General features: G+C 42.3%; 8 protein-coding genes and 3 non-coding genes across 18 annotated transcripts in view; 10 read left to right on the forward strand and 1 right to left on the reverse strand.

The window, feature by feature from the left end:
* The first annotated feature begins 11,073 nt into the window (after positions 1–11,073).
* Positions 11,074–13,234, forward strand: LOC110506098 (polycystin-1-like protein 2). The gene is made up of 5 exons (XM_090222305.1): positions 11,074–11,205; positions 11,390–12,420; positions 12,515–12,693; positions 12,811–12,957; positions 13,057–13,234. Exons 2-5 carry the CDS (start codon positions 12,370–12,372, stop codon positions 13,217–13,219), a joined length of 540 nt encoding a protein of 179 aa, XP_090078431.1. The 5' UTR covers positions 11,074–11,205; positions 11,390–12,369; the 3' UTR covers positions 13,220–13,234.
* A 130-nt stretch (positions 13,235–13,364) lies between these two features.
* On the forward strand, positions 13,365–15,860 carry LOC149971390 (polycystin-1-like protein 2). Its single transcript, XM_090222306.1, has 3 exons — positions 13,365–14,511; positions 14,629–14,700; positions 14,841–15,860. Exons 1-3 carry the CDS (start codon positions 14,303–14,305, stop codon positions 14,848–14,850), a joined length of 291 nt encoding a protein of 96 aa, XP_090078432.1. The 5' UTR covers positions 13,365–14,302; the 3' UTR covers positions 14,851–15,860.
* A 91-nt stretch (positions 15,861–15,951) lies between these two features.
* psmd7 (proteasome 26S subunit, non-ATPase 7) lies at positions 15,952–21,395 on the reverse strand. Its single transcript, XM_021586163.3, has 7 exons — positions 20,977–21,395; positions 20,395–20,486; positions 20,191–20,283; positions 19,992–20,089; positions 19,760–19,840; positions 19,397–19,488; positions 15,952–16,506 (listed from the first exon to the last, which is right to left on the reverse strand). Exons 1-7 carry the CDS (start codon positions 21,048–21,050, stop codon positions 16,074–16,076), a joined length of 963 nt encoding a protein of 320 aa, XP_021441838.1. The 5' UTR covers positions 21,051–21,395; the 3' UTR covers positions 15,952–16,073.
* A 2,070-nt stretch (positions 21,396–23,465) lies between these two features.
* On the forward strand, positions 23,466–86,654 carry nfat5b (nuclear factor of activated T cells 5b). Of its 7 annotated transcripts, none has more exons than XM_021586166.3 (16): positions 23,488–23,809; positions 63,659–63,787; positions 65,412–65,533; positions 71,946–72,008; positions 72,599–73,259; positions 74,473–74,662; positions 75,537–75,727; positions 75,905–76,077; positions 77,242–77,376; positions 77,504–77,556; positions 78,179–78,311; positions 78,938–79,006; positions 79,148–79,251; positions 79,398–81,360; positions 81,513–81,769; positions 81,991–86,654. In XM_021586166.3, exons 5-15 carry the CDS (start codon positions 72,622–72,624, stop codon positions 81,749–81,751), a joined length of 3,888 nt encoding a protein of 1,295 aa, XP_021441841.3. In that variant the 5' UTR covers positions 23,488–23,809; positions 63,659–63,787; positions 65,412–65,533; positions 71,946–72,008; positions 72,599–72,621; the 3' UTR covers positions 81,752–81,769; positions 81,991–86,654. The 7 variants fall into 7 exon arrangements, with proteins under 7 accessions (XP_090078434.1, XP_021441839.3, XP_021441840.3 ...); XM_090222310.1 differs by lacking the exon at positions 71,946–72,008 and adding an exon at positions 45,540–45,655 and having other exon boundaries at positions 23,679–23,809; XM_090222308.1 differs by lacking the exon at positions 71,946–72,008 and having other exon boundaries at positions 23,466–23,809.
* A 6,182-nt stretch (positions 86,655–92,836) lies between these two features.
* On the forward strand, positions 92,837–104,272 carry kars1 (lysyl-tRNA synthetase 1). 2 transcript variants are annotated; one of them, XM_021586169.3, is made up of 15 exons: positions 93,285–93,397; positions 99,254–99,442; positions 99,625–99,766; positions 99,943–100,108; positions 100,215–100,308; positions 100,407–100,593; positions 100,750–100,875; positions 101,113–101,232; positions 101,319–101,481; positions 101,610–101,783; positions 101,889–101,974; positions 102,071–102,156; positions 102,334–102,460; positions 102,692–102,835; positions 103,773–104,272. In XM_021586169.3, exons 2-15 carry the CDS (start codon positions 99,300–99,302, stop codon positions 103,845–103,847), a joined length of 1,833 nt encoding a protein of 610 aa, XP_021441844.3. In that variant the 5' UTR covers positions 93,285–93,397; positions 99,254–99,299; the 3' UTR covers positions 103,848–104,272. The 2 variants fall into 2 exon arrangements, with proteins under 2 accessions (XP_021441845.1, XP_021441844.3); XM_021586170.3 differs by lacking the exon at positions 99,254–99,442 and having other exon boundaries at positions 92,837–93,397.
* A 641-nt stretch (positions 104,273–104,913) lies between these two features.
* Positions 104,914–109,424, forward strand: gcshb (glycine cleavage system protein H (aminomethyl carrier), b). The gene is made up of 5 exons (XM_036963469.2): positions 104,914–105,614; positions 107,272–107,351; positions 107,720–107,783; positions 107,879–108,010; positions 108,328–109,424. The coding sequence occupies exons 1-5, from the start codon at positions 105,464–105,466 to the stop codon at positions 108,423–108,425; spliced, it is 525 nt and encodes a 174-aa protein (XP_036819364.1). The 5' UTR covers positions 104,914–105,463; the 3' UTR covers positions 108,426–109,424.
* A 959-nt stretch (positions 109,425–110,383) lies between these two features.
* rpl13 (ribosomal protein L13) lies at positions 110,384–113,706 on the forward strand. Its single transcript, XM_021586171.3, has 6 exons — positions 110,384–110,733; positions 111,214–111,331; positions 111,591–111,732; positions 112,199–112,372; positions 113,006–113,062; positions 113,500–113,706. Exons 2-6 carry the CDS (start codon positions 111,228–111,230, stop codon positions 113,656–113,658), a joined length of 636 nt encoding a protein of 211 aa, XP_021441846.1. The 5' UTR covers positions 110,384–110,733; positions 111,214–111,227; the 3' UTR covers positions 113,659–113,706.
* LOC118944580 (small nucleolar RNA MBII-202) lies at positions 111,886–111,964 on the forward strand. The gene has a single exon (XR_005039932.2). It is a non-coding gene; the product is annotated as a small nucleolar RNA MBII-202 (small nucleolar RNA).
* LOC118944579 (small nucleolar RNA MBII-202) lies at positions 112,600–112,679 on the forward strand. The gene has a single exon (XR_005039931.1). It is a non-coding gene; the product is annotated as a small nucleolar RNA MBII-202 (small nucleolar RNA).
* On the forward strand, positions 113,250–113,329 carry LOC118944581 (small nucleolar RNA MBII-202). The gene has a single exon (XR_005039933.2). It is a non-coding gene; the product is annotated as a small nucleolar RNA MBII-202 (small nucleolar RNA).
* Positions 113,707–119,936: 6,230 nt separating the features above from the next.
* The window catches only part of LOC110506513 (copine-7-like), a 40,943-nt gene continuing 17,870 nt past the window's right edge, over positions 119,937–143,009 (forward strand). The window contains exons 1-6 of the mRNA XM_021586174.3: positions 119,937–120,050; positions 121,767–122,397; positions 134,438–134,620; positions 134,883–134,957; positions 138,405–138,479; positions 143,002–143,009. The exon at positions 143,002–143,009 is cut by the window's right edge and continues 76 nt beyond it. Coding sequence (XP_021441849.1) covers positions 122,224–122,397; positions 134,438–134,620; positions 134,883–134,957; positions 138,405–138,479; positions 143,002–143,009 — 515 coding nt within the window. The 5' untranslated portion in view covers positions 119,937–120,050; positions 121,767–122,223. The remainder of the gene's footprint in view (positions 120,051–121,766; positions 122,398–134,437; positions 134,621–134,882; positions 134,958–138,404; positions 138,480–143,001) is intronic.

Genomic DNA, 143,009 nt, shown 5'->3' on the forward strand with positions numbered 1-143,009 from the left:
GGGCTTTTTTATTCCCACACAAAGGACCAGTTTTATCCCCTACTCACAGCCGGCTCCTGTGACTTTGGTTTCTGATGTCATATCCCTTCCTCTGCTTTTTAAGTGTTTTATTATGTGTATTCGAGTGTTAACAGAATGATGTATCTGGATGTACAGCTGGGATATCATTTTGTAGGAATATATGTCACAAATAGAATAGAATAAAATAGAATACTTATATATACTCTATATAGAATATAATACTTTATTTCCTCTACTTTGAAGAGCAGGTGTTCTTAATGTTTTGTACCCTCAGTGTATACTGTATATAATATAATACTTTCATTGGTGTTTGTGCTGTAAATCCTCAGGTCCTCTCTCCTGGCTTGATGGCTCTGATGTCAGCTACTCTAACTGGGTGAACGACCCTGATCCAGGGGCTGGCTGTGGTCACATACTGAGGAGCTCAGGGTTTCAGTGGGAGGCAACAAGCAACTGTAGCCAGGAGCTGCACTTCATCTTCCAATTTGGTTTGTATTTGATGCGTGTGTGTGTGCATGTATGCAGAATAACAAGGTAGCGAGAAATATACTGTATGCTCTTTCTATTCCCTTTCACTCTGTAATTGTTAAACCTTATTTTCTCATTTGTCTCAGAATCTGGGCACTCCATTGCTTGTGCTGACCACAATGCCACACTACAGTGTGGTTCTGGTCAGGTGATAGAGATTGATGACAGCTTCTAAGGTCGTAAGACCGTTCACTACTGCCGGACGAGTCCCACTTCTTCAGCCACCTCCACACAGGAGGAGTGTACCTGGATAGATGTTGTAGATTCAGTGACAGGTATGGTGTGAAGTCTAATGTTTTTAAAACTGTTGAAATATTGTGCAAGGTGTATTTTGTCCATCACTCAGTATATTGATTTATGTTTTGGTTTGACTACTGTTTCAAGAATAGTCTTGTTCTTACATTGGATGAGTAAGAACATTAACGGTCCAATGCAGCCATTTTTATCTCAATATCCAATCATTTCTGGGTAACAACTAAGTACCTTACTGTGATCGTTTTCAATTCAAATGGTCAAAAAGTAACAAAAATAGCTTGTTAGCATAGAGCCATTTCTAAAGCAAGAATTTTGCAAGGACTGTCTGGGAGTTGTCTGGGAAACTGAAAACTAGCTGTTATTGGCAGAGAGGTTTGGATTGAACTATATTTCTTATTGGTCTATTAACTAATGTATCGCCTGGTGATGTCGCCAGGCAGGCCAACACTCCAACCCACCAAAACAGACTGAAATGTCACGCAGTCTTTTCAAACAGCTCTTACACTAAAATGGCATTATCATACTTTTCACAATTTCACAGTATTATTCAGGCCTAATAGAGTAGAAATATATACATAAAACACAGGAAATCACGTTTTTGACTGCACTGGGCTTTTAAGCACAGTGCTTTTAATGGGTCAAAGTAATTGCCTGCTGTGCAGTATTTGAAAATTGCACTTTTAGGACACGCTGCTTAAAGTAAAAAGCAGAAATGTAAATATTGTTAACCAAACACAGATTCAATAAAGGGCCCATCAATTCAACAGAGGCAGCAATTCAACTTAATTCCACTTAAGCAAGAAGCTATCACGAAACATATTTAAACATTGAGCTCGTAGAACATGCAATCATTCGCAAAGCAGAGAGCAGAACTGTAAATATTGTAAGACACACACCGCTTCAACAACGGCACCAGATGCACTGAGGCAGCGCTAAAACTTCATTGTACAAAGCACCACAAAAGATGTCTTCGTGTCTTCACAAAAAACATAATAGAGGTTCAGATGCTGGTACAATGTCAAGACTGAAAGCAAAGCCACAAAAAATGCAAGTTTTAAATGGTTGTAATACCGAAAATTAAATCTAAAAGTACTGCACTAAATTCGGACCTTAGGTTTAAGCCATTGCTTAAGCTAGTGCTTCATGTATGAATGGCAAATAGACTAGGCATTATGATAATCTGAAGCACGCTTCCAGAAAATTGGAACGGAAATGGCACCACACCAAACTGGAAGTCTTCCGACTAGCTTGGAAAGACAGTACCGTGCAGTATCGAAGAGCCCTCACTGCTACGTGATCATCCTATTTCCAACTTAATTGAGGAAAATAAGAATAATCCAAATTTTATTTTTGATACTATTGAAAAGTTAACTAAAAAAACAGCATTCCCCAAGAGAGGATGGCTTTCACTTCAGCAATGATAAATTCATGAACTTCTTGAGGGAAAGATCATGATCATTAGAAAGCAAATTACGGACTCCTCTTAAAATCTGCGTATTCCTCCAAAGCTCAGTTGTCCTGAGTCTGCACAACTCTGCCAGGGCCTAGGACCAAGGAAGACACTCAAGTGTTTTAGTACTATATCTCTTGACACAATGAAAATAATCATGGCCTCTAAAACTTCAAGCTGCATACTGGACCCTATTCCAACTAAACTACTGAAAGAGCTGCTTCCTGTGCTTGGCCCTCCTATTTTGAACATAATAAACGACTCTCTATCCACCGGCTGTGTACCAAACTCACTAAAAATCTAAATCAAATCAAATTTTATTTGTCACATACATATGGTTAGCAGATGTTAATGCGAGTGTAGCGAAATGCTTGTGCTTCTAGTTCCAACCATGCAGTAATATCTATAAGTAATCTAACCTAACAATTTCACAACAACTACCTTATACACACAAGCGTAAAGGAATGAAGAAAATGTACATAAAAATATATGAATGAGTGATGGTACAGAACGGCATAGGCAAGATGCAGTAGATGGTATCGAGTACAGTATATACATACAGTATGAGATGAGTAATGTAGGGTATGTAAACATATAAAAGTGGCATTGTTTAAAGTGGCTAGTGATACATTTTTCATAAACTTTTACATTATTAAAATGGCTGGAGTTGAGTCAGTATGTTGGCAGCAGCCACTCAATGTTAGTGGTGGCTGTTTAACAGTCTGATGGCCTTGAGATAGAAGCTGTTTTTCAGTCTCTCTGTCCCTGCTTTGATGCACCTGTACTGACCTTGCCTTCTGGGTGATAGCAGGGTGAACAGGCAGTCGGGTGGTTGTTGTCCTTGATGATCGTTATGGCCTTCCTGTGACATCGGGTGGTGTAGGTGTCCTGGAGGGCAGGTAGTTTGCCCCAGGTGATGCGTTGTGCAGACCTCACTACCCTCTGGAGAGCCTTACGGTTGTGGGCGGAGCAGTTGCCGTACCAGGCGGTGATACAGCCCGACAGGATGCTCTCGATTGTGCATCTGTAAAAGTTTGAGTGCTTTTGGTGACAAGCCAAATTACTTCAGCCTCCTGAGGTTGAAGAGGCGCTGCTGCGCCTTCTTCACCACGCTGTCTGTGTGGGTGGACCAATTCAGTTTGTACTTGATGTGTACGCCGAGGAACTTAAAACTACTACCCTCTCCACTACTGTCCCGTCGATGTGGATAGGAGTGTGCTCCCTCTGCTGTTTCTTGAAGTCCACGATCATCTCCTTTGTTTTGTTGACGTTGAGTGTGAGGTTATTTTCCTGACACCACACTCCGAGGGCCCTCACCTCCTCCCTGTAGGACATCTCGTCGTTGTTGGTAATCAAGCCTACCACTGTAGTGTCGTCTGCAAACTTGATGATTGAGTTGGAGGTGTGCATGGCCATGCAGTCGTGAGTGAACAGGGAGTACAGGAGAGGTCTCAAAATGCACCCTTGTGTGGCCCCAGTGTTGAGGATCAGCGGGGTGGAGATGTTGTTACCTACCCTCACCACCTGGGGGCGGCCCATCAGGAAGTCCAGTACCCAGTTGCACAGGGTGGGGTCGAGAACCAGGGTCTCGAGCTTGATGACGAGTTTGGAGGCTACTATGGTGTTAAATGCTGAGCTGTAGTCGATGAACAGCATTCTCACATAGGTATTCCTCTAGTCCAGATGGGTTAGGGCAGTGTACAGTGGGTTTGCGATTGCGTCGTCTGTAGACCTATTGGGGCGGTAAGCAAATTGGAGTGGGTCTAGGGTGCCAGGTAGGGTGGAGGTGATATGGTCCTTGACTAGTCTCTCAAAGCACTTCATGATGACGGAAGTGAGTGCTATGGGGCGGTAGTTGTTTAGCTCAGTTACCTTAGCTTTCTTGGGAACAGGAACAATGGTGGCCCTCTTGAAGCATGTGGGAACAGCAGACTGGGATAGGGATTGATTGAATATGTCCGTAAACACACCAGGCAGCTGGTCTGTGCATGCTCTGAGGATGCGGCTGGGAATGTTTTACTCACGTCGACTGCAGTGAAGAAGAGTCCGCAGGTTTTGGTAGCGGGCCGTGTCAGTGGCACTGTATTGTCCTCAAAGCGAGCAAAGAAGTTGTTTAGTCTGTCTGGGAGCAAGACCTCCTGGTCCGCGACAGGGCTGGTTTTATTTTTGTAATCCGTGATTGACTATAGACCCTGTCACATACCTCTTGTGTCTGAGCCGTTGAATTGCGACTCTACTTTGTCTCTATACTGACGCTTAGCTTGTTTGATTGCCTTGCGGAGGGAATAGCTACACTGTTTGTTTTCGGTCATGTTTCCGGTCACCTTTCCCTGATTAAAAGCAGTGGTTCGAGCTTTCAGTTTTATGCAAATGCTGCCATCAATCCACGGTTTCTGGTTTGGGAATGTTCTAATAGTTGCTGTGGGTACGACATTGCCGATGCACTTGCTAATAAACTCGCTCACCGAATCAGCTTATTCATCAATGTTGTTATTTCACTCAATGCGGAACATATCCCAGTCCACGTGATCGGAGCAATCTTGAAGCGTGGAATCAGACTGGTCGGACCAGCGTTGAACAGACCTGAGCGCGGGAGCTTCCTGTTTAAGTTTCTGTCTATACGCTGGAAGCAACAAAATGGAGTCGTGGTTAGTTTTTCCGAAAGGAGGGAGGCGGAGGGCTTTGTATGCGAGGTTCTAATATGCGTCGCGGAATTTAGAATAACAATGATCCAGGGTTTTACCAGCCCTGGTTGCACAATCAATATGCTGATAGAATTTAGGGAGTCTTGTTTTCAGATTAGCCTTGTTAAAATCCCCAGCTACAATGAATGCAGCCTCAGGATATGTGGTTTCCAGTTTACATAGAGTCAAATGAAGTTCGTTCAGGGCCATCGATGTTTCTGCTTGGGGGGGAATATATGCGGCTGTGATTATAATCAGTGGCAGTAATAAAGCCTCTCTTGAAAAATCCAAACCTTGACCCAGAAAATATAGAAAACTATCTGCCTATATCGAATCGCCCATTCCTCTCAAAAAATGTTGAAAAAGCAACTCACTGCCTTCCTGAAGACAATCAATGTATACGAAACGCTTCAGTCTGGTTTTAGACAACATCATAGCACTGAGACTGCACTTGTGAAGGTGGTAAATTACCTTTTAATGGTGTCAGACCGAGGCTCTGCATCTCCCCTCATGCCCCTAGACCTTAGTACTGCTTTTGATACCATCGATCACCACATTATTTTGGAGAGATTGGAACCCCAAATTGGTCTACACTGACAAGTTCTGGCCTGGTTTAGATCTTATCTGTCGGAAAGATCAGTTTGATCAGTTTGTCTCTATGGATGGTTTGTCCTCTGACAAATCAACTGTAAATTTCGGTGTTCCTCAAGGTTCCGTTTTAGGACCACTGTTGTTTTCACTATATATTTTACCTCTTGGTGATGTCATTCGGAAACAAAATGTTAACTTTCACTGCTATGCGGATGACACACAGCTGTACATTTCGATGAAACATGGTGAAGCCCCAAAATTGCCCTCGCTGGAAGCCTGTTTTTTAGATATAAGGAAGTGGATGGCTGCAAATGTTCTACTTTTAAACTCGGACAAAACAGAGATGCTTGTTCTAGGTCCGAAGAAACAAAGAGATCTTTTGTTGAATCTGACAATTAATCTTGATGGTTGTACAGTCGTCTCAAATAAAACTGTGAAGGACCTTGGCGTTACTCTGGACCCTGATCTCTCTTTTGACCAACATATCAAGACTGTTTCAAGGACAGCTTTTTTCCATCTACTTAACATTGCAAAAATCAGAAACTTTGATGATGCAGAAAAATGAATCCATGCTTTCGTCACTTCTAGGTTAGACTACTGAAAGGCTCTACTTTCCGGCTACCTGGATAAAGCACTAAATAAACTTCAGTTAGTGCTAACCACGGCTGCTAGAATCTTGACTAGAACCAAAGAATTGGATCATATTACTCCAGTGCTAGCCTCTTCTACACTGGCTTCCTGTTAGGGCAAGGGCTGATTTCAAGGTTTTACTGCTAACCTACAAAGCATTACATGGGCTTGCTCCTACCTATCTTTCCGATTTGGTCCTGCCGTACATACCTACACGTACGCTACGGTCACAAGACGCAGGCCTCCTAACTGTCCCTAGAATTTCTAAGAAAACAGCTGGAGGCAGGGCTTTCTCCTATAGAGGTCCATTTTTATGGAATGGTCTGCCTACCCATGTGAGAGACGCAGACTCGGTCTCAACCTTTAAGTCTTTATTGAAGACACATCTCTTCAGTAGGTCCTATGATTGAGTGTAGTCTGGCCCAGGAGTGTGAAGGTGAACGGAAAGGCACTGGAGCAGCTAACCGCCCTTGCTGTCTCTGCCTGGCCGGTTCCCCTCTCTCCATTGGGATTTTCTGCCTTTAACCCTATTACAGGGGCTGAGTCATTGGCTTACTGGTGCTCTTCCATGCCGTCCCTAGGAGGGGTGCGTCACTTGAGTGGGTTGAGTCACTGATGTGATCTTCCTGTCTGGGTTGGCTCCCCCCTTGGGTTGTGCCGTGTCAGAGATCTTTGTGGGCCTTGTCTCAGGATGGTAAGTTGGTGGTTGAAGATATCCCTCTAGTGGTGAGGAGGCTGTGCTTTGGTAAAGTGGGTGGGGTTATATCCTGCCTGTTTGGCCCTGTCCGGGCGTATTGTCAGATGGGGCCATAGTGTCTCCCGACTTCTCCTGTCTCAGCCTCTAGCATTTATGCTGCAGCAGTTTATGTGTCGTGGGGCTAGGGTCAGTCTGTTATATCTGGAGTATTTCTCCGATGTCATGTGTGAATTTAAGTATGCTCTCTCTAATTATTTTTCTTTCTTTCTCTCTCTCGGAAGACCTGAGCCCTAGGACCATGCCTCAGGACTACCTGGCCTGATGACTCCTTGCTGTCCGCAGTCTACCTGGCCATGCTGCTGCTCCAGTTTCAACTGTTCTGCCTGCGGCTATGGAACACTGACGTGTTCACCGGACGTGCTACCTGTCCCAGACCTGCTGTTTTCAACTCTCTAGAGACAGCAGGAGCGGTAGAGATACTCTGAATGATCGGCTATGAAAAGCCAACTGACATTTACACCTGAGGTGCTGACCTGTTGCACCCTTAACAACCACTGTGATTATTATTATTTGACCCTGCTGGTCATCTATTCACATTTGAGCATCTTGGCCATGTTCTGTTATAATCTCCACCCGGCACAGCCAGAAGAGGACTGGCCACCCCTCATAGCCTGGTTCCTCTCTAGGTTTCTTCCTAGGTTCTGGCCTTTCTAGGGAGTTTTTCCTAGCCACCGTGCTTCTACACCTGCATTGCTTGCTGTTTGGGGTTTTAGGCTGGGTTTCTGTACAGCACATTGAGATATCAGCTGATGTAAGAAGGGCTTTATAAATACATTTAATTTGATAATACTCTGAACAGTGTGCACACGATTAATATTTTCAGAGCACTTGGATAAGTGTATTATAATGATAATGTGGATGATGATCTTATTGATGATTTTGATGACAATTACGATGGAAAACTCTCCTCTTCTATTTCTTCCCCTCTCATATCTCTATTTAATGTACATTATTTCCAGGAGACTGCAATGGGCTGCAGGCGTGCCAGGCCACAGCAAATGTGGCCTCCTTTGGTGAACCATGCTCAGGGCTTGGAAGCTACCTGTCTGTGGAATACAACTGCAGAGATGGTCAGAACATTCTACCCCTGTCACTGTCTCTCCTTCCCTTCCTTCTACATTCCATTTAAATATCCAAATATGTTTTCAGCTAGTGAAGGCCTCGATTTACGTTTTTTCTAATGTTGTATTTCAACACATTATGAGTGGTGGCTAGCACACACAGTCACAATCTAACCTAGCCATGTCTGTGGTCCACTGGTCTCCACTTATTAATGAGCAAGTTGGCTTCTGTTTTTTGACAATGTCTCCATAACATTGAAGTGGCTTCTCCATCCATTCCAGGGCAACCTGACCTGCACTCTAAGTGCTGGAGATGGGCACAACATCGATCCTTATAGTCCAGAAGAGTAAGTAACTGAGTAATGTAAATCGCCCAACATCAAAGGCAAAAAGTCCCTAATTCCCTAACAATTAATGGAATTTCCACTCTCACAGGTTGGAGAGCAGTATGGTTCATAAATACACCTATCCGGGTGTCTTCATGGGTCGGGTGGAGTGTACCACCAGTGAGTGGCATGTGACAGCTCAGAAAGCCATCACCATTCAGAAGCCCATCGGGGAGTTTGGCGTCATTAAGTGCTATAGCATGAACCAATCAACAGATGGTGCAAACTGCAAGGCCCTGTAACAGAAACCCCCTTCAAATCCAGGTAGAAGTAGAAGCTGGTAAGTAAAACCAAAATGAGCCGAAATAAAATGAAACAACATTTGCATCTACAGGTACGAATGTGACCTACAAACTCCACAGTGGTGAGATGTTGGTGGCCAATTCATCAGCAGTCAGAGGAATCATCCCCTACAACATCACAGTGGGACCAGAGGTGGAGCAACAGCTGGGTTCTGGCTGCCACCAGCTGACCCTGCATGCCTCTAACGGGGTCTCGGTCTTGGGCGTGTCCACTGAGCTGCAGGTGTGTCTGCTGGAGCCTGTGGAGGGCCTGCTGGGATCAGTGATGACTGAGGAGGGGGAGTGTCCAGACTCAGACCTCTATGTTAGTGTCTCCCTGGACCGGGGAGCCCCGGTGCAGCTTCTCTTCCAGGTGTCTGGAGCCAACGACAGCATCTCTGAGACCAGAGACATGCAAAACAGAAGCATGCAGGTTTATAATACTGTATCTCAACCACTATCCAAGGTACCTACCCAAATACAATCAGAAACAATGACAGAAGATAGGAAAATATTAAACATTTCCTTGTTTATTTATATCAGCTGTTTTGTTACAGGAGCTTTGCAAGTGAAAGTCAGGGCCTGGAATGTCTTATTTAATGCATGGAATCTGTCCTGCCTTTCTGCTCCATAGAGCTCACATTTATAATGTCGTATCTGGAGCTCTCATTTGAATGTTGTCCACTAAGGTGTGGCCATCCAACTCCAGTTCCTCAGTGGAGAATCTGCAGTCTGTGGTTGAGAACACTGTCGCTCAGCTACAGCAGCAGGGGTTGCTCACTGGGGAGACCCTGGGACAGATGTTCAAGTCTGTGTCCGGCATTCTGAATAAGGGCAGTGAGGATCAGAAAGGTGTCAGGAGGAGGTGAGAACGGGGTAATATGCTAAGGTCATAGGGAGCATGGGCCGGGACCAGTAAAAACAATTGTCCCACCGGGTGCAGGGCCAAGTCTCGCTTAAGGCCCCCAAAAGACTAGGGCCGGCCCTCGCTACTGGTGTAATGCATTTAGTTAAGAGTCATAAGTAGTTTAACTGCAGAAATGGATTGAATGCAAAAAATCAGTTGACTGCATGTGTGGCTATGGGATGAGGGTACGCAGACCCGCGAGCCACTGCAGCTCCTCATGATGAGTTCACATTTTTTGTGCCCCCCCACCCCATCAAAGTTGCCCATCCCTGGTCTAGGGACTCTGTGTATTGGTGAAAATAAGACATTACACTAAACTAAAAGTTAAGATAAATTAGTATGAAGTTCAAGACAAAAGGAAGTGTGTATTTAGATGGATGTTTGTGAGGGATTCTGATTGATGTTGCAGCTGCGATAACAGATGCTGAGCACCATGACTGCAGTGCTGAAGAATGTCCCCCACAACATTCCTCAGGAAGCGTAAGTTACAGCCAGAGCAGTGGCAGGGATCACCAAGCGGGGAGAAGAGGTCAATTCCGCTGCTCAGGTACACTTGGATATGGGAGCAAGGAAACATAATCTTTCCCAAACATGTATTACTGAAAGAGAGCGGAGATTTAGTTCCCAATGGTCGATGTTGGGCTGTGGATCTTTTCCAGCTAGAAGCTAGCCCCCTGGTGGCAGACCTCCGCTCTTCCCTCCTCTATATGAACGTCAGTGAGCTTGGTGGACAAGAGATGGTGCAGGCAGCTACACCAATTGTAGAGGGAGACAGCAATATCCTGGGATTCTCTTCAAATGCAAGCACACAGGTGATATACAGTATATAGCTTCACTGAGTTCCCTGATGACAGTAATGAACTATGGTTACTTTTCAGGACTACTGCATTTTGTTTGTCTTTCACGGAGAAAGGTCTCAAAGATTCTCATTAACAGCATGGACAATATGCAGAGTGTACTGTTAAATGGATAAAAGGTTGGTCAGGAGCCTGCCATTATCAAGAGCCCTGAGATGAGTGTGTAAAAGACAGAGCATTGGAGTGGAAACATTACAATATAAAAAGGCCTGTCACATAAATGTCATTTGAGATATGTAATTTGTATTTAAAATACAATATCTCAAAAAACAAAATGCTACTGTTAAGTTGCCTCAATATTGAGTTACAGTATATTATGCACTCTCTGCTCTTAGGATGTCTCCAAATAGCATTCCGATGCAGTCTATAAACATCCCAGATAGCTCCTCTGCAAGCTTTTCCTTCCCTCCCCTGGGTGCTGATGTCCTTTCTCCAGAGGAACCAGTGGATGTGAGAGTAAGTGTGAATGTCTGTGAGTGAATGTGTGGAGGTTAGTGAGGGATTTATCACGCAAGTGAATACGGCAGTGAAAGTGTCTTTTTCTTTTCTGTCAAGCATTGCGGGGGTTTTCATTTGGTTAATTATTCATATAGTAATTGTCTATCAGTCTTTTGTAGACGTTTTAACCCTCACTCTCTTGTCTCATCATTTCTTTATATGTACAGATGCTGAGTTTTGAGAAGAACCCTTATTCTTGGAGTGAGGGGTGTAACATCAGTGGTGCCATGGGGTCTGTGTCTCTCACCAGACAGGATGGATCAGCACTCCCTGTGGAGAACCTGTCTGGGGAGACTGAGGTCAGAAAGCTGCAAATGTATACCAATTTTAGTGGAGCTTTTCTCTTGAGAGCCCTTGATGTCAAAGAATTACAGTATATCTTCTAAGATAATGTCCAAGACTTATACGTTAAAGACTATATGATCAAGTAGACAGAATTATGATTACAATTGTATATATTACAACATCTTCTATGATTCTCAGATCCTCTTGCCGAGACTTGAAGGCGGGCAGGTGAACAGCACAATCCTTGACCTGGGAAACTACAGCACACTGATGATTGACGTCCTTTCACCAGACATAACACTGGTGACTTTTTGTAAATGGCAGAGACATAGAACTATTGTGAAGCATAATGAACAAACACTGAGTGTTTAGAAAGATACATGTGCTTATGTTGTTTATTTTGGGTACAGAGAGATACACCTGGGTCCTGGGTCCCAATTATTTGACAGGAAAAGTTGGGGTGCACTATCTTGTTGTGAGGCCCATTGTGGAAGCAGGGGTTAAATCCGTCAATGCCACTGTGACTGTCACCTCCATTGCTGCTCAGTGCAAGTATTGGAATGAAACCTTATCCACCTGGAGTGAAGATGGCTGCAGGGTGAGTTAAACAAGTACTACACAACACCTTATAATATAAATATTGGCACATCACTGAAACCAGGCACTGTCAAAATCAAATGCATAAACTGACTGGTCTCTTTAGATTGGTCCTTTAACCCAGCCATTTGTCACTCAGTGCTTATGTAACCATTTGACCTTCTTCTGGAGCTCTTTCTTCATCATGCCCAACCTTGTGGATGTGTCCCGTACCACTGTGCTCTTTGCCACCTTCTCAGACAACCCTGTGGTGGTGTGCTTTGTTGGTGCCATCTTCATTGCTTATCTCTTGGTGGTTGTGTGGGCACGCAGGAAGGACATCCAGGACATAGCCAAGATCTGCCTTGAACAATCGCTGCCGCCATTTTCTAGACACTTTTTGTCCAGACTATACAGACACCTTGAGAACATCCCACTCTGGTGATCCAATCAGCAGATTTACAGTGCCTAGGTTTCCCAGTTTGAGAATGTATCATCCTGTTGGTTTGCTGTTGATGCTGAGTTTTACCTTCAAGTGTTACTTCTTGTAGGTGAAGGTAACATTATTGGAAGATAATGGCCCCTTGGCTGAATACCGTTACATGCTGAATATCAGCACTGGGCATCGGCGTGGTGCTTCCACCTCCTCTCAGGTCGGTACCAACAGTTCCCACTGCTGCAGGACATCATATTCTGTTCTCTGATAAAACCACACTCAGTCACCCTGACCCTGTGTTGATGCTGCAGGTTACTGTGACTCTGCTGGGCATGCAAGGAGAGAGTGAGCCACACCACCTCACTGACCCTGACAAGCCTGTGTTTGAGAGGGGTGCAGTGGATATGTTCCTGTTGACCACACCCTTCTCTCTGGGGGAGCTGCAGAGCATCAGGCTGTGGCACGACAACTCAGGGAGGCACCCTGCCTGGTAGGAGAGTGGACGGGGAGGATGTCTCACAGTAGTAGAGGGACAGATGGATTTGACGTTAATTAAAGCTGACGTTTGAAATTGTGGATGTAGTTGACAATAACGGTTTTCATGCAGGTATATAAACAAAGGGACAGTGCAAGATCTAGAAACTGGACAGAAGTGGCACTTCCTGTGTAACTCATGGCTGGCCATAGATATGGGCGAGTGCATCCTTGATAAAGTCTTCCCTATTGCCTCTGACATGGATTTGAAGAAATTCAGGTGAGGTAAAGCATGGATGCACCTTGTAATGGCAATATAAATATCCCAGGACAAGTGTCCATCATATAACTAAATCTTCTTACACAATATATTCTGCAGTAATCTGTTCTTCATGAAAAAGGCAAAGGATTTCCGTGATGGCCAAATCTGGTTTTCTGTGATCAGCTTACTTCCTGACTCAGCACATTCGGCAGAGCTTCAGCCAAGGGATCTCAGACAGCATGAGCCACAGAGATGTGTTCACCGGTGCAAATACCGGTGAAGAGAGACTACCCAGGTAGCATTCCCTAAAAAATAATGTTTATTTCATAGAGAACATGAATTTATAAAAAGTTAAAGAGAAATTGTATAGGTGAAAGCATGCTATCGTTTTATCTTTTGGTTATTTTTTGCATGCTGTGTTATAGGTTTCATCACAGATGGGAACTCCAAACTGGTTGGTAATGCCCATCTTTGCCAGGTGAGGGTGCAGAAGACGGGCATTAGGAGCGTTGACCAGGTCTCTCTTGGAAAAGAGATGTTATCTCAATGAGACAAACCTGTATAAATAAAGGTCAAATTAAAAAATTAAAACTGTAATAAAAAAGAACTTCTGCCAAATGGCTGTACCTGACTGCCATGCTCCATACTCATGGGAGGTGGAGGACATGGGCTCCTATGGGCCAGGCTGGAACCGCTCTGCGAGTGAAAACACCTCCAAGACCCTCCGCAGCCCCTGGCAGTACCAAACCCAGGCCCGACTCAGAGCTCAACCCATCTGGGGCAGTGTGGTTCTCTACAGGGGAGGGGGGTTTGTGGTTGACCTGGGCCCTGACTCACAGAATGCTAGCAGGTAAATAAACATTTACAGTGCTTAATGTGTAAACCGTCTTTGTGGTAGAGAAAGATGTTATTTTATTCATCCATGTATTCTGTCCCTGCAGTACCCTTCAGTATCTGTTTGACAACACCTGGCTTGATATGTTCACCCGAGCAGTCTTTGTAGAGTTCACTGTGTACAATGCCAATGTCAACCTCTTCTGCATTGTCACACTCATGCTGGAGACCACAGCTGTAGGTGAGACAGTTGTTATATCACTCCATGATACAGCACAAAGTAAGTATTTAAAGGCATCCAAAACTCAGATTGTCAGCACCTGTCTTATTCTCTCAGGAGTGTTCCAGTTTCGCAGTGAGCTGCAGAGTGTCCGACTATACCAGTCCACCGGTGGAATCCACATCTTTGTCATGGCCTCTGAGGTCATCTATTTCCTCTTTATCTTCTACTACATGTATGTTCAAGTAAACCTTTCTTTACACAGCTTTCTTATGCTGTTCTTTATTAGAATATAAAGGCAGTGATACAATGCTTCCGGAATTCCTCCTCAGCCTGACTGTTCTCCTCTCCTCACATGGCAAGCTGATGAAGCAGCAGAAGTGGGCTTACTTCAAGACAAAGTGGAACCTGCTGGAGCTCGCCATCATCCTCCTGAGCTGGAGCACACGGTCTGTCTTCATTAAGAGGAGCCTGCTAGGGAACCGGGACATGGAGTACTACCACAACCATAAAGACCAGTGAGTTCACACTGGGTTGGGGTATCATGGGTTTCTGTTATTATTTTGCTAGTCTTCTATCCCTATTGTTGGTCAGTTGCTCCTGTGGGATGTTCAACTTCTCCGCTCTCTATCCAGGTTTGCCAGTTTCCATGAGACAGCCACAGCAGATGCAGTGCTGGGGTATCTGATTGCATTCCTGGTGCTACTGTAAGGGTCTTTCTGAAACACCTAACCTAGAAGTCCAACTTCATCCTCATTCTCTTCTTATGTGATGTTATGCTTGTGTATGATGGGTGTCCCCTCGACTTGCAGTGTGAGTGTAAACTGTGATCATTCTCTGTCTGCAGTCTAATCTGATGTATGGCTGGAAGCTGTACTCATATAGGACTCTCCTGGATTCTGCTCTGACCATGGTCAGCTTGCAACTGGGCATCTTCAACTATGACGAGGTTAGTAAAGTAGGACAGCTCTACTAGACCCCCGATTATTGCTGTAGTCATGATGGTAGCTTAGTGATTAAATTTGGTAACATCTCCTTCCAATCCAGGTTCTTGATTACAAATAGACTCATTTATGCATGACATATTAGATAACTAATGGTGCTTGGTACGTTCGTCGTCGGTTCCTTTATTATATTCAAGAGCTTTGTGCTTCTGAACCTGTTCATCTCAGTCATCCTGGTGGCGTTCACTCAAGAGCTAATACATCACAAGGTACTGTGCATCAATCTTACACGATGTCAAATTAACATCAATATATCAGAATCAACAGGGACCAATATCTCAATACATTTTGACTGAGGCGGTCACTTGGCTATCCATTCTGAGCTGTCTGTTCACTGTTCCACAGCCCTCTGAGGAGGAGATAGTGGATTGGAGGCTGATGAAGCTCTGCAGCTTGCTTGGAATCAAAGTTAAGAAGGAAGACAGCGACAGCCCCAAGGAGAATGACATGACTGCCTCAGCAACTAACAGAGGATTCTCCACTATATCCTCATAGATGATTACTTCTAAGTACTGGTGTACCACTGTATGTATTCACAGGGAGCTGTCATTTTCAGTTCTGTTATTTCATAGGAGCAGTGACGCATTTGTTGACTTGTTGCCTCTAGCTGTTTAGTTATCTAATATATCATGCATAAATGAGTCTATTTGTGCCGTTTTGTGATCTAATGCAAAGCTTTAAAAAGATGGAGGAAATAACTGCTCCTTCTGTTACCTCACTTTTCTGTCACAAATACACATATGTATGGTTATTATGGTAACATGTGAGGAGACAACAATGAGGAGAGCAGGATACAAGATAATTACTATGTTGTATTAGTAACATGTTTGTTGTGAAATTAATAAAAATAGTTTTGAACCATAGCAAACTAGTATTTTGTCAACATTAACCAAATGGGCTGCATAAGAATGAAAAATGATTAGACTTATGTGGAGTAGACAAACAAATGACCAATTCCCTTCACTCTTTTAATCCATTCTGAAAATGAGAGGGTCTTAACAACAACAAGATAGTGTCTGACAGGTGGGAAGAACAAAAACAAAGTCAGTCTGTAGTCAGAAATGACCATTGCTTCCTCATTTCTTCTCCTTCTTCTTATCTTTCTTAGTGTCTCCCTTCTCTTTTTCCTTATCCTCTTTCTTCTCTTTCTTGCTGTCATCTTTTTCCTGGCCTTCCTTCTTCTCTGCATCTCGGTTGGCGACCTTGTTGTTGATGAGGTTGTGAAGAGCAACCACGGAGCGGATGAGTGAAGCCAGGTACACCACCAGCATCTGGTCATTGGTCTTGAGGTAAAATGCCTTGATGAACTCTTGAAGGTTGACGTCAGGCAGCAGGTTGAAGACATCCTGCAGCTGGTAGATGATCTGGTGGTTGATGGGCAGCTTACTTGCGGCAACTTTGTCCAAATACCCTTTGATATCCACTAACTTGCAGTTGAGGCCCTTTAGGCCATGCACCTGGTTGGTGATGCGTTGAGACAGGGTGCCAACTGTTGTGTCCTTGATGTCTCTGGATAGAGACACAAAACATTTCATTTTAGTGACTTGCATGTTTTAAGTCAACCGGTTTCCCTTTTTGGTGGAAAAACTGGCCTTAAATGTTTATGGTAAGAATCAGACTTGGATTAAAATACTAGTTTTTCAATTACTTTCATATACATTTAAAGTACAGTTCCAGTCAAGAGTTTGGACACACCTACTCATTCAAAGGGTTTTTCTTTCGTTTTTAATATTTTCTACATTGTAGAATAATAGTGAAGATATCAAAACTATGAAATAACACATTTGGAATCATGTAGTAACCAAAAACATGTTAATCAAATCAAAATAGATGTGATTCTTCAAAGTAGCCACACTTTGCCCTGATGACAACTTTGCACACTTTTGGCATTCTCTCAACCAGCTTCCCCTGGAATGTTTTTCCAACAGTCTTGAGGGAGTTCCCACATATGCTGAGCACTTGTTGGCTGCTTTTCCTTCACTCTGCGGTCCAACTCATGCCAAACCATCTCAATTGGGTTGAGGTCTGGTGATTTTGGAGGCCAGGTCATCTGATGCAGCACTCCATCACTCTCCTTGGTCAAATACCCCTTACACAGCCTGGAGGTGTGTTTTGGGTCATTGTCACGTTGAAAAACAAATGATAGTCCTACTAAGCGCAAACCAGATGGGATGGCGTATCGTTGCAGAATGCTGTGGTAGCCATGCTGGTTAAGTGTGCCTTGAATTCTAAATAAATCACAGACCATGTAACCAGCAAAGCACACCCACACCATTAAACCTCCTCCTCCATATTTCACGGTGGAAACCACACATGCGGAGATCCTCCGTTCACCTACTCTGCGTCTCACAAAGACACGCCGGTTGGAACCAAAAATCGTACATTTGGACTCATCAGACCAAAGGACAGGATTCCACCGGTCTAATGTCCATTGTTGTGTTTCTTGGCCCAAACAAGTCTCTTCATCTTTTTGTTGTCCTTTAGTTGTGGTTTCTTTGCAGCAATTCAACCATGAAGGCCTGATTCATGCAGTCTCCTCTGAACAGCTGATGTTGAGATGTGTCTGATACTTGAACTCTGTGAAGCATTTATTTGTGCTGCAATCTGAGGTACAGTTCATTCTAATTAATTTATCCTCTGCAGCAGAGGTAACTGTGGGTCTTCCTTTTCTGTGGCGGTCCTCATGAGAGTCAGTTTCATCATAGCACTTGATTGTTTTTGCGACTGCACTTGAAGAAACTTTAAAAGTTCTTGAAATTTTCCACATTGACTGACCTTCATGTCTTAAAGTAATGATAGACTGTCGTTTCTCTTTGCTTATTTGAGCTGTTTCTTGACATAATATGGACTTGGTATTTTACAAATGGGGCTATCTTATGTATACCACCCCTACATTGTCACAACACAACTCATTGGCTCAAACGCATTAAGGATAGACATTCCACAAATTAACTTTTAACAAGGCACACCTGTCAATTGAAATGCATTCCAGGTGACTACCTCATGAATCTGGTTTAGAGAATGCCAAGAGTGTGCAAAGCTGTCATCAAGGCAAAGGGTAGCTACTTTGAAGAATCTCAAATTGAAAATATATTTTGATATGATTAACACTTTTTTTGCTTACTACATGATTCCATGTGTTATTTCATAGTTCTGATGTCTTCACTACTTTCTACAATGTAAAAAAAAAAAAAAAAAAAAAAAAATTTAAAAAAACAACCCTTGAATGAGTAAACTTCTGACTGGTACTGTACGTATCCAGAAAAATTTTATTTGAAAAGAATATTGAATGTTTTAGTGTACACTGAAGAAAAATATAACCGTAACATGTAAACATTTTATACTCCCATGTTTCATAAGCTGATGTCAACATTGTGAACAGAGTCCCCCATGGTGGTGGTTGGGTTATGGAATGGGCAGGCATAAGCTACGAACAACGAACACAATTGCAATTTATCGATGGCAATTTGAACGCACAGAGATACTGTGTCGAGATCCTTAGGCCCATTGTCTTGCCATTCATCCACCACCTCATGTTTCAGCATGATAATGCACGGCCCCATGTCTCAAGGATCTGTACACAATTCCTGGAAGAGGAAAATGTCCCAGTTCTTCCATGACCTGCATACTCACCAGACATGTCAATCCAGAGCATCCCAATCTTGCTAAATGGGTGACATGTATAACAACGTGTTCCAGTTCCCGTCAATATCCAGCAACTTCGCTGGAGGAATGGGAAGACATTCTACAGGCCACAATCAACAGCCTGATAAACTCTATGCGAAGGAGATGTGTCATGCTGCATGAGGCAAATGGTGTTCACACCAGATAATGACTGGTTCTGATCCATACCCCTACTTTAAAAGGTATCTGTGACCAACAGATGCAGATCTGTATTCCCAGTCAGGTGAAATCCATAGATTAGGGCCTAATGAATTTATTTCAATTGACTGATTTAATTATATGAACTGTAACTCAGTAAAATCTTTGAAAGTGTTGCATGTTGTGATTATATTTTTGTTCAGTATATTTAGAAATACACTTGGAAAGCATTTGAAAATACACTGACTCAAATACACACCCATGCACTTAACCCAGGTATTTGAAAATAGTATTTGAAAATGGTTTCAAATACAATTATTTTTTTTATTTTATTTTTTTACAAATAACCATTCAAATACTCAAATGAAAGTACTTGTTTTGGGCTGTGTATTTGAAAATACTCAAAACAGGAAAAAAATAAAAATAAAATTCAGTACCAGATACTTAAATATACGTGTATTTGAACCCAGATCTGGTCTGAAAAAATTATGAGCAATAATACAAGAACGACAGTCATTTACATATTGAACTTCAAGACAAATGACAAGTACAAACACATGCATGGGTCATGTCTTACCGGAGTAAATGCTCCACTCCCACTTCCTCTGCTTCTTCAGCACCAATCTCACTGGTGACATGTTCAAAAGTCTTGGACGTTGGAGTGCCATCCTAAAAACAAAAGGAATGTTACAACCATTGGACCTTCTTCTCAAGTGAATTTGTCAGTTTTCCTCAACATTAAAGCTCAAAAGGCATCCTTTGCTCCACGACATAAACTTTGATTTGTACAGTGACATTCTTTCTAATCCTACAATTTTTTTGATTTCACTAAGTGGTAGATGTAAAACTGACATGCAGCATAAAACTTTGTTGCAGAGGTAATAGAGAATTGTAGTTCCACTTTTACATTCATTCAATAATTCCCGTGTTAAAAACATACATCATGCACTTCCTCCACAGATATGTAGGCCTCCGTTGGTAGACCCAGGTCTTTCGGTTTCACGTCAATGATGACTAAAACCTATAAACAACCAAAAAAATCAAATTAAAATCTTTGTACCATAGTATGTTTACTCATATCACTGACATCAGTAGTAATATGTAATTGCTAAGTAAAAAATTACATCAACATTTTGTATTAAATTCAACTAAAATGTTGTACTTATACTTACAGAATTAGTACAATATTGCTTCACGAGTTCATTGATGGCAATGTCATTCTTGTGTAGTTTGGGGCCCGTGTGATACCAACCAACTATTCTTTCCCTTGCTGAAACAATGGGAATATATGTTCAATCACTAAATCACATTGTAGAGTAGAATTTAGTGTTATTAAAATGCACACTAAGTTACAAAGAACTCGAGACTTACCATTGACTTTCTTGAACATGTTGTACATGTTCTCCAAATAGTCATGGTCCAGGAACCACACAGAATCATCCTTGTCATCCTCGTCAAATGGCACTGGAAGAAGGGGGGAAAGGGGGGGGGGAAATCAGCCAGGTCAACAAGAAACCAGAGTGTAATCAAAGAATAGACCGTGGTTGTAGAAATAGGTAACGTTAGGAAACTCACCTGCAAAGCTGTTGGACACATCAAGAACCTTCTTATGCCATGAGCCGAGAAGTACACCCACAACCCTCTTCTGACTTCCAATTTTACCGATTCTGATCAAATACAGAACAAGAGTAGGCTGTTAGCTACAGACAGAGTTTCTGAACTGCCTTTGTTGCACACTTGTGACAGTGACATCCCTGACTAGAGAGCGCGGATGGAGCTAACGCGTTACAAGCTGGTTAACGTTAGCTAGTTACAATAGCTAGTACAGTGCATAAACGATGCACTCACTATTCGTTGAGGAAACCTGCCATTTGTGTAATATGAGAACTTGTGTATCTAACGTTAGCTAGCTACTAGCTATACTGGATAGCAGTAACATAGGTGAATCAGAGCCTTCCGAGGTGAATCAGCTAGTTAGCTGCACAGTAGCTAGTTAGCTAACGTTAGCTTGATTGCTCTAAGTTAATTTACTGCCGCTAGCTAGTCGTTTACGTTAGTTAGCTAGCTAGCTAAACTTCACTGTTATTTGGGAAACAACAGTGAGTCCACATTTTTGAACAATCATCAACAACTGTCTAGCTCATTCGAATAATTTACCTGTTAAAATGATCCACCACACTCAGGAGCACCAAGGGATGGACAATCACTTTCTCAACAGCCAAATCCGGCATGTTTATGTGTGAATTAAATTAAATAGAAAATATTTTCGCGATAGAGAACCACAACCACCGTCACTGCTCCACAATCCCACAATCCTTCGCGTAGGGTCATGTGACCAAAGAGCCAATGGTATGGATTTATCAAAGCTGCGCAAAAAAATGCTCCGTTTGGGTTCTAACGTGCATTTTGCATAGATTTGAATACCCTTTAAAAAAATTGTTAGGCGAAATATCTTAAATGAATTTGTCAGGCTATTTTTTACTCGAACGAGTCCAGAATATACTTTGTGTAGAATCATTGCGAAGTTGCAGTTCAAGTTTTTTAGTATGGATTCCTACATGGGTTGGGCTGTCCCTGATTTTAACACTAGAGGGCTGTAAAACGCAGAAATAACTCTTACACACTGTCCCATCCTGTCATAGTTTTATTCTAGCATGTAAGTGCTTTTGAATTTAGACATTTGACCTATTTTCAATGTTACTCGTGATGACCAGACAGACATGGATCTTGGTGGACAAATCAATCAATAAATTGTATCCTAATGTATTTTCCATCGTTATAGATGTAGCTCTTAGAGTTGGGGCTTCACTTTATAGTGAACTCTCTTCTCGCGTTTCTTCAGAGTTAATAATAATCAGCCCTTGGTAATTTCATTACCCTCATTCTCATCCCAAGGTTAGTAGTATTTGCCACATGTTGTGTGCATGACATGCCTCACCCTGTGTGTGCTAACTGCACATAATATTTAGAATTTTGGTTGTTTTCTACAAAGATTGATGAGACTTCTTGGATGGAGGAGTTAGGGTAGTGCCTTATAAACGAATAATGAGCAGTTTATAAACTACTTATAACCCTCTGTATAAATCCTTAGGTTGTTAGGTTGCTACAAGCTGGGCAGGGAGATATTTTATCGCTGGCCTACTGTCTTATTTTACTTGAAATGTAGCCCACCTGTCAAACATTTTTTTTTTAAATGAACTGAACAGAAAGTATTTGGAAGGGTGAGAGAGGCTTGATTATCAGCAAAATCATAGGGCCAATAAAAGCATTAAATCCCAAGGACACGGTCATAAACACTAAGGCCACAGGTCGTTTGAAGTTTGTTTTCTTTTTATAGAAAGAGCAATGAACTTGTGAATGTGAAACAACTGACGAAACATTTGCTGTTGATTAACTCAATGCACTGAGAAAGTAATGATCAATCACAGATGTAGACCATGGCATGTGAATGGCTATTTTAGGATGCATGTGGTGAGTGCAGTGGTGAGATTAGGTCTATGATTAGGTCTCTGCATTGTTTGGAATGGGCTCCTAAGTAAGCATTTAACTGTAAGGTCTACCTACACCTGTTGTACTCTGCACATGTGACCAATACAATTTGATTTGATGTTGGGATTTGTTCTGGCAGAAGTCAGTGTGCCATCCTCCAATCTTTACTTTAATGTCTATCTTCAAACCTGGAAACTTTCTAAAGGGTACATATGACATGAATAAAGTCTCACATAACTCACAAGATCTACAGTACAGTGCAGTACACCCATTGTTACAGTCATGCCCCAATCAACAAACAGGTTTCTGCAATTACCTTGCTGCTGCGTTAACTTTGCTCTTGGCCATTGTTAGGATTTATAAGCATATCATTGTTCATTCCACTCAAGAAGCTCATTGTGTTTTAGAAGTGATTTTTATTTTATTTTAAAAGTCTGTATATTTATTTAAACTGATAGTTATCATACTTAAACAGGTGGCATAAGTGAAAAGCATGTAACTGTTAAAATCCATAGAAACCTTCAAACGTTTATCAAATAGTATCTCACACTGAATCAAAATCCTCTTATTTCTGCTGATAGTTTGGCCTTATGAGATGCATATCATAGAACCATGATCCTTTCATAATACTCTAATATCCAAGAACTGGTTCTGTGGAAAAAGGTTGAGGACTTTAATGTGTGATAAACTAGCACAGGTGACAAGCTGCAAATACTTTGGCAAGTATAATGCATACCTCAACGGCCAACAGCTATGCTGTTACTTTTGAAAGTTGTAGGAGTTGCAGTGCCACAGTATTTGTTTACTCTTATAATATCACATATATGACATAACACGTCAGAAATGGCCAAAGTGATGAGTGGATGCACCTGCATGATTTATAGCCACTGTTCCAGAAAGAAAGAAAAGCTGTGACCAATCTCATCATGACCATTTGCTTGTGCATTATCCTATAACTACATTGACATTTGGGGGAGATCACCAAATGCAAGAATGACAATTATCCGATTGACTTATCCTTTATTATTTGAGTAGGCCTAGTGCTGTTACACTTTCAATTATGCAAATGTCAGACTAGATATAGGCCTACAATCATGTGACAGATTATTGTCCAGTGGCTACTGTCTTATCTTAGCTGACGGGTTTGCGTCATGGGGGGGGAGGGGGCGGGGCTGTACAGAAAATAGACGAACTGAACACATTTGACAAACACGAACGTGAAGGAGGCAGAAAGAAGCGTGTTACACAGGCTAATAACGACTGGTTCAAGATATAAGTAGTCTATATGCCAAATAGCGTTTTGTTTGTTATCAGTATATTTATTTTCCATTAATTCAGTCTCAGAGAAATATTTATTTCTAGCTTGCTAGCTCAGCGACGTTCATATCTGAGGGCGTCCGATTTCCCCTCCTCTTCAGAGGCATTACGATGCCCTCTGATTTTATATCCCTACTCAGCGCGGATCTCGACCTGAATTCCCCCAAATCCCTATATTCCAAAGGTAATACATCTATTTTATGTTAAACTGAGACTTTCATTTTTTCTTGTCTGTGTTGTTTTAGTTCTTTTCGTTGATATACGCTGTTACTCTCGTACATGTGTGTTGTGAGAGCGACTGCCCTGGTTTATTTGGCCGCCTCGGTCGAGGTGAACGCCAGCGCTCCGCATCCATCTACGTCGCTTTGGCATTGCATCTAAACAGATCTAAACCCGATGCCGCGTTCAGAATAACTAGGAAATCGGAAATCGCCGACTTCAGTGCATTCAATACAATTGGGAACTCGGAAAAAACGAGCTCTGACTGGGAAAAATTGGTTTGAATGGTCATCCATCCCGGAATTCCAAATAAGAAACCCAGGCATCTTCCAAGAGCGCCGTCTTTCCGACCTGAAGATCACTGACGTCATGATTTGACCTGGGGTTTTTTTCTCTCCAAATTTCCAGTTGTCTTGAAAGCATCATCAGTGTAACGTCACGCGTAAATCTGTTTTTATTTTAGAGTATTTGCTTTAACACTAAAGCTAGTTTAATCCTGTTTGTTTCCTATATGTATGTGACGATTATGCAATATAAAAAAGGAAATACTTTGCCTTAAATCCTGTCAATTTCATGCACAATGCCACATGATACATTTACCCTTTTGACCCAGTTTATTATGTATCCTCCTTACAAAGGTGAGGACCTCTTTGGCAGGCATAGCAGATCTAGCCTAATTTTTTGCATTCCTGCTGTCTAGAAAATATTAGTAGGAATTGGCCAAGTGATCTGGTGTGTATTAGATCTATGTGTAGATTATATAAGAAAATAAAATAGAAAGTTGCCTCTTAATAATAGGCTAGTCTTATGAATGTAAGAAAGTATTAGATTTTTATACCATTCAATGTAGCTTTAAAAGTTGCTTACCTTGATGCAATGTCAACATGTTACTGTTGTTCGTCACAAGTCAACTAGGCTATTTATTCAGCTGCTAAATGACTCCACAAATGATTTTTATTTTATTTATTTAACATGGAATTATGTTATTAAAGTAATTTGTGTTTATGGTCCCATACCCTACACATATTTGTAGTGCTATCATGAGTGTGAGAGGATAAAGGCTGCCTCATTGAGGTCACAACACAAAAAGGGTTGAAAGCCATTAATGCATTCTGTGGAAGTGTTTACCAACACTGTGCCAGCAGTAATTTCAATATTTAATGTTTAAACATACAGTCATCACTCAGATGATGACTTTAAAAAAGAGTCAGATACTAGAGTACAATATAGGCCTAGGCCCTATTTTTATGGTGTAGTTGTAGGTCCAAATAGATTATATTCACCATGGCCTAGTCCCACTGAACATCAACCAAGGGTGCACTGGTTGGCTGAACAGTTAGGGGTGTCTCCGCAGCAGCATGTCAGCCGTCTTGACTGATGCAACAGCCGAGCTGAACTGGGGTTGCTCGAGATCTGCAGCAAAGAGTAGAGTCACTGAGAGGAGTGGGTCGCTGCACAGTCAAATGTGAAAGTGTAGAATTTGAGATGTCTTTAAGTATCTCAGATGTATCTCACACTGTACTTGCTTAAAGGTCATGTGCTATTTGTGTGGCAAATTGACAACTGTTTCAGAGCAGCTTTTGTTTTTCCAAGTTATGTTGGCAATACTCAGTGCCAGGTACACTGATTCATCCTCCAAATCTCTTTTCATATGGTTTCGCAATATGTCTCAATACAGCACTTCAACAACATATCTATAAGCCCTTTGACAAACAACAGTATTAAACATGTCCAATTTCACAGTGAAAGTCCATTGTACATCTCAATACATCTCAAATAGCCAGTGGACTTAGGCTAGCCTATGTCTCTTTTTTTACTCCCTCAAATCCCCTACAAAGTAGAAAGTGTCGTCTTTATTAAAATCAGAACTTTTTTGTAACCCATTCCTGAAAACATGTTTTTAATTTCCTGAGTACTGCAGAGATATAAAGTTGAAGTCGAAAGTTTACAGACACCTTAGCGAAATACATTTCAATTCAGTTTTTCACAATTCCTGACATTTACTCCAAATAAACATTCCCTGTCTTTAGTCAGTTAGGATCACCACATTATTTTAAGAATGTGAAAAGTCAGAATAATTAGTAGAGAATTATTTATTTCAGCTTTTATTTCTTTCATCACATTCCCAGCGGTTCAGAAGTTTACCTACACTCAATTAGTATTTGGTAGCATTGCCTTTAAATTGTTTAACTAGGGTCAAACATTTCGGGTAGCCTTCCATAAGTGTACCACAATAAGTTGGGTGAATTTTGGCCCATTCCTCCTGACAGAGCTGGTGTAACTGAGTCAGGTTTGTAGGCCTCCTTGTTCGCACACGCTTTTTCAGTTCTGCCCACACATTTTCTATAGGATTGAGGTCAGGGCTTTGTGATGGCCACTCCAATACCTTGATTTTGTTATCCGTAAGCCATTTTGCCACAACTTTGGAAGTATGCTTGGGGTCATTGTCCATTTGGAAGACCCATTTGTAACCAAGCTTTAACTTCCTGACTGATGTATTGAGATGTTGCTTCAATATATCCACATGATTTTCCTCCCACTTGATGCCATCTATTTTATGAAGTGCACCTGTCCCTCCTGCAGCAAAGCACCCCCACAACATGATGCTGCCACCCCGTGCTTCACGGTTGGGATGGTATTCTTCGGCTTGCAAGCATCCTCCTTTTTCCTCCAAACATAATGATGGTCATTATTAGAGGTCGACCGATTAATCAGAATGGTTGATTAATTAGGGCCGATTTCAAGTTTTCATAATCTGAAATCTGTATTTTTGGACCCCAATTTATTTATTTTTTACAACTTTATTTAACGAGGCAAGTCAGTTAAGAACATATTCTTATTTTCAATGACGGCCTAGGAACGGTGGGTTAACTGCCTTGTTCAGCTCAGGGATTCAATCTTGCAACCTTACGGTTAACTAGTCCAACGCTCTTAACCACCTGCCTCATGAGGAGCTTGCCTGTTAAGCGAATGCAGTAAGAAGCCAAGGTAAGTTGCTAGCTAGCATTAAACTTATTAAAAAAAAAATTAATCAATCATAATAACTACACATGGTTGATGATATTACTAGTTTATCTAGCGTGTCCTGCGTTGCATATAATCGATGTGGTGCGCATTCGCGAAAAAGGACTGTTGTTGCTCCAACGTGTACCTAACCATAAACATCAATGCCTTTCTTGAAATCAATACAGAGCAGTATATATTTTTAAACCTGCATATTTAGCTAAAAGAAAGGTTAGCAGGCAATATTAACCAGGTGAAATTGTGTCACTTCTCTTGCGTTCATTGCACGCAGAGTCAGGGTATATGCAACAATTTGGGCCGCCTGGCTCATTGCGAACTAATTTGCCAGATTTACATTTTTTTTTAAATTATTATGTTAGAATTAAGTCTATGATTTGTTAGAGCAGTCTGTCTGAGCGATGGTAGGCACCAGCAGGCTCGTAAGCATTCATTCAAACAGCACTTTCGTGCATTTTGCCAGCAGCTCTTCACAATGCTTCAAGCATTGCGCTGTTTATGACTTCAAGCCTGTCAACTCCCGAGATTAGGCTGGTGTAACCGATGTGAAATGGCTAGCTAGTTAGCGGGGTGCGCGCTAATAGTGTTTCAAACGTCACTCGCTCTGAGACTTGGAGTAGTTGTTCCCCTTGCTCTGCATGGGTAACGCTGCTTCGAGGGTGGCTGTTGTCGATGTGTTTCTGGTTCGAGCCCAGGTAGCGTCGAGGAGAGGGATGGAAGCTATACTGTTACACTGGCAATACTAAAGTGCCTATAAGAACATCCAATAGTCAAAGGTATATGAAATGCAAATCGTATAGAGAGAAATAGTCCTATAATTCCTATAATAACTACAACCTAAAACTTCTTACCTGGGAATATTGAAGACTCATGTTAAAAGGAACCACCAGCTTTCATATGTTCTCATGTTCTGAGCAAACAACTTAAATGTTACCTTTCTTACATGGCACATATTGCACTTTTACTTTCTCCAACACTTTGTTTTTGCATTATTTAAACCAAATTGAACATGTTTCATTATTTATTTCGGGCTAAATTGATTTTATTGATGTATTATATTAAGTTCAAATAAGTGTTCATTCAGAATTGTTGTAATTGCCATTATTACAAATACATTTAAAAAAACGGCCAATTAATCGATATCGGCTTTTTTTGGTCCTGCAATAATCGCTATCGGCGTTGAAAAATCATAATCGGTCGACCTCTAGTCATTATGGCCAAACAGTTCTATTTTTGTTTCATCCGACCAGAGGACATTTCTCCAGAAAGTACAATCATTGTCCCCATGTGCAGTTGCAAATCGTAGTCTGGCTTTTTATGGCGGTTTTGGAGCAGTGGCTTCTTCCTTGCTGAGCGGCCTTTCAGGTTTTGTAGATATAGGACTCGTTTTACTGTGGATATAGACACTTTTGTACCTGTTTCGTCCAGCATCTTCACAAGGTCCTTTGCTGTTTTTCTGGGATTGATTTGCACTTTTCTCACCAAAGTACGTTCATCTCTAGGAGACAGAACGCGTCTCCTTCCTGAGCAGTTTGACGGCTGCGTGGTCCCATGGTATTTATACTTGCGTAGTATTGTTTGTACAGATGAATGTTGTACCTTCAGGCGTTTGGAAATTGCTCCCAAGGATGAACCAGACTTGTGGAGGTCTACAATTTTGTTTCTGAGGTCTTGGCGGGTTTCTTTAGATTTTCCCATGATGTCAAGCAAAGAGGGACTGAGTTTGAAGGTAGGCCTTGAAATACATCTACAGGTACACCTCCAATTGACTCAAATAATGTCAATTAGCCTATCAGAAGCGTCTAAAGCTATGACATAATTTTCTGGAATTTTACAAGCTGTTTAAAGGCACAGTCAACTTAGTGTATGTAAACTTCTGACCCACTGGAATTGTGATAATGTGTGAAATCTGTCTGTAAACAATTGTTGAAAAATTACTTGTCATGTACAAAGTAGATGTCCTAACCGACTTGCCAAAACTATAGTTTGTTAACAAGAAATTTGTGGAGTGGTTGAAAAATGAGTTTTAATGACTCCAACCTAAGTGTATGTAAACTTCTGACTTCAGCTGTATATTCTGTTTGTAAATATACACGCTTCTTTGGTTCCAAGTACAGGACCCCAGTAATCTCTGTGCAATTTAGTCCGAGAGAAATTCAACTTTTTTCCTGCGATCTTCATCAAACCCGAAATTACCATACAGTTACCAGGATATTTCATCCAGTCAGTCCTGAGGGTACATGTGAGTGTTCAACTTCAATCACAATGTTGGGCAAGTAGGGACTCTGCTGGTGTAGTGTTGCACCTGAGCCCTGAGTTCCTTAGCATTTTAGATGACTCTTCAGTCTTCATTGCCTACTTTCCAAGACAGATACTGTATCATTTAAACGGCATGTTCCCTCAACTGAAAAGGGAGAAAAACAGTGGGTATATTTTTCTCGTGTCTTTGGTATGTTTGTGGTTTGCTGAAGGTATCCATAAGACTTTGAGTCTGTTTTTCAACTGAATTCACAATAATCTGGCTAACCTAAAGAATAAAGGGCTGTGTTGACTTTCTGTCTGACCGTGCTGTTAATCCTCTACCTGGCAGGCTGCTGGCAGTGACCACACAGAGGCTGCATGCCCAGAGTAATCTCTGCACAAACGATCAGATTGTTTCTGTGGCTCAAATTTGCTGAGGGTAGCCTAAATGTCATAGGCCTAGCAGTGTTGGAGAGGTGGCAGAGTGAAGCCCAGAGGGTGTCAAAGAGCCACCCTTAATTAGTGTTGCTTTAAAGCCAGCAGAGTGAAGAAATGACTCAATCATCCTCTTGACTGATGTCAGGGACTTGTTCATAAACGGGTTAACTTGAGTTGGCCTGACTTGCGGTTGTAATGGACTGCCCCATGTCAGAATATGAAAATGATTCGGCCAGGCCTAGTTTCTTCACTGAAAGTCTGCTTCTTGAGGAGCTACAGATGGATATCATTACAGTGGGCTCACAGGGCTATCTATTTTTCTGTGTCACTACTTTTATGGGTGGAATGAGTGACCGGGCATGTATGATTCTCTAGACAGGCAGGCTCCTTACATAATCATAATCCGAAAGATTTTGTGTGGGCTTAGAGGACGTTTATCCACTTTTGTAATAAGAAGGGAAAGTAGAGAATTTGAGGGAGAGAGAGATTCCTCAATTGCTGCCCTGTAAACATTTTGAGAGGTTGAAAACGCTCAAATTTAAATGAGACACTATGTTTCCAGTTTCTGTTTTTACTCATTGCTCATTGTTTACTGAGTTTTACAAGCATTGACATAACATAATGTCATGTGTCATTTTGCTGGACTAGAACAGGTATTCTGGGGTACGCTCAATGCCGTTGGGGGTACGCCAAATAAAAATGTGAATCGCATTTAAAATATATTTATATAAAAAAAGTTTTTATTTTTACATCTTTTTTTTCTTCACATTTTCAAACAGTCCATTTATATTTTCCAACGGGGCTATACATTTGGGTGAGGTTTTTTTCTCATCTGAGCGACCATGTAACCCTTTTACAACATACAGAAGTGCGCTGGTTATCAAGGGGCAAGGTATTGATGTTTTTTTTTTAAAATTGAGAGACGAGCTTAAAGTTTTCTTCACTGATCATAATTTTCACTTGTCTGACCCCTTGTATGGCCTATCTGGGTGATGTTTTTTCTCACCTGAATGATCTGAATCTAGGATTACAGGGACTCTCCACAACTATATTCAATGTGCGGGACAAAATTGAGGCTATGTTGAAGAAGTTGGAGCTGTTCTCTGTCTGCATTAACAAGGACAAAACACAGGTCTTTCAATCATTGTATGATATTTTTGTGTGAAAATGAACTCAAGCTTACGGACAATGTCAAATGTGATATAGCGAAGCACCTGAGTGAGTTGGGTGCGCAATTATGCAGGTATTTTCCTGAAACGGATGACACAAACAACTGGATTCGTTGTCCCTTTCATGCCATGCCTCCAGTCTACTTACCGATATCTGAACAAGAGAGCCTCATCGAAATTGCAACACGCGGTTCTGTGAAAATTTAATTTAATCAGAAGCCACTGCCAGATTACTGGTTTTGCAAATCCCACTGTTAAGACACTGATGCTCTTTGCAACGACGTACCCATGTGAGAGTGGATTCTCAGCCCTCACTAGCATGAAAACTAAATACAGACACACAGACTGTGTGTGGAAAAGGATTTAAGACTGAGACTCTCTCCAATACAACCCAACATGGCAGAGTTGTGTGCATCGTTTCAAGGACAGCCTTCTCATTAATCTGTGGTGAGTTATTCACAATTTTCGATTAACAAATAAGGTTTTATATGTAAGATGGTGAGATAAAAGAGCAACATTATTGATTATTATTATTTGTGCCCTGGTCCTATAAGAGCTCTTTGTCACTTCCCACAAGCTGGGTTGTGACAAAACTCACACTCATTCTTATGTTTAATAAATGTATCGTATAATATGTGTGGCAGGCTTACAATAGTGTCAAAAAACATTTGAGAGTGCGCTGACCCTGGTGCGAGAGGGGGTACGCAGCTGGAGGTACGGGACTATAAAAGTTTGGGAACCACTGGACTAGAACATGATATGGCCCCATTGACACTGAAACCACTTGTATGACAACTAATCTCTTCATCTCCAATCCTCAACTATGATTTCTGAACCATCCATCAAGATAAGAGGCAGAGGATGATCATTGATTTCCTTAGGATTGTTTTCAGCAGTGGTGGCAAGGGTAAGGTGGGGGTGGGTACATTGTTACTATTCGTCCAATGACATGCTACCTGTTCCCATAGACTTTCAGTCATTGGTCAGCCTTTTAAAAGCATGTCTTGGCATAAATATATAAACAGTGCCTTGCGAAAGTATTTGGCCCCCTTGAACTTTGCGACCTTTTGCCACATTTCAGGCTTCAAACATAAAGATATAAAACTGTATTTTTTGTGAAGAATCAACAACAAGTGGGACACAATCATGAAGTGGAACGACATTTATTGGATATTTCAAACTTTTTTAACAAATCAAAAACTGAAAAATCCTGCGTGCAAAATTATTCAGCCCCTTTACTTTCAGTGCAGCAAACTCTCTCCAGAAGTTCAGTGAGGATCTCTGAATGATCCAATGTTGACCTAAATGACTAATGATGATAAATACAATCCACCTGTGTGTAATCAAGTCGCCGTATAAATGCACCTGCACTGTGATAGTCTCAGAGGTCCGTTAAAAGCGCAGAGAGCATCATGAAGAACAAGGAACACACCAGGCAGGTCCGAGATACTGTTGTGAAGAAGTTTAAAGCCGGATTTGGATACAAAAATATTTCCCAAGCTTTAAACATCACAAGGAGCACTGTGCAAGCAATAATATTGAAATGGAAGGAGTATCAGACCACTGCAAATCTACTAAGACCTGGCCGTCCCTCAACTTTCAGCTCATACAAGGAGAAGACTGATCAGAGATGCAGCCAAGAGGCCCATGATCACTCTGGATGAACTGCAGAGATCTACAGCTGAGGTGGGAGACTCTGTCCATAGGACAACAATCAGTCGTATATTGCACAAATCTGGCCTTTATGGAAGAGTGGCAAGAAGAAAGCCATTTCTTAAAGATATCCATAAAAAGTGTTGTTTAAAGTTTGCCACAAGCCACCTGGGAGACACACCAAACATGTGGAAGAAGGTGCTCTGGTCAGATGAAACCAAAATTGAACTTTTTGGCAACAATGCAAAACGTTATGTTTGGCGTAAAAGCAACACAGCTGAACACACCATCCCCACTGCCAAACATGGTGGTGGCAGCATCATGGTTTGGGCCTGCTTTTCTTCAGCAGGGACAGGGAAGATGGTTAAAATTGATGGGAAGATGGATGGAGCCAAATACAGGACCATTCTGGAAGAAAACCTGATGGAGTCTGCAAAAGACCTGAGACTGGGATGGAGATTTGTCTTCCAACATGACAATGATGCAAAACATAAAGCAAAATCAAACATAAACATATCCAGGTGTTAGAATGGCCAAGTCAAAGTCCAGACCTGAATCCAATCAAGAATCTGTGGAAAGAACTGAAAACTGCTGTTCACAAATGCTCTCCATCCAACCTCACTGAGCTCGAGCTGTTTTGCAAGGAGGAATGGGAAAAAATGTCAGTCTCTCGATGTGCAAAACTGATAGAGACATACCCCAAGCGACTTACAGCTGTAATCGCAGCAAAAGGTGGCGCTACAAAGTATTAACTTAAGGGGGCTGAATAATTTTGCACGCCCAATTTTTCAGTTTTTGATTTGTTAAAAAAGTTCGAAATATCCAATAAATGTTGTTCCACTTCATGATTGTGTCCCACTTGTTGTTGATTCTTCACAAAAAAATACAGTTTTATATCTTTATGTTTGAAGCCTGAAATGTGGCAAAAGGTCGCAAAGTTCAAGGGGGCCGAATACTTTCGCAAGGCACTGTATATATATCTACAGTGGGGAGAACAAGTATTTCATACACTGCCGATTTTGCAGATTTTCCTACTTACAAAGCATGTAGAGGTCTGTAATTTTTATTATTTTTAAGTAATTAATTAGCTTTTTATTGCATGACATAAGTATTTGATCACCTACCAACCAGTAAGAATTTTGGCTCTCACAGACCTGTTCGTTTTTCTTTAAGAAACCCTCCTGTTCTCCACTCATTACCTGTATTAACTGCACCTGTTTGAACTCGTTACCTGTATAAAAGACACCTGTCCACACACTCAATCAAACAGACTCCAACCTCTCCACAATGGCCAAGACCAGACAGCTGTGTAAGGACATCAGGGAAAAAATTGTAGACCTGCACAAGGCTGGGATGGGCTACAGGACAATAGGCAAGCAGCTTGGTGAGAAGGCAACAACTGTTGGCGCAATTATTAGAAAATAGATGAAGCTCAAGATGACGGTCAATCACCCTCGGTCTGGGGCACCATGCAAGATCTCACCTCGTGGGGCATCAATGATCACGAGGAAGGTGAGGGATCAGCCCAGAACTACACGGCAGGACCTGGTCAATGACCTGAAGAGAGCTGGGACCACAGTCTCAAAGAAAACCATTAGTAACACACTACGCATCATGGATTAAAATCCTGCAGCGCACGCAAGGTCCCCCTGCTCAAGCCAGTGCATATCCAGGCCCGTCTGAAGTTTGCCAATGACCATCTGGATGATCCAGAGGAGGAATGGGAGAAGGTCATGTGGTCTGATAGAGCTTTTTGGTCTAAACTCCACTCGCTGTGTTTGGAGGAAGAAGAAGGATGAGTACAACCCCAAGAGCATCATCCCAAACGTGAAGCATGGAGGTGGAAACATCATTCTTTGGGCATGCTTTTCTGCAAAGGGGACAGAACGACTGCACCGTATTGAGAGGAGGATGGATGGGGCAATGTATTGTGAGATCTTGGCCAACAACCTCCTTCCCTCAGTAAGAGCATTGAAGATGGGTCTTAGCTGGGTCTTCCAGCATGACAACAACCCGAAACAACACACAGCCAGGGCAACTGAGTGGCTCCGTAAGAAGCATCTCAAGGTCCTGGAGTGGCCTAGCCAGTCTCCAGACCTGAACCCAATATAACATCTTTTGAGGGAGCTGAAAGTCCGTATTGCCCAGAGACAGCCCCAAAACCTGAAGGATCTGGAGAAGGTCTGTATGGAGGAGTGGGCCAAAATCCCTGCTGCAGTGTGTGCAAACCTGGTCAAGAACTACAAGAAACGTATGATCTCTGTAATTGCAAACAAAAGTTTCTGTACCAAATATTAAGTTCTGCTTTTCTGATGTATCAAATACTTATGTCATGCAATAAAATGCAAATGACTTACTTAAAAATCATACAATGTGATTTTCTGGATTTTTGTTTTAGATTCTGTCTCTCACAGTTGAAGTGTACTTATGATAAAAATTACAGACCTCTACATGCTTTGTAAGTAGGAAACACTGCCGATTTTGCAGGTTATCAAATACTTGTTCTCCCCACTGTATATATACACACAAAATACATTTGTTTTGCATCTAAATTAATATAGGGGAAAAACTGGGATGATAAAGAAGATGATGATAAGCATTACATAGACAGGACAGAGTACAATGAACGTTGAATGTTCTGTTGACTCTTAACCTAATTTTTAGGCTAATTTATTACATCAATTGTCAAACACCTACATCCTTGTAGGTAGGTAACATCTATTACAATGTTATGTGGCTGATATAAAACTATGGAACGCCAAATAACGTCAAACGTCAAATAACACTATTTGATACGTCAGATAAGCTTGTTGACCAATCAGGACCTGAATATGACTGCACGTCCCATAATAATTAAATGGGTTCATCAATTTTTTTACGTAGTTATTACACATTGATTACACTATAACTCGTATTTCATATGTCACAATGATTCATCGATATGTATACTATGATGCTGGTAAAGTTGTCTCGCGCACCTACAGTGCTGGTCATAAGAAAAGCTAGCTAGCTCATGGATGCAAACAATGATCTTCCCCAAAAACATAGCAAAACAACAATCTGTTTCAGTAGCTACAGTTAGCTAGCTAACTATATTGCTAGGTGTCATCAACTAAAATAACCCTCATTTATTAAACAGTTCTTATTTGATTAATGGTGGTCTGACCCATCTATGTGAAGCTAGCCACAATAAGGATTAACCACAATACTGGACTTTGTGGTTAGCCTTTAAATTAAAAGTATGTAATTGACAGTGATGCAAAGTAATACAAATAGTGTAATTATGCCATAATTGTATAGATCATAATAAACGGAGTTGGAATGTTGTTATATAAAATCAACAAAAGACAATTTGTTAATTTGACAAATCTGTTGAAATCACACAATGTATTACACTTTAGAATTGCTTTGGGGGCATACTTATTTCACTGTACAGCATTACCCATGTCATTGATCCACAATCCATCGGTATCAGTCTACTCTGTGACACGCAGAGAACATTAGCATCGTAGCTCTTATTGCAGGACTCTGAAACAACTGAATTGAGCTACATTTCTGGTCAACCTACTATGTGTATTAAACATTATTCCTGAAGAAAAACAATACTGTGTGGATGTTTTGGAGTCAGATAACTCAGAGGAGGGTGTTGGGAAAATAATATATTGGGTATTGAGTAGACGGATACCTCATTTCATTGATCCCCAATCCTTAGGTAAAGCTGTACAGTGCAATATGAATGTCAATACACACAATAGGCTGACTGGGGAGGTGATTTCACAGTCCCGCGATAAGATCTACAACGCTAATATTTGTGTAAACTCTTAACAGTTGTTTTCTGTGGGTGTCACCGAGTAGACTGATACCCCATTTCATTGCTTCACATTCCAACCTTGTTTAACATTATCTAGTCTAAATATGGCATGATTCCAACAATTGTAAACTTCTGCATCACTTTGAAAGAGGTACTTTTATTTTGAAGGCAAACTGCAATTCTACTATTGTACCTAATTTTTTATTATGGCTAGCTTCACAACACAGCCCGTTCAGGTCGAGCCTCACTAGCCAGATGAAGCTAGCAGGCTGCTTATAACGTTAGCTGGCTAGCTATTTATTTTCATGAACTGAAGTTCATTTTCAATAGGTGAACATCAAGTGGCTACCTATCTAATACTTACTCACAAAGATTCCTAAATCATTGCTAAGAATAGTGAAAATGACAGCAGTTTCTACTGGTCATTGTTTTCATGTTGGTTGTATTGGTGCTAGCTAGTAGCGGTCGGGCAAATAATGCTTTATTACTAACGCGGTATTGTTGACGCATTGTTTGTGGCCGGTGTGTGCTTGTTTGCATACTTTTTTTGTACTGCTTTGACAGTGCTATTTATCGTGGTGGCGCATGGCTTGCACGTGCAAATTCAGGAGACACAACATTATATAATAGAACTGTGTTATTTGACGTGTCAAATTAAAAGCTTATTTAATCGTCAAATTGTTTTATTGTCAAATAGTGTTATTTTGACGTGTATATTTTTTGACACGCAAAGACCCAAACGGCGTTCCATAGTCTGCAGCTGAAGTTGTATCAAAACATGAAACATTCACAGCTTAAATGGAAGTTGGAGCAGGCAGCTGTTTATCTCATGGCTGCGTGAGGTTGTGTCGTCATACTGTACTTTTCTTTTCTGTCATTTATGGATCATATTGTGGTGTTTCCGCGGCTCAGAGAGAGTTCCAGGGCCTCTGGGAGCAGCTCTCTAATGATGCAGTGAATCACACTACACTGCAAACACGGCTGTGGAGATGGAGCCAAGCATATGGCTGTGTATCTGCTGTCTGAAAACATGGCAGAATGCCCTAGAGGTGAAACACTTCTATTTCTAGTACATCTCTCCTATTACATCTGTTTTTAGTCAGAATTCACATAGTCTATATGTAGATGTAGGGGCAGTGAGGGCTTAGGTTGCATTTAATACATCTCAGTTGGGTTTTGTAATGTGATCCAGGTACAGTACCATAGACGTAAGAATATTTGAAACTATAGGATAAGAGCATACTTCGCTTGTCTTCGGGCTGCCAATTGCTACGGACCTCACAATATGATATCACGATACTTAGTGCCAATGCGATTTCTATTGAGATGATCAAGATTTTATGTGTTGTGTTTTGATGTTCCAAACATTGCTCACTATATGTCTGCTGCAGAGAGAAGAGAGCATGAGAAAATTAGTTTTGATCAGTCATGATAATAAAAGTGTTGAAAACATGTTGGCTCAATATTTTTCTAAAGAAGATTGAGAACAAGTTATGGGATGAAAAATACTGGAGGTTTGGCACAGGTACAGCCACAAGTGCTAGCAAATTCTACCTTGCAAAATTGACACTTGGGAGTCAAAGTATCAATATAATATTTTCCAAAATAGTCTTGCAATTTTCTTTACTCCCATCACTAGTTTGCCGTGTCAAGTTTTAGAATTGTGACCACTTTGCAATGTGACAAGCATTTTAGGAGAAGGTATAACAACCATTAGAAGTAAAATGGAATTGGGAGATTACAAGGCAAGATATTTGAAATGGCCAGCCACACAATGAAATCTTTACTCCTGAACACTTACTTCACTGTTAAGTTAATTAGTTGGCCCAATTTACATGCCCTGTGGTTTTGGTAAGCTTAAGAGCTCAGGCCTCGAGAGACTGGTCCCTGTCTTAATGAGTGTATTACACAGTGATGCTTTCCATCAGTATTGGTATCTTTGTCCTACTCTGGACCACAGATCTCCCTTTGGCAGAGGCCCTCTATGTCTCTAAGCTGGCCCACCAGAGCCCATAGGATCAATCATTAACCATCACAAGGGGAGCGGGCTGCTTTGTGTGTAAACCTGTGCTTGCCCTCAATTAATATTGACTCTGCTATGTTAAACAAACTTGGTGGCATGCGCTTAAAAATATTTGATTGCCTTGAATGCTAATATATTTATGATGATGAAAGATCAAAGACCTCAGAGGGACAACAAATTAAGCCAGTTTTTGATTAGATTCTTGATAATAATTTTAAATGTTTGATTTTCTGATTGGAACAATGAGACTACAATACCAATCTCCTCTCTCTTTTTAAAACCGATGAACAAACATTCAGTCCCACACCTGTGCTTGCACTTCTACCACAAATCTGCAGGCATGGCATACACAGAGAAAGGATGGATTAGTGATCTCTCTTTTTAACCTTTGGGATTATAATGGGTTTAGAGAGAAGCCGAAATCTAAAATAAATCAGCTATCCCACTCTTTTTCTGCTCCACACAATTGAATTTAGCCTAATCACAACAGTCGATGGTGTCAGTTTCACACTACTACCTAGGCACACTTTGAAACATGCCCAGTATCCTTCTGATGATGTGCAGAATTACGGCCTAGGTTCTATTTCCTCAGACATGTCCTTAAGAAATAATCTCCTTGTTCACTGGATGGTTGCTTGTGTTTTTAGTCACGGTATTGAGGCATACAGAAGGTGTTTTCCTCTCAAACATAATTTTGCCAGAGACCAGGTTATAATAAGCCATGCTGGGTATTATATGTCATGCAGGGTATAATACCAGTGTGCCAGCTGGGGGGCTATACATTAGGTACAAGGGCCACAGAGGACTGTTACAGGGCCATCCGTGTCAGTGAGTTAGGCTATAAGGATCCACAGTGGGTTAGTTGGGGGCAAGTGTAAGGTAACAGTATATTTCTGCCGAAGTGGATGCTTGTCTCAATGTCTAGTTACACGCAGATAAATCCATTGGATTTGGTTTCCAAGAACCATCGTATTATTTGGTGTCTTTAGGTGTAGGCTACTGCTTTAGGTACATTGTCATAAACTAGGCTAAATGTTTTAGTACTGTATATCAACTATGCCGATGTGAATCAGACTATCAATGAATGGATTGTTTTGTATCCAAAAACATTTGGTATTTTTTCATTTGTCATAGGCAGAGATAGGCCTACTTTAGGACTCTGACTGTAGGAGAGTTAAATTACAGTGTGGTCTGGACATTTGGAAATATGGCCGGTATTTTTTCAGTCCATTTTCTCCAGGATTAGCTTAATCCATGACTATTTTTAAAGAGTCATGGTCATGTAAATTGCTGTGTACTTAAGGTAAAATGTATGTTCATTGAACAATCTATAGCTTAGTCTCCAGTCTTTGTTATCTGTGGGTCTGGGTCACTCTTTGTTGTGAATCCATCCAGTGGTTACCAAAATGCTTGGTTATTTCTGAGTAGCTCATTGTTTTTGTGCTTGTCTGGATATTAAACGCTGTATGTCACCACCAACATGGAAGGAAATGGGTCAGCATCACGTCCACTGTGTTGACATGGCTGAGAGTGGTAGTTCTTTCACTTGGTTCAAAGAGCCAATACAGATGACAGTTACGGGTGTAGGATCTTACTTTGATCTGTATTGACGCAGCAAACTAGTCCTGCAGCAACAGGATTTGAGTGTTTAGTCTATAATGTTGCTAGCTTGGTGGTTAGGTTATTAGTTGGTCAAACTAAGGTTACATGAATCGTGGAATACTGTTAATATAACTGTGTGTAAGTGCAGGTTTTCAGTGAATTTCTGTAAATCACAATCTGCATTTCCTGCAAGGCAGGAAAATTCTAAGCAACAAAAGAGTGATCAAATTAAAATCCTTCATCTGTATGTGAAAACAGCACGATTTCTGGTAGATGATCAGTTGACCAAAAGCCTACTTTTTTTCACCCAATGCTATTGTTCAAAATATGTATTGGGCCAACATGTTTAACAGGTTCTTAAATGCTTCTTATGCTCTCAGAGTACAATGTTGTAAATGAACAAGAGCTGTCAACACTAGCTGGGTTATTACAGCGGTGTATGCAGAAAAGTGAGCAGACTTGTTTTGAGAAATGACATTTGATCACACAGCCCACTCCTCAACACTAGCCTACGTCAAACCAGGCTTCACTGATGGATCTTAAATCCATCTAACGCAAACTGGACAGCAGGGCTGTCTAGCTTTTTGGGGGCCCTAAGAAGGGCAAAACATATTCCCCCCCCCCCCCCCCCCCCCCCCCCTCTTGGAGGTGGAGAGAGCGAAACTACACGGTTTAGATTAGCTGGCTAGACTAACTTACCTAGCAATCTAAACTGTTAGTTGACATGGGCTTATTGACTGGCTGTCAATAACTGACATGACGAGGAATACATCCTTCCTTTTTGTTTGGGGGCCCCCTAGCGGCCGTGGGCCACTAAGCGGCCACTAATGCCTAGTAACGACACTGCTTCCCCCATAACTTCATTTTAGAAACTCTCAGGGGTTAATGGTTAACACTAACCAAACCTCAGTAAAGAGGAGTAGTAGGCCTTAGGTCAAAACATTACGTCTTCCAGTATTTACTGTGACCTTGTTTAGGCTCTAACCATCCTATGCATGAGCGGTTTAACCTCCTAGCACCCCTAGCAACAGTCACTGATAGTAACATCAACACTTGTCATTTCACCTTGCAGTGGTTATCATCCCTCTTGTTCTCGTATCAAATTGACGGTTTTCTGACGGTATTGAGAGGCTTTCATTAATCAATGTTATTTTTTAATATGTACTTCTTTGGTTTAAAATGACTGCAGGACAATGTAGCCAGTGTCATAGGCACCCTGATCATAATTTGGCAAGGGAATACTAGTTCAGATGAGCGTGAGAAAATATGTAGAGCAAAAGCCACCATAGTTGCAGGGCTACAATCTCTATAAAGCATGTCAAGAGGTTGGCAATAACACAACGCCAGTTGGCCTACCTTTTCCAAAACATCAGTATTCCATAATGATCGACACACCAGTCCCTGTTGTTGCATGGTTTGTATTAATACAATCACAGTCACTGCTGTGAATGAAGTGCCTCGCCACATTGAGTTTAAAAACACAACTTTTATCAGTACTGTTAAATGTCATTTGTGATTTAGTGAACATCAAGACTGGTCTCATGTGACTTTAATTGATTACATAGGGCTAGTATTTCAGAAACCCTGTTTTAGGAGCTACTGAAAGGATTCCCAGATCAGTTGTCTGTTGGGGACAATTCAAGAATGACACAATCGTGCAGGAAGAATGACACATCGGGCAGTTGGTAACCTAGAAATTAGAGAGGCGAGCCAGCTACCGGAGTGTTGCCAGTTTGAGTCCCGGGTCTGAAGGGGAAAAAAATTGTCTGAAAGTGAGCCAGGCAATTGGATGGTTGCTGGTATCCTAAGTAGAGGTCGACCGATCATGTTTTTTCAATGCCGATGCCGATTTATTGGAGGACCAAAAAAGCCGATACCGATTTAATCGGACAATTAAAAAATATACATATATATTTTTGTAATAATGACAATTACAACAATACTGAATGAACACTTATTTTAACTTAATATAATACATCAATAAATTAAATTTAGCCTCAAATAAATAATGAAACATGTTCAATTTGGTTTAAATAATGCAAAAACAAAGTGTTGGACAAAGTAAAAGTGCAATATGTGCTATGTAAGAAAGCTAAAGTTTAAGTTCCTTGCTCAGAACATGAGAACATATGAAAGCTGGTGGTTCCTTTTAACATGAGTCTTCAATATTCCCAGGTAAGAAGTTTTAGGTTGTAGTTATTATTGGAATTATAGGATTATTTCCCTCCTATACCATTTGTATTTCATATACCTTTGACTATTGGATGTTCTTATAGGCACTTTAGTATTTCCAGTGTAACAGTATAGCTTCCGTCCCTCTCCTCGCTCCTCCCTGGGCTCGAACCAGGAACACAACGACAACAGCAACCCACGAAGCAGCATTACCCATGCGGAGCAAGGGAAACAACCATAGGCTCAGAGAGAGTGACGTTTGAAGCGCTATTAGCGCGCGCTAACTAGCTAGCCATTTCACATTGGTTACACCAGCCTCATCTCGGGAGTTGATAGGCTTGAAGTCATAAACAGCGCAATGCTTGACGCACAACGAAGAGCTGCTGGCAAAACGCCCAAAAGTGCTGTAAAGAAAGGAATGTTTACGAGCCTGCTTCTGTCTACCACCCCTCAGTCAGATACTTGTATGCTCAGTCAGATTATATGCAACGCAGGACTAGATAATATCTAGTAATATCATCAACCATGTGTTAACTAGTGATTATGATTGATTGTTTTTCATAAGATAAGTTTAATGCTAGCTAGCAACTTACCTTGGCTTACTGCATTTGCGTAACAGGCATTCTCCTTGTGGAGTGCAACAAGAGAGAGGCAGGTCGTTATTGCACTGGACTAGTTAACTGTAAGATTGGATTTATCGGTCGACCTCTAATCCTAAATGCCATTGCCTGCCGTTGTCCCCTTGAGCAAGGCAGTTAACCCCACACAACAACTGCTCCACGGGCGCCCAGTGTGGCAACCCCTGCTCCAACCTGTGTGTGTCTTTTGGTGGGGTTGGTCTAAAGCAGAAGTCACATTTTGGTTAGACCTTCTGTACAATCGACAAATACAGTGATCATAATCTTGTGCCAAATGATCTGCACATTCCCCAGTTGTAGCTTATCTTTGAAAATCAGAACTTGGCACTATTTGATTTCTGCTACTGCCAGTAACTATAAGGAAATACATGTAGGCTTTAGGTAGGCCTATGCACTTAACAGCATAGTCTCTGACCAAATAGGGTCTTAAATTGGGCGATACAAATGCCCAGTCTCAACACTGTCCCTTGGCTTTTGTCTCAGGGACAGATCCTGCTGTATTCAGTGATACCCTGTGCCCACAGTTGAACTCCGGTGGTAGACTAATTCTCATGTTAGTATTTGATAAATCTCTTGTCGACAGATGCACGTAACATAACTGGTAGTAGCAGCTGTCGACAGAGTGTATGATGCGACGACTAAAGCCTGTTGCATGTTTCCCAATCAAACATTTTGTGAATATTTTATGACAAAATTCTGTCAAGTTTTGGTGTTTGGCAGGGATCTGTTTACGCGCACAGACATTTTTCTTGAAGTCGAAGTTCGTTAGCCGAAGTCTGCTCCCCTTCGTCAGTGATTGGTCAACAGTACTACTCCTAGTAGGAGTGGGAGCTAGGGACAGGGTTTTTCAATAGTGTTTGTTGTCATTGAATGAGAGACAACTCATTTTCATGCAAATTGTTTTACTTAAATACTCCAGTTAGATGTGAAATTGCACAACTAAGACCTCCTTTGCAAAAATGTCCAAATGAATGACAGATTTCTTGATTTATCATAGATTAATTATTTTGAGGAAGTGTTACTGGGTATGTTGTTGCTACAGCATCTCAAGAGGGACAAACAATAATATTGCTGCTTTTTTAAGGGATCATGCGAGGCACAGATGTTCACTTTGCCTAGCCAAGTTCTGCTAGGAGCAAACCGAACCTAGTATGCAGGGGCCTTTACGAGGAGCTTACAGGTACACACATGTTTTATCACTGGTCATTTGGCCAAATCACAATATAGCAGGTCCTCACATCTTTCAAATTTCAGAAGGGAAGAGACATCTGGCCTGTAGACTTGCCACAAAACTGTCTGAGAGGTTATGTTTAGAGTGGTGGAGAATTTTCTTATTGTCATTAGTAATTTTTCAAACACGTCCCCCTCCTATAACCTAATCGAGCATCTGATGCAATTATGCAAGGTTTTAGTTCTGGATGTCTCAGGTTAGTGGTTTATTAATTTCTCTCTGGCCACAGGTGCTGTACCAGTGAGAGACAGGATAGGCTGGGAGTTTGGCTGTGGCGCCCTCTGCTCTCGCTGTGCCTCTCCCTCGTAGGAGACTGATTTGTGACACCTTTCTGTGAAAACCTGAAAGCGTCTCCGAGCTCTGATCCCTCTGATGTTTCTACCCAGAGCGAAATGCACACTTTTTTTTATTTCAACAAAGATGTTAAATATTTAGAGGGCTAAATCATAGCTGCCAGGAGCTTTTCCATTGGCAGATGAGAAGACAAGGTCAGGTTTCAGTGTAGGCGTACAGCTCTGCTAGTCCCGCCTCAAAGAGCATGGCTCCTTATGTGGACTTTATGACATGTCTGCCCCATTTGGATCCACTGCTAATGAGCATTGTTCATCAATCTTAACCAAAGGCCATAAGCCTTTTCTGGTAGTTTTCAGATAACCCCTTGCTCTTTAGTGCTATTTAAATTCCTGTTCCTGATTTGTGATTCTTGTTAATGCTTTCTCTCTCCCTCCCTCTCTCCTCTTCTACCTCTCTCTCTGCTCCTGCAATTGCCACACCCAAACGTGCTCTGTGTCAGAGAGCTTGCTCAACGATAGATTATTATACACAAGAGGTATGTCAAGGGCTTCGGCAACACTGTGACTTCAAGGGGGGTATAAATTGACAAACATTCCAGTGCACCATAACGGTTGTATAATATCAATTTCCTGTGTATTCATTCCCTTTTCCTGTCACCTGTTAGTTCCCAGGGAGGTGTGGGCAGAAAGGATGGCTCCTTTGGAGTGATTGTCTTATTTTTCCCCCCTAACATCCTGTCATAAAAAAAAGAATATGTTTTATTCAAGTAGCTTAGCTACCAGTTTTAAGTCTCAATAACTTGTAATTGGAAGCATAATAAAGTTAACTTTCACTGAAGTACAGGTAGTTAGTTATCACTTTACCTCAGTTGAACTGCCTCTTAGTCACAGCCTGATACATTATGAAATGTTAGAAGGGTTTTGTTGAGTGGGAAAACCAGATGTCATCATCAGGTATGACGGTGCCCCACTGCCAAGCTCTGAACCAGATGGAACCTGTTTCTGGTTAGAGATAGGACTGATTACATTTTATCTCAGGGCCTCTGTCAGGATCTGCTTGATAGCATTGTATTCTGTTGAATAAATCTGTTGCAAAAAATACTACCTTTCTCTAAACTTATCTGGAACAGCATTCATTGTCCCACATAGTTTTGAATCCCCTCCAATATAGCCTGGGCAACAGAACAATTCTGCTAAACTAAATTATGTAGCTTAAAGTGAAGAGATGGCACCGGAAGAAATGGCAGACGTTTTACAGGTGCCTAATCAATTGTGCTATTATGTGGGGTTTTTTGCATTATATGTAACTTAGTTTGTACATAATGTTTCTGCCACTGTTTCTGGATATCAGAACAGCGATCACTCACCTCGGATTAGACAAAGATTTTTTCTTCAACAAGCAGGACGCACAGGATGTACTTCAGACACCCAACAAGGCCAATATCCCCGTCATTGGCAGGAGAAAGAGACCCAGGCATAGGGGACACAGGACGGGGTGCCTTGTAAGGATCCGCTGACGGTGAGTGGGAAGTCTGCCTTTACCATCAATATTACTTCCAACGTACAATCATTGGACAATAAATTAGACGAGGTACGATCACGAATATCCTACCAACGGGACATCAAAAACTGTAATATCTTATGTTTCACCGAATCGTGGCTGAATGACGACATGGATAACATTCAGCTGGTGGGGTATACGCTGCACCAGCTAGATAGAACAGCAAACTCCCGGTAAGACTAGGGGCTGCTTTCTGTGAATATTTGTAAACAACAGCTAGTTCACGAAATCTAAGGAAGTCTCTAGATTTTGCTCACCTGAAGTATAGTATCTCATGATGAGATGTAGACTATACTATTTGCCAAGAGAGTTTTCATCTATTTTTTGTGGCTGTTCATTTACCACCACAGACGGATGCTGGCACTAAGACCGCGCTCAGTCAGTTGTATAAGGAAATAAGCAAACAGGAAAACGCCCACCCAGAGGCAACACTCCTAGTGGCTAGGGAATTTAATACAGGAAAACTGAAATCAGTCTTACCTAATTTCTATCAGCATGTTAAATGTGCAACCAGAGGGGGAAAAAACTCTAGACCACCATTACACCACACAGAGACGCATACAAAGCTCTCCCTCACCCTCCATTCGGCAAATCTGACCATAATTCCATCCTCCTGATTCCTGCTTACAAGCAAAAACTTGCAGGAAGCAGGAAGCACCAGTGACACCGTCAACAAAGAAGTGGTCAGATGACGAAGGTGCTAAACTACAGGACTGTTTTGCTAGCACAGACTGGAATATGTTCTGGGATTCCTCCGATGGCATTGAGGAGTACACATTAGTCACTGGCTTCATCAATAAGTGCATTGAATGTGTAGAATGTGACAAAGCGCCAATACAGGACTAAGATTGAATCATACTACACTGGCTCTGACGCTCGTCGAATGTGGCAGGGCCTGCAAACTATTACAGACTACAAAGGGAAGCCGCGAGCTGCCCAGTGTCACGAGCCTACCAGATGAGCTAAATCACGTGTATGCTCGTTTCGAGGCAAGCAACACTGAGGCATGCATGAGAGCATCTGCTGTTCTGGACGACTGTGTGATCACGCTCTCCGTAGCCGATGTGAGTAAGACCTTTTTCAACAGGCAGGGCCAGACAAATTACCAGGACGGTTGCTCCAGGCATGTGCTGACCAACTGGCAGGTGTCTTCACTGACTTTTTCAACATGTCCCTGATTGAGTCTGTAATACCAACATGTTTCAAGCAGATCACCATAGTCCCTGTGCCCAAGAACACTTAAGGTAACTTGCCTAAATGACTACAGACCCGTAGCACTCACGTCCGTAGCCATGAAGTGCTTTGAAAGGCTGGTCATGGCTCACATTAACACAATTATCCCAGAAACCCTAGACCCACTCTAATTTGCATATCGCTCAAACAGATCCACAGATGATGCAAACTCTATTGCACTCAACACTGCCTTTTCCCACCTGGACAAAAGGATCACCCACGTGAGAATGCTATTCATTGACTACAGATCAGCGTTCAACACCATAGTGCCCTTAAAGCTCATCACTAAGCTAAGGATCCTGGGACTAAACATCTCCCTCTGCAACTGGATCCTGGACTGCATGGCCAGGCACGACTCCAACACCACCATTTAAGTTTGCAGATGACACAACAGGTGGTATCAGTGATCACTGACACCGACGAGACAGCCTATAGGGAGGAGGTCAGAGACCTGACCGAGTGGTGCCAAAATAACAACCTATTGATAGTGGACTACAGGACAAGGAGGACCGAGCACGCCCCCATTCTCGTCGACAGGGCTGTAGTGGAGCAGTTTGAGAGCTTCAAGTTCCTTGGTGTCCACATCACCAGCAAACTATCATGGTCCAAACACACCAAGACTCTCGTGAAGAGGGCACGACAACACCTATTCCCCATCAGGAGACTGAAAAGATTTGTCATGGGTCCTCAGATCCTCAAAAGGCTCTACCGCTGCACCATTGAGAGCAATGGTTGCATCACTGCCTGGTACGGCAACTGCTCAGTCTCCGACCGCAAGTCACTACAGAGGGTAGTGCGTACGGCTCAGTACATCACTGGGGCTAAGCTGCCTGCCATCCAGGACCTCTATACTAGGCGGCGTCAGAGGAAGGCGCTAAAAATTGTCAGACTCCAGTCATAGACTGTTCTCTCAGCTACCGCATGGGAAGCGGTAGCGGAGCGCCAAGTCTAGGACCAAAAGTCTTAACAGCTTTTACTCACAAGCCATAAGACCTGGACTATATGCATTGTGTCCAGCCGTTGTTGGTTAAGGGCTTGTAAGTAAGCATTTCACTGTAAGGTACACCTGTTGTATTCAGTGCACGTGACAAATAAACTTTGATCTGATTTTAATGAAATGTTGTTCTTCTCAGGATAACACCCTCGCCTACAAACATTGCGAACTGAGTTGCCATCAATTATTTATTTGTGGTGGTGTTGGCTTGTACCATTGCTCTGATAATAATAGCCTCATTCTCCCATGGTTATTTCTAATTAATCAGCAGACATTCTAAAGCCTTAATTAGATTTTGTGCCAAATCCTCTTAGGTGATTAATATACTGTAGGGTATGGTCTTAGTATGGCTGGGAGAGGTGAGATTGAAGGACAAATTAGCACTGCAGCCAAGGCAAAGACCGCTCCAACCACACACAGTCCTCCATGCGGCACCATCAGGGTCCAACTGAAGAGGTCAATCAGGATTGTGGTCAATGTGTACAGCAAGCCTATCTCATCATGGGTTAAATTATACAAATGGATAAATACACAGTTGGTTCTATTTTTTGTTGTTCTGACTGCTGTTGCTGCAGTCCTTCATAGTGCTCTGCTCAGTAATAAGTAATAATGTTATTTTCTGGTTTGGCAATTTATTTTGTACTTTTTTCTAAATGCATCTATTACCTCCCTCCCCAACCCCCATGAAGGGGAAGCCTCAAGGCCAAAACAACCCTTCCTAACATAAATTGTTAATGCCAAATATTTTATCAGCTTATTCCAACAGTCTTATCAGCAGAGTCAACATGCGCTCGTAGCAAAATCAAGAGCAAATCCACAAAGGTTCCAAATTTGGAGGCTTGGTACACCGCAGGCTATTTTTAAGCATATCACTAATAACTCTCCTGGGATTTATAGATGGATGGTAGGAGAGGGGTCTCTGTTTCTCAATGCTCTACAGAGCTGACGTTTGACAGTGAATTTCATTGGCTGCTGGGTAAATGGTTTGGAGTCTTTCATAGTTCTCAAATGTCAACATGGCTGGTACTGATAGAGCCTCAACCACTAACCATTGTTCATCAATCATTCACTTGGGAAGAGATGCATTTTTCTCCTTCATATGATCCTGGGTAAATAGTAGGGTCGGGACTATACCAGTATTGCGATACTTTTTCAATGACAAAAATGAAACCATGAAGCAGACTCTTTGGTCCTTTAAAAACCTACTGTGTGTAAAATATTGTGTGCTATAGCTTGGAAAATAAATAATTGTGACTCTGGATGACAACATAATGGATATTTGTTTCCAACATTAGGGATGTTTTCCTAAAGAAGTTAAATCCACTTTGTTTTGTTTCCTTACCACGATACTAACGAGTATCGCGATAATGGTATCATCCTGGCCCTAGTAAATAGCATTGACCTTTTTTGTCTTTTAACCAAATCAAAATCAAATCAATTTGTATTTGTCACATAGAGTTTACAGCAGGTATAGAAGGCCAGCATCCCGGAGTCGCCTCTTCACTGTTGACGTTGGGACTGGTGTTTTGCGGGTACTATTTAGTGAAGCTGCCAGTTGAGGACTTGTGAGGCGTATGTTTCTCAAACTAGACACACTAATGTACTTGTCCTCTTGCTCAGTTGTGCACCGGGGCCTCCCACTCCTCTTTCTATTCTGGTTAGGGCCAGTTCGGCATTGTACGAGATCTTCAGTTTCTTGGCAATTTCTCGCATGGAATAGCCTTCATTTCTCAGAACCAGAATAGACTGATGAGTTTCAGAAGAAAGTTCTTTGTTTCTGGCCATTTTGAGCCTGTAATCGAACCCACAAATGCTGATGCTCCAGATACTCAACTATTCTAAAGAAGGCCAGTTTTATTGCTTCTTTAATCAGAACAACAGTTTTCAGCTGTGTTAACAGAATTGCAAAAGGGTTTTCTAATGATCAATTAGCCTTTTGAAATGATAAACTTAGATGAGCTAACACAACGTGCTATTGGAACACAGGAGTGATGGTTGCTGATAATGGGCCTATGTAGATATTCCATAAAAAATCAGCCGTTTCCAGCTACAATAATCATTTACAACATTAACAATGTCTACACTGTATTTCTGATCAATTTGATATTATTTTAATGGACAAGAAAAAGGTTTTCTTTAAAAAACAAGGACATTTCTAAGTGACCAAAAACTTTTGTGTGTGTGTATTTACTTTTTATTGCTGTTCCATGTTACAAATGTATTGCTCACCATGTGTCTTCTGCAGAGGGACAAGAGAGCCATGAGAAAACGAATTTTGATCAGTCATGGAAATAAAAGTGCTGAAAACAAATTGGGTCCCTATTTAAAAAGAAGATCGAGAACAAGCCGTGAGGGAAAAATACTGGAACTTTGGTGCAACTAGCACAAAAATAATATTGCGATATTGTCAAAACGAAACTATATATTGTCCAAAATGATATCCTGATATGTAACTGTATGGATTATTTATTTATTTTCGCCACTAGTGCAGATAGTCTCTGAGGCAAAATAACTCTAATTTCAGTGTTATATGGCTGGTTGTTTTTCTGATTGTCCTGTTTGGGAGGCTGAGAAGCTAAAAGCTCTGAGTGTAGCCCTGGCTTGGTGATGTCATGCAGTGAGTGTACTTGTGCGTGCTGAGTGACCACAGGCCTGCCTCCTTGTTGCCTAAGCATGGTTCTCCCGCTGGCTGGAGACATGCCTATGTGGGCACACTAAGCTTATTGTGAAGCAGCGTCCTTGTGATAATGGGGGAGTGGGGGAATGGCAGTCCTGTGATTTGTGTCCTATGAATGAGACAGGCAGTAACAAGATAGATATTAGCAGATGGACCCTATTGTGACTGACAGACCACACCTGATGGTATGCAAGGCCTGGTTCAGTAAACCATCCCGTGTGTCTTTGTGGGTGTGTGCAGAGGGTTGGCTTGTGTAAATAGCTTGAATTCCACAGATTTCTGAAGTCTTTCTTTCATATTGTCTGTTCCTCCTCTCTGAAGCCACAGGTAAACACAGCACAGACAGACCAGGATTACCATTAGCAAAAAGTGGCGCAGGACATTTTGAACGGCAGCGTGTTAATTTACTGGACATTTGAGAAATGTACCTGGTCCATATGCATTAGTTGCGTAACCTGATTATGGCGTCCACCCACGGTGCTCAGAGTAACCTGATTATGGCATCCACCTATGGTGCTCAGATTCACCTGATTATGGCATCTACCCACAGTGCGCAGAATGACAGAAATCACGTTTACATGATGGCAATAGGTTTAGCTAGCTAAGAATCTTACTGCATGTTTATTGACCAAGAAATCTGTAGATCAGTGCGTGTATGTAGGTTCTCACTTCTCAAACTATGGGCAGATTTCAGCCTTTCAGACAGAATGTGCATTGTCGTTTAATCATTTTTTCCTTCCCTCGCTCTCCCTGTTAGATATATTATGCACTTATATGGCTTTGTAGGAAATGTAATCACCATTAGCTAGTGCTCATAGTAGCAGAAAACATCAACAAGTGATATGAGCAATGGAGAGAGATGTGAGGGGAAAGTGAAGTTACAGCCTTACTCTAGCCAATCATAGCAGTAGGATCATGTTACAGTCCGCCCATTCCTTGACAGCCCATTGAGGTATTTCAAATTTTGTCATAGCAGCTGAGTTGTTTAGAGGTGCTTCCTGACGGCAACAAAAAAAATACAAATAAATTCCAGATCACAGAAAATGACTAAAAATACTAGTTTTATAAGAATCCATGATCACAAATCATGACGTTATGTTGGACCCATTTGCATTGAATAGATTTTCTCTTATATTCTCAAACTAACAGCAGTGCCTATATGATGTCCTTCCATACAGGCGTGACATGCTGGAGTGATGCTGCTGTGCAAATATCGTTGATTAGTAGGCTAATATAAGTCCCAAATAGAAGGGAAACAGATTGTCTGTCATCTGTAGCACCATAGACTCCACTGATCAAACAAAACAAGCTCAATAACTCAATGCATGCACACATTCTTTTTGAATATGCATTCACATGTATTGTGAGTATTTTATTTATTTATTTCACCTTTATTTAACCAGGTAGGCACGTTGAGAACAAGTTCTCATTTACAATTGCGACCTGGCCAAGATAAAGCAAAGCAGTTCGACACATACAACAACACAGAGTACACATGGAGTAAAACAAACATACAGTCAATAATACAGTAGAAAAATAAGTCTATATACAATGTGAGCAAATGAGGTGAGATAAGGGAGGTAAAGGGGAAAAAAAGGCCATGGTGGTGAAGTAAATACAATATAGCAAGTAAAACACTGGAATGGTAGATTTGCAGTGGAAGAATGTGCAAAGTAAAGATAGAAATAATGGGGTGCAAAGGAACAAATAAATAAATACAGTAGGGGAAGAGGTAGTTGTTTGGGCTAAATTATAGATGGGTTATGTACAGGTACAGTAATCTGTGAGCTGCTCTGACAGCTGGTGTTTAAAGCTAGTGAGAGAGATAAGTGTTTCCAGTTTCAGAGATTTTTGTAGTTCGTTCCAGTCATTGGCAGCAGAGAACTGGAAGGAGAGGCGGCCAAAGGAAGAATTGGTTTTGGGGGTGACCAGAGAGATATACCTGCTGGAGCGTGTGCTACAGGTGGGTGCTGCTATGGTGACCAGCGAGCTGAGATAAGGGGGGACTTTACCTAGCAGGGTCTTGTAGATGACCTGGAGCCGGTGGGTTTGGCAACGAGTATGAAGCGAGGGCCAGCCAACGAGAGCGCACAGGTCGCAGTGGTGGGTAGTATATGGGGCTTTGGTGACAAAACGAATGGCACTGTGATAGACTGCATCCAATTTATTGAGTAGGGTATTGGAGACTATTTTGTAAATGACATTGCCGAAGTCGAGGATTGGTAGGACGGTCAGTTTTACAAGGGTATGTTTGGCAGCATGAGTGAAGGATGCTTTGTTGCGAAATAGGAAGCCAATTCTAGATTTAACTTTGGATTGGAGATGTTTGATGTGAGTCTGGAAGGAGAGTTTACAGTCTAACCAGACACCTAGGTATTTGTAGTTGTCCACATATTCTAAGTCAGCCGTCTAGAGTAGTGATGTTGGACAGGCGGGTAGGTGCAGGCAGCAATCGGTTGAAGAGCATGCATTTAGTTTTACTTGTATTTAAGAGCAATTGGAGGCCACGGAAGGAGAGTTGTATGGCATTGAAGCTCGCCTAGAGGGTTGTTAACACAGTGTCCAAAGAAGGGCCAGAAGTATACAGAATGGTGTCGTCTTCATAGAGGTGGATCGGAGACTCACCAGCAGCAAGAGTGACATCATTGATGTATACAGAGAAGAGAGTCGGTCCAAGAATTGAACCCTGTGGCACCCCCGTAGAGACTGCCAGAGGCCCGGAAAACAGACCCCCCAATTTGACACACTGAACTCTATCAGAGAAGTAGTTGGTGAACCAGGCGAGGCAATCATTTGAGAAACCAAGGCTGTCGAGTCTGCCGATGAGGATGTGGTGATTGACAGAGTCGAAAGCCTTGGCCAGGTCAATGAATACGGCTGCACAGTATTGTTTCATATCGATGGCGGCTAAGATATCGTTTAGGACCTTGAACGTGGCTGAGGTACACCCACGAAGAGCTCGGAAACCAGATTGCATAACGGAGAAGGTTGACTTGGCTTTCAAAGACCTTAGAAAGGCAGGGTAGGATAGATATAGGTCTGTAGCAGTTTGGGTCTAGAGTGTCCCCCCCTTTGAAGAGGGGGGTGACCGCAGTTGCTTTCCAATCTTTGGGAATCTCAGACGACACGAGAGGTTGAACAGGCTAGTAATAGGGGTGGCAAAAAATTTGGCAAATCATTTTAGAAAGAAAGGGACCAGACTGTCTAGCACGGCTGATTTGTAGGGTTCCAGATTTTGCAGCTCTTTCAGAAGATCAGCTGACTGGATTTGGGAGAAGGAGAAAGGGGGAAGGTTTGGGCGAGTTGCTGTGGGGGGTACAGTGCTGTCGACCGGGGTAGGGGTAGCCAGGTGGACAGCATGGCCAGCCGTAGAAAAATGCTTATTGAAATTCTCAATTATAGTGGATTTATCGGTGGTGACAGTGTTTCCTATCGTCAGTGCAGTGGGCAGCTGGGAGGAGGTGTTCTTATTCTCCATGGACTTTACAGTGTCCCAGAACTTTTTTGAGTTTGTGTTGCAAATTTCTGCTTGAAAAAGCTACCCTTGGCTTTTCTAACTGCCTGTGTATATTGGTTTCTAGCTTCCCTGAAAAGTTGCATATCATGGGGGCTGTTCGATGCTAATGCAGAACGCCATAGGATGTTTTTGTGTTGGTTAAGGGCAGTCAGGTCTGAAGAAAACCAAGGGCTATATCTGTTCCTGGTTCTAAATTTCTTGAATGGGGCATCCTCTAGCATCCTCTACTGACGAGATGAGATCAATATCCTTCCAGAATACCCCGGCCAGGTTGATTAGAAAGGCCTGCTCGCTGAAGTGTTTCAGGGAGCGTTTGACAGTGATGAGTGGAGGTCGTTTGACCGCTGACCCATTACGGATGCAGGCAATGAGGCAGTGTAGGCCTATGCCATCTTAATTTACCCAGTTTATTAAGAGATTTACCATTCAAATTAAATTGTCGTTTTTTAAATGTTTAATTAAGGCATATGTGTTTGATTTTTTAAAAATTGATTAATTAATGCATACATGACTGTCTCTTGGAAATGTAATGATATTGAATATCGGCCTAAAATATCGGCCATAGGCCTCTAAAATAAGCCCTAAAAAATCCATATTGGTCGTTCTCTAAACAGAACATGCAACTCAAAGATGCAACGGCATGCGTCCTTACCGAATTCAGTTCGAAGATGTTAGAATAACTGTCCACGTTTACTGTTCCTCTGCCAACAAGACGAGTAATGAACAGCAAAATTACTAGCCTATGTCAATCTACTATCTTCCATAGTAGAAAGTTGACCTACTCTGTTGGTCAGCTCGTAGTTCTGTGTGAAAAAGAAATTTGAAACAGACTCTGGGACAGTTGTGGGACAATAGATTCCATATTCATACAACCAGTACATTGAGGCTGATGCAACAGATCAGAACTTTTGGCTTAAAATTATGATTCACAATTGAATTCCACAGTCGGCTCACTGTGACTGGCTAGTTTGTCCTGATGATGGTGGGTGTTGTTGCGTTGCGAGCCAGTCGGAGGTAGGCCTAATCTGATTCCAAGAGGTGGTCTCTAGTCAAAATTAGATTAGCTGGACAGAAACAGGCTGCAGGTCACGATCTCTGAGCCTTGCGTGACACCAACGGCTGCCCTTAATCCAGGACCTGGCTGCCTTTCACTTTTACAACAAACACAGATGGAGAAAGAATAAAGAGTGAGAAGACCAAAGATGCATAGATGACACCGATCACATTCTGAGATGTGATATGGGACCTGATAAAGATAATGCACAGTCTATAAAACCAAACCTCTCAACCTACCTTGTGATGCGTTTCACTCAATGGTTAACAAACCTCGGCTAGTTTGATTCCATTCAGTATGACAGGGGAAGAAACTATGACAAACTAGGAAGCACATGGAAGGGAAATTATAAACATCCACTCTGTTAACCCCTCTGTCCATGCACTGCTCACTGCGTTGGTCTAAAATGGTCTTCTTTCATCTGTGTTAAGATATTGTTTGAGTGAGACGTTATGGCGCTGTATTAATGATCAACCACACAGATATACACACACACACACACACACACACACACACACACACACACGACCCGAACAATTTGATCAATGGCTCTTGGACTGGTTGTGTGGAAAGAAGCCTGCTGTAAAAGTGAATCTGCTCTAAACTAACTTCTACACTCCTTGTGACTCCTCCTAAACATTGTACTGCAACTGGGCTACAACTCAAATATTGCCACTCATTAAGTAATTTATTTGAGCTATTTTCCCCAACAACATTGTTCCAAGTGGAACATTGATTTGAATAACAGAGAACATTGAGAATCCTAATTTTGTTATTTTTGATCAAATTCACCTTAGCTATTCCTACGAAACATCCGGCCAACCTCGGAGGAAGTTGACTGGAGGCTGAGGGTATGAGCCCCTGTGTTGTTAGTCACACATTGTGGTTGTTTTTTCTTTCAGGTGGTTGATTCCTCTCTGTCTCTGTGTGAAGAATAGATCTGCTCTGGGATTCAATTCCATGGAGAGCATTGTCATAAAACATTCATCAGTGGATGGCTTAGGTGACAGGACATGGCACTTGCCATGCATTAGGAAGTAGCTGAGAAGACCAGACCTGCTCAATTGGATTAATGAAGCCATTATGTTTTTTCTCAGGTAGTGAGAGATTGTGACTGGTCTGGGGCTGAGGATGGTTTCATTTGCATTTGGTTTCTAGTGTTCAGGTACCCAAGATGGAGATATTAATGTTCCTTTGGTTATGCACAGATAGAGACCTCAGTTCAGCTGTGTGGTGGGTCAGTGCATTGGGAACCAGTTTTTTTTTGTTGCAATGTCCTTGTTGGAGGTGTGCTGGTGACCACGTCTATAATGATGTCACTAGTCCATGTGGTCCTTACACCTGTATTTGGGCAGCGGGCACAGCAGCAAGAGATGAGGGTTGATGACGGTACAGTGACACTGGTAATGCGTAAGCCAACTGTGCTCTGATTGGGCTTGCCCCCTAGATGTCAACACATGGAGGACGTGAACATTTACATTAATCCCTGACCACAGAGCTGGTGACCCCTTATTTTGTTCTCCACCACCCCTCCAGCTTTCCTGGAGAGAGTGAGAGGGGACAGATTTGCTGTTGGGTGATACCGTGGAAGCATTTTATTTTATTACTCCATCCCTTAGTTGTCAGGCGCATTTGAATCATGCCGCTGTTAGGTTGGCCAAATTGAGACTGAAGGACGTTGCAACGGTTGTGATTGTCATAGTTGTCTTTGGGAAAAGCTTTTTGTTGTGGCTTGAGTGGACTCTTGTTGATATATAGGTTACTGTTGGGTGTGAGGATCACAGTGGACAGGTTAGGCTAGGTCTACTTGTTTCGCTTTACTGATTTTGGTTGACATTTATGTGGTGAATACTTTTAGCACCTCTTTGTCACAACAATTTCACCATGTTTCAGTCACACATCGGATGGCAACATCTTCCTTACGGTTGAACAAATCTGAGACGACACTTTTGACGTCATCATTCAACATTCACTCAAGATCGTATTTCTCAGTATCAATGTTTTACAAAGTAGGTGGGCCGTAAGTGACTTGTGCTTCAATGGTTTGTATTGGTTTGCCGTTAGGAGTGTATTTTGCGAAGATGTTGACTTCTCCCTCTGGGCTCATACCAGAGTAGCACCTGATTTGAATAGAAAATTGATGGCTGCCCAGACAGCTTTAGATCAAGGGAGGCCGTGGGTGGTGTTTAAAGATTTAACAGATTTTTTAAACACATGGGTTACCGTTGCTTACTGAGATGATCCTGCAGTATGTACAGTAACTCTGGCAGTTGTAGAATTATCCACCTGTAAATGGTAGGCTAACTTCTTTATTTGGGTGTTTTGTATGTCTGTTTTTCTCCTAATTTTCTCATGAGAAGAGACAACTCTCTTATGGAAAGTGCCCCCATGTTCCCTGTTGCTATGGTGTCAGTGGCAGCCCTCATGTAGGCTTGGTTGTAAACATATCAGGACTGTTGTAAATAGCTCACTGGAGGTGCCAGCCCTCTGAATGTGTTTCTCCCTGCCTGGGTTGCACATCAGATGTGCTGCTGTGAAGGTAAGTCTATTCTTTATCCTTCCTTGTCTCTTCATTTAGTGTTGTCCCACCATAATGTAGCCTAGCCACCCTGCACCTTTATCCTACTTTGACTGTTTGTGTTTTTCTCAATGGCCTCCATTTCTATTTGACAAGCTTCCAATGACAATGCAACCAACCTGTTGAACAAGCTGATAGAAAAGGTCAGTGAACACCGTAACAAGACAAGTGGTGGGAGGGGAGGGGGACAGAAGGGGTGTCAACAGTCATTCAGCCAAAAACACAGTGCCACGCCCCAGGTGCTAGGGCTAGTGAGAGCAAGCAGCAGGAATGTGAGGGAAATGAATGGGAGTGTAAGTCCTGCCTTTCCCATGGTGAGTGGTCTCTCTTTACACTTTTACTTCGACATAGAGTTGTGCAGTCAAAACTGAACACAAGCGTGGCACATGCTATGGGAACAATTTTTAACTGTGTGGACGTTTTGAGGTCAACTTTGCCTGGATTTGCCTCTAAAGAAGGTGAATCTTTGAACAGTAGGCTGCATGTGGCAGATCATAGGCTTGGCAGAGTTAGGCTAAATAAAGTGTACCCGTATCTTAATTATAATTTAAACCATCAATGCATGTATAGTAACAGCATTCTTTCTTTGAGAAATGGGATGGTAGCATCTTCCCTTCATTCATTTTAGGTTTGAAGCAGATCAAATAAAATAATTGGCATCTTAAATCCAGTTTTGGAACTGAACTGGTTCACTTTCTGAACTCTGTCAGAATAGGAGAGGAAATGAAGTTTATCCTCATTTTCAGTCTGACTTGATCAAGTTCACAGAACAGCAAAACAGGGTGTAAGAATATAGAGCGTGTTAGAATGGAGGCAACACATGGTGTCAAGTCAATGTGTTTATTTAGCCAGTTAATGATATTGACCCTTGTTTTTCTTTTCCCCATGCGAAAGAAAAATTGTGTTTAGCGATGTGAAAAGAAAGCACTGTGCTCTGTTTGCGAGGGAGGAAACTATGCAGCAGAATAGGAATTTTCACTCTTTATAAAGTCCTGGGACTGTGGAAACACTAAAACAGGCCAGCCACTGATTCGAGAGCAGAGTACATATTTTCTGTCTGTGCGGTCTGCATTCTGTTTACTGGAAGGGCCCCGTGCAGAGTGCACATGTTCCTGCATGTGCCATCAGTGTGGCCAGGGAGGACTGGTAGAGGGACTGGTAAACGGAGTGGCAGACTCAGAGAATTGGAGAGAAAGTGTGTGTGTTTGTTCATGCCTTTCTTTTCTGAAGGGGTTACCTAACGTAGAAGCATTAAACCACACCAGATCTGCTTGTGCTGCTCCAACGTGAAGCTTGGGCGAGGAGGTGGCAGAGATTGTCATTTTCAGGCCCCTCTGTGTGGGAAACTGTGTGTTCATCCAGAATGAGCAGTGCTGTGGGACTCCCGAGGCCTGTAGGCTGGTTTTCACTGCTTGCTTCCCAGGTTCGTCTGTAGTAGACAGCCAGCGGTAACAATGGGAGGGTTAAGTATCTGACACACACACCAAACCCCGGGACTCAGCTGCAAGTAATTAAAGCTGGCAGTTGGCAGAGAGTCAGGCGACTGTAATGGCCGCTGTTAGTTCATACCATAATATTTGGAAGATGAATAGGGTCTGGTAGTAAACGTGTTGTCATGTTGTTGACCTAAGGCTTTCTAGCTCCCCTCCCTCTGTCCCGTTCGCCCTGAGGTGGGAGTCCGAGGGAGAAAGGCCCTCTGTCAATCCTGCTCTCTCTACTGTAATCAGTTCTGAAACGCTACTTATTGACATGCCAGGGCTTTTGCTGTGACCTGCGTCGTCTTGTTTTTTCCATAGAAGTCGTTTTATCCCTGAGGTGTTACCATCTCAGGTTTGGAAGTAAAAGATGGTTTCCTTCTCTGAGAACCCTCAGCAGGCCATTCATTTGATTCTACTTTTGATATGATTGCATGGATTCATTCAGATCTGGTGTTGCAATCTCAATCATTCAAGTGAAAAGTAGCTTATTGAGCTTTTTGTCTTGTAAAATATAAAAAGGATCAGCAGGGGCTTTACTAGGACACAAAAAGCAATGGATTCAAATGATAATTGGGATAGGGAATTTGATGCTCAGTAGGACTTGTTTGTTTAGGCTGACGATGGCCCTATAGTCCCACTACGAGATATGAAGGTCTGAGGAGCGGGGTGGTGAAATGAAATAAAATGTAACTTTTCAATTCGCATTACATCCTTGCTTTACCTTTCGTTGTGGCTGGCAACACCACATTCTTTGTCCGCAGCTCAAATTCAACATAAATATCACAGTAGCCACTAGCCAGTTGGCACAAACTATTCAACATTGACATACTTTTAAAACTTTTAAATACTTTCTAAAACATATAACATTGTTGAATAATGCAACCAAACCATATTACACACTTGAATAATACAACAATTCACAAGCATGTATGTGCAGTCAATTAAAGGGTTTATTTCTCGTCTATAGGCTACACTCGTTACATTTTAGCTTCAAGACAAAAGCACAGAGTTGCTATAACGGCATGTTTTCATCAAGTAAATTTAGCCTATCAAAGCTGTTTTCTTTGGAAGCCCATAACTGCCACAAAAAAAAGAATGCTTCACGATTTGTCAAAGTGCACAATTAGTCTGATCTGCAGTCTGATCAACTGGGGTCTACTGATAACAGCTGCAGGTAGCCTAGAGAAGCCTATGCGATCTGATCCCGTCTGCGTCTGGCCAGGGGAAACGTAACATGTTTTTATAGCCTACGCTATGTATTTATAGGAGGGATGTAACGGGATTCACTCGATTTTCAGATGTTTAACGTCGGTCCGCAAACCTCAAAACGATCCAAATGTAGCATTCATCCGCCAGAAGATAAATTCTAACATTGCGAATCGCCGGTTCAAATGTGTTTTTATGACATCTGATGTGTCCTCTCATTCACTGTCGAACTAGCCATATAACTGTGTTGACAGTCATTGATCTACAAGTCATTTTGCATGCCAAACAAGCCCAGGGATTATCAGTCTAGTCAAACTGCACACTGTGCCCAGCTTTGCGTGCTGACCAACGCGAGTTATGCTCCCTGTCCCTGCAGGACCATGTACATCTGTGCGGCACCTTCAGCATTCAAATGCTAAAAGGCCTTGAACGATATTAGGCTTTATTATTTGAGTGACAACACATGTAATTTGCTGGATTGTTATCAATGTGCTTCCAGTAGATGTTTCATTTGTCCAGGTTCCCCATCAGCAGTAGTTCTGCTTTACTTGATCAGTGCACGCTGAGTGTACAAAACATTAAGAACACCTGCTCTTTCCGTGACATAGACTGACCAGGTGAAAGCTATGATCCCTTATTGATGTCACCTGTTAAATCCATTTCAATCAGTGTAGAGAAGGGGAGGAGACAGGTTAAAGAAAGACTTAAACAGGGTATGGTAGTAGATGCCAGGCATACCGGTTTGAGTGTGTCAAGAACTGAAGCGCTGCTGGGTTTTTACACTCAACAGATTCCTGTGTGTATCAATGTTCTACCAACCGAAGGACATCCAGCCAACTTGACACAACTTTGGGACGCATTGGAGTCAACATGGGCCAGCATCCCTGTGGAACGCTTTCAACACCTTGTTGAGTCCACGCCCTGACAAATTGAGTCTGTTCTGAGGGCAAAAGGGGTGCAACTCAATATTAGGAAGGTGTTCCTAATGTTTTGTACACTCAGTGTATATGGTAATTAGATATACAGGGTAAAGTTGATCATTTCATAACAAGGAATCACTTTTGGGAGGTGCTCGGCATTACTAACACAGGAAGAGAAAAGAAGCTCGCTAAACAGTTGTGCTATATATTCATTGGGTATGTCATAGCTAATTTGTAAATGATAAATATTGATACATTACTTGCTCAAACTTAATCTGCAAAAATGACAAGTTAATTAGTAGGTGATGGGGATTTCAAAGTGGGGAGACAAGAAACATAAAGCTACATTGCCCCCCTAATCTGGTGGTAGATGCCTAGTCTCCCTTATGGCTCAGATCAGGTGCCTACACAGTACACACCATAGACATACATCACTTACAGACAGACCGGCAGATCCTGGCTCAGCGAGGCCCAACTCATGAGCTCCATCAGCAACAGGTTTTAATATAGAATGGAAAATGAATGTGTTTATGCAACAAATGTTACTGCATCTCAAACCATCAATTTGTTCTCTACTCAAACTGAATCGCACCAAATCATTTCAAACTAAAACGCATCGTTCATGTATTGTATCGGATCCCATGTATCTAAATACACATTAAGTCGTTGTGAAAGGGAAAGATGCACATTCCCAATTTATAGCCTAAAATGGGCCCATTTATTTGTGTACTAAGAAAATGTGAATGTGATCAAATGTGGTTTATAGTCACACTTCAGGTAGCGAGGCTACCTAGTCCTTTTTAATCCAAAGTTGGAATGAATCCATCAACACAATAGTAATGACTTGCTGAATGAGCAACCCTACATACAGTGAGCTCAGCCTTGTTTGTTTTTATCCAATCACAGTTGTCTCTTAATCTGTGTGAAGGGTTGTAATGTTTTTTAGTTTTTACATATGACTAGATTTTTTACAGTGATTTATTACTATGTCATATGCTTCAAATAGGATCCGGAGTTGGTTAGGTTAGTCTACTACCAGATCAGGAAAAGCTATAGGCCCCAGGAAAACAATTGCCCCCCACCCCACCACCACTCTGGGACCTGTGGTCTCTGAAATCCCCACACAATGTTACAAATAAAACATTTGTATGATCAACATTTGACATGTTTTAGGTGGTGGGGATGGGCTTCCATAGTTTTACATGGCTCAGTGTAGCCGGCACCTACTGCGACAATTTCAGAACGTAGCAGGCTGTTACTGTATTTTCAGGTAAAAACTGCTCTGGTATTGACATTTATACTATAGGAGTGTTGGCTCGATGAGACAATTCTGTTCGCACTGCCCTGCTTCAAGGGGGGGCAACTGTCGTGTCATGCGCTTCCTCCGAAGGTAACAGTTGAGACATAGAAAGTAAGCAAGTTTACATTTGAGTAATATGTGTAGCCAACGGTATGTTAGGAAAAGTCTAGTAAGTGTGAAGAGGCTCCATCTGCAGAACCATATAGTCCTATTGAATGGGGGGAGTTGGAAGGTGTGAATGTTCTGGTCGTCATCACATGTAGTGTTGCGCTTGAAGTCACCTCCCTCCACACCCGCCTTCCTCCAGTCCTCCTCAGCCCCTTTGGTTTTCAGTGTGGTGCTCATCAGCATACTAAACATGGCTCGGGGGGCATTGTGCTCTTGTTCCTCTAAATAGCTCCCTGCCATTTTTCAGGGAGGGGGCCGAGCGAGACGTCCAAGGCCCCTGGCACAGACACGTGGGGATGGGGGTTGGTAGGTGGTGGGGGCACCAGGCAGCAGCTGATAGGCCAGGCTGTGGAGACATGGCAGGAATCTGGACTGGGGCTGTATTTATCACTATGCTCTTGTTGTTATAGTACATTTATAAACTGCTAGGTCATTTTCCAGAGTGATGGCCAGGCAGGACAATGCTCTGGGCCTGGTACAGGGTCAGTGTCAACCGCCAAAGGCATGCTGTACCATGTTTACGAAGGTTATTGTTTTTCCCTGTTGAAATGTTTTCTTGATGTCTATAAGGAGAGCCTATGAGTATAGCCTATAAGTGAAAGGCATTTTACAATTTAGAAAATTGACCATCTTCCTCACATTTTCAAAAGGAGGAGCTGTAACTTTGCTGTATTTTAAACTTGTCTTTTAGAATTCTGAAAGAGCTTCATGTACAGTAAATCTGCTGACTTCTTTGCAAGCTCTCTCATGCTGTGAGATTACGAACAGCCTTTCATGTGGGACTCGACTCACCTCCTGAACCCCCCCTCTCTCATTTCTCTTCTCTCACTACACAGAATCAGTGTATGACCTTCTCCCCAAAGAGCTGCAACTGCCATCCTCCACTCAGCAAAACCCAGCAGCAGCCATGAGCCAGAAGAGCGGTGGAGAGGCGGTTCCTCCTCCCTCAGCTGCCCTTGACTCAGGTAAGCCCCTCCTCCTTTACCCCCTCTTCTCTTCTGCCTCCATGGTAACAGTGAGCAGTGCTGGTAATGGTTCCATCCTGTTTCCTGGAGTCAACCCTTCTTTAGGCTACCTGCAAGACCACTTCCAACTACATTAGGGGTAGGCAGCACACAGTCTGTACCTGTAGGCTTACACCTGCATGTAGAGAGTACAGCCAATAGGCAAGGAGCAGCTGCTGAAGACCGGAGTTATGAGGCCTTATTGCCCTCTCCCTTGGGCGTCCTGTGGCCCTCAGCAAACACACTGCACACAATGCCAGCCAGCCATCCCTGGGCCCTGGGGGCTTGCTCACGTCTCTGAAGACTGTGAACAGTTCTAACTGTGAGTGATGGGAACGACCTGTTCCTGTTTTTTTGTTTTGGTTTGCATTATCCCCTGGGTTTTACACAGAGATAATTATTGCAGACATGCGGAACTATGAGTACCTTTTATGTCATGATCTGTTGCTGGTTGCTATAAACCTCACAGCTCAGATGTAATCAGCTCCAGCTGCAGCCCCTTTTAGAATCCCAATCAGAGGGCTAGACTGAAAATGAGCTGTAGTAAAGCATTGCCTTGTTTTGTGCTGACACAATGATTCTATACAGGGACTGTAGGATCCAAACATCTCTTTATGACATAGGCCTACAGGTTGCAAGCAGATCAGAAAGGCCTCTTTTAATGTGCTTTAGGGTAGACATTTTTAAAGGTTTTCCCATCAGGGCATAGGGGCTGTAACACACAATCAGAGGGGGCATTCTTGCTCTCCATAGAAATCCAACTTCATGATCCTAGCTCAACAATTGGCTATAAGGATTGCACTGTTTTCAGTGGTTGGGTTATGCCAAAACAAAGTCATGCCTACAGTCCTTGCTGGGAACACTGTGCCTTGCAGTTGGAGTCTAAGGAAACCCTCTTCATTCCATGCCGTTAGAGGACACCCCTGATTCTTTCGGGGCACACAAGACCTACAGTCCCCATCTTCTTGGGCTGTCTGAATGATCTTCAATACGGCAGTCTGTCTTTTTGGGGTCCACTAAATCATGAAAAGCTAAATGTACCCCATTAATTGACAATAGCAATTGGCTCTCAGTCTGTTATTGTACATTTCTGAAGATAAATATTATAAAAATGCAAACCATCTCTCTTTGGGACAAGTCAGAAGCCGGGTACAAAACCATTTCGGTACTGCTCACAAAATCATTGTTTGAGATCCAAAAATGTTAAGTAATTCAGTGATACCTCTTTGCAAAATTCCAGAAATATCACTAACTGTTTACTTATGTGTTTTGCAGCTATTTTGCTTAACCAGTTACTGCCACACCATTAGTTCAAGTAGTATCTTCTGACACCATGCATCAGTCTGTGTAAGGCTAAATAGTACATCTAGTACAGTACAGTACAGTACTTCCACATAAGTAATCCAGAAAATCACTGAAACTAGGTGTTTGCAACTGTAGGCCTAAATGTTAATTAACCCAATATCATATTCAAAGGAAGAGAAAAAATATAAAACAAAACAACTTTTTCTGGTTAAATTTGTCACAACCTGAACGTTCAAAATGCAATTCACTTTAGCTCTTTTTACTCTGCCCCTTACCAAAGTGCCCCGGTTTAGAGTGAGTTTCAGTAGAACCAGAAGTCTGTTGCCTTCGGACATCAGTGCTTCAATGCAGCCAATGCAGCCCTCAGACAAGGCGGGACAAACTGGCTGTAGCTGGAGGAAGGTGAAGTATTTTTCAGTTTACATGAAATTTAATTTGGGACTGTAGATTTTACTGCAAATTGGCCTTACTACTTCTGGCTATCTCTTCTTTTCACTTTTTTTGTGAACTTTATTTTGTACCCCAAATCTTTGGAATCAAGTATTGAAAAAATACTTTGACATTTCAAATGTAGGTTTCTATTGGTTCTCTGTCAAATGAGGACAACTCTTTAATTTTAGGCTGTTCAGCAGTTCAGGTTAGTTTTTTTTGGTCACACCAGACAATTTTGCCTGTCGCTTTGGCTCTTTGTTCAAGTAGTTTCTCCCGCCCCGTATCCCTGCACAGCCTTCCTCCATTTGCCACCATATATCTCTCTGCTGAAGCATCACTGCCCTGGCCTTTTTACACCTTTACTGTTCTGTGCTGTTACTGTACTTTGCAAGGCGGGTGCATGCTGGCTGTGATATTACCCTACACCCATCACCCATCCGTGGCCTGCCCTGCTACTTTTTATAGCTTGGCCTGGCTGTCACCACATCCCTGGTGCCAGTGTCCTTACTGTTTAACTCTATACGGCTGCACACTTCCATGTTCCTGTTCCTATCCCTGTTCTTATCCCTGTCCTGCCACCCCTGCCTGTAACCTTAAGGCTTCATTACGTTTTTCCTGTTTGTCCCCTCCCCTGACCACTCTTCTTTGAGATATGGCTGAATGGAGATGCAGCATCACTCTAGGTTGACTTCAGCTGTTGTGTAGGAATGTTGGCTGTTTCTAGTCAACTCTTGCCATACAAAATTCATATTGCTTTTACTTTGCTGATTAGCTCTCCCTTTTTTTCTAATTGATGTAACATGTTATTGATTTCCATCTAGAAGTTGGAAATGGGCACGAATTATTTGTTGTCTGAGGTCAACTTTCTTCCTTGCCTTTCAGTCATTCTATATAGTACTTATGCCAGGCCATTTAAGGGAGGTCATTTCAAGTAGTGCACTTCACAAGAGAGTCTGTTTTTCCGTTTTAAGTAGGTAATTGCAGTGGGAGTCTTTTTATAGGTGAACACCCATTAGAGAGGGAAATGACCTTATGTGACTTTTGCCCATCATTTCATTCAGTTCATCTTTAGGAATGTTTGTTCTGTTCAGACCTTACCATCCCAGCCACTCCGTCTCCTGCTTCCTCCCACCCATGCTAAAGGGTCCGAGTTTGCTTGTGCCAACTTAGCTTCTGCATGAGTTTAAAGTGGAAATGCATTTTATTTTACAAGCTCCAAAATGACACTCAGCCAGTACATTGAACAGCACCTGACCAATATCAGAATCCACACCCCTCAGCAATATATTGACAAGGGAACATACTCCACAAAGCCTTTGAAATGTTCTTCCTTTCTTTGTTTCAATAATATTCAGCAAATGCACAAAGTGAGTTGCTTTTTTGTTGATTGGATACAAGTTGTTTTGCTATTAATGAACTTAACTTGCATTTTAGCCCCAGAGGCATCGTGGTGGGTTGTGTGGCTGTCTTTCTATCAGTAGTGAAGACATTTAGTTCCAAGGGCTCTTAAACCCATCAAAATTCACCCAGGGTGTTGAGTAGGTCCGTCTAAACTTTTAGACTTCTTATTATTTTCATTTACTGCATTTACAGTTTTTTGTATTGTAACTGAGTTTTTGATGTCAGTTTTGTTTCTTTAATTCTGCATTTAAATGGTAGTGGAACACAGTGTGGGGTTAAAGGGACATTTAAAAATATATATATATCTACATCATATTCATAAATCTCCAGCACCACTCCAACATCGACATATGCAAGAATTGTGCATTTCTGTGTTTTGTAGTAAAACATATGAAGATATGGTTTTCCAATGACATCAACCAATTGGTAGATAATGTCTACAAATGTGTCAATTGTACAATGCACAACGATGATGTCATTGGAAACACTTATCTTCCTCCATCTTTTTTTTTTTTTTACTACAAAACATAGAAACTCACCATTTTCACATATGTTGATGTTGGGGTGGTGCTGGAGATGATGAATATCACGTTGGGGGAAAAAAGGTTTCCTTCAAGGGTTTAAGGGTAACAAAAAGCAGAACTTTGGCTAGGATGGAACATGCAATGGTCCCATAGATGGAGGCATGGGTCTTCGGTAATGCGTTTACAATAAAAGCAAATGTTCTATGTTTATTTGAAAATGTATTAAGTCTACGCTGTAATACACCTTGAATCCTATTGCCTCCATCTGCTGGGGCTGTGCAATAATCACATTGGTTTTAAGAGCATGGTGATTTGCAGCCACTTTCAGCATTTTCTGTGAAGTGGAAATTGGTAGGGTTTGTGGAAAGAATAGCCTACATATATTGAATGATACTGCTGGTACTACTATTTTATGGCCAAACCAAATAGTTTCAGTGCCTTCAGAAAGTATTGAAAGTATAATATTTTTTTTCTCTCAACCATCTACACACAATACCACATATTGACAATTATTATATTTTTTTATCCTGACCCCCCCCCCCCCCCCCCCAGTCCTTAATGATTACAAGCATACCCATAACATGATGAAGTCACCACTATGCTAAAATATGGAGAGTGGTACTCAGTATTACTCAGTATGATTTCACTCAGTATTTGCACAGCTTTTCCTTCTACATTAGCAGCAGTGAAATGTCTCCACACATCAGATAGTGCCCGTGGCACCAGTTAAGCAGTTAGATTGAACAACTCCTTTGTAAGATAAATGTTTTAAAATGAAACATGTATGGAAACAGGTGAATTAACAGGCACAAGCAAGCTAAAACCCACATGGTAGCAAAAACTAACTAGCAGAAATGAACAAGTTAAAAATGATTTAAACACACTTTTCTATAGGCTACTATTTACTAGTTAACACAAAATAATGTATGTCATATAAAATCAATTCACCTGACCCTTTGCAACCCTAATTGTGGCGTAACTACAATATTGTTGATCATCCTCAGGTTTTGCCTATCACAGCCATTAAACTCTTTAACTGTTTAAATGTCACCATTGGCCTCATGGTGAAATCCCTGAGCAGTTTCCTTACTCTCCGACAACTGAGTTAGGAAGGGCACCTGTAACTTTGTGGTGACTGGGTGTATTGAAACACCATCCAAAGTGTAATTAATAACTTCACCATGCTCAAAGGGATATTCAATGTCTGCTTTTTTAAATACTTTTTTCCCTTCTTTGCGAGCGTTGGAAAACCTCCCTGGTCTTTATGGTTGAATCTGTGTTTGAAATTCACTCCTCGACTGAGTGACCTTACAGATAATTGTATATGTGGGGTACATATTAAAAAATCATGTTTAACACGATTATTGAACACAGAGTGAGGCCATGCAACTTATAATGTGACTTGTTAAGCACATTTTTACTTCTGAAGTTATTTAGGCTTACCATAACAAAGAGGTTGAATAATTATCGACTCAAGGGATTTTTTTTTATTTGTAAAAATGTGAAAAAAATAATTCCACTTTGACCTTATGGGGTATCGTGTGTAGGTCAGTGACAAATCTCAGGTAAGCGATTTTAAATTCAGGCTGTAACACAACAAAATGTGGAAAAAATCTACCATGTGAATACTTTCTGAAGGCACTATATAAAATGTGTTCATAATATACACCATTTTATGTATGAAGTTTTCTAGCTTCAACCTATCTGTACTTTGTTCCTCTGGATGTCTCTGTACCAAACCTCCTCAGAGTAATTATACATGAAGCCTTCAACCTTTTGTCCTCCATCTACATTTGACTATTGAATTGCAATGCATTTCGTTAACCATAGTATTATGCACAAACGGAGCAGGTGATGACTCAAAATTCAAACAAGAAATGAATCCTGAGTCAGCCATTTTGGTGGTTATAGCTGCCTATTGGCCAGCTGTCTTTTTCTTTTAGAATGGATGGGCTCCTATTGAACAGGATGTCTTCATTAGCACCTGTGGCTCAGCATTTCAAGGTTATCAGATGTACTGTGCTGTTTGCAGGTATAATAGTTTGTCAAGATCAAAAGGTTTAAAACCAGGCAATGCTTAACGAGGGCCAGTTTCCTGGACTGAGATTAAGCCTACTCCTGGATTAAAAAGAATCTCCAATGAAAGTGCTTGACGTGATGATGACCAAAGACACATTAGGCTTTAAAGAGGCTAAACAGCAACGGGTTAAAAGGTGTCTGTGATAAATGCCTCTTCCTGTGGCCAGGTGCCTTTCTCCTGTGATAAATCAGACTTCCTGATGTTAAATGATTTATACCCTGGATAAAGAGATGCAGCAGTGCTCTCCTCCGTCCTCCCTGTAGGTGTCTCTGGGTTTTCTCTTCTTTAAGACCTGGCTACATTTTAAACAAACAATCAGCCAGCCTTGCTTGTTTAAACTAGAAAGCTAATGGGGGTGTGGTAGAGGGAGAGACGGAGAGGGAGATTCTATCCAACAGTTCTACTGCTCCACAGCACAGGCCAAAAACAGAGGGATTTCATTCTCTCCCGCAGCGTTTGCTGTCCTGCTGTTTATTACACGGTTGTCTTTAGTTTCATTACACTCAAAGCAGGGCAACTCATTTTTAGATGAGAAAAAAAGACATTTCCTCCCTCCTCTGGACAGACAGCAGGACATAAAAGGGCAGTTGTTTGAAATGTGTACACAACTCACGGATGGGACCATTTACTCAGGCATATTTGCCAATGTACAGTAGTCTACAGAAAGCTTTTAGGCCATATAAATAAGTCAGGAGGGAGCAGAGTAAGAGCTGTGAACCTTTACAAAGCTGGAGGGGTTTACTGGACTGAGTTTCTTTGAGGCCTTTGTTTCTCCAGTTTCTGTGAGTGTTTTTAAGTGTGGTGAGAGGGCGCTCAAAGTGGCTGCAAATCATTCACTGTGGTTCCAATCTTAGCAGGGCCTGTATGATTCTCATGTTTGTTACGCTTCCTAAAATCTGCATGAACAGCACCACATCATGAAATGTGTTTCAAAGGAAAGCTTCATATTTAGATTTTCTACTTGACACATTTTTGTAATGAACTAATCCATCAGCATTTCAAAACCACTGTTCTGTTATGTTTATTCTTGTTTTTAAACTGATTTTCATTTGAAATGACATGATTGTGAAAATGGAACTAGTTATTTTGCAACCTAGGATCTGCATGTGGGGTCTGTGGGAGGAAGCTTACAGCTGCCATGGGGAACAAATTGCTGTCTTGCTGCCATGGGGAACAAATTGCTGTCTTGCTGGATCCCAATCTAACTAAAATAATTCCTGTCTCTTGAATAAAAAAATATAATCTATTGGATAAAATAGCTGCTCCCAACCATCTGCAATCAGGTGGAAGTTGTTTGTCTGTTCGCTAGATTGTATGGATTTCTGCAAACAGAAGCAATGTGCTGTATGTTTTGAAAGCATTCTTGTTCATCAGAGCATAAATGGATGTATGGCTTTATACATTTCTTCTGTTTATCATGGCAACTCTACAATAAGTTCAATCAGTTTAGCCACTAAAATTAATTAGAGAAAAATAAAATCCTATTAAAGCTAAATTGTGCTCCATATTGTGGCATGGTTCCTACATATGAGTGCATTTGGAATGGGCAAAGAGAGCGAGTTTGTGGGTGGAATGTAAAGTGACTGGAAATGAGTCATAGATATCTGGAATTCTTCCAATTACCAACAAAAAGCTATCTTATTTTTCAGTCATAAGCACTGTAGTTACCTTTTTTTGAATGAAGTGTAACCTAGTTGCACCGCTTTTTATTTTTTATTTGTTTTTATTAACATGTTGAATTCACAGTATCGATAAAGGTTTTACAAATTAGGATAGCTTGTCTGCCTGTCCTCTCACTCCTCTCCCTTCTCCTGCAACAGTCTTCAGGATTTCACCTCCATGCTCAGACCTTAGCCCAGGGCTAAGCCCTTAGGCCACCAAAGCTTCCATTTCTTCCATCATATCATCTCTAGTATACTGTCAAGTATTGCGTGTTTGTAATGCTTTATTTCTTACCATGGGGGTGTCATGAGCTTTCTCCAACTCCATGTTTTTGTTGCCCTTTTATGCCAGGGACAAGCCCTACACTACCCAAACAATCCAGTTTGTTTTCACAAAAGTGGAAGATGACAATCTACCATGCAGCATCTGCCATTTCACTTGCTTGAAGCTGCACTCTACTGTACCCTGCATTGAGGACCTGATAACTAGGAATGCTTTTGAAATGTATTTAACATTTGCTGCCATTTTCAACCCTCGCTAAGGTTTCCTAAGGTGTTTTTAGGAGGACTTTCAGAAAAATATAGCAGGAATAGAACGAGACCCTTGAATGACTGTTCCATTTTCACAAAGACGTTTTGTTCAACGTAGTTTCTTTTTAAATTACATTTGAATGTTCAGCTCTTATTGCTCATTCGCTGTCTCGTTTTTATTCCAGGAAGTTCCCTCTGAAGCAGGGAGTGTCTGCATATAAAATGGTCTGCAGTTCTCTGCTTCATAGGTCAGAAGCTTGTTTATCTTGTCTCTGTGGCTACGCTCAGTCCCAACTAAATTGTTTGAACCTGTATGAGAAAAAGCTCCATTTGGCACGCATCATCTTACACACCAGATAATCTTCATTTTCATTTGAACATCCCTCTACGTGTAGATTTCCCAGTTAATTTATGTTGATGGCAAATGCTATTCAAAATCAAGTCCCAGTGTCAGAGAATTGGATTACTGCCCGTTCTGGGGAACTATTTTTTTTTTTCAGATTGAATTAGAAACTCTCTACGTATCCATTTCAGATAATTAGATATACATGTCAGTAGATTCATGACTTTTCATTTACATCATGTCCTGTAATAGGACTCTTTCCCACTTTTTGTATTTATTTTTTTGTCAGAACACGTGTACGCACATACTCACCTACACACACACACACTCACTCATCATGATGCAATAAAAGAAAAGTGAAAATTATAATTGGATGATCAAAGAAAGCAAAAAAAACGAGAAAACAATCATGCACAAATTTCGCTGCTTGAATGGGACTGCTAGCCAATGCTGGTTGGGATGCCTTTATTTACTGTCCAATTGTATACACTGTAGATGCCACCAACGTCTCCTCTTCTATGACCATGGGAGGCCCTCGCAGTGCTTTTCCCACCTCTTCCAGCTCCACCATGCACTCCACTACTTCAGCCACCGACCAGACCTCTGCTCATACCGGCATCGCCGCTCCAGACGAAGGTGTAAGTAGCAGAGCGGTGGCTGAGATGCTTGGAGCCGAGGGCGGGACTGGCAACAGTGGGAGTGCTGGTGGCGGCAGGGCTGGCGGCGAGAAAGGAGGAGGGTCAGGATCCCTAGGTGGAGGAGGAAGAGGGGGGGCATCCCAGGAGGCCCAGCAGCACCACCAGATGACCCCCTCCAAGCGGCGGACGGTGCTGAACATCTCGCCTCCGCCCGAAGACCTGTTTGACGACAGCCGCATGTCCTGCCAGGAGGATCAGCTCCAGGACTCCGAGCAGAGCAACAGCATCTGGATGGATGACTCCGCCTCCAACTTCAGCATCGTCAGCTCCAGCTCCTACAACGACAACACAGAGGTGCCCCGGAAGTCCCGCAAGCGCACCCCCCGCCAGCGACCCGGGCCCAAGCCTGCCTCGGCCGAAGAGGCCAGCATGGACGTGTTTGATGCAGACAGTGCCAAAGGGCCTCACTTTGTGCTCTCACAGCTGGGCTCAGACAGCAAGGCCTGTACCAAAGGAAGGTGGGTGCCCCTGGATCTCTTTTACAGTGAAATTAGCCCATGTGGAAATCTATCTAGCCTACCATTTACTTCCTTTTAGTCTGCAGAGGTAACTTTCCTGTTCTTTTACATCTTTGAGATGGCTCTATGGACTTTATGGTTAAGTTTCAGTTCTCAGTTTGAATCTTGTCTGGAGCACAGAATGGAAATACATTAAGAAAAGTTAAATGTCAGAAAGTGATTAATTAATTGAAAAACACTGATCGACTTGAAATTAGCAGTGGCCATTTACAACTACTATTGAATGAACATCTCAACAGAACTGTTCATTCTTTATCTTGCCTGATTTTGAAGAGGTTTATCTAAATTTGCTCCATACTTATTCCCATTGTTAAGAGGTGTAAAACCACTATACCACAAGCGGAAATCGTACCAAACCACTGGCTGAACATTTGTCTGTGCTTGAAGAAGAGCTGGCAGATCAGAGGCTAGGGAGGGGCAGGATACCACCGCACCAACAATGGTCAGCCATGGTGAATCACACTGAGCCTCTTTAAAAAGCGCTGAGAAAGCAGAGCAGATTAAATATACCGATAAATCTGAATCCCCGAAGAGGTTCTGATGGACCCTGCTTAGTAGTGGGCCTCCAAACTCTGCATTGCTCACTAGTGTCACTGGGAAACCATGGCAGCTATTTGGGGATCCCTCACTCGTCCCCTGCTGCTCTCTAGTTCCAAATACCCCCTATGCTCCACCATACACACATACTGACTCTCTCACTCACTCACACACACACACACACACACACACACACACACAGAGATATTTGCTGGTGGGTTCACAGCTTGGCTGGAACTTTGATAGTAAGTGGATGGTCTCCAAGTCCTGTCAAGTTCTCTTCCACTGAGAGGAAGCTTGGTGCCAACAGTGGAGCTAATCTTCCCTCCCCTTACATAAACGAACACAAGGTGGAGCGGAGAGGAGGCGTGGGGGGTGAGGGTTGCTGCCACTGTCACCCAACGCCAGGTTGTGCGGCCCTCAGTCCCCATTGATTACAAGGACACAGGCAGGGTTAGGGTTAGCAGGGGACAGTGCTGTGAATGAGTGAAAGGAAACAATCCCCTGCATTAAATATAAGCAAGCGTATTGTAGTCAATGTTAGTGTTGCATGTTTCAATGTAGGTTGTTTAGGAGTTGTTGGGCTTACACAGTACCTAACCAGTCTGTCTTGCAGTTCGGCAGATGGCTCCCAAACAACCCATCAGAAAGGTGGGACCCTAGCGAGCCAGTTCCCTCAGAAGAGTGAGGGCAAGGAGCTGAAGATCCTGATCCAGCCTGAGACCCAGCACAGAGCCCGCTACCTGACTGAGGGCAGCAGGGGGTCAGTGAAGGACCGCACTCAGCAGGGCTTCCCCACCCTAAAGGTACACCTTAAACCAGCATCAGGACCAGGCTGTGGCCTCTAGGGCTTTTGTGGACGGTCAGTGCCCCATACACGGGTCACTGTTTTGACTCTACCCCTTTATCTGTCCTTCATCAAATGCCACCATCAACCTGCTCTATACTCGTTGTTACAGAACACCTCTACATTGGGTTAACATGCTTAAGTCAGCCTGTGACAGTCACTGAATCACTATGTAGAAACTTGTGTAAGAAGTGATGCAATGCATCAACCCCACGGTATTTTCTTTTTATGAAATAAGGTTTTCTAGCTAGATGTTCCAACGCACCTTGGAAGGCAGCACTCGGGTGGTAGAGCATGGCGCTTGCAACGCCAGGATAGTGGGTTACATTCCCAGAAATGAATGACTAAATCCCTTTGGATAAATGTGCCTGCTAAATGCAATATTAAATAACCTACATAAAAACAACAGATTTTCCTGTCCACCGAGAAAAGAGGTAACTATCATTATTCTCTTGGAAGTGATTACAACAGCAAATCGTGACTTTATTTGCATTTCTTTGTCATATCTCTGTATCAACAAATGCTATTCACAATGTATTGCATATTTCAGATGTTTTACTCTCAAAGTAGACAGCAAAACCGGCAGTTGTGCAGGGACAGTTGTGTTGTCATGGAATTACCATCTTGCTAAGCAGAAAGCTGGCACGGTCTTTCACGTAGTCACTTTTGTACGTTATTTCACCTGCACCCTTTTGGCTCTTGTGAAAACTATCACTTGCACAATACATTGAACGCTCAATTCTCTAGTGACTTACAAAAATAGGTAGAGTTGACTTTGGCGCAGCTGTGTTATTTTCTGATCTGAGTGTTCTTTGTTTCCTTCTTGTCCTCAGCTGGAGGGTGTGAATGAGGCAGTGGTGCTGCAGGTGTTTGTGGGTAATGACGCTGGGCGTGTAAAGCCACATGGGTTCTACCAGGCCTGCAGGGTTACGGGGCGCAACACCACAGCCTGCAAGGAGGTGGACATCGAGGGCACCACTGTCATTGAAGTGTCCCTGGACCCCAGCAATAATATGTCCCTGGCGTATGTATCTGCTTATTGCCATAGCTGTTGCAATTCTGTAAAATCACATATACTGGAGACTGCTCCTCTTAGTCATCCTCCAATGGGAGTGTGTTGGGGGCTGTTGCAGCCGCTGGGGCCTTGGTCAGCAGGCCTGCCTTCCAGTCTAATAGCTGTGATGTGTGTGTGTCTCTGCAGGGTGGACTGCGTGGGGATCCTAAAGCTGCGTAACGCTGATGTGGAAGCTCGTATCGGGGTGGCCGGCTCCAAAAAGAAGAGCACGCGTGCCAGGCTGGTGTTTCGGGTCAACATCCCCAGGTCGGATGGCTCTGTGCTCACGTTACAGACACCATCGTCCCCCATCCTGTGCAGTGAGTGGCTTTAGGTTATTTGTAGCTTTTGCTCACCGGAGTTCTCTCAGTAACTCTGTTGAGCTGAGAGGTGACGCACGTCACCAGGGGATTAGGGGGAGGGATAATAAGTTCATTCAGGGGGTTGGTGGACAGGAGGAAACTGAAGAGGAGCTTGGGGCAGGACAAGGACAAGGATGTCAATAATGAAGTCTTCATTGGGAGCCGTTACTGTCAAAATTCGACTGGATAGCCTTATGAGCATTTGTAATATAGGTTTGTTTTATTGTTTTCATCTCGTTTTTAAGTTTTAAGCTGAAGACTTGGACACTTTGAAGAGTTGATTCAGTCTAGAAGTTTCATTTCTAATGCGTTATGTATGCTTAGCAGATAATTTTCTAATTCAAGTACATTTTCAGAGACCATGTATATAGACTCTCTTCAGCTTCACGTGTTCCTCCCGTTGTGGGCACAGGGTGTGGCTGTGAGTGGCAAAAACAGGAAAGACTGCTCTGGGGTATAAGAAATTCTATTTGTCGGTGGTTTTAGAAGCAGAACTCCAAAAAAGACGAGGGAGAGAAAGAAAGGGGGAAGAAAGAGGTGTGGACTTCTATTGTTTACAATGCCAGAGTGCAATCCGTCCAAGCGAAAATCTGGCCAGAAAATATAAAACCTAAATCTCCAGTGGCGTCTGTCTGTCTGTGTGTGTTGTGCTGTGGAGTGGGGTGGTGAGAGTGAGGAAGGCCTGTGAAAACTGGGGAGGGAGGAGGAGTGGGAGGAGTCAGCTTGTTGTTTATAGAAACTTGGGCATTTCTATTTGCCTGTGAGAAAGGGGGACTGCAAAGACAGTGTCAAGTTTACCTATATTCCAGTCATTTTACTGTCTGGTTAAGGATCATATACTGTAAAATAACAATCACATGCACCCCATTTTTTTTAAACGCCAGCTCAGCTCACATTTTTCCTGGCAAAGCAATTAAGCACAATTACTATTTCACAAGATTACACGTGTGCCTTCCAAGAAATCACAAGGTACTCTTGAGCAATTGGTTTAAGCTTTTCTGTCAGCTTCCCCTGGTTCCTCTGAGAAGGCCAGCAGTTCTGTACTCGTGACAGAATATTGGTTAAAGAAGCTAGGTCAAGCAGAACTCCGAGCCTGACGGTCTGTTGGTGTCCTGTCTACAGCCCAGCCTGCAGGGGTGCCTGAGATTCTGAAGAAGTCCCTCCATAGTTGCTCGGCGAGGGGGGATGAGGAGGTCTTCATCATTGGGAAGAACTTCCTCAAAGACACCAAGGTCATATTCCAGGAAAATGTGTCAGGTAGGCAGGCCTACACAACCTATTATTGTCTGAAATCCATGTCTATGGATAATGAATAATGAAAAACATTTATATTTATTCTTTGACCTACCATACTAATGAAACCGTTCATTGTTTTCCCCCTAAGATGAGAAGTGTTGGAAGGCAGAGGCTGAAATTGACATGGAGCTGTTTCACCAGGTAAATAAGCTTATTCTCTGCTTATTGTGGTCCTAGAATGATTCATGCTAATGATTTAACGGGGTGATTAGATAACGACGGCCATTTGGGATTTGTAGGTTCAGATGTAATCATCTTAAATTGCTAATCACTCAGGGAGGTGAATGGCCTCATTGTTTTGTCACCTAATTACTGAGAGCCACGGTGGCAAGTGTGTCTCAACAGTCCTGCATAAACCTTTGCCCTTGGGAGCCAGAGGGTCAGAGCTTCGTTAGCTAAGCCTCAATCAGTTGTCTGAGCCCTGAGGTATTAGATGTCTTTCACATGTTATTCACAATTTGTAACCAGGCAAACTATGTAAATCACCGCCACACCTTTTACTAGTCAGCAGCGTTAGAAAGGTGATGCGTGTTTGAACTAGTTAGTGACGTACGGAGTCTCCAGTTCATCGTCTGTGCCAGGATTATATCCGTTGTGGCTATGTCTCTCTTTCAACTCTACATTGTGCTGACATCACTTGCACATGTTTTAGACGGGATGGTGACACGTTTATCACATGACTTGATGTATGTAATTATAAGACTGGGGCTACTGTACAGTTTTGTTTGCTAAGTGGATTTGTCTGTTATGCCTTTCCCCTCAGAATCACTTGATTGTGAAGGTTCCGCCATACCAGAACCCAGCCATCGTGTCTGCGGTGTGTGTGGGGATCTACGTGGTGACCAATGCTGGCCGATCCCACGACGTGCAGCCTTTTACATACACTCCAGAACCAGGTCTGTGATAAGTCCAAGTCCATGTTATTTTTTTTACACCTCCTGCGCCACATTAGGACCAAAACAACATTTCCTCAGAGCGTGTCTTCAGCCAGTGTAAATTACAACCATTACTCTACCACCACTACTGGATTAGGTGGATATATCCTCTAGCCTGCTCTAAATTTACCATTTCAGTCCTTGGTACAGGAAGCCATGTCCACTCGAAAACAGGGAGGGTATTTGTCTCCTCCTTTTTCTCTCACATCACTTCCAGTCGTTAAAAACGTCCTTTGGGCACTGTGGCACGAACTATCAATGAGCGAGCAGGAAGTGACAGAGAAAGGAACTAAAACAATGAAACAAAACATGGAAGTGTAGATGATCCATCTAAAATAAAAATACCCTTCTAAATACAGTATGTACTAAACATGATACTGCCCAATAGAGCAGCGCCCTATACAAAACAGTCAAGTCATACAGATTTATTTCTTATTGTTTTTCACTCTATACAGTAACATTTCATATACAATTTTTGGATATGAAAACCTGACATGCAGTCGATGGAGAATGAGACTGGGTATGAAGAATAAGGTCATCTGATTTGCATGTCCATAACTCAACCTACTTATCTGTGTACATCTCAGTGGACATATCTGTGAAGAAAGAAGTTCCATCTCCAGGCAAGCCCTGCCCTTTTGATCAACGGATGAAAGGTATATTATATCTCTACCATGCTGTATCGTGTGTTCTTGTTTGTAATGCATAGGTGTGTGTGGAGGGGGGGTGTCAATGTACTTCTGTATCTTGGCTTTCAGTATGACAAAATTTTAACATTGTCATTCACGCACCTACAGTAATTGATGGTGCCTTGATGCCCCCAATGTTGCCTCTTGTGAAGAGAGAAGAGGTCACTCCAATGGAGGTCTCCAGCAACCTCCCTTCTGCTGGCATTTTCAAGGTAAAAGCTCTACAAATGCATTCCCAGCCTTGGCTGTGATAATGCCTCATTAAATGGTAGAATCATATCCATATGAACCATATTGATCTTTCTCCCAATATATATAAAAAAAACTAGCAGGTGTCATCTGTTTTTTGTATTCTCAGCGAACCCCCGATGTCATGTGTTCGGTCCAGCAGACGCTGGACATGAGTTCCAACCTTCCCCCCAACAACAGCCCGTTCTCCAACTCCTTGCCGCGGTCTGCCAGTGACCCTGATGAATCCCAAACAGCAGTCTTCAACAGTGCAGAGGCCCTGAGCACCATACAGAAGCAGGATATCGCTCCCACCAACTCCTTCCCCGTGCCTGCAGACTCTCTACTCCAACCTGGGCCTCAGCAGTTCCTCCTGGAGCCCAGAGAGGGGCTGGGGCAGGACAGGGCCGGCAACAACGCTGGGGCGGTAGGGAGGCTCAGTCAACAAGTGGAGGCTCCTCAACCTGTCCCCCAGCAACACCAGCTGCCCATATTCCCCCCAGACGAGGTGGCCCAACTGGAACAAGCAGTGAGACAACTGCAGGCCAAAGGGTACTGCAGCCAGCAGCAACAGCGACAACAGCAACAGATTCAGCAGCAACAAATTCAGCAGCAACAACAGCAGCAACAAATTCAGCAACAACAGCAGCAACAAATTCAGCAACAACAGCAGCAACAAATTCAGCAACAGCAACTACAGCAACAACAGATTCAACAACAACAAATTCAGCAACAACAGCAAATTCAACAGCAACAAATTCAACAGCAACAAATTCAACACCAGCAGCAGCAACAGCAAGTGTTGGAGAACCTGCAGCAGCAGCTGTTTCAGTCACAGATGCCCATGCAATGTGGCATATTCCAGGGCGGTTCTCGAGGTGAGAACACTGAACAGCAGGGTTCCCAGCAGGGCATGGTGCAGAACCATGGTTCCCTCTTTCAGCAGGCCCAACAACAGCAGCAGCAACAACAACAACAACAACAACAACAGAAACAGCAGCAGCAAGCAGCACTCTTTCAGCAAGCCAATGAGATCCTCTCCATTCAGACCAACTTCCTCCATCAGACCCCTTCTCATCCCTCTCCACCCCTCTTTCATAACCCCAGCCCCCTGGCTGAGGCACAGGACCCACAGGGGGCACTGTTCCACACTCAGAAGGCCTCTCCCACCCAGGAGCAGGTCCAGGCAACCCTCTTCCAGAACACCCTGACAGTGTTGAGTAGGACCAGCCTCTCCCCAGAGCAGCCCCCCTCTCCCGCCAACCTGTTCCTCCCCCAGAGTACCCTGCCCGGGCAGCTCTCCGCTAGCGGTAGCCAGCAGCAGCAGCTGGCTTTCCTCAGTGCCCTGCAGACCTCTGCCACTGAGCCCCAGTCAGTGTTCCAGGCTCAGACCCAGCTTTCCCCCATCCAGCAGGGAACTCCCATGGAGCAGCAGCAGCCATCCCAGCCTCAGCCCCAGCCTCAGCCACCTCAGCAGAACTCCATGTTTCAGAACATCTCCCCTCATCCACCTGCAAACACTCTCTCTCAGACCCAGCAGCAGCAGGCCAGCCTACTGTTTTGCAGCAACCCCCTCTCCACTCCAGAGCAGGTCCCCAGTCTGCTGTTCAGCGGCCAGGGCCAGATGCCCCCCATGAGCAGCAGCAGCCTGAACTCTCAGGAGCCCCAAAACCCCTCCATGCTGTTCTCTCAGGCCAGCATGGTGACGGTTAGCCAACAGGAATCCTCTGAGCCCATGGCCTTCCAGGACCAGAGCCAGGTGGTGGGGAACCCCTCAGAGCCTCGCCAGCAGGGCCTGTTCCAAGAGCAGCAGCCCATGCAACTGATCACCAGCTCCAACAACGGCCCAGAGCAGCCCGTCTCCCTCTTCATGCCCCAATCCAACATGGCTGCCCTGCAGGGTTGCATGGCTGCCCAGGAGCTCCCGCAGACAGGCATCTTCAGCACCCAGAATGGGGTGGCAGGCCTGCAGACCACCACCTCCTCCCCTGTGCAGCAGCCAGGGTCTCTGTTCCAGACAGCAGTCAGTGGGACCCTCAACCAGCCCAGCGAGGTCCAGCAGCCAGGCCTCTTCCTCTTTGGGATTCAGAATGGTAAGGATTCATGATTAAGATTTCTGTTCTTTTATCAAATGTCAGCTTTTTTAATATGCTCCAGATAACAGTATGCCATTGTTTGGTTTTCGATAACATTTAACATTTCATGTGGCATGTAGTCAGTGACTACCCCTTTCTTCCCCATACAGAGTGTGGCCAGCTGATAACCTCTCCTGGAACCACTCTGTCTGATCAGATCATTGCCATCAGTCAGTCTGGTCAGAACCAGAGAGAGAGCGAGGCCCAGATCCAGTCACTGCTCAACCAGTCCATGTCTGAGTCAGGGAGCATACAGAACAGCATGACCGCCTCCCAGAACATGGAGAAGATAGATGACCTGCTTGTTAGCCTGCAGGAGCAGGGCAACAACCTCACTCGCTCCTACTAGGCCTGCTATAGGTTTTAGGTGAATGCTCATCTCTATATAAACATTTTAAAAGTTTGGTTTGCCAATGTGTTTAAAACGGTTGCACTTTTGTTGTTCAGTTTAAACGTTTTGATTGTATCTCAGAAAGCAGGATTAACCATTTTTAATTCTAGTTCAAATTTTAATCACTGACTACTGTTTACATGCTGTCTTGTGAAGAGAGAAGAGGTCTTTAAACATGTAATTGCCCCTCCCTTTAGGAGCCCCGAAGACCCCCAGTGTGGACCCCCATTACAGATGGCAGAAGACCCCGTGTGGACCCCCATTACAGATGGCAGAAGAATGGAAACAAATTCAACAGTGGGCTCCTGTCCAAACTCCAAGTTACATGTAAGCCTCAGCGGCCTTCTTCTCCAAGGACAGTCTTCATCATGTGTAGATGCTCCACAGTGGCGCCGAGCGGGGTACCAGTCCTCCACTGCATCTAAACCTGGGCCTCAAAATAGGACATAGGTTGTAGTCACCCCACAACTGCAGTGTGGTCAATGTATCTCACAGCTAGTCGCCTCCAGCTGTTATTGAAACATGACACTTTGAAATGTTTGGCTAACTCATCAGTTCTCAGAGCAGCACTTTGCGGTGTGGTTTTATAAGGATGGTGGTGGAAGCTAGCGCAGCATTCTGTCTTCTCCAGGACCAGAGTGTGGGCTCACAATTGTTTATAACGCATTGTTGTCCTTTTTATACGATATTAAAAGTATTTTAGGAAATAGCAAAAGAAAATATACAATTTGTGAAAAACAAACCTTTGTAAGATATTTTGACATTAGTTCTTTCAGCACTTTACGATGCTTTCCTTTTGTGACCATTTCCTCATTAAGTTGGCCCATGCATTTACTCGTCAGCTATTTATCTCTCCTGCTGTTTACTGGATGTACAGCTCGACTTCTTTATTACTCCTGCATGTGTGTTGAGTTATGGCTCTAGTTTTTTATTGCTCCTTTCATGAAACACCAGTTTATCATATTGGCAGCATTCTTCCCATTACCCATTCCTGGGAATAACTCCAAGTATTTGAGTATTACACCATGGATTTCTTTCCCTGATTAGACTCTGGAGTACGAGAGATGCTCTAGATTAGGGTCAATGTGGATCAAGAAAAAGAAAAAGAATCCAGCCTTTAAATCATTCATTTCCAGTCTACATAATTAAATAATAGGCCTACAGTTTGAATAAATCAGAACCATATATGCGTACCATATACCAGTGCGCACGGTTGTCTGATTGATGTAATTAAAGAGTATATTGTTATTTGTATCATCTTATGGCAAGTGTAGATAATGTGTTGTTTTGTAGTGATGTCTCCATGGCAGATGTTTGTATTAGCTCACGTCGGGCACGCACGAACTAGACTTATCTATAGATCAGAGAGGAGTTTTCCGTATGTTTGTCTTACTGTAAAACAGCAACTCTCTTGCCTACAGTGGGCCACCCCAGGACCTGAGTCAAGGCCTCAGGTCACACCCTCCTTTTTCGTCTTCATGAATGGCCAGTTGTATGGCTCATATTGATTGGTGTGTTCATATTTGTCGTTTGAGACTAGCCATGTTTTGACAGGGAGAAAATGGTGAAAGTGACTAGAGCAGTTATTTGTTTTGCCTTGACCCTGAATGGTGGTTTGTAGTTGGATTATTAGTGTCAGGCGTGATATACAGATGTAGGATCTTAATTTGATCACTCTTTTGTTGCTGAGAATTTTCCTGCACCTCAAGAAATACAAACTTGTAGTTTTTCTTATATATATATTTTGTACTTTTTACCCCCAATTTCGTGATATCCAATTGGTAGTTGGTCTTGTACCATCGCTGCAACTCCTGTACGAACTCGGGAGGTGGTCGAGAGCCATGCGTCCTCCGAAACTTGACCCTGCCAAGCCGCACTGCTTCTTGACACACTGAACGCTTGACCCGGAAGCCAGCCGCACCAATGTGTCGGAGGACACACTGTACAGCTGGCGACCAAAGTCAGCGGGCATGCGCCCGGCCCGCCACAAGGAGTCGCTAGAGCGCGATGGGACAAGGACATTGTGCACCGCATCATGGTCTCCCAGTCATGGCCAGCTGTGACACAGCCTGGGATCGAACCCGGGTCTGTAGTGACACCTCAAGCGCTGCAATGCTGCGCCTCTCGGGAGGCATGTGTATTTGAGTTTTGAAAAGGTTTCTAAAGTTTGTATTTTCGACTTTGACATTTTAGACTTGATTTACCCTAAAGAAAAATGCATCAACCCCTACAAAAATGTCCATTAATAATAATCCACAGAATAATTCACATTTCCTTTTGCTGCAGGATTATTTTTCTGCTGTAGCAAACTGGTTCAAATTAAGATCCCACACCTGTACTGCTGCCAAACTGGTTTGTGCTTTTATTCTTTACATGTGAGTATTGGGCTGAAGTGGAGCCAACAGTAAGATTGTGTCTTGTTTTTAGTCTGAATCTGAGTATACGCATGAACAAGGGGCTGGTCTCTGATGACAACAAGAACAGCTTAGTTGAGTGCCTCCATCTTTCTCTCTTATTGTTGTTGTCTGTTAGTGTGTGTTCTTAACATCATTACCTTTTATTCACTTTAAAAACAAGGAGATTTTTAAAATGGAGAGTATTTAAACTATTTTTAGTAATGTGATTGGTGGGGCCACATATTCCCCATCCCAGAGCTTGAGCTGTGTTCTTTTAGATATTTAAAGGGACCCTACTCATGAAGAATGAACCGTTAAGTTGCTTTAGAGAAAAGAGCTGTCTGTGATTGGCTTTCTTCAACTCTTGTGAAAAAATAGTACTTTTGTTTCCAATAGTCATGAGTATTTATGTGAATTTTTTACAAGATTTACAAATATTTTATCATATCTTTTTTACTGGTGTAGTTCTAATACATCTTTTCAGAAATCATATCTAATTTATTTGTTATTTTTTTTGTCTTAGATATTGTGTCCCACAATCATCTTTGTCCTACAAATGACTTGATGTACAAGTTTGGTTCTGATTTAACTCCGTAATTGTATTAATATTAGTTATGTGGATTTGGCCCTTCCCCACCTGTTGAAACTGTAATTGGCAGTGTTCTTGTGTGACATATCTGTCAGTGAAGCTTATCTTCTCCTTCTGAGGACAGGGATACAACTTTATGGTTGAGGGAGTTCAAATGTACCATGTACACTACGAGTCACATGTACTTTCCTGTGCATTGTTTTCCTCCTTAGATAGATTTCTGTTCATATGCCAGGTTGAGATCAATTGTACAGTATGTTTGTCCAAAGCTGATAGTTTAAGTCAAACCCTTGTGATATCATTTGTGAAACATTGAACCTGTACTGTCACATCTACAACTTACTTCACCTCTTGAATAAGGAAAGAGCAGGAAGTTATTGGACAACTATGCCAGTTATAAAGCCATACAGACAGATAAAACAGTATCTATTAAATATTTGTTAATAGGGTTTACAAAAAACTCCAAACGCAGAATGTGTTTGTTACCTCAACCCGAGCAGGTTGCTAATCAGGCCACCTTACTCAACATTGGACCAATTACAATGATAAAGTACATTCTTTATATATAGTATACATACAATATTTTGGCAGCAGCATGTTAATGTTTTGTGTTATGAATACACAATAGGCATATTGAGGGGGAAAAAATACCTATTTTCAAATGTAACCAATGAATATCCCAAATAGTTTGAGCTTTGACAAAAGAGGAGGACTATTTGGTTCTGAGGCTACATGTTTTACATTGATGACGAGTCTTTGTAATTGAGTGACGCTATACGTTATTGTGCCGGTTAAAGTTCCATTTACTGAAGACCTAAAAATGAACTACTTTTCCTATTCAACCAATGACTACAGAAATGCAGAGGTCACCTTGAAAGTTATATTTTTACCATATTTGCACCCAGACTAACCAATGATTTATGACATCACAGTGTACAGCAAATATATTTTAGAAGTATTGCTCAGTACATTGGATGATATACTTGTGCCTTGACAAACTTTTATAGTAGAGACCAGATTTATCTTGTACCAGTGTTGCCTGATTTATTCACCGCTGTGACACTATTGTCAGTGGTTATTAGCCCTTGATAACTAGTATCTTGCAAGCCATACGACTTGTGTGCTTCAAATGCCGTACAGAGATGCGTGACCAGATAAATGTATAGTGTTGTGCATCTGATTTTATTTCCATGAAAATGTTAATTGCATTTGTTGTTTAACGTCGTTGCAATTGAAGTTTTGTCTCAAACTGCTATGCAGCTTGATTCAATATAAATGTATATCTGTAACTTTTTTAATATAGATTTGATCTATCTAGCCACTCTTGATTGTTCATTGCGAAGGGGAAACTATAACGAAATATTGTAATTCTGTTCATTATTTATGTAGCTTTTTGAAATAGTATTGATACTGTGTGCCACCGGGATTTGTTTTTATTTTTATGATTGGGCTTGTGTCAGTCAAGACGAACACAAATTTCACCTAATTCAAACAAACTTTTCATTCAGAATTTTTATCATGGGTGTTTTGTTTATATTGTAATTGTCATCAGTTAGTCTGTTCACACACTTCTGTTTGTGTCCCCTTAACCTGTCTGGCTTTGGTTTGATGTGAAAGTCTGCTTTATTTCCATGAGGGTTTTTTTTCTGCTGGGGATAGTAGTGAACCTGTTGATAGCATTGACAGGTTATAGGTATGGGGAGTGCATATCACCTATGTGTTTTTAGCTACCATGTGAACAACCGTGAAATATTACCTTTGAAAAAATGAATCGATATAAATGTATTTTTGCTTTTGTTGGGGCATTTGTATACTCTTGCAATTATATTTATGTAAACCTGCTGTTATCTATATTAATAAAGATAGATGATACGTTTTCCTTTGTCAAGTTAATTTCCACACCCTCTGATGTTTGGTTTTGGTAAGATTTTTGTATTGATCAACTTTTGTTTTTGCTCAGGAGAGACACAAAGATGCCATGAATGAACCATACCGTGAAAGATTGGAAATTACAAAATCACAAGCACGTGAATTGAATTACGTTTGAAGAGTAACATAGCTAATCATCAATCAAATGCATGATGGCCTTACCCTAGTTGTCCATCTGAAACATGTTTTAACATTATGAAAGGAGGAGAGCGAGGGAAGTAAAAAGGGAAAACATGCTTGCATGCTCAGAAACCAGATGAATATGGTCACATATTCACATGTATATTAATATTGTGATTAGAGGTTAATAATTTGTAAATTACCCGTGTTCTTCAATGATCTAAGATCCGGGGTAGGCAGTCATTTTAAATAAGAATTTGTTCTCAACTGACTTGCCTAGTTAAATTAAAGGTTAAATAAATAAAAAATATATAGAAAATGAAGACCACCCACAACAAAATAAACCCCTATGATCCCCCTGGTGGTCTGAGTGCAGTACTACTTTTGCGCAGTGTCTTCTGTGACTGATCCTCTTGAATACGCTGAGATGTCATTGCGTACAATTCAACGTCAATATTTGTGTACGTGCGTTGATCTCGCTTGGAGCTGGAGAGGGTTGAGGGCCAGGATAGAAGTAATGTGGTGTGGGGAATTGGATGGATGGAAATGGCCAAGTGATGGAAAATCTGATAGAGATGAAAGATAGGTATGCCTGAATGATGGCCGAGGGACCAGGATTGATGTAGCCACAGGTATCTAGTGCGATGGCAGGAATCTTGTGAGTGGGAGGTATGGGAGGAGTTGACAGTAGGGAGTGATCATTACCCCATACTATGTACAGTAGGTCGGAGGGGGGAGGAGGTATCAGTGCATGGAGTAGACGGTTGAGTGTTTGGAAGGGCATTGTGGGATCAGGTGTCAGTGAATGGAGAAGAAAGGTGGGGGTTTGGAAGTGTGAAGTGGGATCAGTTTCAGGAGCTGAGTGAGCAGGTGATTGCTCGGGTGGATATGAGCGGGTATGTGGATAGTATGAATAATTGAGTGGGGGAAACTACTGAGGCTATACTTAAGAGTTCAGGGAGGAGGAAATCAGTCCCATGGTGGACGGAGGAGTGTGGGGCAATGGTGAGGAGTAGAAACAGGGCATTTAGAGTACTGAAAAGGACGCATGACTTCCAACATCTGATTTAGTATAAGCAGGCCCTGGTGAGGAGAACTATCCGTTAGGCAAAGAGGTCAGGTTGTCGTCGGTTCTGTGACACCATTGGAAGGGCGACACCTGTGGAAGAAGTGCGGTTAGAAGGGAGTGAAATTATCCAGTGTTGACGAGTGGGGAGGATACAGATGAGAAGGCAGAGATGATGGTCAAAACATTTGTCCAAGTGCATAGCTCGGCAAATTTTGTCAGAGGAGGGGGAGAGAGAGAACGAGAGAGGAGCACCAGATAGGAGGGACGATGTAAATGATGCGTTGAATGCACCATGGCAGAGGTGAAAAGGGCAAGGCTGGGTTATCTTCACCTGGGAAAGATGAGGTGTGCTATGTTATGTTTGCCCATCTTAGTGATGTACAACATCCTGATTGGTGTTGTACAACAGAGTGTGGGAGGAGGGGAACCTCCAGGCAGCTGGAAGGAGGCAGTAGTGGTACCAATCCAGAAGCCCGGGAAAGACCCAGTGAGGCCAACAAGCTATCGGCCAATAACTTTAACATCACGTGTGAAAGATTATGGAACGTATGATTACGGCGAGGCTAACTTACTTCCTGGAGAGCAAGGGGCTAGTATCGCCACATCAGAGTGGGTTCAGGAAGGGCCCGGGGAACTATGGACCCAGTGCTCTGCTTAGAATCAGAGGTCAGGAAGGATCAGGTGAACAAGGAGACTGTTGTAGCTGTCTTTTTTGATGTGGAGAAGGTGTATGATGTGGAAGGAGGGGTTGTTAATCAAGCATGATATTATGGGGGTAGGAGGAAGAATGTACAACTGGATAAAGGATTTTCTGTTTGGAAGGTCTATACAGGGGATGGTGGGGAAGTCTATCAAATCAAATCCAATTTTAATTGGTCACATACACATATTTAGCAGATGTTATTGCGGGTGTAGCGAAATGCTTGTGTTCTTAGCTCCAACAGTTCAGTAGTATCTAACAATTCACAACAATACACACAGTACACACAATACATCTAAAAACAAAAGGATGGAATTAAGAAATATATCATTATTAGGATGAGCAATGTCATTGACTAAAATACAGTAAAATACAGTATATACATATGAAATGAGTAAAGCAGTATGTAAACATAATTAAACTGACTAGTGTTCCATTATTAAAGTGACCAGTGATTCCATGTCTATGTACATGGGGCAGCAGCCTCTAAAGTGTGGGGTTGAGTAACCGAGTGGTAGCCGGCTAGTAATGGCTATTTAACAGTCCGATGGCCTTGAGATAGAAGCAGTTTTTCAGTCTCTCCTTCCCAGCTTTGATCCACCTGTACTGACCTCGTCTTCTGGATGATAGCGGGGTGAAAATGCTGTGGCTCGTGTGTTTGATGTCCTTGATGATCTTTTTGGCCTTCCTGTGACATCAGGTGCTGTAGGTGTCCTGGAAAGCAGGCAGTGTTGCCCCGGTGATGGATTGGGAAGATTGCACCACCCTCTGGAGAGCCCTGCGGTTGCGGGCAGTGCAGTTGCCGTACCAGGCGGTGATACAGTCCGACAGGATGCTTTCAATTGTGAATCTGTAAACGTTTATGAGGGTCTTAGGGGCCAAGCCAAATGTATTCAGCCTCCTGAGGTTGAAGAGGCCCTGTTGATCTTTCTTCACCACACTGTCTGTGTGGGTGGACCATTTCAGGTTGCCAGTGATGTGTACTCCAAGGACCTTCTCCACTGCGGTCTCATCGATGTGGATAGGGCCGTGCACCCTCTGCTGTCTACTGAAGTCCATGATCAGCTTCTTCATTTTGTTGACATTGAGTGAGGTTATTTTCCTGGCACCCCTCCGCCAGGGTCCTCAACTCCTCCCTGTAGCCTGTCTCGTCACTGTTGATAATCAGGCCTACTACTGTTGTATCGTCTGCAAACTTTATGATTGAGTTGGAGGTGTGAGTGGTCACGCAGTCAAGGGTGAACAGGGAGTACAGGAGGGGACTGAGCATGCACCCTTGTTGGGGCCCTGTGTTGAAGATCAGCGTAGTGGAGATGATGTTTCCTACATTCACCACCTGGGGGTGGCCCGTCAGAAAGTCCAGGACCCAGTTGCATAGGGCGGGGGTCAGACCCAGGGCCCAAGCTTGATGGGTACTATGGTGTTGAAGGCTGAGCTATGAACAGCATTCTTACATAGGTATTCCTCTTGTTCAAATGGGAAGGACAAGGCAGCTAGCTACATGGTGGATAATGGTACACCGCAGGGGAGCGTAATTAGGCCTTTGTTGTTTTCATTCACGATCAATGATGTACTCTCAGGTATGGCCAGATATTGGGAGGTTGTTATTTGCAGATGATGGCGCCTTATGGAAGAGGGGAAGAAATGTGCCATACAGTACATAGTCAGGAAGGTACAGGAGGCAATTGATGAGGTAGAGCGGTGGGCATTAATGTGAGGAGTCAGGTTTTCTGTAGAGAAAACTCAGTGTTCTTTACCAGGAGGAAAGTGGGTGATGAGGTATGCTTGAGGTTACAGTATATTCGAGAAACTTGGTGACGGTGGGGGCCTTCAGGTTCCTTGGGGTATACTTTGACACTAGACTGACCTGGGCAGAACACAGAGAGAGAGTGGTGGGAAAGTGTAAGAAGGTGCTAAATGTGATGGGCTGTCTGATGGTGAAGAAGTGGGGGGCGTTCCTCATTGAGGACCATGTACTGTATGTTGCATTGATCTGATCTGTAATAGACTATGGCAGTATAGCATATGGTTCGGCAGTCCGGACCTCATTGGAAAGTCTAGATGTCATAGAGGGGCAAGGAATATGGAGTGGGGCGTTTCGGACCTCCCAAGTGTCTGCACTACAGGTGGAGATGGAGGACATGCCATTGCAGATTAGGAGACAGCAGCTGAATTATTGGGTCAACCTACAGGGACATGGGCTGTCTTATCCTGCGAAAGGGATTTTACAGGTATGCTGGGAACATGAGCGAGGACAGAACACAAGCTTTGGGTGGGTGGGTAATATTCAGGCGAGGGAGATGTTTGGAAGGGAGTTTAGTACAACGGTAGCTATTTCTGTAAACCCTGCAAATCAAATCAAATCAAATTTTATTTGTCACATACACATGGTTAGCAGATGTTAATGCGAGTGTAGCGAAATGCTTGTGCTTCTAGTTCCGACAATGCAGTAATAACCAACAAGTAATCTAGCTAACAATTCCAAAACTACTACCTTATAGACACAAGTGTAAGGGGATAAAGAATATGTACATAAATATATATGAATTAGTGATGGTACAGAGCAGCATAGGCAAGATACAGTAGATGGTATTGAGTACAGTATATACATATGAGATGAGTATGTAAACAAAGTGGCATAGTTAAAGTGGCTAGTGATACATGTATTACATAAAGATGCAGTAGATGATATAGAGTACAGTATATACGTATACATATGAGATGAAAATGTAGGGTATGTAAACATTATATTAGGTAGCATTGTTTAAAGTGGCTAGTGATATATTTTACATCATTTCCCATCAATTCCCATTATTAAATGGCTACTCCCGCATGGCTACTCCCGCCTCCAGTAGTTGACCTAGAAGTATTGGAGAGACTAGGGAAAGATAGGGAGGGTGTTGATCCATCTGATTTGTTAAAGAGACATCTGGATACTGTGTATCAAGATTTTGTGGCCATTTACACAGATGGTTCAAAAGATCCAAGGACAGACACACTGGGTCAGCATTTGTAGTGCAGGAATGTGGGGTGGCACTCAGGAAACGTATTACAGATCATCTGGCTCTATATACGGTAGAGCTGATGGCCATATTGCTGGCCTTGCAGGTGGGTTGAAGAAGTCAAGCCAGACAGAGGAGCTATTTGCTCCGATTCATGTGCAATGTTGATGAGTCTTCAATCCTCCAGACAATACCTGCTTTATGATGTACTACAAGCCCATTGCAGGATTAGATAAATGGGTATGCAAATAAGATTTACTTAAATGGGAAAGAGACAGTTGATGTACTGGCTAAAGAAGCACTTTGTTCAGGGATGTTGATGTTGGAGTTTCAATGAGCAAGGCAGAGGCAAATCCCCTGATATGGACAGTGATGATGCAGAGATGGCAGGAGCAGTGGAATAGAGATTCTAAGAGCAGGCATTTATTGCAAGTACAGAAGAAAGTCGGGGAGGGGAGGAAGGCAGGAATGGACAAAAGAGAGGAGGCTATTTTTAGATTAAGGCTGGGACACAGCCAGTTGAATAAGACTTTACATTTGGTAGGAAAACCTCCAACAGGAAAGTGTGATTATTGCCAGGAGATAATCGTGGACTACAGGAAAAGAAGGGCCGAGCACGCCCCCATTTTCATTGACGGGGCTGTAGTGGAGCAGGTTGAGAGTTCCTTGGTGTGCACATCTTCAACAAACTATCATGGCCCAAACACACCAGGACAGTCGTGAAGAGGGCATGACAACACCTATTCCCCATCAGGAGACTGAAAATATTTGGCATGGGTCCTCAGATCCTCAAAATGTTCTACAGCTGCACTGGTATGGCAACTGCTCGGCCTCCGACTGCAAGGCGCCACAGAGGGTAGTGTGTACGACCCAGTACATCACTGGGGCCAAGCTTCCTGCCATCCAGGCAGAGGAAGGCCCTAAAAATTGCCAAAGACTCCAGCCAGCCTAGTCATAGACTGTTCTCTCTGCCGTCGCATGGAAAGCGGAAACGGAGCGCCAAGTCTAGGTCCAAGAGGCTTCTTTACAGCTTCTACTCCCAAGCCATAAGACTCCTGAACGGCTAATCAAATGGCTACCAAGACTTTTTGCATTGATCCCCCCCCCCCCCGCCCCCTTTTTTTACTCTGCTGCTACTTGCTGTTTATTATCTATGCATAGTCACTTTACCTACATGTACCTACATGTACATATTACCTCAATTACCTCGACTAACCTGTATCCCCGCACATTGACTCAGTATCGGTACCCCCTGTATATAGCGTAGTTATTGTTATTTTATTGTTACTTTTATTTATTTTACTTTAGTTAATTTAGTAAATATTTTTCTTAAAACTGCAGTCTTTTAATTAAAACTGCATTGTTGGTTCAGGGCTTGTAAGTAAGCATTTTAATGGTAAGGTCTACCTACACCTGTTGTATTCAGCTCATGTGACAAATACATTTGTATTTGATTTTGAAACAGAGATAGTGGAGCATGTATTGATACAGTGTGGGCAGTATGAGAGGGAAAGAGAGAGGCTGATATCTAGTATGAGGGAGAAGGGAATACAGGAAATTAGTTTAAAGAGTATACTGAGTAGAACGTCATTAGATACAGTCTCAAATGTTTTGTAATATTTTTTAATGAGAAACGTGGCTGGCAGGTAGAATTTAGTTTCTCCCTGGCCCACTGTCCAATACAGTAGGTGGCGGTAATGCACCATAACGTTGGATGCCAACGCCCGACAAAGCCTAGCAAAGGAGAAAAATAAGATGGCAGACGTTACCGAGGTGGATGCAGAGAAACTCAGCAAAAAGTAAGCCATTGTCGATTCACTCTTTTTTTGGACAGCATTTATGAAGACGTTTGCAACACTTTGATGGTGTGTGTGGATCACATCCTTGTTATTAAACGATAAAAGTAGTAGGATATTGTTGCACCAGTTCGGATAAAGCACGATGGAAAAACAAGTTTACCATAGCGAATGTGCATACAAATTCCAATGGTCCATTCGGTTCAAGTTGCATATCGCGCGTGCTGCTTGTAGTCCTTTAATGTGCACGCATTCATGCTTATCATCCTATTCTGTGCGTAGATGACTACAAAACCCATATTGCATCGTACAAATTACCCATGGTTATTTGCTGATTTGAAGTTTCTTGTTTTCATGTAGGTTTATGAACAAAACCACGTTTTAGCTAAAGTAGTGTTAGCCTTTTTAGCTTTACCGTAATGAGTTGCTTGCCAAATTAAGCAACCTTTCAAGTGATACTGGTGTGCTATTTATGTGGGGAAACACTGAAATCGTCAGCTTTATGCATCCAAGCGAATTATCCTATAATCCCACTTCTGCAATGGGATGGCTTGCTAGCTAGTGGATTTAGCTAGCTAAATTACTTCTAGGCTACATGGTCTGACTAATCAGCTCAGAATGATAGTGAAAATGTTCTTCCTACTCAGTGGAAAAATTACCCAATTGTCATACTTGAGTAAAAGTAAAGTTATCTTAATATAAAATGAGTCAAGTGAAAGTTAGAGTAAAATATTCCTTGTGTAAAAGTCTAAGTATTTGGTTTTTATTATACTTAATTCTCAAAAGTAAAAAAAAAAAAAAATGTATTACTTATATTAGGCAAAAACAGACACTACGATTTTTTAAATTTTTTTAACACTGACTAGACAGGGCATATCTGAAATAGTGAGAACGGGTTTATCAAAAAAAATCACAGTACGTTTTTGGACTCATTCAGCAGTTCTAACCTGATTCAATTGGAAATTAATGTTAAGTTATTCCTAAAACAAATTGAAAATGATGCTGTTGCTGCTTCCTGACTTCACCCACCGTTCAGGTCATACTGATATGCTATTTATGTGTTGACAAGAACTTTTGATAAACTCTGTTTTGACATTGAGCCATTTAAGTGTCCAAATCAATATGCAGACACATTTTGTGATATATTAAACACTCATAGCGATTTAAAGGGGAAATCAGATTGTATGCGCTGTTGAAACCAACACAAAAAAGAACAGAAACTGGAAATATTGTTTACATCACTGGCTTAAAGGACAACCTGTTGAAGACAGCCAGCTACATTTGGAAGTGATGCATTTTTGACCCACCACCTCAATTCGGTCTTATGTAGCAACATTTGAAATAGTGTTTTTTACATTGGATGAAAATACAGACTACAAAATAGTATATCATACACTGGTTAACTTGTAACCCCACTTTTGGGGTTACAAGTTAATGTCCCTTGAATGTTTTGGTAGACCTACTGGAGAGCTCTTCTTTCTCTATATCCATTCAGCGTAGTTCCCACCCTCTTAAGCCCTAGCCACATCAATCTCTTTAAGGATACACATGTGAGTTGAATGTACAGTTGAAGTCGGAAGTTTACATACACTTAGGTTGGAGTCATTAAAACTAGTTTTCACTCCACTCCACAAATTTCTTGTTAACAAACTATAGTTTTGGCAAGTTGGTTAGGACATCTACTTTGTGCATGACACAAGTAATTTTTCCAAGAATTGTTTACAGGTTATTTCACTTATAATTCACTGTATCACAATTCCAGTTCGTCAGAAGTTTACATACACTAAGTTGACTGTGCCTTTAAACAGCTTGGAAAATTCCAGAAAATTATGTCATGGCTTTAGAAGCTTCTGATAGGCTAATTGACATAATTTGAGTCAATTGGAGGTGTACCTGTGGATGTATTTCAAGGTCTACCTTCAAACGCAGTGCCTCTTTGCTTGACATCATGGGAAAATGAAAAGAAATCAGCCAAGACCTCAAAAAATAAATGATAGACCTCCATAAGTCTGGTTCATCTTTGGGAGCAATTTCCAAATGCCACGTTCATCTGTACAAACAATAGTACGCAAGTATAAACACCATGGGACCACGCAGCCATCATACCGCTCAGGAAGGAGATGTGTTCTGTCTCTTAGAGATGAACGTACTTTGGTGTGAAAAGTGCAAATCAATCTCAGAACAACAGCAAAGGACCTTGTGAAGATGCTGGAGGAAACAGGTACAAAAGTATCTATATCCACAGTAAAACAAGTCCTATATCGACATAACCTGAAAGGCCGCTCAGCAAGGAAGAAGCCACTGCTCCAGAACCACCATAAAAAAGCCAGACTACGGTTTGCAACTGCACATGGGGACGAAGATTGTACTTTTTGGAGAAATGTCCTCTGGTCTGATGAAACAAAAATAGAACTGCTTGGCCATAATGACAATCATTATGTTTGGAGGGAAAAGGGGGATGCTTGCAAGCTGAAGAATACCATCCCAACCGTGAAGCACGGGGTGGCAGCATCATGCTGTGGGGGTGCTTTGCTGTAGGAGGGACTGGTGCACTTTACAAAATAGATGGCATCATGAGGTAGGAAAATTATGTGGATATATTGAAGCAACATCTCAAGACATCAGTCAGGAAGTTAAAGCTTGGTTGCAAACTTCCAAAGTTGTGGCAAAATGGCTTAAGGGCAACAAAGTCAAGGTATTGGAGTGGCCATCACAAAGCCCTGACCTCAATCCTATAGAAAATGTGTGGGCAGAACTGAAAAAGCGTGTGCGAGCAAGGAGACCTACAAACCTGACTGCTACACCAGCTCTGTCAGGAGGAATGGGCCAAAATTTATTTTGGCCCATTTTGGGAAGCTTGCGGAAGGCTACCCAAAACGTTTGACCCAAGTTAAACAATTTAAAAGTAAAGCTACCAAATACTAATTGAGTGTATGTAAACTTCTGACCCACTGGGAATATGATGAAAGAAATAAAAGCTGAAATATCACTCTCTACTATTATTCTGACATTTCACATTCTGAAAATAAAGTGGTGATCCTAACTGACCTAAGACAGGGAATTTTTACTAGGATTAAATGTCAGGAATTGTGAAACTGAGTTTAAATGTATTTGGCTAAGGTGTATGTAAACTTCTGACTTCAACTGTACTTCATTATCAAAAGTCAATGAAAATGCTTAACTTTTTTTGACACTCAAACGTGATTAGACAGGACAAAGCTGTTTTCACGATGTCAGGTATATCATCAAAATAAATCAATCACAGCACTGACTCAGTCAGCAGTTTCTCCCTGATTTAATTAGAATATTATTGGAAATTAATGTTATGTTCCATTGTTATTCCTAAAACATAAGTTGAAAATAGTTATCGACTTCAAAATCGTGTATCATACACTGCAGTTGAGGAACAATGGGTAAGTAATTCTGCTTTGAAAGTAAAACTTGTATCACTACTTTTGAGAAAATGGCCATTGAATGTTTAGGTACACCTACTGGAGAGCTCATTGTCTACACCCATTCAGCATAGTTCACATCGTCCTTGAGCCTATCCCCACCCATCTCTTTAAGGATTCACATGTGAGGCCATGTGCTAAACAGAGTGAGTAGTTTAATAAACAAACAAAGATTTCAATACTAAAAGTGGTGAAAGTAGTTGCAAAAATAATGAAATACAATAGATGGTTGTAATCATCCCCAGACACACCTGGCTAACTTGATGGGTCGTGTAATCATCTGACGAAGTAGTCTTTTGTTTAGATATAAAGGGTAGCTAGCTAAATAATGAACCATAATATCAACCCTTACAGTACAAACAGATTGATGTACTGAACAGCTCATGTTATAGACAGAAGCATGCTACATTACAGACCAATCCAAACTCATCTCTCGGTATGACCAGCCCCATCCATTATTTCAGCCAACCATGGTCAGCGGGAAGGTTCCTGCCTTTTTCCTTGGCTAAACCAACTAGGCTCAGAATTTAACAATATGATTCATATTTACAGATGGCATACAAGTTTGTTATTAAGGCACATGAAAGTATTTATTTAGCAAGCTAAAAGCATGGTGCCTAACGTTAGGTAGCTAGCTAGCCAGCTAAGGAGGATGTCATTGGATGAGTGACTGACCTTTTTCCCCATATTGTTTTTGGTGGTTACAACTAGAGATACAGGTGTCATTTGTTCAGCTAGCAATAAATGTGAATCGCGTTGCTGGCTATCTAGTTAACTATGCTGAACTTGAACAACTATTATCCAGTTTGCATATCTCTTGCATTTCTAAATTCACTCTGGCTATCTACTCCGATTTCAGAGCACTCTCGTCTTAATGTGCCAGAGCGCAGAATAACTGATGAATTGTTGCCACTAGCGCAGTTAGTCACTAACGCTCTAAATAACATGTAAACAGCCTAACCAGCTCCGCTAGAGCGAGTAAAATGGTCAAGAGTGAGGTGGCCATTTGACTTGGTGCTTGACTGCCATTGTGAGGAACGCTCGGATCAACCCTACTCCTCAACCACAGCGTCCAGTGTAGTGTGTGTGTGGCTCTGAATACTTGGAGAGCAAAACACTCTGAATTTACGAACGGACAATCTGACAATGCGCTGAATTCACGAACGACCCAGAGCACGCTGACACACTGAAGGTAATTTACCAACGCACCCTTAGTTGTCAATCAAATGTATTTGGCATCGATCAACTGTGCGTGCCGGAAAGTTCCCATTCAGTTGTCAAACGTGGGTTGGGGACAAGCATGCATTGCCAGGCAATGGTTTAAGAGTGTTCATCTAATCTCGCTCTAGATAGCATTAGTTGTTGATCTTGCTGTTGTTGATGTGCATAACTAGGGGAGAGGGAGCCTACCTTTTCATGGTTGATTGATCAATAGGACTCCCATGATATTTCAATATTTGTGGAAATCTATTCAGGTGTATTTTGTGGCTTTTGGCGAATGCTTTCTAATGATCTAAAATCGCGTCGTTGCTACTGCCTGTAAACACAGTCCAGTTCAAATCGAATGATAGGAGGCATGTGTGGCATAAAGGCCTACTGTTGCCTTTGATTGGTTATTCTGCGCTAGTCTGCGTAGACTCCGGTCCTGGGTGAGACAGATGTTTTTTTGTTGTAAATTATTTACTGCAGTATCTATTATTTTTCCAAACGCATGGCCACTTTCCCACTCTACATTGTGATAGTTTTCAAATGTTGTTCCCAATTATTCTATGAATTTATTAAGATGTGGAAATGACCATATCTAACTGGTCATATTGTCAGAAAATGTTTTTTAAAAAGTAATGTTGCTAAAACGCTGTCAGTTCCCTATTCAAATGACACACAGAATATGATAATTTTTATATCACTGGTTAGAAGAGAATTTAGTCATTCTGTAAATTCTGGAATTTCGGATGGAGATTATGGGAGGTTGGCGAAACGGAAAAGAAGCAAATCAGTTGCTTTTGTTATTTAACTTAACCGAATCACGACCTGAAATAGGATATCAACATTGACACGGGTTGGTTGTTCATTTTGAACGATAGTTTGACTCTTAAATCTGTGTTTTGGTGTGAGGCCAGGGACTTTTATAGAGAGACACCCCCGATATATATCAGGGCCATATGAAAATGACGGCAGAGTTTTCGAACTGCAAAGTCCTGCGACTTTTACTCCATTGTAGTGGAGTAAAAGTAGTCAAAAAATATTTAAACTACTTATGTAGTACTTTAAAGTGTTTCTACTTACTTTACACCAGTGTTACTAAACCCATTTACACTGAACAAAAATATAAACGCAACATGTGAAGTGTTGTTCCCATGTTTCAAATTCACAGAAATAAGTCGGCTGTGTGTGTGTCTCTCTCCAGGTCTGGTCATTGACTGGTGTAGCACAGTAGGTCAGCCTGCATCACCATGCTGACTCTGGTGTTCAGGACTGCCAGGCACCAGGTGTGTCAAGCCTTTGGGGTCAGGGCTCAGGGGGTAAAGTTCGCTCTCCCCAGCACAGTGTCAGTCCCAGCTCTAATTCAGGGGAATCGCTGGCGAGGTGACAAAAGGTTGGTGGCTTTTCCGTTCAGTGAGAAAAACAACTAACCTTTTGTCATGAATGATTCCCTTTTTAGGAATGACTTGTATGGCTTTATAAAGTAGTCTCCCGAGTAGTCCTCAACCTCGATGCTGAGTCCACTAGATACCCTGATGTTACCCTCTGTGTCTGTGTTGTTGTTGTTGTTGTCAGTGAGCTGAAGAGGCGAATGAAAGCTGAGAAGAAGGCATCTGAGAAGGAAGCCAAAGTCAAAGAGCAGGTTGAGCAGAAGCAGACCAATGACCAGGCAGTTCAGAATGCATACGGGGCAGATGAGGAGACCCTGGACCCTAACGTGAGTTATATGGATGTTTATGATCGTCCTTCCCTCCCTCTTGTGATTTTCTTCAGAACATTTGACTGCTGATCTTAGTAGAAGATTACAAATATATATTTCTCAAAAATAGGGCTGCAGTAATTGAGCTCTTGTACATTTGCACTAACCTCACTTTATGTTGTTTATTCCAATAGCAATATTTTAAGATCCGCAGTCAAGCCATCCAGGCTCTGAAGGGCACAGCAGAGGACCCATACCCTCACAAGTACAATGTAGATCTGTCGCTCACAGGGTTCATTGAGAAATACAACCACCTACAGCCTGGAGACCAGCTAACAGACATTGTCCTCAATGTATCAGGTACTGACAACAACTGTTTTCAAATGTTGTGATTTGAAATAATATGATGTTGTCATTTGATGGTCAATCTGTATTTTTGACATGTGTGAAACTCTGTTGTTGGCAGGTCGTGTTCATGCCAAGAGAGAGTCCGGGGCCAAGTTAATCTTCTATGACTTGCGAGGGGAAGGCGTCAAGCTGCAAGTTATGGCCACCAACAGGTACAGTACATGGTCCTTCCCAGAACTACACTACTCATGTGAGCTCATAACTCCCACATGTATCTTTTCTAACCCTGTCTGTCAATCTTTCCTGTCAGGGGCTACAAGTCTGAGGAGGAGTTTGTACGCATCAACAACAAGCTGCGGCGTGGTGACATCATCGGTGTTCGTGGTAATCCAGGGAAGACCAAAAAGGGCGAGTTGAGCATAATTCCCATAGAGATGACCCTGCTTTCACCTTGCTTGCACATGCTGCCCCACCTCCACTTTGGTCTCAAGGACAAGGTGAGCACCTTCACAATCCTGTAGTGGACATACAGAAAGCATGTCAGGCCTTCGTATGAATGAGAGCTGATACAGGACACCTTTAATTCATGTAACCTGCAGAATAATTGACAATTTCTTGGGATCTTCACACTTTCTCTAACCCATTGCCTCCAGGAAACACGATTTCGCCAGCGATACCTGGATCTGATTCTCAATGACTATGTGAGGCAGAAGTTTGTAACACGTGCCAAGATCATCACTTACCTCCGCAGCTTCCTGGATGGGCTGGGATTCCTGGAGGTGAGGGAAATAGCCACTAGGGGGCACTTTTGTTTAAAAAAAATTATAAATTATGGTTTGTCAGGAAAATTACATTGGAGTGTGGAGGAGTTCGGGTTAAGAGTTCAAGAGGGGTAAACCTCTCTTCTCTTTGATGTGGAAAGTCATTTTAAAGGTTTCTTTTTCACAAACAGGATTTTGGTGATAGATGGAGATAGGTAACTGAGACTTTAAAACCACAACACACGTTTCTTACAGATTGAGACGCCCATGATGAACCTGATTCCTGGTGGGGCCGTGGCCAAACCCTTTGTGACCTACCATAATGACCTAGACATGAACCTTTACATGAGGATCGCTCCTGAGCTCTACCACAAGGTAACATGTCCTCCGAGGAAGGACCAATAACACATGAAAAAACACTTTCAACTCAATGCTCATATTTACTTGTCTTCTTTCCCCAGATGCTTGTGGTTGGGGGGATTGACAGAGTGTATGAGATTGGACGGCAGTTCAGAAACGAAGGCATTGACCTCACCCACAATCCAGAGTTCACCACGTGCGAATTCTATATGGCCTATGCAGATTACCATGACTTGATGGATATCACAGAGAAGCTTCTCTCGGGTGAATGAAGGGGGTGTTTCTGCTTGATCATTCTGGAATGTCAATATATAATGTTACTCACAGTGACATGTAGGTATGTAGCTGCTAGGTTCCATAACTAACTGGTCTACTCTCTCTCTTCCCATCAGGGATGGTCAAGCACATCACTGGAGAGTACAAAGTGAAGTATCATCCAGAGGGTCCAGAGGGCCCGACCTATGAGATCGACTTCACTCCTCCCTTCAGGAGGGTCAGCATGACGCACGACCTGGAGAAGGAGATGGGCGTCAAGTTCCCAGCTGCTGACACCTACGACAGTGACGGTAAGAGAATGAATGGCGGTCAGTACAGTGCCACAGCTATACCTCTATATATTTATATAATTTCCTAGGTTGTCTTACTGACCTGTCCCTCTCCACCCACCCCAGACACACGTAAATTCTTTGATGAACTGTGTGCCCAGAAAGGAGTGGAGTGCCCTCCTCCTAGAACCACTGCCCGCCTCCTTGACAAGGTACCTTTTCTAATTTACATCAGGAAACCCTCCTCCTATACCCCTTCCGTGTTGTTGACATCACAACTAAACTGAAGTTGGTGTTTATTCCTGCAGTTGGTGGGAGATTTCCTGGAAGTCACGTGTATCAACCCCACGTTCATCTGTGACCACCCACAGATCATGAGCCCCCTGGCCAAATGGTGAGCTCTTCCTATCCATATTACACTCATTTAAAAACAAGCAACAATGCTCTTATTCACATTCCAATGGACTGCAGGTTAACATTTGAAATAAGAGTCAACATAGGTCTTGCAGTGCCCCCTGCTTGTCAATGCTGATGTCTCTAGCTATGCTCTCCTTGATCTCTCCCCATACAGGCACCGGTCAGAGAAAGGCCTGACGGAGCGTTTTGAGCTGTTTGTATTGAAGAAGGAGATTTGTAATGCCTACACTGAGTTGAACGACCCTATCAGACAGAGGGAGCTCTTTGAGCAACAGGCTAAGGTCAGTGTGCCTGGGCGAGTCGGCTGAGTAATGCTAGAAACAATGTAGTAGTTGGGGCCACTGAACTGACACATTTCCCAAAGATTCTTGCCTTACGTCAACTTAGTTACCATTGGTGCTTCATTTTCTTTGTGATATTTTCCTGTTTGAGTCACCACTCTTTAAATCTTGATGAGCTACTTTGTTTTGGTTTTTCATCTATCTTCTGTGTGTATTTTTGTGTTTTATTAGGCCAAGGCAGAGGGTGATGACGAGAGCATGTCCATTGATGAGACTTTCTGCACGGCACTAGAGTATGGCCTGCCACCAACTGCTGGCTGGGGCATGGGCCTTGACCGTCTTACCATGTTCCTCACAGACTCCAACAACATCAAGGTACAGTCAATACATACAGACAGAGGTCCATCTAGATCCTGTGCAATCTCTAAAGCACTGTAGGCCTTAATGCTCAAATCAATGTAGTTTTTCAAATCTGTTTTGGAATACTGAGTGTTCAAACCGGAATTTACAAGTGACCAAATCGGGGGGGGAAGTTTGATGTTGTTCAGGTGGCAGTCATTTGCGGACATGGCTATGCTAGTTGTCATAGTAATGACTGGTGTGTGCGCAGTGGTGTAGGCTGATTGGTGGTGGTGCTTGTGCTTCCTATCACTCAGAAGTTATGTAGCAGCTAAGATGACGACAATGTCTGCCATGGATGTTTCCCAGTTGCTTTAAATGTTCAAAGTCATAGTGTAAGAACACTTATAAAGGCTCAAAGGATAAGATGATCCACCTTTCAAAAGGAGTCCTTTTTGGCTAGCCACAGCAGTCCGCTAGCTAGGTAGCTGTTCAGCTTTCTAGAACATCCAGTCATTTGTTTGTAAACCATTAACAAGCTCGTTAGCTACCACGTGTTCTTATCACATTGTCAACCGAGTAGCTAGCAAGCAACAAGATATGCCAAATAAGTCTAAAAAACAATAAATCAGATTTGACTGTTCAGACACAAGTTGAATGGCCAGTAATCAGATTTGTATCTGACTTCCATTGTAGCACATGGAACCAGATATTTCAAGCCTTGATTCCATGTGCTTTTTGGCTGTTCAGACTGCAGGAAAAGTAATAGATTTGAATCGGAAATGCAAAAGAATTTGCATGTGAGTCGCTTCAAACTGCCAATGTGAACAAGGCTTTAGGCATGCATGTTTATTATTATGCAGTAGGGGACACTGTTTTGATGCTTGTTTACACATGCAATACACTACAAACTTGAATGCACTTCAGCAGGACTCTGTCTGTGAAACCACCTGATGTTAATTCTGTTTCACAGGAGGTGCTGTTCTTCCCAGCCATGAAGCCTGATGACAACAAGACAGCCCCTCTCACAGAGGGCACCTCTGTGTAGTATTGTGACCTCGCCTGCTGGCAGATCTCTGCAGGGGTTGGCATGGTGATGAAGCCTGGGGAAATAATCAGATTGGTCTGTTGGTCTGGTCTCACTGTGTCCCGGTGGCATTGACTGTTTTCCATTTTATCATATGGTTTGAATCTTGCAATCTGCATTATTAAGGGAAATAAGTTACTTAAATTATTTTTCCACCATTACATTAAACATTAAATTGTATGCTCTTATTACCTTGTGCTTTGTCTCTATTCCTTCTTCCCTCATTAGTGTGGTGGACATCCAAGCCCAATGTAATGTCAGTGAATGAGGGTTTCTGGACATGTTTGTTGTGTTATTGTATGCTATACAGTCCAACTACTAAACAAAAAATTATGTTCACTCACAACTGCCATTGGCACAAAAAATAAAATTTGACTAAAATGTGATTCTGTATTCCCATGATTGAGTTACATGTCAAAGTATGTGTCTGCAGCTGATATACTGTAATAGTAGGCCTAGGTTACTGGTCTGTTCCTTAGCCATGGTCTTCATTACGTACATGTTCATACATTTTTGGATAAACCAGGGGTGTAGTCATTCAGCCGAATCTGTTGCCAAACGCAACGGAGGAACGTACCAGAATTTGTCCAATAGAAACTGTTTGGCAGAATGACCACCTATTCTGTTACAAAATGTTTTTTATTTTTTCCAAACAGAAAACATTTAGAAACAAACTAGAGTTTCTATTGGACAAATTCAGGTAGCACAATCCCTGTTTCCTTCTGTTTGTTAAATGGTAAACGGTTTCTGTTGCAAGGCGTAATGAATACACCCCTAGTGACTGAATATTTGACGACCAATGTGCACCCCACCCCTGAATTTAAGTTGATAAAAATATCTAACAACATAATATATGGGTTGTTATGGATTATGATCAGCTATAACGGGGCGGTCATTTTGGACCGGGAACACAGAATAAATTAACATGAAACGAACACAACAGGAGTGTTAATGAAAGCAACACTATGTTCTAGGAACTGTTGCCCAATCTCAACAGTTGTGTACTACAGTACAATGGAAAACGGACACAAAAGAAACAGTGACGGGTTTAGGGCTGTAATATTCATGGAGGAAAAACTATTTAGAGTCATAACCTACCAAGCATAATGAGAATGATCGCGTTCAGATGTTGCATGTATCAACCAATGGTTGAGTGCGACGGCACAGATTGACAGATTGTTATTACGTATGTGATTAGCTGACAGTTAAAATGCATTTCCAGGCAGTGTAAAATAGGATTTTTTTTCAGCATGTCTGGGCAGAGGAACGCGCCCAAAACCTTATGATTAGTTCCACAATGCCATAAAGATGCAGAGTAGACAGACCAATAGACAGAAGAAAATCTAACACTGCCAACTATGCGGAAAACAACTATTATATTCCGAAATATTCTGTTGCGCATTTATTACGCATTGAGAGTATCCATATAAGGAAAAGCCTTATCGGCAAATACGGTCCAACTTCCAGAAAGTCCTGAAGAAAATCAGCTTCTATTTAATATCGAGAGCGCGCAAATGGTGATTGTGCGCGTTCCACTCAGTCAATTGCATGTGTAATCATTTCGGCCGACACTGAAGATGGCGATGAGAGTAGCGTTCCGGTGCCTTTCTGCAAACTTTTCCACAGTACTGGTTCAGCTTTCTCGACCTGTACAGATATCCGCAAATCGGCTCTTATGGAAGGCAAACACCGCACGGACACTGAGCACTGCCTCGCGACTGTCCACAGGTAACAATTTGTTACAATGTTGCCCAAATTGGCACTCTCAGTGTTGCATGCTAGATTTATCAACATCACAATTGATTTACGGGTCTGTGGCTACACATTCCAGTCGCAGAGGGGGAATAATCTCACGCTGTTTTGGTGACTTTCCCACGGTACATTTCAACACGTCAGAGCGAGCATGAACGATTTTTATTTTATGATCAGCATATCCAGTTTTGTAAGCAGTTTAGAACGAATGCACTGCTAAGAAAGTTTGGTCGATGGAACAAATAAAAAGTAGCCTAATGCTGGCCGTTACGTGGTCTAAAAGTAAACTATTCTCTCGTTATTTCCAGACAGAAATCAAGTGATTTGTTTTCATGAAATTCCAATGGAATTTTGGGATTCCCTGACCAGCCTGTCGAACAACGCTCCCCGCGATAGGTTGGTTTAACCGTAGCATTTTGAATGATATGGTCGCTTTCCATAAACTGCTATCTGGGATGTCCCCAAAGGTAGCCAGGTCGATTAAAGCTTTCATTTTCTTAGGCTACACTGTAAAACATTATTTATCAGAGGTTTAACTTGACCTTGCAACGATTTGCTGGGTCTGCTATCCACGGTCTTAAAAAAACATTAGGCTTCTTAGGCACTCACACCCACTGTCTCGTGCCCCAATGTAATGGATAATTACTAACAGCAAGTCACACACGAGTTTGGACATGGGCTGGTCAGGAGTAAAACATTTGATCATCTATATTTAGCATATTTACTACATGTGGTCTGCAAATGGCAAATACATGTGTGTTGTTTTAGTCTAAATGATATTGAAGATCTCCATTAAGGTAAGGCTCTCCCCTGAGTCTTTCAGACAAGCCAGCCATGCCCCAGCATCATGCACAGTTCACAATCTGGTTCAAACCTGTATTTTTTTCCTGCATGATCTGATGCTAGCATTGGACACTGAGGCATTTCATTCCTCTCCAGCACATCGGGAAAGATTGACAGCGTTTTACATAAACCATATTTTAATGTTTCTTGCTCAAAATCTGGATTACATATCTGTCCAAAATAATATTAAATATTACTAGGTAATTTAATAGAAGGAACAGCCTACATAGCAGATTAGAGGAAGGATGTTTTTTTTTTTACTTCAACCAATAGAGAACTGTTAAATGTGTGTGCTCCCTCCCACCACTCTTACTGTGTACAGTAATAGCTGGAGAATGCTGGTACATTGTATGAGCAATTGACATCACAATGGTGATAGTAATACAATTCACATCTTGTTTGACATTACAGGGCTGAATGTGGGTCAGTACATTAATGGTATCTTTTGCCATCATGCAGTATTGTAAATTAGGTTTCTAGTTTTGCACAATACTTTTTGGCTCTGGTCCATAGTACATTAGTGTCCTTTGGACGGTCAGTATCAAGGGCAATGTTTGGGATGGGTACTTAGTGAAGTTACACCCCCCCCCCCCCCCCCCCCCCCCCCCTTCTAGAGTTTGGAAACCCTAAGTTGATTGTGTACTCATAGAACACAGAAAACTTGGCATTTTTCGTTTTTCAAGATTATGGCTGTGTCAACTAGTCAGTGTAGTGTACTAATACTTTATTAGTCTGCTGTTTTTCTATGCACATGCATTCCATTATCTGACGTGAATGTCTATTTTTACAGCCCTCAAATTCACAGACAAGCATGAGTGGGTACGAGTAGAGGGCGGAGTTGGTACAGTTGGCATCAGCAATTTTGCTCAGGTAGGTGGTTTGGTTGATACTTTAATCAATGATTTAGTGTGCTGCTGTTTCTAAATTACTGATAATCTGACATTTATTGGTCTACATAATGCCTGTATTGTCTTGAGAGATTTATTTTGGGACTTTGCACCTTGTCCTGCAATACAAAGACATATACAATTTTACATATGTATGACTATTGATTACTTGTATTATGCCTGACTTAAAATTTGAGGGCCAATCTGATATTTGTGCAATAACTTTCATTGGCCTTATTTTATGCTTCATGAAATCAGTTACACATAAGAATTCTTCCCAGACTTTCCTCAAGGTATACTTAAAATATGAATATCTGCTAAAATGTTAGAATTTGTGTCCCTCCATTGTAGGAAGCATTAGGTGATGTGGTGTATTGTGGACTCCCTGAGGTGGGGCAAAAACTTGAACAAATGGGTGAGATTTTTATTCAGGTTTAAGTTTCCTCCCACAAGTAAATGAGCTTTGTTGCCAGTAAGGAGGGTCATGCATGTCCTTTGCTTGTGTTTCAGAGGAGTTTGGTGCTTTGGAAAGTGTGAAGGCTGCTAGTGAGTTGTACTCTCCTCTGACTGGAGAGGTAACTGAAATCAACACCGAGCTGGCAGACAACCCTGGACTAGTGAATAAATCCTGCTACGAAGGGGGTGAGTATCAAGACAGTGACATGACAAATCAGTTGATATGTATGTTTGACATTTTAGTAATTTAGCAGACGCTCTTATCCAGAGCAACTTAGATGAGCAAATTAGGGTTGTCTTGCTCAAGGACACATCGACAGATTTTTCACCTATTCAGATTGGGGTTTCGAACCAGCGACCTTTCGGTTACTGGCACAACGCTCTTAACCGCAAGGGTACCTGCCTCCTTATGTGATTTTTGTTGGTGAATAATCATTCAACACACTATTAAACCCCCTCTCCTGACAGTGTTACTGATGGTTGCTCTGCTCTTTGACTTCCAGGCTGGCTAATTAAGATGACTATTGACAACCCTGCAGAACTTGATGGCCTCATGGACGATGGCTCCTACGAGAAATTGATCAAATCCCTTGATGAGTAGACTGCTTGACTCTCCATGTTTTTTAAATGTTCTTTTTAATGATGACTACAGGTCTTTCACACTAATCCTATCTGGACTGGCTGTAAAATCTCAGCTCAAATGGTATTATGTAAAGTAGCCCTATTTATTTTGCCTGTAATTGTTTCATCACCAACATAACCAAAATGTTAATTAACAATGCTCATCTAGGTGCTTATTGCTGATGAAACCACAAGACAACCTGAAGGGTTTGTTCCCATGTCCTGTTGGCACAACGATAAATCCTGTTGGCACAATAATCAAGGATTTATTATTTCAGGTTAGTTTGCTTAGTTTGGACTGAAAGAAAATACAGACAAGTGGCAACAGGTTGGAAATGAGAAGTCAGCGTACAATACAGCATACAATCCATTTGTTTTTTTTTCCATTGACTTTTATATTCCATCTGGTGGGAAGGATGGAATACAGTACTATTCACTTCCATAAACCACCTTAAGTCATTAGCTAATAGTCAAAACTTAATTTGGTGTCTGGCAATGCAAGACTAGTCAAAACTTTGGCTGGCAGCCTGGCACTTCCAAAGACTCCCACACTTGTAGATTCACATTATTCAGCAAGATAACCTTTAGAACAAAAGACTACAGCACAAATGAAGCAAGAATCAATTGTATTTGGGATATTTTCGTATTTTGAGGTAACATCTGGAATATGTGGGATATATTGCATTTTTTGTTACACTGTTTATACACCGCCTGCATTTATATACTGGATGGTGGCATAGCTCACTAATGTCTACTGCTATACATATTCTTAGTATATATTTTTGGTGTAGCCCTATATATGCATAGATTTCATTTGGATTAGTGATTTGTCCTGACATTCATGATCTTGTTTTTGATTATTTGTGTACTTGTTTGACACGTTTGCTGCATTGTTAGGAGCTAGGAAGCCAAGCATTTTGCTGCACCTGCTATAACCTCTGCTAAACTGTATGTGACCAATAAAATTTGATTTGATATACTGCTGCTGTATTTTCCAACCCAAGTGATTCAAGCTAATGGTAACTGAACGTTACACTCCAGTGATATTAACACATTTAATATAACCACACAGTAGCACTGATTTATTAACATATAATCAGCACAGTCAGTTAATGGAACAGTAGTATATATTGTTAATGGCTAGTTTCCCATTCTGTGAAGGGTGTGTGTGGACCTATTCCTAGAAATGACCCTGCTTTGAACTAGACCTTTTTGTTCTGATGCCTAATGTGAAAAACCAGGGGATAGAGAAGCACTGCTGAAACAAACATGCTGATGATACTGGCCGCTTTTCGTTGCTAACATTGACTTTTGCCCTTAGATCAAGATAGAGATGAGGTGCAGGGGAGGGTTTGGTCAATGATTAATGGCAAAAGTGGGCACAGAATCAGTGTAGCAGAGAAACAGCAAATCTTTGACTATTATTTTTAACCTTTAACTATGAAGGGGAATGGGGCTTAAATACTTTACAGAAGAATACCATTTGGCTGTCGGACAGAGAAGATCCTCTCGGGATGGTCCTGTCTTGACGCAATGAGCAGAGTGACGATGTTGCTGTTAATGTGCACTTTAAAAAAGTGTGTGCTGCATATCTTTACTGTGATTTCAAGAAACTATTAGGGTTTAATATTTCGATGCACAAGGCTCCTACATTGAAAACATGTACTTCATTATCATTACAATGAGAATGGAAAATTGGGGGATACTCTGAAAAATAGGCTGTGTGAAACAGGTCCATAAGTGAACCGTGTGTAACTTTATTGTGGGGCTGCAGTGACCCATTGTGGTGTACCTACAAAAATACATCAGCAATAAATCAGATTCGAGTGTACGACCATTAGTTATTGAACAAAGCATCTTTCATGCATGCATACTGGTTGTTTCAATATGTGTTGTATTGGGGCTTGATTATGGTATGAAAAGCACAGCAAATTAATCATAGTGGGCAGAGCCAAGCAAGAGCTAGCAAGATCATATTGGCGTGTTCTAGCATGTTTTTGCATATTACCATTAAGGAACGTCTACTCTCTACTCTGCCAAAACCAAGAAGATTTGATATACTAACAAAAAGCGTACAAAAAGCTAATTCGATCTGAATGGATTCTGAACAAGATATATATATTTTTTAAATCGAAGATTATGATTGAATCTGTTTTAATACAACTCTTCACACGTGAATTGTAGTACATCCGTTTGACGAACCATTGCGTCTACCATTGGGTGCCATATCCCACAATGCACAGTTTTAGAACTTCCTTTTTCCTTTCAGCCATTTTCCGCCTCAGACGGTATGTGAAAATAAGCTCACTGTCTTTCAAACGAAATCGCTCTTAATCCTCCAATATATCAAAATGTATGTTACTTTTATGCATTTATTGCCAACGTGTATGATGTTGTCGTTCAGAATATATGACTATTGATGAGTTAGTTGAGATAAAGACAAAGCAAAATCGGTTGACTGCTAAACCTTTCTGGGTTGCAGACGCATGTATGTCTGTGTTGTCAGTGACGTTACAACTGTTTCATTGTCACCAACCTGTCGGTAATGATATAGATTATCGACAATTAACTCCAATGATTACGGAGCCATTAACACAGTAAAATATACGTCTGTTTGTGTTGAAATCAATTGCTGCATCCCCAGTTAGCCTGGACGTGATGGCTAGCTAACTGGCTAGCATTTAGCATTCATTTTTTTCCTCCGCTGGATGGGCTGAACTTATTGCTAAACATGATTAGCTTCTACATGTGTTAATTTCCTGTTTCAGGGAAGTAGGCAACCATGGCACCCAGCCGGAATGGCATGCTTTTGAACCCACACTTCCACAAAGACTGGCAGACGAGGGTGCGCACCTGGTTCAACCAGCCCGCAAGGAAGACTCGCAGGTAGGCCTTGATTAGTTACATTGGTTTTAAGTAAAGTATAATGGTTGGATAAATGTTAACTTTTGGTTGAACTGTCTTACGTTTCAAACGTCTGCTGTATGCAAACCTACCAGCTATTAACTAGCATGTTTATGTGATATACCTAGTTGGTTAACTAGCTGTATGGAATTATGACTATGGTGTAGTTTTGTTGTGTGCATGACATGTATGTATGTATGTGATGGAGGTCTATGTGATGAACAGACTCCTAATTTTTCAGGCGAAAGGCACGTCAGATCAAGGCTCGTCGTATTGCCCCACGTCCTGTGGCCGGACCCCTCCGGCCTCAAGTCAGGTGTCCCACCATCAGGTATCACACCAAGGTGCGCGCTGGACGTGGCTTCACCCTGGAGGAGCTCAAGGTAAGAGGAATATTAACAGTACATTTACTTTGTGAATAATAACCTCCAGGTTTAGGCAGTGTTAGTACATTAAGACTGAACAGCCTGAAAGAAAGGTGTCAGTTTATTGAATATATTTTTGCTTGCAGACTATAACCTTTTACAGCAGTCAAGTGATGACAAATCTCCGGAATCTCTGTACCTCCTTGATGATTCAACTTGAACCTATTTGCTGATGTCTGCTTGTTTTAATGCGTGCTGTGCATATGAAAACTTAAAGCTGGTCAATTGATTCATAACATGTGGCTCAAGCCAGTTATTAACCCATTTATGTTTGACAGGCTTTTTTGTCTGAATGTAGCAATCTACTTGTATTGAGTTATGTGCAAGCCTTCACACTCCTAAAAGTACGGGCATGGCTAGCAACTAAATGCCCAACAGTCCTCAAATATTTGGTTCACTGCTTTGCATGTGCTTTGTACTCTAGGCTGCCGGTATCCACAAGAAGACAGCCCGCACCATTGGCATCTCTGTTGACTCCCGCCGTCGCAACAGGTCATCGGAGTCCCTGCAGGCCAATGTACAGCGCCTGAAAGAGTACCGCTCCAAGCTCATCCTCTTCCCCAGGAAGGCCTCCGCACCCAAGAAGGGAGACAGCACTGTAAGTGTCAGTCATAGAACGTTGGGTTGAGTGTTTATAAACATATGGGACACACATAACCATATTGTCAAAGTGATTGCTTCATTTGAGGCTCAGATTATAAATATTTGCGTTGGAAGATTTCATCAGTCATGCGTAACATTGCTGTTAAACGTGATTTCAGAAAATTAGCTTATGATTGAAATAAAGAAACCTGGGTTGTGAGCAGCTCTGGGCCAGCAGTCAAGTGATGACAAAATCTCCGGAATCTCTGTACTACCTTGATGATTACATTTGAACCTATTATCTGATGACTGCCGGTTTCATGTGTCCAGTGCCCATTCTGTAGTTTCTGAAACGACCTGTTAGCAAGGAAGTTTTGGGAGTTAAGCTGTAGAAATTGGGCTTCAAACTGGTCTGTGGAGGTTTTGAAATGTTTTACTGCATTTTGTGCAGAGCAACATTGATCTGCATGGTTATCTGGACTTTGTTTACATGCTCCGTTGTAGATTTAGTGTCAGTTGGTGTGCAATTAAATGTTTGAAATCTGTTCTCTTCACCCCAGTAGCATTTTAGATTGACTGCACTGTCTTGAATGTGCACTTGGTAGATGTTACTTTTCCTGCGAGCATTAAAACCTTTCCCTTTCTCCAGGAGGAGGAACTGAAGATGGCCACGCAGCTCTCTGGCGCTGTCATGCCCATCAAGAATGTACGTATCACACATTCATATCACTTGATTCACCCAAAAAAAGGAAGTTCATGTTCTTTAAGACAAACTTAACGCTGATTAGGGTTATTGAATATAAATGGGATGACCAGGTCATAATTTAAATATTTGGAGGATGTATCTAGAGTCTATGTATTGAACATATGTTCGAGCTCTTTCAGCAGTCAAGTGATGACAAATTCTCCGGAATCTCTGTATTACCTTGATGATTCTCTTTGAACCTATTATCTGATGACTGCCAGATTGTGCTGGGCCTTAACTTACAGAAGTGGACATACAAATAATTAAATCATTGAGTAATAACATAGTCCCTAATCCATTCATTGTATTTGACTTTCTCTGACTGAAATGCCCTACTCTTAATGAGTATATATTTACATCAACATTGTTGTAATTGGGCTCTTCTCCCTCTGCTGCAGGTGCACAAGAAGGAGAAGGCCAGGGTGATTTCTGAGGATGAAAAGAACTTCAAGGCTTTCGCCAGCCTGCGTATGGCTCGTGCCAATGCTCGTCTCTTCGGCATCCGTGCCAAGAGGGCAAAGGAGGCGGAAGCTGAGAGTATTGACAAGAAGAAATAACCGTTAGTTTCTATGGAACTTTCAAAAATAAAAACTTGTATAACTTCACTGGTCATTTTTCAATTTGAAGGGTCATGTTTGTTACCATCTCATCTTGTAATGTTAATTTTTTATTGCAGTTGTGGATACATTTCTGTTCAATGGTGTTAAACACTCAACTTTGGTACATTTAAAAAATATTTTTTCATGCGTTAGTATTTCAATTCACATTTGATGGGTTATAGAAATACAGGCATCAATGGTGTTTACTGTGTTGCCCAAGAGACAAATGGATGGAATACATCTTGCCCAGTCACTACCAGCTGTACTACATTGAAAATCCCTCACCCTGGCATTTACTAATTGTATGTGGAAACCAGTCTCTTGAGTGTAAAGTACACACTATGGAAGTGTCTTTTTGAGTCATCAGCGTGTCAAATGTAGCACAATGGTCCTCAAGGCCAAAAATGTATAAGTAAATTCATCCACAAACTATAATTTATCTTATTTACTGCTCTTCATTAATTTCATAAACCCATTCAAACGGTTAACGGATGTAAAGCAGAAGTGTTTGCTTTCAAATGGTTTTTGTTTAGCATACTTGGAATTCCTAAATATTAAATAGCTTCTTTCACAAAGCAGGAAATCTACAAAATCTCAATAGAATGTGGCACCCAGGGCGTGTCAATTCCGTCTCCGAAACATACGGCTCACGTTAGTTTCACTGCTAGTTCAACCAGAACCTTGTGTGCTTGTATGTTTTAGGGACTTATGAGCTAGTAGTTTATGAAAATGTGGTTTTGAGTTGTGTAGTCAAAGAATCAATGGAAAGGTTGGTTGTGGAATTCCTAGATTCCCATCCTAGCCCTAAGATTTCCAGTTTGGTATTTATAGGGGTGTAAAATGCAACAATTTAAGATTTTACCGAGTTACAGTTCATATGAGGAAATCAGTCAAATTTAAATCAATTCATTAGGCCTGTATCTATTTATTCCACATTACTGGGAATAGAGATGGTTCTGTTGTTCAGATACCTAAAAAAAAAGTCAGATCTCGTGTGACCATTTGCCTCATGCAGCATGACACATCTCCTTTGCGTAGATTTGATTGTGGAATGTTGTACCACTCTTCAATGGCTGTGAAATTGGTGGGAATGGGAACACGCTGTCATACATGTTGATCCAGAGCATCCCAAACATGCTCAATGGGTGCCATGTCTGGTGAGTATGCAGGCCATGGAAGAACTGGGAGATTTTCAGCTTCCAGGAATTGTGTACAGATACTTGTGTATTGGGGTCGTGCATTATGCTGAAACATGAGGTGATGGTGGCGGATGAATGGCTCGACAATGAACCTTGGGATCTCATGGTATCTCTGCATTCAAATTGCCATCGATAAAATCCATTGTGTTTGTTGTCCATAGCTTATGCTTGCCCATACCATAACCCCACCGCCATCGTGGGACAATATTCATGACATTGACATCAGCAAACCGCTCGCCCACATGACACCATACATGCAGTTTGCCATCTGCCCAGTACAGTTGAAACCAGGATTCATCCATGAAGAGCAGACTTCTCCAGCATGCCAGTGGCCATTGAAAGTGAGCATTTGCCTACTAAAGTTGGCTATGACGCTGAACTGCAGTCAGCTGAAGACCCTGGTGAGGACAACGAGCACACAGATTAACTTCCCTGAGACGGATTCTGACAAGTTGTGCAGAAATTCTTCGATTGTGCAAACCCACTGTTTCGTGAGCTGTCAAGGTGGCTGGTGAAGAAGACGGATATGGAGGTCCTGAGCTGGCATGGTTACAAGTGGTCTGCGGTTGCGAGGCCAGTTAGATGTGCCGCCATATTCTCTAAAATGACTTTGTAGACGGCTTATGGTAGAGAAAATAACATTCTCCGGTAACTGCTCTGGTGGACATTCCTGCAGTTAGCATACCAATTGCATGCTCCCTCAAAACCTGAGACATCTGTGACATTGTGTTGTGTGACAAAACTGCACATTTTAGAGTGGCCTTTAATTGTCCCCAGTACAAGGTGCACCTGTGTAATGATGATGCTGTTTAATCAGCTTGTTGATATGCCACACCTGTCAAGTGGATGGTTTATCTTGGAAAATGAGAAATGCTCACTAATAGGGATGTAAACAAATTTGTGTGCAAAATTTGAGAGAAATAAACTTTTTGTGCGTGGAACATTTCTGGGATCTTTTATTTCCGTTCATGAAACATGGGACCAACACTTTAAAGGGGAAATGGGGAAACCTAGTCAGTTGTACAACTGAGTGCATTTAACCCAACCCCTCTGAATCAGAGAGGTGTGGGGGGGGCTGCCTAAATCGACATCCACATGTTGCTTTTATATTTTTGTTCAGTATACAAGTGCCTTCGGAAAGTTTTCAGACCCATGAACTTTTTCCACATTTTGTTACGTTACAGCATTATTCTAAAAATGATTCAATAAAAATAATGAATAGGCAATCTACACACAATACCCCATAATGACAAAGCAAAAAGAGTTTGCAAATTTATTAAAAATGAGAACAGAAAAAACGTATTTACCCTTTGATATTCAGTATTCAGACCCTTTGCTATGAGACTCAAAATTGAGCTCAGGTGCATCCTGTTGCCATTGATCATCCTTGAGCCGGTTCGACAACTTGATTGGAGTCCACCTGTTGTAAATTCTATTGATTGGAGATGATTTGGAAAGGCACACACCTGTCTTTATAAGGTCCCACAGTTGATATTGCATGTCAGAGCAAAATCCATGCCATGAGGTCGAAGGAACATTCTGTAGAGTGCCGAGACAGGATTGTCCTTGAGTGGCCCAGCTAGAGCCCGACTTGAACCCCATCGAACATCTCTAGAGAGACCTGAAAATAGCTGTGCAGCGACGCTCCCCATTCAACCTGACAAAGCTCAAGGGTCTGCAGAGAAGAATGGGAGAAACTGTCCAAATACAGGTGTGCCAAGCTTGTAGCTTCATACCCAAGACTCAATGCTGTAATCGCTGCCAAAGGTGCTTCAACCATGTACCGAATAAAGGGTCTTATGTAAGTGAGTTATTTTGAATAAATTAACAATGTCTAAACCTGTTTTTGCTTTGTCATTAGTGGGTACTGTGTGTAGTTTAAGGGGAAAAAACTGTCAATTTTAGAATAAGGCTGTAACTTAACGAATGTGGATAAAGTCAAGGGGTCTGAATACTTTCCGACGGCACTGTACCTTGACATTCTACCACCATGGTATTCTCATGCACCTGACACTGCTGCACTGTGAGTAATATCCTGGGGAAGAGATTATCACCACAGTAACGGCAGAATCTATGGTAACAAGGTCTGACAGCATTGTTCCTTTGCTCCTCTGATAGCGTGACTGCTTTTAAGGATACTTGAATGTCAACTGTAGCAATGTATGCTATATCACCTATACTTAACCAATACACTATAGCTTTGACAATGTACAGGAAGGCAGCCTTGAGGTGTGTGTGTGTGTGGGCTATACCTTAAATTAATGCATATTAAATTGAGTGTATGCAGGCTTTGTATGATGTCATGTCTCTTGATTTGCTGGGCAGTGGGAGTATTATGCAAACATCACATTTCCTCTGCTCCTGCATACTGTCAGCCAAGACAACCTCTGATCGGTGCAGAATAAAACATCCGGTGAGAACCACACAAGATTCTGTCTGTACCAGGTGTGCTTCTTTAACGTCTTCTGTTCTGATTATTTGCTTAAGATTGGCTCAGTGAATTGGAAACAAAGCCTATTTAGATCATGTTAAAACAAAAGCACACCAAATAGATTTTAAGTGGAAATTGGAGCAACCATAGCCAGTATGGGAGCCTATAGAATCAATGAAGTATTGGGAGTTTGCCCAATGTGTCTAAGACTATCTTAACACAGGGGAACTACTGGGTTGAGGAATACATATGACGTTACAAACTCCTCACTAGTGCCTGCACAAATTCAATGTTCTTGTTTTCCATTTTTGTTACCTGAATGGCAGGAATTGTTGGTATGTGGCTCTCGTTATCAAAATAGTTTTCTGTTGAATTCAAGCAATCCTGCACCATTTTTACGGGAAAACATTTGAACTACACAACAGCGTAATGTCTGTCTGGGAGCTAGAGTGGTATAAACAGCAAGAAGACTCTTGATAAATATATGCATAAATACACAGGAAGAGTCAAGAGAGGCTTTAGTGTTGGCACAGCGGCAACAGATGGTTCTGGTTAAGAGCTACAGCATAATTGAGCTCAGGTGTCTGGCCCAGGGCACTGCTGGTTCCTACTTGCAATGAATTCCTATCGAGTTAGATACACAGGCGGTGAGAATGTAAGAGGATAGGGTGACCATTCTTTAGGCTACAACTGCAATAAACCATCTTGCTACCGTGGCATCAAACCCCTGTTGCCATGTTAAGTCTGGTATTCATGTGAGCTTCTTTACATTTAAAAATTATAACATAAAGGAAATCAGTGATACCATCAGAGGGTCATAGGTCAACAAAACAACACTGTTTTAAAGAGGCAGAAAGCCTTGGAGGGGATGATGTTTCCTGCTGCAGGGTTTGTTTGATGTGATCATGAGGGACAAACGGCCCAGTTAAGCGAATAATTAAAATCGAGCTAAACGTTTAGTGGTGTTGGAATAAGTAGCTCTCTGCTCAATGCTGATTAGCCTCCCTATTAACTGCCAATAGTCTTTCTGGAGGCCTAGTTTTTAGAAGACGCAAGACCTCAACTGTGTACCTGTGGAGTGCTCCTTGACTGGCCACCTCCGAAAGAGGGGCTCAGTGAATTGAGCAAAGCTTCTCTTGTAATCAACACCAGAGCCTGGAGGATGCATTGCCACCAATGATGTTTCCCTCTTTAGAGAACATTTGGAGAGGAATTGCTAAGTCAGACATTTTCTCTGCATCCCAGAATAGGCCTTGACCTTATTAAGCAGTGGGAGCAGGCATATAGTGTACTTGAATTATTTTACCCAGCCTATTGTCATCCAAGTGAGAAGGCAGAAAGGATATGTGCTGTAGGTGGGACCCCCACCACTTATAATTGCTACAGTTAAGTGCTTTGAAAGGAAAACGTACAACTCTGAACACACTTCATTGCCGGCTGGAAAGCTATCATGTTATATAATCTTTAGCCAGTTTTAGTGAGTTCACAAAAATGATATAGGCCTTGTGGGTGGGCTGAAAAAGGCTTCATATGAAGAGAACGGGTAGTGTGTAAGTGTGGGTGTCAAATTATTTTAAAACCTGCCCAACACTTGTTGATATTCAGATCATTATAGCATTAGCTATAGCCCTTTCATTGTTATTAAATAGTCTTAAACATGCTGTTGTGTGTGTGTGTGTGTGCAAGAGAGGGTGGCAGAGGTAGTGGAAGGGTGAGAGAGTATGAGACATTGCCTGTTATTTATAAGAGTAGCACCGACTGCGATTCATCTCCATTGTTTCTCCATTAGAGCTCAGTGTCACTTAGGGTCCTTGGCTGTCTGGCCAGCCACATCAGGGCGCTCACACACACAACTTGTTGTGCCATCACCTGAGGATCTGTCTAATTCAATCTCTGCTGTCTGGCTGTCAAGTGTCTCCTGTGTTTCCTGGGGTTGTAATTATTGAGCTCCGTGAAAGACAGCAGTCATTTCAGTGATACTAAAAGTCATATCTAGCCACTGGGAGTAATGTGTCACACTAATAGACCTATTACTGGAGGGATAGACTATGTATCTCTTACTTGATGCAATCGAGTGAATATTTTTGGGTGGATTGCAGACAGTTATTTTGCCTTTAAACTGAGCAGATATGATCTGGCAACAAGGTACAGTGTTTGCAGTGTTTGATACGCAGATATAAGCCAGCAATACAAATGGGGGGGGGGGTCACATTGTATGTGGACAGTATAATATGTATAATAATATGTAATATGTATAATATGTAGCCCATTAGTGTTGAGGAAAACATTTGTGGTTGTATATGTGTAATCTGTATGCTTGTAATTGTCTGTTGGTCACTGTGGCTGTGTTTTTTATTTGATCTATAGCAGATTAAATCAAAAGGATAATCAACAAATGCATAAATGTTCTGGTGGTCAACTTTAGCTAAGGCTCACGGGAAAATGAGCAGAAAGGTGAGACGATTAGTGTGGAACAGCCGCCAAAATAGTGTTCGTGTATCACTATTGTGAACCGCTGTCGCACCTCTACGTCTCCCTCCAGCGGATTCTGGGGACATTGCGAATTTTATCGGTGTGGTTTGGAAGATCCACTCCCTCGCTCCGCTATCACACACCCCTTGCCTCTCCCCCCTTCCCTCCACTGTTCCTGAGTTTCGGAAAATCAAGCAGTGTGTTGAAGGAAAGGTAACAACAAGTGTAAATCCAGGGGACCACGACAGGTAGGAACAAGCAGCAAGAGTTTGGATGTATTATTTTGAAGCATATGATGCAAGTGTCTAAATGATTGAGGTAATCGAACATAATAATGTTATTGCAGAGTATTTTTTTATTTTTTACGTTTATGTTGTATTGTTATATCATTCACAGTGAAATGCTTGGATTCATTCAGAGGCTGTGGAGGTGCATCGATAAACGACCAGTTTAGCCAGTAATGTAGATCAGTTTATATCTATTTTGTGATGATAATTGAATGAATAAGCCAGCCGCGCTTCTCTCTGTCACCCTCAACAAATCATGCTATAGTTATCGTATGAAATTATTTAGGTTGAGACCAAAGTTGAGAACAAAATATTTATGAGTCGCTTAGTTGGATAGAAGTCATGTCAATTACAATTGTACAAGTATTGAGTAGTCATTTATCAAGCTTAGCTGTCTATAACTGACTGTCTACCAGATATAGCACAGATATATATATACTAGATAGACACATTATATTTGAAATGCACATGCTACGCACGGTTTAACATGACCATGGAGGGGTGTGTGCCCATGTAGTTGTTGGTTCATTGGTCAGACAACAGGTTGTAGACATATTGCTGATCAATAAGAGGTTATGAGAATCTCTTTTCCACATTTTCGTTTTTATCTGTAACATTTATAGATCAGCACTTATTTTTTGCATTTATTTTCCACCATCATGTTATGTCATTGCAGTATATAAACAAATACTTATAAGAACATGGAACCAACTGAACGTTACAAGTGTTGAGCAGATTATTTCGAACTAATTACAACTCTCGGTTATTGGTTGTTTTATTGGAGCCAATAATCTCAATATGTGTTCTATTTTATGAGTCATATGGAGCCCTTATCATTTGTTCTTATTGTTTCTAACTACCTCGTCAAACACTTATGATTGCTGCCAAGGGCGCCTGATCTAATGTGACATAATTGCTTCAACCGAGCCTCACCCCACTGGAGAGCAGCAGTCGAGTGACTGAAGGTCGCTGTCCATTAGCGGTGGTGCTGAAATAGGGCAATGTGGATTCTTGCGCCTGGGCAGGCTTTGTCACTATTATATATTTTTTTACTGAGTAGCAATTCACCTGTTATTATTCAATCACCTTCATAGCATACCTCATATGCAAACTTCTTCCTGTCTGAACTTGGATTCTGATAATATTTATTTGGGTACCTATAATTCGCTCCTTTTGAGATTAGGATGATGTTAAGGTTCAATAGCATTTTGTTTGTGGATATATGGTATTTTGCAAATACTTAAATACAGTGCAGTCGTCAACGTTATTTTTTTCTATGTTTTATATATGTATTCACACTATGAGGTTGGAATAATACTGTTGACATTTTGAAAATTATTATGCCTTTTAATACAAAAGCTGTTTGAAAAGACCACCTGAAATGTCAACCTGTTTTGGTGAGATTGAATGTTTTGGTCAGTAAATTAGCACAATAAGAAAGACAGTTCCAAATCTCTTTGCCAATAACATCTAGTTTTCAGTTTTCCCCATTCAGACCACTCCCAGACAGTCGCAGAAAAATTATTGCTTTAGAAATGGCTCTTGGCTAAGAAGCTATTTTTGATCATTTTAATTGAATACAATCATAGTAAGGTACTTTATTGTTACTCAGAAATGATTTGATATTGAGATAAAAATAGCTGCATTGGACCTTTAATGAGTGTTTTCTTTACATAGATACAGTACCTGTGTGGAGTTTGAAGAGAAGGATGATCGGGACCATACCCTTTTTTAACCCAGTTGTGATGCTCATGGACAACTTTCTCATGAAGAACATATGAAAACACATTTTGGCTGATCCTGAATCGTGACTCTCCACAGCTTTCTGGTCATCTAATCAAGACTCCCCAGCCTCCATCCAGCTCAACCCACGTTGTCTGTTATCGCTGCAGAAATTAAATTACACCTGCCTTCATCTCAAATACAGACCTCTGCGAGAACTCTTTTCCCTTTTGTAACATTCACTACCAAGTCCAAGGATCCATTCTTCTATGTATCTAACTCTGTGAGATTTCAGTGCCTCGTTCGGCTTGAATCCCTTAGCCATCCCTAGTAGTTCCCATTACTCTGAGCTCTCAGTAGCACCCACCATCTCTTGCTCCTTACTGGTTGACACCTCGGGTCCTGAGCCAGGATGAATGACATCCAGGATGCTACCTCCCCAGGGGCCGCCCTTGGTGGCCCTGTCGCCTGCGTCTCCAAAGTGGAGCTGCGTGTCGCCTGCAAGGCCCTGCTGGACCGAGACACACTGAACAAGTCTGATCCATGTGTCATACTCATGGTGCAGAACCAGGGACAGTGGACAGAGGTGAGTACCCCCCCCATCCCCTGAATGTCCCCAACCTATTGGCCTGGTAAAGTCTTAACTAACATGGTTCACTCCATAATGTACTGATGGTATGAACAATAAGTAATGGATGTTGATGCTAAAACAACTAAGCCCGTGAAGCTCAAACCCCAGTAATGAGCTGCATAAGTATCTCTATGATGTTGACATGTTACATTGGGTAGTATAAGCCCAGTTTATTAAAATAACAATGATTCCGTGTCTGACAGAGTTGGATAGCATGAGGTGAACCAGAGTGAGTGCTTGTTTCTACTGAATGGAAGGCATTGTCACCTAGCAGGATATGGACGGCACAGTGGGAGGGGCAGCCCTCTATCCCCGCCCTCCATTTCTCCATATCAAAGCTGAGCCACGTTTGGAGGATTTAAAAAAAGTGTTATCTGGAAGGCAGTGGTGTCTTGAAAACAGGACTGAGATTTTTAGGAGTGAGCTGTTTGTGTGAACGTGTCAGACTGAAGGATGAAATCTTAATCCTGCTCCCATTATCCCAACAGCTGGGCAGTGCACCAGATCACAGAGAACAAAGTAGAGCCAGGGAGAAGTGGCATGTCTGGTGCTGGCTTGGTGGTATTGCTGCCGTCTTTTCTTTTGAAATGGATTCTGATTTATAGAGTAGCTACCTGAAACTGAATTGGAATTCTCAAACAGATCACCAAGAACATTGTTCATAGGAGGAGGGATGGGGACAGGAAATCTTATTCCTCTACTCTCCTTTATCTCTTTCTCACAATCTCTTTCTACGTTGCAGATCATAGTTTCTTGTCTGTCTTGGAATTACACTGGTACACTGTCTGTAATATGAGCTGGGGGTGTGTGAGCTATGAATAGCATATTTCCCATGATGCAGTAGTCCACTATAGAGTCCACACTGATATTATGTGTATCTATAAGGCTGTTTGAATTATAGGTGGTTGTTAAAGAAATCCATATTTGTTCCTTCATTCCACTGCATTCCCATATGAGATGGGATGATTTGAGATGGGATGATTTGAGATGGGATTCCAGCCTGGCACTGCTGATTTATGTTGATATGAATCCGTGGTAGTAAGCACAGAGGCCTACACTTCCTATTCCCTTGTTAATTAAGCCATGCATTAGGGGCAACATATGTTAACAAAGTGGAGGACCATAAGAGTGTCTGTAATGGTATGTAGCGATGCTTGTTGTAAGTGTATATACTGAGTGTACAAAAGTCGTAAAATGTTTAATTCCATGTATTACAAACATGGCACAAACATGGCACTCATTCCAGACCTGCCAGTGGTGCTATAGATCATAGGGAAAAAACTAAAACAAGACAGAAAGGGAGAGTCTTCTAATTACTATATTGTAACAAAACAGATATCACCAATTTAAAAAAGTGTTGGCAAAATATCATATACACTGAATGTAGGAAACATTAACCTGTACGGGATCGGTCCCCCCCACGGGACGGTTGAGCTAACGTGTGCTAATATGATTAGCATGATGTTTTAAGTAACAAGAACATTTCCCAGGACATAGACATATCTGATATAGGCAGGAAGCTTAAATTCTTGCTAATCTAACTGCACTGTCCAATTTACAGTAGCTATTATCGTGAAAGAATATCATGCTGTTGTTTTGAGGAGAGTGCACAGTTATGAATTTGAAAATGTATTAATAAACCAATTGGGCACATTTTGGCAGTCTTGATACAACATTTTGAACAGAAATACAATGGTTCATTGGATCAGTCTAAAGCTTTGCACATACACTGCTGCCATCTGTTGGCCAAAATCGAAATAGCACCTAGATTCCTATGTCATATTTTGGCCTTTCTCTTGCATTTCAAAGATGGAAAAAAAAAATCTGGTATTATCTTTTACCAGATCTAATGTGTTATATTCTCCTATATTCATTTCACATTTCCACAAACTTCAGTGGTTCCTTTCAAATGGTATCAATAATATGCATATCCTTGCTTCTGGTCCTGAGCTACAGGCAGTTTAGATTTGGGTATGTCATTTTAGTCAAAACATTTTTTTTAACGGGTCCGATCCTTAAGAGGGAACCCCTGCTCTTCCATGACATAGAATGATCAGGTGAATCCAGGTGAAAGTTATGATCCCTTATTGATGTCACTCGTTAAATCCACTTCAATCAGTGTAGATGAAGGGGAGGAGACAGGTTAAAGACAATTGAGACATGGATTGTGTATGTGTGCCAATCAGAGGGCGAATGGGCAAGACAAAATATTTAAGTGCCTTTGAACGGGGTACGGTACTGCAATGATGCTGGGTTTTTTACACTCAACAGTTTCCTCTGTGTATCAAGAATGCTCCACCACCCAAAGGATATCCAGCCAACTTAACACAACTTTGGGAAGCATTGGAGTCAACATGGGCCATCGTCCCTGTGAATTGTATTTATTTATCCTTATTTAACCAAGGTCTCTTTTACAGATGAGCTCTGAATGACATAAATGACAGAAAATACACATCGATATAAATACAAAATGCAAGCAGAAAGAAAAACACGGACATAAAAGCAAACACATTCATCAGTAGTAAGGTCCTCAATCAGCTTTCTGAATTGCTCTAGAGGCACCAAAACATCAAATTTAGACACCCTGTAGAGTCCATGCCCTGAAGAATTGAGGCTGTTCTGAGGGCAAAAGGGGGTGCAACTCTATATTAGCAAGTTGTTCCTAATGTTCCTAATCTCTTGTACATGTTGCAATTATGCCCCAATGTATTGGCCTCTCCTCCAGGCATTGCCAGATAATGATTAACAAGTGACAATGCCAAATCGTAGTGTGTTGAGATGGGAAGCATTTATTGAGGCCCAGTTAATGGTTATGAATGAGAAATGTGTTCCGAGGCATTGGCAATAATGACGCTTGGCTGATAGTGTTGAGCACACACTAATCAATTTGTCGCTGTGGTAATGCAATAAAACAACATTTCATGAGGAAATTATCCTGGGTTCTCTGCAAGCGGAGCATTTGTGTAGTTTACATAACTCCCCTAAACTCCCCTAAATTCAGCTCGAGCATTAGGAGGTGATATAATTGATACAACCTAATGCTCCGAATAACCATATCATCCATGTCAGTGGAGAATTAAATTTGTTACAGCAAAACAAATCCCACAAAACAAGAATTCTGAAATGTGAGTCTGTCAAGCCCAGTCAATACTGAATGTCAGTGTGCAAGAAGAATTGAGAAATAGGGGAGGAGAAAGAGAGAGGGAGAGGGTGAGAGAAATACTGCATCCCTGCTATCTACTGTTTGCAATGGTCTGTTTCCTCTTTGACCTAAAAAAATATATATATAACTCTCACAACAGCTTTGGCTCGCTGTTCTTTGAGGGCTGCCTTTAGTTCTTTGAGTTACACACTGTTACAGTAACTACATTCAAATGACTTTAATCCCCGGTGTGCTATTCATTAGCTGTGTGTCACAGACATACAAATATGCACACACACACACACACACACACACACACACACACACACACACACACACACACACACACACACCACTCAGAACTTTGTGGTATCTGTCCATCAGCTTTAGGAGATTGGGAAGACGCTTAATTTGCGAATTAAGCAAGAGGAACAAGACAATATTGTGTGTTATTGTCAAGGATGTAAGTGGTAGTTCATCAATGTAGTCCATGCAGTGCGTTGAATTAGATTATTTTTTGGCCTGAATCTTCCAGGCAGCATTACTCACTGCTACACTATATATACAAAAGTATGTGGACACCCCTTCAAATGAGTGAATTTGGCTATTTCAGGGGTATGAAATCCATAGACTAACATTGGCAGTACAATGGCCTTCTGAAGAGCTCAGTGACATTCAACGTGGCACTGCCATAGGATGCCACCATTCCAACAAGTCAGTTTGAGAAATTCCTGCCCTGCTAGAGCTGCCCTGGTCAACTGTAAGTGCTGTTATTGTGAAGTGGAAACCTCAGAGTGCTGAAGCACGTAATGATCGTCTGTCCTCGGTTGACACACTCACTACCAAGTTTCAAACTTCCTCTGGAAGTAACTTCAGCACAAGAACTGTTCGTTGGGAGCTTCACAAAATGGGTTTCCATGGCTGAGCAGCCTATGATCACCATGAGCAATGCCAAGCGTAGGCTGGAGTGGTGTAAAGCTCGCCGCCATTGGACTCTGGAGCAGTGGAAACGTGTTCTCTGGAGTGATGAATCACGCTTCACCATCTGGCAGTCTGATAGACAAATCTGGATTTGGCGGATGCCAGGAGAAAGCTACCTGACCGAATGCATAGTGCCAACTGTAAAGTTTGGTGGAGGAGGAATAATGGTATGTTTTCCATGGTTCAGGCTAGGCCCTTTAGTTCCAGTGATGGGAAATATTAATGCTATAGCATACAATGACATTCTAGATGATTCTATTCTTCCAACTTTGTGGAAACAGTTTGGGGAAGGCCCGTTCCTGTTTCAGCATAACAAGGCCCCCGTGCACAAAGTGAGGGCCATATAGAAGTGGTTTGTCAAAATCAGTGGGGATGAACATGACTAGCCTGCACAGAGCCCTGACCTCAACCCTATCAAACACCTTTGGGATGAATTGGAACGCAGACTGCGAGCCAGGCCTGATCACCTAACATCAAAAACTATTTTGTCCAATCAATGGAAGTTACACATTATGTGGCTGTCCATGGTTCTGATTTATTTGTGTGTGTGTGTGTTGGTGAAAGTATAAAATAACATGTTGACTCACCCTACTTGTAGAGAAACACCAATGCCACCCTCCCTTTCATGCTGACAAAATGGTCTATGACTATCATACAGTACAGTCTTATTTTGTTGTTGTCCTAGGCAACCTGGCTAAAATAATTGCTCGCTAGCCCAACTTCCTTTCATGGGCAATGTTAGCCTTCTACATGTTGAAATTCCACCCTCTCAGTCCAGGGTCACAATGTAGTTTATGGTTGGATCAGAATTGCCTTTATAATCATTGGCCAGGACGGAGAACTAAGTAAAACCACAAGTCCAAATCCCTATCTCCATCCATGGCTAATTCAGGAAAGGGACCATTTTAGCTAGCTAGCCACCAGAGGACAACAACAAAACGAGATGCCACAATTCAAGTTGTTTCAATAGATGCCGTATTTCTCTATGATAGGACTGAAGTCAAATCCAAACTGGCTTCCCTTGACACTTTATTTTGGTACGCCAGGACCATTCACAGTTGAGCTTAATGCTGATTGGCTATTATTTTATACTTTTTTAATCAAGGGAGGCCAAATGGTTGCTAGCTTCCCTTGCATTCAATGCTACGGGCAGCAGCAATATTGTACTCTTTATGACCAGACCCCATCAGATAGATGGCCTACACATGGAGACAGAGGGGCGTTGTTTCTCTCGCTCGGGTGTCTTCTCAGGTAAGATAAATTCAGCCTCTTGCGAATTGAAGGACAATTATGAAAACACAGACACGTAAGATACATTATTTTATGTTTTTTCCTGATAAACGATTTGGGAAAACCTGGCTTCCCTTGGCATCCATCAATACATGCCACTGATCTTAACCATCTTAACCAGTGCTGTTGATATACAGTGGCTGGAGCATGTTTGTCGATGTAGAAGCCACTTCATGGTTTTACTAAAGATTGTTTTGCTGAATTCTGAGAGCTGTGTCAAGATAGTTGGGCTGTGGAAGAGGCTCTTGAATGAACACTCCCTTGTGATATGTGTTGCACTGCTCTGTATTTCAGTCTTTGGTGGCCCACTCCTTTGCTCTCAAATCCATCTGAACAGGTATGCAACATTGTCATGCAAATCATTTGCTCATCATGCCAAAGGCTGAGAAAGAGCGAGTAGCTAAATCGACACACATCTTGCTTCTCTCTCTCTCCTGCCGAACGAATGCAGCGCATTTATATTTATTCATTTTATACAACATACTGCCCATATTAACACATTTATATACAATATTCTGCCACCAGCCAGCCGTCGTTCCCCAGCCAATCGCGCACACGTGTCGGGTGTGCAGAAGAAAGAGTCGCCAACAAAGGAAGGCTTCTGCTGACATCACTGTAAAATATAACGCGGTGCTTCAATGGACACAAGGACAAACCCTCAGAACCTTTTTAGTTGACGATGTGATTATACTTATTTTATCAAAGTTAGGTATCACGAAATCGACTCACATTTTTCCTCTCTGAATCCCCCCTACCTGTAGCGGTTTTGCATTCTAATGTTTGTCACTGATACAACTTTCCCTGTACGAAAATTACTTAATTAGATTCCTCTTTTCTCTGTTGTGTAAAAAAAAAAAGAGTCAAATCATGACATCAGTTATCTTAAGGTCGGAAAGTCGTAGCTCTAGAAAGATACCTGAGTTTCCGACTTGGAATTCCGTGTTCAAAAATATTTTTCCCAGTTGGAGCTAGTTATTTTTTTTCAGAGTTCCCAGTTGTTTTGAACGTGGCATTACACCCCTACTCTTACGATAAGTGCCATGGAATTTTTTTATGCCCACAGAGAGTCAGAACAGCCGTTTAAAATCCAATCTGAAAGATCCTACACAGGGCAATGTCTCCTTCACTGCTCTGGGGCATAGAACACTACAGTGAGGGTGTCAAACAGTTGAATATAAGAGCAACGTCAACTCACCAACATTACGACCAGGAATACGACTTTCCCGAAGTGGATCCTCTGTTTGGTCCACCACCCAGGACAATGGATCGGATCCCAGACCCAAAACAACAGCGCAGCAGAAGGGGCAGACGGAGCGGTCTTCTTGTCAGGCTCCGTAGACGGGCACATCCGCACCGCTCCCGAGCATACTACTCGTCAATGTCCAGTCTCTTGACAACAAGGTAGACGAAATCCGAGCAAGGGTTGCCTTCCAGAGAAACATCAGAGATTGTAACGTTCTTTGTTTCACGGAAACATGGCTTACTCGGGATACATTATCAGAGTCGGAGCAGCCACCTGGTTTCTTCACGCATCTCGCCGACAGAAACAAATGTCTCTCTGGTAAGAAGAGGAGCGGGGGTGTATGCCTTATGCAGTGTGATCATAACATACAGGAACTCAAGTCTTTTTGTTCACCTGACCTAGAATTCCTTACAATCAAATGCCGACCGCATTATCTACCAAGAGAATTCTCTTCGATCATAATCACAGTCGTGTATATCCTCGACAGCCCTGAAAGAACTTCATTGGACTCTATGTAAACTGGAAACCACATATCCTGAGGCTACATTTATTGTAGCTGGGGATTTTAACAAGGCTAATCTGAAAACAAGGCTCCCTAAATTTTATCAACATATCGAATGCGCGACCCGGGCTGGCAAAACCCTGGATCATTGTTATTCTAACTTCCGCGACACATACAATGCCCTCCGCTGCCCTCCTTTCGGAAAATCTGACCATGACTCCATTTTGTTGCTCCCAGCCTATAGACCGAAACTTAAACAGGAAACGCCCGTGCTCAGGTCTGTTCAACGCTGGTCCGACCAATCGGATTCCATGCTTCAAGATTGCTTCAATCACGTGGACTGGGATATGTTCCGCATAGCGTCGGACAATAACATTGATGAATACGCTGATTCTGTGAGCGAGTTTATTAGTAAGGGCATCAGTGATGTTGTACCCACAGCGTCTATTAAAACACAAACAGTGTAGCTATTCCCTCCGCAAGGCAATCAAACAAGCTAAGCGGCAGTAGAGAGACAAAGTTGAGTCCCAATTCAACGGCTCAGACACGAGAGGTATGTGGCAGGGTCTACAGTCAATCACGGACTACAAAAAGAAAACCAGCCCCATCGCGGACCATGATGTCTTGCTCCCAGACAGACTAAACAACTTATTTTGCTCGCTTTGAGGACAATACAGTGCCACCGACACGGCCCACTAGCAAAACCTGCAGGCTCTCCTTCACTGCAGCCAATGTGAGTAAAACATTTAAACGTGTTAACCCTCGCAGGGCTGCCGGCCCAGATGGCATCCCTAGCCGCGTCCTCAGAGCATGCGCAGACCAGCTGGCTGGTGTGTTTACGGACATAATCATCCCTTATCCCAGTCTGCTGTTCCAAAATGCTTCAAGAAGGCCACCATTGTTCCTGTTCCCAAGAAAGCTAAGGTAACTGAGCTAAATAACTATCACCCAGTAGCACTCACTCCCGTCATCATGAAGTGCTTTGAGAAACTAGTCAAGGACCATATCACCTCCACCCTACCTGACACCCTAGACCCACTCCAATTTGCTTACTGCCCCAATAGGTCCACAGATGACGCAATCACAATCACACTGCACACTGCCCTAACCCATCTGGACTTGAGGAATACCTATGTGAGAATGCTGTTCATCGACTATAGCTCAGCATTTAACACCATAGTACCCTCCAAACTCATCATTAAGCTCGAGACCCTGGGTCTCGACCCCGCCCTGTGCAACTGGGTCCTGGACTTCCTGAAGGGCCGACCCCAGGTGGTGAGGGTAGGAAACAACATCTCCACCCCGCTGATCCTCAACACTAGGGCCCCACAAGGGTGCGTTCTCAGCTCTCTCCTGTATTCCCTGTTCACCCATGACTGTGTGGCCATGCACGCCTCCAACTCAATCATCAAGTTTGCAGACGACCCTACAGCGGTAGGCTTGATTACCAACAATGACGAGACGGCCTACAGGGAGGTGGTGAGTGTGGTGTCAGGAAAATAACCTCACACTCAATGTCAACAAAACAAAGGAGATGATCGTGGACTTCAAGAAACAGCAGAGGGAGTAGCCACCTATCCACATCGACAGGACAGTAGTGGAGAAGGTGGAAAGTTTAAAGTTACTCGGCGTACACATCACGGACAAACTGAAATGGTCCACCCACACAGACAACCTCAGGAGGCTGAAGAAATTCGGCTTGTCACCAAAAACACTCTCACACTTTTACAGATGCACAATCGAGAGAAGCCTGTCGGGCTGTATCACCGCCTTGTACGGCAATTGCTCCGCCCACAACTGTAAGGCTCTCCAGAGGGTAGTGAGGTCTGCACAACACATCACCGGGGGCAAACTACCTGCCCTCCAGGACACCAACACCACCCGATGTCACAGGACAATAAATGTATCACTAGCCACTTTAAACAAAGTTACTTTATATAATGTTTACATACCCTACATTACTCATCTCATATGTATATACTGTACTCTATACCATCTACTGTATCTTGCCGATGCCGTTCAGCCATCGCTCATTCATATATTTTTATGTACATATTCTTATTAATTTCTTTACACTTGTGTGTATAAGGTAGTTGTCGTGAAATTGTTAGATTTCTTGTTAGATATTACTGCATGGTCGGAACTAGAAGCACAAGCATTTCGCTACAATCGCATTAACATCTGCTAACCATGTGTATGTGACAAATAAAATTGGATTTGATTTGAAGTCACCTCGTCCTAGAGAGATTTACATGGTTATCAAAACGTCTCGCCATGGTAAGCCAACACCAAACACAGCCCTTATTTTAAGTGTTTCTAAAATCCCCTATGGGAAAAAACAAACAAGTGGAACCATTTCCTTGTTTGACCACTAGATTTTATGACTCATACTGTGGTACTCTATTGGGAGCTCCTTTGGCCAGAGTGCCCCTACTGGCCCTCCAACCTCACTTCCAGCAGCATCTAGTCTCCCATTCAAGACCAACCCTACTTAGCTTCAGCGGCAAGCCAGCAGTGGGAGCTGACTCCCTGGGACCTCAGAGATCCCGCCATACGTCAGACAGTCACCTCTCTGTAGACTCTCCCTGCCACCCCAGATGAATGGGCATCACAGGGGTAGGAATTACAAAGGCACAACCCTTCCTCTGTGACTCTGGGTAGCTTTCATCACACAGCCCTTCCTCTGTGGCTCTGGGTAGCTTTCATCACACAGCCCTTCCTCTGTGGCTCTGGGTAGCTTTCATCACACACGGAAACAAACTTGTGTTCACAAGTATGTCCAACCAGATAGCACAGAAAGAGATCGAGAGAAAAAAAGACAGAATGAGAGAAACAGCGAGAGGAGGAGGGCTAGAGTCTAATTAAAACATGTCTTAGCTGTTATCTCCTGAGAAATTAATCACTCTTTCTACTGTTTGCAAGGTCAATAATGAATAACAAGACAATCCCCCATTCCTCAGGTCATTTATATCAGAATACATAATAACATGGTCTTCAACACTCTGGAGGTGTCTCTATTCCACAGTGATTGTCAGTGAAAAAAAGGTGCATGCTTTCTCTGTTGCTTCTCATCAACCATTCTGTGTGTGGGTGTCTGTGTGTTCTCGTCAGCTCAAGGCCAACAGCATGAGGTAAAGCAGTAGGATTAACTCCTGAACGTTAACGTGGACGTGCATGTGTGTACTATAGTGTGCCATGTATGTTCATGGCGTTTGGTGTGTGGGGCTCCATGTTGACTCTGACTTTAGAGAGCTTTGACAGAACTGCTGATCAGGGAGCTTCATTCTTGATTTCTGCTCTATGGACGGGTGGGATTTGGCTGTGCTACGATAAGGTTGTTAATGAGATTGATGGCTAGGCCTGGTTTGAGATTGATGGCAATCTCTCTAGTATTTTTTGTTTTTGGTCAAACTACGGAGATGATATAAAATTTCCTTTCATATTTAACTATCTGTGTTTGATGACTTTCTGACTATCTTCTGTTTTACCATCACAACTTTTTTCTCAAATTAAAAGAAATGGAAAACAAGAGTAAAATATTTATGGCATTTTAAGTTTCCTTACCAGATTTAGATTGATAGTTGCCTTAGGCTTGAATCATTTTTAATATGCTTTTTTAATAGCTCCAGTTTGAAATCCATTGATTCACTTAAACCATGAAACACTTAAACCATGGTTCAAACAAAATGATGCTTCATGATGCTCTCTGCGCTTTTAACGGACCTCTGAGACTATCACAGTGCAGGTGCATTTATATGGAGACTTGATTACACACAGGTGGATTATATTTATCATCATTTGTCATTTAGGTCAACATTGGATCATTCAGAGATCCTCACTGAACTCCTGGAGAGAGTTTGCTGCACTGAAAGTAAAGGGGCTGAATAATTTTGCACGCCCAATTTTTCAGTTTTAGATTTGTTAAAAAAGTTTGAAATATCCAATAAATGTTGTTCCACTTCATGATTGTGTCCCACTTGTTGTTGATTCTTCACAAAAAAATACAGTTTTATATCTTTATGTTTGAAGCCTGAAATGTGGCAAAAGGTCGCAAAGTTCAAGGGGGCCGAATACTTTCGCAAGGCACTGTAGGTCACTTTAATTTACTGATAGCATCTTTAGGGGATACATATGCTTTTGATGATGAGTTGGCTCCCCTCAGAATATCTAGCTTGGAATTAAATTATTACCAATAATTTCTCTGGTACTGGACATAATTGGATACTGGGTGCTAGATGGGTACACTCTGGCTGGGTTTACATAGGCAACCAAATTCTGATATTTTGCCCAATTATTGACAAAGATCAGAATTGGGCTGCCTGTTTAAACACAGCCTCTGTGCTCCACTGAAAGCAGGTGGCAATGTGGAGTTCAGGCATGAACCAGGTGTATTAGATAAACAGGTGTATGAATGTCCAGGCATGGCAATGGATGAGCTGTGTGTCTGCTGAGCTCTCAGCCCTCAGTCCACTAAAATCCTCTCTGCTGTCACTGTCTGAACAAGAGCTTCACAAGATTTACATTTTGGTCTAATCAACAGGAAAACAAACACGAACGCCAAAAGTGGCTGTAGCAGTGATCCGGGTGCAGATGGGTATTTGGCTGTTGTTCCTACATTCCCATGTGCCCATGAATGCATCACCATGTCCCATACATTAATTAGCATTGCAAATGAACTGATACAATGTACATTGCATATAAAACTGCACTCTTTATGTTTAATTGGTAGGAAGCTCTCATTAGAGAGTTGAGTTGGAGGTCCGAGTTTCTCCAGTAATATCCAACAACGTGTCCACATTCTAACGCTGTGCCTTTTTCTCCCCTCTTGTCTCTTCAGCTTGACAGGACAGAGGTGATCAAGAGCAACCTGCACCCGGTCTTTGCCAAGGTCTTCACCCTGGACTACTACTTTGAGGAAGCGCAGAAGCTGCGGTTCGAGGTCTACGACATCCATGGCACTCACAGTATTGGCACCCGCGATGACGACTTCCTGGGTGGGGTGGAGTGTACGCTCGGCCAGGTCCTGTACTGAATGTCTGACCCTTCCACTCAGTTATCCAATGTGCCATTTCTTATGTCTAATCAAATCACTCACCACACATAAACTGAATGGAACACTGTGCTGAGTTGCTGCTCACCAACAACAGAGGTCAGAGGGTAAAGGTTAGAGGTCACCAGTCCTCGTCATACTGCTCTCAAACTGCTTTCGTACTAATTGTCCGGTAATACTTTTCACTGCTTCACTAGTCACCAGTCATTCATAGTTTTCCTGTGTTCCACAGATTGTAGCCCAGAAGAAGATGGTGAAGCCTTTATTCCTAAAGTATGCGAAGTACGCTGGGAAATCCGCCATCACGGTAGGTTCCCCCTATTCATCACCCTATCGATTTCGCTCACCATTGGCTCACTGTTGCAGTAACAGTGGCAAGCAAAATCAAATGCAATCACTTGTTAAATCAATTCATGCAATTAAAGCAAAGTAGCTGATGTGAATCCTGTGATGTAAGGATGCTTCTCTGTACAAAGATTCATGACTCATACACAATATCTGTCATGACAAAGAGAGGGGGACGTTAAAGCACAGAGTGTTGTTTCTGTTGGATGGTCTCAACACCATCTGCCAGGCCAACATTACATTGCCATACAAAAGGGAACAACACAGAGAAATTGTGTTTAACAAGCCTGCAAATCTGACCTTTAGTGGAGTGGGAGGAACAGTCAGTGTTCCTCACTGCTCCTGTTAAGTCAGAGGTGCAGAGTCTGTGATCTCTGTGCCTTCTTATACTGCAGAGATGAGAGGAGAAAAGCGAAGGGGTTTTGCACAAGGAGTGAATTCAATAATGTCAACAACAGACCTTTTGCCTTATTGATACCTATCTTTATTGATTTTACCCTAACAAACTACGCATAAATTGCCCTTGGAGAGAAGGGCTGAGAATGACTTGCTTGTGATGGAAATGGCCAAAGTAAAGATGGCATTTGAGGATCTTTCCCTTCGGCTAGTGTTGCCATTATGACCATTGATTGGATGCGATCACATGGTGGCAGCTTGCTGTGAGGTGGTTTTGGGGGGGATATAATGGGTTTGTTTAAGCACAGTTCTGTAGCAGTGTGGGCTTAATGCATTCTAGTGAATTAGTGCTAACCTGTGTCATGGTGTTTCTGAAAATGGCTTTTCCTGATATGATAATGGGCCTGGGCTTTGTCAGGTCTGTCTGTGAGATGGATCCCAATGGCATGGTGTCTGCCTGTAATGTGCCTGCAGGCTAATCTGGAAGGTGGCAGAACAGCAGACAACTGTTGTGTTTTGTGTGAAAAATCCTTTCCCAGTGTTTGTAACACATCTCTCAGATGCCCATTGTGCATATGGGGACATGGGATGTGGAGAAAAGTTGGTCAAATGGTAGGGATTAAGGTTTTATGCAGTTACTGTGGCTCCCACTGGCAAGCATCACATTACAATGGTCTTCTAACTAGAACGTTCATTGCCGGGCCATAATCCAATACACAATACACATTATGACTACACAACACTCACCAGGACAATGGCACTATGATATGAGATACAATAAATCATATTAATCCAAGATACTGTACGTACAGAAAGCTTGACAAGCTGCTGATACGACACATGCACCAAGTGTTATAGCTTTGCTGTGTTGTATTATTGAGAAGCTGAGAGACCCATAGAGTTTTGTTTCTGGACCATTGCCACACTTTTGTTTGATTGACAGAAACCATATACTTTACTGTAATCTTGCTGCTGTGATTGCACACAGCACTATTTTGCCTAACAGATATGGGAGTTTATCTTTGTGGGTCTGTGGGATATGTGGGAAATATGTATCTCTAATTTGGTCATATGTTTGGCAGAATGCTAGGAAGTGCAGCTCCGTTTCCACTTCATTTTGTGGGTAATGTGAACATAGCCTGTCTTCTCTCGAGAGCCAGGTCTGTCTATGGCTTCCTTTCTCAATAGCAAGGCAGGTATTCTGCCACTGTGTACTCTCTGTTTAGGGACAGATAGCATTCCAATTTGCTCTGTTTTTTGGTTGATAAATTCCAGTGTGTCAAGTAGTTCTCTTTTTGTTTTCTCATGATTTGGTTGGATGTGATTGTGTTGCTGTCCTAGGGCTCTGTGGGGTCTGTTTGTGTTTGTGGACAGAATCCCAGAACCAGTTGGATGAGGGGACTCTTCTCTAGGTTCATCTCTCTGTAGGTGAGGGCTTTGTGGTGGAATGTGTGGGAATCGCTTCCTTTTAGGTGGTTATAGAATTTAATAGCTCTGTATGCATTGTTTGGGGTTTTGCGGTGTACACTTAGTATATTTTTTGCAGAATTCTGTATGTAGAGTCTCAATTGGGTGTTTGTCCCGTTTTATGAATTCTTGTTTGGTGAGTCGACCCCAGACCTCACAACCATAGAGAGTAATGGCTTCTATAACTGATTGAAGTATTTTTTGCCAGATCGTAATTGGGATGTCTAGTTTCTTTTGATGGTGTAGAAGGCCATTCTTGCCTTATCTGTTAGATCATTCACTGCCTTGTGTACCTGTCATGTTGATGTTTAGGCCGAGGTAGGTATGGTTCTTGTGTGCTCTAGGGCAACGGTGTCTAGATATAATTTATATTTGATGTCCTTGTAACAGGAGTTTTTTGGAACACCATTATTTTATATTTACTGAGATTCATTGGGCCCAAGTCTCACATAATCTGTACAGTAGACATTTGATTGCTGAGTCCAGAAGGGTGAGGCCGTATGCTGCAGACTGTTCCACTGCCCTCGCCAATTCATTGATATACTGTACACAGATTGTACAAAACATTTCCATGACAGACTGACCAGGTGAATCCAGGTGAAGCTATGATCGCTTATTGTTGTCCCTTCTTAAATCCTCTCCAATCAGTGTATATGAAGGGCAGGAGAGGGGCTATAGAATGATTTTTAAGCCTGAGACAATTAAGACATCGACTGTGTGTGCCATACATAGGGTAAATGGGAAAGACAAAATATTTAAGTGCCTTTGAAAGGGAAATGGTAGTAAGTTCCAGGCGCATGAGGTTTGAGTGTGTCAAGAACTGCAATGCTGCAGGGATTTTCACACTCAACAGTTTCCTGTGTGAATCAAGAATGGTTCAGCCAACTTGACACAACTGTGGAAGCATTGGAGTCAACATGGGCCAGCATCCCTATGGAATGCTTTCGACACCTTGTAGAGTGCATGTCTTGAGGAATTGAGGCTGTTCTGAAGGTAAAATGGGGTGCAACTCAATATTAGGAATGCGGTCCTAATGTTTTGTTCACTGAGTATATGTTGAATAGGGTGGGGCTCAAGCTGCATCCCTGTCTCACCCCACGGCCCTGAGGAATTAAATCTGTGTCTTTATTGCCAATTTTAACTCTCTCTCTCTCACACACACACACACACACACACACACACACACGTATGTTTTTTCAGCAAAAATTATTAGCCTGTCTGTAATAATCCTTTAAATATGCAGAATAATGAACGTATTTGCTATTAGTGTATTCCTTTTGGAGGCCAACTAAACGGTCTTGTGAACTAAATTTGGACCCAGCTCTGTTTGGCCAGCTCTGCATTACTGTAATGGAACCATATCTGTTCTCGGCTTGAAGGAGCTTTCTGTTGAAGTTTAAAAGTAATAACACTCCTCAACATTTTATGTGACATATTTTGATTGGCTTCAAGGTCCTGTCTACATGTCATACGACAGGCTGTCTGCTGCTGAAAATAAAATATTCTCATTGGGCAAAAATGTGACTTACTAAAACCCTTTTTTCAGGTACACGCTGAAGAAATTTCTGGCAACAATGGATATGTTGAACTGTTCTTCTGTGCCAAGAAACTGGATGATAAGGTAAGGGATTAGGGCCCTTCTCTTGATGGAAATGTCAATATAGTTCATGGGTGAATTTGTGCTTATTGCTGGCTGTTGAACCTCTCTCCTGTGAATGTGATTTCAAGATCTCTTTTTGACATTATCAGTCATTAACCAGACAAAGATTTATACAACGAAGAGGATATGGATTTTCTACACGTATAAACGCAACATTTATTTAGATCCATATGCTTTACCCTGTATTTACTGGATGACATGACATAAAGGCATACAACATGCATTTCAGCATTTGTTCTATTAAGTCTGAATTGAACTTGGCTTCCTGTAAATGCTGGTTCTCCGTTGAGACAAGCCTTGTGAGAATGGTGTGTCATGGACCCTTGACAGATAGCCAAAGGAAGATGAGGGTGAGATCAGTGTGAGGTTTGCTTAGTTCAGTGTGTGTGTGTTTTTGTGTTGGTGTGTGTAAAGGGTGTTACCGTGTGGTTCTCTGTTTGCAAATAGCCCCTCCACACAAAGCATCCCACAATGGACCACAGGCCCTGAAGCTCTGCAGGTGTCTGTTCTTCCTACAGCAGCAACAAGCCGTACCCGGACGCCTCTGCACTTATCCTCTCTCTCCTCGTCTCTCAACTAATATCTCTGCCTTTCTCCTTCTCTTCCTCCTTTACTCAGCATATCTCCCAGGGTCTTCCTCCTTTTCTCTGCATATCTCTCAGGGTCTTCCGCCCTCTCACTTTCTGTGCCTCAAGCAAAAACATACTCTTAGTGATTATCTGCAAAATACCTTTTTTCTCTCTCTCTTTTCCTACCATTCCATTTTTGTCTGCCATTCATGAATTTATGCATTTCAAGTATCCTGGCTCTGAAAGGCTGCCTTGCAATATCCAAAGGACATGATCGACCTGTCCTTTTCAACTCTAAATTCCTGCGCCCTAACACAAGATGAGGAAATCAATCCAACATGGGGCTCTCTGTGCAAAGACAGCACAGACAGCAGTAGTTTTTCAATAAATGGCTTGACAGATAAAAGCTATGTAAAATGCATGGTGAGCTCAGAACGAGGGAGTTTGTTGTCGGTAGAGCATTTAGGAGGGTTACGAAAGATATTTGGCAACAGATTTCGGGAGCTGGAGCACTGAGGCACCTACAGTAGAGCTGGCACACCCACACAAGGCTCAAGGCAGAAGGTTCATATCTCAGTCAACAAGACTGGAATAACTCTCTGACATCAATGATTATAGCAGAAATATTCTTCCTGCCTCTCTATGCTCTCAGAATGCTACCAAGCAAAGGGTGCAATTGGCCTCTGACTCCAGCAGTGTTGGAGAAAGTTAACAGGGAGTGTAGGTAAAGTTCGGCTTAGTGTGTATTCATCAGAGCAGAGCCCAGGCTCCTTTAATGCATTTATTAGAGTTAGCAATCCAATAGAAAAAGGGTCATGATGAGCAATTCCATGTGGAAATAAAAACAGATTTCAAATTGCACTGTTTGTGATTTAGACACAAGCAATATTGCTAATGGAATCTTCAGTGTACATTGGAGGCAGGGAAACTCATCAATGGTGGTATGGTGTGCTTTAAAACGTTCTTTCTTTTGCTTATTGACATAATTACATTTCAGTTGCCCAACCCTGTCAGCGAACTACTTTAACTATACGCTCTTAGAAAAAGGGTTCCAAAAAGTTTATTTTTGGTTTCATGTAGAACCCTCTGTGTAAAAGGTTCTACATGGAACCCTAAACAGTTCTACTTGGAACCAGAAAGAGAGCAGGAGATGGAAAGTGGGAGAGAAGGGGGTGGAAACAGAGAGAGAGAGACGTGGGGGGGATGGTCACATCCTCAGGCAGATTAATTGCCAGGCTCCTATCTTTGTATGGAATCTCTCCGTTCAAATGACTTTGAGGATCCCATTACATACCTATTACACTGAGAAATATTACTCTAATAGACTATGCACATGATCTATACCACACAGGCTGTAAATACTGCCTGCTTCACAATGGTGATCAGCTGTGATGAGGCACTTTAATATTGTAGTTGATTTACCAGCACAATGGGTGACGGTTCTGACAAAGTACCTTTTCAAAGGTTTGCATTTAAATGTCTTGAATGTTTAACCTTTTGTTTTTAAAAGTACTTGAAAATATATACACTGGGAACACTTAAACAACACAATGTAACTCCAAGTCAATCACACTTCTGTGAAATCAAACTGTCCACTTAGGAAGCAACACTGATTGACAATACATTTCACATGCTGTTGTGCAAATGGAATAGACAACAGGTGGAAATTATAGACAATTAGCAAGACACCCCCAATAAAGGAGTGGTTCTGAAGGTGGTGACTACAGACCACTTCTCAGTTCCAATGCTTCCTGGCTGATGTTTTGGTCACTTTTGAATGCTGGCGGTGCTTTCACTCTAGTGGTAGCATGAGACGGAGTCTACAACCCACACAAGTGGCTCAGGTAGTGCAGCTCATCCAGGATGGCACATTGCGAGCTGTGGCAAGAAGGTTTGCTGTGTCTGTCAACGTAGTGTCCAGAGCATGGAGGCGCTACCAGGAGACAGGCCAGTACATCAGGAGACGTGGAGGAGGCCGTAGGAGGGCAACAACCCAGCAGCAGGACCGCTACCTCCGCCTTTGTGCAAGGAGGAGCAGGAGGAGCACTGCCAGAGCCCTGCAAAATGACCTCCAGCAGGCCACAAATGTGCATGTGTCTGCTCAAACGGTCAGAAACAGACTCCATGATGGTGGTATGAGGGCCCGACGTCCACAGGTGGGGGTTGTGCTTTCAGCCCAACACCGTGCAGGACGTTTGGCATTTGCCAGAGAAGATTAGCAAATTTGCCACTGGCGCCCTGTGCTCTTCACAGAGGAAAGCAGGTTCACACTGAGCACATGTGACAGAGTCTGGAGACGCCGTGGAGAACGTTCTGCTGCCTGCAACATCCTCCAGCATGACCGGTTTGGCGGTGGGTCAGTCATGGTGTGGGGTGGCATTTCTTTGGGGGGGCTGCACAGCCCTCCATGTGCTCGCCAGAGGTAGCCTGACTGCCATTAGGTACCGAGATGACATCCTCAGACCCCTTGTGAGACCATATGCTGGTGCGGTTGGCCCTGGGTTCCTCCTAATGCAAGACAATGCTAGACCTCATGTGGCTGGAGTGTGTCAGCAGTTCCTGCAAGAGGAAGGCATTGATGCTATGGACTGGCCCGCACGTTCCCCAGACCTGAATCCAATTGAGCACATCTGGGACATCATGTCTCGCTCCATCCACCAACGCCACGTTGCACCACAGACTGTCCAGGAGTTGGCGGATGCTTTTGTCCAGGTCTGGGAGGAGATCCCTCAGGTGACCATCCGTCACCTCATCAGGAGCATGCCCAGGCGTTGTAAGGAGGTCATACAGGCACGTGGAGGCAACACACACTACTGAGCCTCATTTTGACTTGTTTTAAGGACATTACATCAAAGTTGGATCAGCCTGTAGTGTGGTTTTCCACAATTTTGAGTGTGACTCCAAATCCAGACCTCCATGGGTTGATAAATTTGATTTCCATTGATCATTTTTGTGTGATTTTGTTGTCAGCACATTCAACTATGTAAAGAAAAAAGTATTTAATAAAAATACTTCATTCATTCAGATCTAGGATGTGCTATTTTAGTGTTCCCTTTATTTTTTTGAGCAGTGTATATATAATTGTAGATGACTTGCTGTGACAACCACAGTATGAGCGACATGGATCAGGCAATGAAATATCCCCCATTTATTTCTAATACTGTAATGCTGCCTGAAACGCTATCCAAGGTACTGAACAAACTGTTGGAGGGCATTATGGAACTTGTAACATTATGGAACTGAGTAGACCGTGCTGGTCAAAGGTAACTTAATTAATGGTGCTGATTATATAATTGGTGAGAGCTGTTATTGCTGGACAGGGATTAAATGTTGACAGACAAATGCACTTGTAATGCACGTCAGTCCACAGTGACGCCACTGGCAAGGGGTTACCGTGACAACGAGATGGGGGGGCTACCTCCTTCTTTCTTCCCTGGCTGTCCCTGTGGAGCTGTATCAGGCTAATGCAGCGAGAAATGGGGACATTAAATATCTTGTTTTGTGCCCCCCGCTCACTCTCACACACTTTCTTTCTCCCTCCATTCCTTTCTCTAACACTCTCATACACATACACTACACAATGTACAGAAATACTGTCTGTTGAGCCCTGAACAATCAATTGACCCAAACAAGCTGTAGTTGCTCTCAGCCTTACCTTGAGACTCTATGTCAAATTACTCTTTCAAGCCCCTTTTCCTGATTTGATTTGTCACAGCAGTGAACAAAACACCACATGCACAGGCAGGGGACAAGCTGTGTCAAATTTAGCACCAGGAGGACCAAGCTAACATGTTGACATCTGTGTGCGTGTGATTTCACTTGTTTGTTATTTGATTGTTTGAGATAAATGACTGTACATTAATGGCTCATCCAGAATTAGTGTTTTATGTTTGATTGGTTTGTATATTTGGCAGGATCTCTT

This window comes from Oncorhynchus mykiss, chromosome 26, assembly GCF_057628025.1.
Source record: "Oncorhynchus mykiss isolate SJ-2025 chromosome 26, ASM5762802v1, whole genome shotgun sequence".
Taxonomy (NCBI): domain Eukaryota; kingdom Metazoa; phylum Chordata; class Actinopteri; order Salmoniformes; family Salmonidae; genus Oncorhynchus; species Oncorhynchus mykiss.

Bases quoted from the DNA above. Each gene is read 5' to 3' on its own strand.
- gcshb (XM_036963469.2), top strand. From the start codon at position 105,464: ATGGCGATGAGAGTAGCGTTCCGGTGCCTTTCTGCAAACTTTTCCACA. The intron at 105,615-107,271 runs GTAACAATTTGT...CTATTTTTACAG, and splicing joins TGCCTCGCGACTGTCCACAG to CCCTCAAATTCACAGACAAG. The intron at 107,784-107,878 runs GTGAGATTTTTA...CTTGTGTTTCAG, and splicing joins GCAAAAACTTGAACAAATGG to AGGAGTTTGGTGCTTTGGAA.
- psmd7 (XM_021586163.3), bottom strand. From the start codon at position 21,050: ATGCCGGATTTGGCTGTTGAGAAAGTGATTGTCCATCCCTTGGTGCTC. The intron at 20,284-20,394 runs GTGAGTTTCCTA...CCCTTCTTCCAG, and splicing joins TGTGTCCAACAGCTTTGCAG to TGCCATTTGACGAGGATGAC. The intron at 19,489-19,759 runs GTATGTTTTTAA...TTTTGTTTTTAG, and splicing joins CTGTGGAGGAAGTGCATGAT to GATGGCACTCCAACGTCCAA.
- nfat5b (XM_021586164.3), top strand. From the start codon at position 23,737: ATGCCCTCTGATTTTATATCCCTACTCAGCGCGGATCTCGACCTGAAT. The intron at 77,377-77,503 runs GTAGGCAGGCCT...TTTCCCCCTAAG, and splicing joins ATTCCAGGAAAATGTGTCAG to ATGAGAAGTGTTGGAAGGCA. The intron at 81,361-81,512 runs GTAAGGATTCAT...TTCCCCATACAG, and splicing joins CCTCTTTGGGATTCAGAATG to AGTGTGGCCAGCTGATAACC.
- LOC149971390 (XM_090222306.1), top strand. From the start codon at position 14,303: ATGCTTCCGGAATTCCTCCTCAGCCTGACTGTTCTCCTCTCCTCACAT. The intron at 14,512-14,628 runs GTGAGTTCACAC...CTCTCTATCCAG, and splicing joins TACCACAACCATAAAGACCA to GTTTGCCAGTTTCCATGAGA.
- rpl13 (XM_021586171.3), top strand. From the start codon at position 111,228: ATGGCACCCAGCCGGAATGGCATGCTTTTGAACCCACACTTCCACAAA. The intron at 111,332-111,590 runs GTAGGCCTTGAT...CTAATTTTTCAG, and splicing joins CCCGCAAGGAAGACTCGCAG to GCGAAAGGCACGTCAGATCA. The intron at 113,063-113,499 runs GTACGTATCACA...CCTCTGCTGCAG, and splicing joins CTGTCATGCCCATCAAGAAT to GTGCACAAGAAGGAGAAGGC.
- kars1 (XM_021586169.3), top strand. From the start codon at position 99,300: ATGCTGACTCTGGTGTTCAGGACTGCCAGGCACCAGGTGTGTCAAGCC. The intron at 99,767-99,942 runs GTGAGTTATATG...TTATTCCAATAG, and splicing joins AGGAGACCCTGGACCCTAAC to CAATATTTTAAGATCCGCAG. The intron at 102,157-102,333 runs GTGAGCTCTTCC...CTCCCCATACAG, and splicing joins ATGAGCCCCCTGGCCAAATG to GCACCGGTCAGAGAAAGGCC.
- LOC110506098 (XM_090222305.1), top strand. From the start codon at position 12,370: ATGCTGAATATCAGCACTGGGCATCGGCGTGGTGCTTCCACCTCCTCT. The intron at 12,694-12,810 runs GTAGGAGAGTGG...GTTTTCATGCAG, and splicing joins TCAGGGAGGCACCCTGCCTG to GTATATAAACAAAGGGACAG. The intron at 12,958-13,056 runs GTGAGGTAAAGC...TATATTCTGCAG, and splicing joins ATGGATTTGAAGAAATTCAG to TAATCTGTTCTTCATGAAAA.